At 45.4% G+C, this 144179-nt stretch overlaps 5 protein-coding genes and 1 pseudogene across 6 annotated transcripts; 5 read left to right on the forward strand and 1 right to left on the reverse strand.

Moving 5' to 3' along the window:
• The first annotated feature begins 8743 nt into the window (after positions 1-8743).
• LOC135980985 (olfactory receptor 52E4-like) lies at positions 8744-9742 on the forward strand. The gene has a single exon (XM_065581917.1). It carries the CDS (start codon positions 8744-8746, stop codon positions 9740-9742), a length of 999 nt encoding a protein of 332 aa, XP_065437989.1.
• A 1481-nt stretch (positions 9743-11223) lies between these two features.
• On the forward strand, positions 11224-115220 carry LOC101944712 (olfactory receptor 52E4-like). Of its 2 annotated transcripts, none has more exons than XM_065581915.1 (2): positions 11224-11509; positions 50064-55152. In XM_065581915.1, exon 2 carries the CDS (start codon positions 50106-50108, stop codon positions 51102-51104), a length of 999 nt encoding a protein of 332 aa, XP_065437987.1. In that variant the 5' UTR covers positions 11224-11509; positions 50064-50105; the 3' UTR covers positions 51105-55152. The 2 variants fall into 2 exon arrangements, with proteins under 2 accessions (XP_065437987.1, XP_065437988.1); XM_065581916.1 differs by lacking the exon at positions 50064-55152 and adding an exon at positions 107174-115220 and having other exon boundaries at positions 11415-11509.
• Positions 19014-19958, reverse strand: LOC103306971 (olfactory receptor 52E4-like). Its single transcript, XM_008176693.2, has one exon. The coding sequence runs from the start codon at positions 19956-19958 to the stop codon at positions 19014-19016; it is 945 nt and encodes a 314-aa protein (XP_008174915.2).
• Positions 52525-58059, forward strand: LOC135980986 (olfactory receptor 52E4-like). The gene is made up of 2 exons (XM_065581918.1): positions 52525-52650; positions 55198-58059. The coding sequence occupies exon 2, from the start codon at positions 55314-55316 to the stop codon at positions 56253-56255; it is 942 nt and encodes a 313-aa protein (XP_065437990.1). The 5' UTR covers positions 52525-52650; positions 55198-55313; the 3' UTR covers positions 56256-58059.
• LOC135980983 (olfactory receptor 52E4-like) lies at positions 63159-83805 on the forward strand (annotated as a pseudogene).
• A 24942-nt stretch (positions 115221-140162) lies between the features above and the next one.
• On the forward strand, positions 140163-141169 carry LOC101945535 (olfactory receptor 52E4-like). The gene has a single exon (XM_005312872.3). The coding sequence runs from the start codon at positions 140222-140224 to the stop codon at positions 141167-141169; it is 948 nt and encodes a 315-aa protein (XP_005312929.2). The 5' UTR covers positions 140163-140221.
• Positions 141170-144179: the final 3010 nt, after the last annotated feature.

The raw sequence follows: 144179 nt of genomic DNA on the forward strand, positions 1-144179 counted from the left end.
CGCTAGCTCGCTTCAGCGGCCGGATCCGTAAGGGTCTCCTGCAGGAAAATCACAGAGTACCCCCCCTCCCGAAGGTAGGAGAGCACCTGGCTCCTGCGGAGACCCATCCTACAGCCCCGGGTGTTTAATGTTGCGAAGATGATCGGTGCCATGAGGAGGGCTGGGGGGGATCCTCGCTAGCAGAGACACCCACGGCCTCCGTCGGGCCGCGCAACAATCCGTGACCTACCCCATAAGCAATTAAGGAGTCACGGAAGAGGCGGACCCATTGGTAGGCCGCAGCGGCCTGCCTTCCGGTCCTCTTACCCTCCCCCATAAGGGCCCTCGCGGCCCGGAGGATCTGATGGAAATCCCCCCATCGCTGGAGTGCAAGCTGTACCTTGTTGCGAGAGCCACGGACATCCTCAAGGAACTCCCATTGCACCTCTCTCAGCATATGGGGGGGTGGGGTTATTGATCTATGGCTATCCCCCAGCGGGGCCCCTGTCACAGCCCCATGGCCCACTGAGACGGGCAAGCAGGGGGCAGACCCTCGACGTGGCGTCCGATGGGCTGGCGCCACGTGGCCCGCCTCAGACCCTGGCTCAATGGGGGGCGGCGGAGGGAAAATAGCAGCCCCTGGTGGGTCGGGACAGGGAAAAACAAAGGCCGCTCTTTGGGGGTCATCCTCTGGGATATGGAAGGAGACAACCCTAGGGGCGGCAATAGCATCATGGGAAGTGGAGGGGACAGGGACGGGGTCGGTGACAGGGGCAGGGTCAGAGTCAGGAATAGGGACAGGGGAAGGGGCGATAGCGGGATCGGGGGCCTCAGCAGCCAGGCCACTGGGTGGGGGGGTGGCACCCCACAAAGGGGCTCAGGGATTTGTAGGGAGGGAGGTGGGCCCTCAGCGATGCCGGACTCGTGCTCCAAGGCAGATGGTAAGGCCACGGCATCCGTAGGTGGAGAATCAACGATGGGGCCCCCACCCGGAAAGGAGGTCGGCTGTCCCTCAGCCATGAGGGAGTCCCCTGGCGACTCGGGTCCCGGTTGCGTGGCACTGGCCGTCGCCTCAAGAGGTTTGGCGGCCGCTAGCGGGGTGCCATCTGCAGCTGGGATGGTGGAAGAGTCCAGGGGCTCCTTGGAGGCGGGAGCGGAAGCAGTGGGTAGGGGGACGGAAGATGGGGAAAGGGGGACCGAGGTAAGGTCACTCAGATCGAGGCCCGCTGGCAGAGGGTCGTCCTCCCCCTGGGTAACCGGGGTCAGACACAGGGCCTCGATCTCCTCATAAATGGAAGGGAGATCACCTTCCACCACCCCAGGGCTCTCCCCTCCTGCACCCGAAGCGATGCTCGCCTTGGTGCGTGCAGGGGCTTCAGATTGTAAGGGGGCGAGAGGGGCTCCATCAGGAGTTTCCATAGGAAGGGACACCGGAGGAGGGGTAGTGATTTCCTCCGATGCTGCCACGTCTTCCCTAGCCGGCAATGGTGGACAAAACCCACCCGGGGGCAAAGCGGAAGGCTCAGCATCGGTTCCCCCCTTCCTGTCTTCCGGGGGGCTACTGCATCAGATGGAAGGAGCGGAGCTCGAGCCTTCCGCTTGCCCCGCTTCCCCTGTACTAAGGACCAGCGCTCCATGGCATCATCTGGGGGCTGGCTAACAGGAATTGGGTCAGGGAGCAAGAGCGAAGGCTTAGGGACTCGGGGAGGCAATGGTGGGGCATCATGTAGGAGGGAGGATTCTCTCTGGGGCATGCCCTCTTCTATACCCGGCGATATCCCTACCTCACCCTCCTCCACAGGCCCCGCCAGATCGCAGGCGGCAGAGACGGGGCCCTCACGCTCATCTAGGCGCACTGGGGGAGATACCCCTTGGGCCCGAGCGGGAGCATTGGTGGGCCGGAAAGGAGGAGGGGCGGCTTCGGGCGCCGGGCAGCTAGGGGCGCCGGCGATGACGGGGCCGGCGCCCTGCCGGGGCTCGGGGATCCCGGATGTCCCTCCGTGCCGGGCCAAAGGGCAGTCCCTCCGGACGTGTCCCATCGTGGGGTTTCCCCCCAAACCTCCCAATTGACCTGGACTGTAGGTTCTTCCAGAGGGGAAGGTCTCTGGGCTGTTCCCCAACCCACATGGTGAATCTCTCAGGCAAGAAAATCCGCCAATAAGCGCAGGACCCACCAAGATAGAGGAGGAACTTTGTCACATTGGGTTATGGAAAACAGGTGTTGTCAAAAAAAACAATTTAATCCTTTAAAGAAAGTACACATTCAGTTCATCAAGGGAACTGCGCAGATGCAGTAAAACTGATTTCTCTGAGGCATTTGATTTAGTAGGGGAAAACATTTGAATAATAAAATGAACACTCTACAATATTCAGGGCAGATGTAACGTTTGATCTGGAACATTTGGTGAGCAGGGCCCATGCAAACAAAATGTTTTAAGAAAGTCAAATGTAAAATTATCCTTTTGGAACAGGGAATGCAGGCCCAACCCACAGACTAGGGCACTGTAATATGGAACACAGGGACCCTGAAATGGATTAAGTGATCACTGTGGACAACCAAGTCATTGTGTGCTCCCATTGCGATGCTGTGGCCAAAAGGGCTGATGTGATCCTTGGATGCATAGACAGGTTAGTGGTGAGTTGGAGCAGGAGAAGGAGTTTACCTGTGCACATGAGATTTACTGATCTCTGATCCCATAACAACTGCAGAAAATTCTCATGACTCCCCTCAGTCATGTTTTTCCAGCTCTGTCTGTCTCCTATCTATCTATCCATCTGTGCAATTATCCTTTATTTTCTTTCTAATAAATTATAATTTATAAATATACACAAATACACAAAACAGCCAATTCTTCTCTGACTCAGCACAGAGCCCAGGAGTTCTCATCTCCCTTTGGGAAGGTTCCTTAATTACTGTTTACTCCTAAAGCTGGATAATTAGCACAGAAGCAGAGAAAAGCTTCTCTGTAGCCTGTTTACATTCAGATGCTCCCTTCTCCTCTAGGGGCTAAGTGAACCCCAATGGGATTACACAGAGCTATATTAAAAACGGTGCACACCCATGGGTCGGCTCTTGGTGTGGGATGCTGCTGTAGATGCTGGGGTGAAAGAGGTGTGGGACACGGCTACCTGAGGGGGATTCCCAGGGAAGATGCTTCCATCTCAGAATTCACAGGTACCCATCTCTTGCTGAGGAGCTCACCTGCTCTACAAACCCTGATCAACAAACCCTGTGCAACGTGGGTGTGATGGGATAGAGAGTAAGTCTGTGGTCCTTTCCTCTCTGCACAACCATGAAACATACCTTGCCATAGGTAATGAGTTTGCTAAAGAAAGTCACTCTTTTTTTGTGCACCCCTGCTCTTCCTGCCTGATTGACTACCACCCCGAGGTGGCTGCATTTCAGTGGCAGAGGGGATCCTTCAGGATGAAAGGTGTAAGTAAACGTAGAATGAATTTTTATGCCTGAAACTTTCAAAAAACAATTCTGCTCGAAGCAGACACCCAGCATGGGAAATTTCAGTCCAAACGCCTGAAATTTGGCAAATTCATAAGCAACTGAAAATGAGGTGTCAGACAGCCTTAACTACAGGGGATGCCACCAGCACCACCTACAATGGCCAATCTATTTGTGAAGCCCATTCTTCTATGCTCTTCGTGCCAATAATATTTGTAGCAAGGAGTTCTACAGGACAAATATGGATAATGTTTGCAATTTTCTTTTCTCAATGTTATATGTTCAGACTTTCAGTTTAACTAAATGTTCCCTTGTTCATGTTATGAGACACATTAAATAGAAATGCCTGATCTACTTTCTTTATCAATAGATCCATAGGGTTTAAGGTCAGAAGGGACCATCTGATCATCCAGTCTGACCACTTGCAAAACACAGGACCATTACATTTCACTCAGTTACCTCTGTATTGAGCTGAAAGCCTTGTGTGTGACTAAGGCCGGGTCTACACTAGGATTTTACATCATAGAATGGCAGAGCCATAGAGTTATAAGGGAATGCAAAGGTCAGCTAGTCTATCCCCCTGACAAGATGCAGGATTTGTTTTGTCTTAATCCTCTAAGATTGATGGCTATTCACACGTCTTTGGAAAACCTCCACGGAAGGAGGTTCCATGACTTCCCTGGGAGTCTGTTCCATTGGCCCCCTGTAGTTAAAGTTAGGAAGATTTTCCTGAAATTTAATTTAAATCTGTTAGGCTGAAATTTGAACCCATTGCCTCTTGTCCTTCCCCTCTGTGGTAAGACAGAATAACTTTTCCACCTTTTTATGGCAGCCTTACAAGTATTTGAAGATGACTATCATGTCCCCCATTAATCTCCTTTTTTCCAAATAAACATACTGGTGCCTTCAGCTTCCTCATATGGCTTGCATTCCATCCCTTGCATAACATTTGTCACTTGCCTATGGATACTTTCCAGTTTCTTTACATTATTTCTATATATTGGTGAGCAAAATTGGACACATTACTCCAACTGAGACCTAACCCACGCCGAATAGAGGAATGCGATAATGTAGCATGACTTGCATGTTATACTTCTGCTAATATAACCTAACATTGCATTTCCCTGTTTTGAAAAAGCAAAAAAATCCACACCCCAGACAGATGTAGCTATATCATAGAATCACAGAACTGGAAGGGACCTCAAGAGGTCAGCAAGTCTAGTCCCCTGAACTCATGGCAGGGCTAAGTATTATCTAGACCATCCCTGACAGGTGTATGTCTAACCTGCTCTTAAAAATCTCCAATGATGCAGATTCCACAACCTCCCTAGGCAATTTTTTCCAGTGCCTAACCACCCAGACAGTTAGGAAGTGTTTCCTAATGTCCAACCTAAACTATCCTTGCTGTAATTTAAGTCCATTGCTTCTTGACCTATCATCAGAGATTAAGGAGAATAATTTTTCTCCCTCCTTGTAACAACATTTTAGGTATTTGAAAACTCTTATGTCCCCCCTCAGTCTTCTCTTTTTCAGACTAAACAAACCTAGTTCTTTCAGGCTTCCCTCATAGGTCATATTTTCAAGACACCTAGTCATCCTTTTCTCCAGTTATTCCAGATCATTTTGAATTTTTATCCTATTTTCCAAAGGACTTGCAACCCCTCCCAACTTGGTATCATCTGCAAACTTAAGTGTACTCTCTATGCCATGATCTAAATCATTCATGAAGACATTGAAAAGAACCGGACCCAGAACAAATCCCTGAGGACCCCCACATGTTATGCTCTTCCAGCTTCACAGTGAACCATTGATAACTACACTCTGGGATCAGTTTTTGAACCAGTTTAGCACCCACCTTATAGTAGCTCCATCTAGATTATATTTACCTAGTTTCTTAATGAGAAAGTCATGCGAGACTGTATCAAAAGCCTCACTAAAGACTAGATATACCACCTCTAATGCTTCCCTCCTATCCACAAGGCTTGTTACCCTGTCAAAGAAAGCTATCAGGTTGGTTCGACAGGATTTGTTCTTGACAAATCCATGCTGACTATCACTTATCAATTTATTATCTTCTAGATGTTTGCAAATTAATTCCTTAGGTATTTGCTCCATTATCTTAACTGGTACAGAAGTTAAACTGACTTATCTATAATTGCTCGGGTTGCCCTTATTTCCCTTTTTATAGATAGGCACGATATGTGCTCTTTTCCAGTCTTCCAGAAGCTCCCCTGACTTCCATGACTTTTCAAAATAGCTAATGGCTCAGATATCTCCTCAGTCAGTTCCTTCAGAGTATTCTAGGATGCATTTTGTCAGGCCCTTGGGACTTGAAGACATCTAACTTGTCCGAGGAACTTTTAACTTGTTCTTTCCCTATTTTAGCATTTGAACCTACCCCATTTTCTCTGGCATTCTCTATGTTAGGTGTTCAAACACCACCAACCTTCTTGGTGAAAACCAAAAGAAAGAAGTCATGAAACACCTCTGCCATTTCCACATTTTCTGTTATTGTTTTCCCCCCTTCATTTAATAATGGACCTACCCTGTCCCTGGTCTTCCGCTTTCTTCTAATGTATTTGTAGAATGTTTTCTTGTTACCCTTTGTGTCTCTATCTAGTTTGATCTCATTTTGTGCCCAATTTATTTGTTTATATTCCACCGTTGTAATTTGATCTTTTTTCCACTTCTTGTAGGATACTTTTTTTTTTTAGATCATTGAAGATCTCCTGGTTAAGCCAGTGTGGTTTCTTGCCATACATCCTATCTTTCCTACGCAGGGGGATAGCTTGCTCTTCTCCCCTTAATAATGTCTCTTTGAAAAACAGGCAGCTGTCTTCTATTGTTTTTCCCCTTAGACTTGCTTCCCATGAGATCTTACCTACCAACTCTCTGAGTTTGCTAAAATATGCCTCTTGAAATCCATAGTCTTTATTTTTCTGTTTTCCCTCCAACCATTCCTTAGAATCATGAACTCTATCATTTCATGATTACTTTCCCTCAAGCTGCCTTCCACTTTCAAATTCTCAACCAATTCCTCCTTATATGTAAAAATCAAGTCTAGAACAGAATCTCTTCTAGTAGCTTTTTAAGTGTAAACAACCCTTCAAGCAGATTTTCAAGAAAACATCCAGTCTGGATCTCCTAACATAGGGAATTGGAGAATCCAACACTTCCCTACTCATTGTGTCCCAATGGTTAATCACCCTACATGGTAAATATTTAGCCCTAATTTCTAGCTGGAATTTGCCTGGCTTCAGCTTCCAGCCCTTCGGTCTCGATCAGCCTTTCTCTGGTTGATTACAGAGCCCATTATCATCAAATGTGGACCCCAGAACTGGATGAAATCCTATCCAGGGTCCTTGCATTCCATAATACAGTGCTGTAGTCTCTCGGTCGGGACTGCATTCCCTGTTCCGAGAGGATCATTTTGCATTTGACTGTTTTAAAATATATTATTTGCATGGGCCCCACTTTCCAAATGCTCCATATCAATCAGTATACCTGCTCTGGTCTCATCATTGCAAACACTCTGCCAATCTGTGGGTCATCCACAAATTTTAACTGCAGTGATTTTCTATGTCCTTCCATATCATTAATGAAAATACTGAATAGCATCAGGCCTAGAACTGATCCGTGCAGAACTCCACTACAAACAGCCCCATTTACTCACGAAGGCCTATTGACTAAAGCTTTCTGAGATCCATCAGTTAGCCAGTTTTCAGTCCATTCTAAATGTTCTCTACTGAGATTGTACGATGTTAAGTTTTTTAACTCAATATTTCCCCTACTAAATCAAACGCCTCTGAGAAATCAAGGTTTGTTATATCTGTATGGTTCCCTTGATCGAACAATGTGCACTCTCATAGAAGGATGAAATGAGGTTTATTTCACAAGTTCTGTTTTGCTTAAACCTTGTTGGTGACTGGCATTAATTACATTTCTAGACTTTTTTTTAACTAATCCCATACCAGTTTTTCCATTTTCTTAATATTGTCAATTCTTTTATATAAAAAAACCCTTTCCCTTTATTTTTTAATACTCTACATTTAACACAGAAATTGACATAAAACTTTTCTCTTGTTGTTAATATATTTAATAACCTCCTTTTTGTGATCCATAGCCCTGCCAAACATGGAGTTTTCCCTGTTGTCTTAACATCCCTTATCAATTTTCATAACTTCCAATTTCTGTTCTTTGGCATCTATTTTCCCTTTTTCCTCTTTGATACATAGTGCTTCCCCCTCCCTTCAACTGCTGCCTTCACTTTGCCACTGAACTGGGTTTTTACCCAAGTTGTTCACTTTGTTGACTGTGGATTCATGATTTTTTTGCTATCTAATAAACTGTTATAAAAAATACCAATTTTCATTCATATTTTTCTGTCTAAATTTTTGCTCTCAATCAGTTTTGCTGAGAATTTTCCTCAATGTTGGGGAATTAGTCCTCTTGGAGCACTAAGTGTCTATCGATAATACTGGTTGGGAACTGTCCATTTGAATGTAAATCAGTTTCATTTTTTTATTTTCCTCTCCTATATCATATGCTCCCTTCTTTGTCTCTTGTGCAAACTAATTAAAGAGTCCCAGACTTTTCTATCTGTCTGCATATGGCAGCCTCCCGCATTCTCAAAGCCTATATTGAAAACCCCCTTTATATATGTTATATCCTTAATAGAGACTGTTTGACCAAAAGTGAACACATATCACGAACATGTTATTCTCCATCCCCTATCTTAGGGATCTGAACATTGCTTTTGTTTTGTCCATTGCTGCGAATGAGCAGGTGTTCCTCTTGAGCTGCTATCAATGGCTCCCAGGTCTTTCCCTGAGGTATGTTCTAGTTGAGAGTTTTCTCCCAGCATATGTCTTGGCAAAAGTTTGTTTTTTTCCATTCTCAAATTTCAAGCAACTGGATGAATGGGGAACACCCTACAGTATGGACTCCCTATCCTGGCTCACATTGAATTAAGGAACAATGATGGATAACCAGTGTCCACACTGCTGTTTCCTGCTGGTGCCTCTTAAGGTTCCTACACCACAAAGTGTAGGAATTATTAACACAGGGAGCACCACAAAAGAAGGAATTGGATTTAGTAGGGTCATTGTTCATAGTTATTTTCTCTGAATAATGAAAATGTCATTTTTCAGCGTGCAAAGAGAGATTGATCTGCTTCTGCCATGAGAACAGCCTCCATTAGTGCATGCAGTGTCTCATATTAACGTTGTCTCTCCATTCAGGCATTTCAACTGCGACCATCGCCCGAGACCCTGGAAACACTGAGAAAGTCAGGGGAACATACGGTACATGCAGGAGACACCGTTATGCCTCAGAGTAGGACACCTTCTCCACTACACCATGTCCAATTTCAACACAACTGACTTCACCAACCCCTCCACCTTCATCCTACTTGGCATTCCTGGCCTGCAGGCAGCGCATATCTGGATCTCCATCCCCTTCTGTGCTATGTACACCATAGCCGTGTTGGGGAACGTCACTATCCTGTTCATCGTGAAGAGGGAGCCAAGCCTCCACAAGCCCATGTTCTATTTCCTCTGCATGCTGGCCGTCACTGACCTGGTCATGTCCACATCCACTGTACCCAAAATGCTTAGCATCTTTTGGTTCAATTCCAGAGAGATCAGTTTCAGGGCCTGTCTCACCCAGATGTACTTTGTTCACTCCTTCACAGCGATGGAATCTGGAATCCTCGTGGCCATGGCTTTTGATCGCTACATGGCCATCTGCAATCCTCTGAGATATTCCACGACCTTGAAAAACTCTGTTGTGGCCGAGATAGGCCTGGCCGTGGTGCTGCGCAGTGGCATAGTCACATTACCCTATCCCTTCCTGGCAAGGCGGTGGCCATATTGCAGAACCAACACCATCACCCACTCCTATTGTGGGCATATAGCTGTGGTGAACCTGGCCTGTGCTGACATCCGCATCAGTAGTTACTATGGCCTGTTTGATCTTTTCTCTGTGACTGGAATGGATGTGTTTTTTATTGCCGTGTCCTATACTCTGATCCTCCGGGCCATCTTCCGCCTCCCCACAAAGGATGCCCGGCTCAAAACTTTTGGGACCTGCATCTCTCATCTTTGTGCCATCTCAGCTTTGTACGTTCCAGATTTCTGCACCTCTCTCACATACCGATTTGGCCACAATGTGCCACTGCACTTCCTCGTTCTCTTTGACAGTTTGTACCTAGTGGTGTCCCCCGTGCTACACCCCATCATTTATGGGGTGAGGACCAAACAGATCCGGGACAGGCTGCTGCAGCTCTTTACTCATAAAAAGACATAAATGTTTTCTCCTTGTGCTCTGGCTCTCAGATTGAGCTCTGTGCAGAGCTGGCTGGTCCACGGTGCTCAGGCCTCTTCCCTGAATCACATACTGGACAGACAGACACACATTAAACCCTTTCCTGTCCTTACTGTGCTGTGTCAATGTGATGAACTGGGGAGTCAGTCTATGTACACTACACTGGGTTGCCACCTTTCTAATTGCTGATAGCTGGATCCCTGAAATTGCAATCTTGCCCCATCTCTTCTGTCAACCCTCGACCCTGCTGTGTGTCTTCTCCCCAATGCCCTGCCCCTGTCACTTGCTCCTCTCGTCCCCTCCCCTTGTCAGCTGCAACCCAGTCATCTCTAAAACCAATATATGCCCACATGTTGTGGCAATTCACTTAAGGGGCACTGATTAGTTTTAACATTTTAATGTTTATTCTTACTTCATTACTAACTCTGTGGAGAGAGAGACTCCGTCAGGACTCTTGGGATCTATCTCAGCTCTGGGGGTGGGGTGGGGTATAGTGTGTTACAGCAGGAAGCAGATACATCTGGGGTCTAAATAATCAGATCAGAATGACCATACTGGGTAAAACCAATGGTCCATGTAGCCCAGTAGCCTGTCTTCTGACAGTGCCCAGTGCCAGGGGCTTCAGAGGGAATGAACAGAACATGGCAGTCCTCATCTGATTCATGTGGATCAGCTCAGCAGAAGGGGGCAGAAGGCCCGAGCCCAGGCTGCCTCAGCTTCAGCTGGCAGGAGTTCAAGCCTCCAGCCCCAGTACGAGCTGCCGGGGGAGGGGAAGAGCCCAGGCTGCCCCGGCTGGACCTGCAGAAGAAGCCGTCAGCTCAGGCTGCCTGAGCCATAACCACAGTCACAGAGCAGAGGCAGGAGCTGCGGTGGGAGCAGAGAAGATGGGCAGAGAAGCCCAGAGGAATGAAAACCCCCAACCTGGACGGAGCCACAGAAGGAGGAAGCCCAGAGCTCAGTGCCTGGTTCTGTGGCAGGAGTTGCAGGGGGTGGCGAGGGGAAGGAACAGAAACTTTGAGCTCAGCTCCTGGGCAGGGGCGGCTCCAGGCACCAGTGCAGCAAGCATGTGCCTGGGGCAGCAAGCCGTGGGGCGCGGCTTGTCGGGCGCTGAGAGGGCATGTCTGCAGGAGGGGTCTGCCAGTCCTGCGGCTTTGGTGGGAATTCGGCGGCGGGTCCGACAGATGATCTGCAGAAACGCCGCCGAATCCGCGTAACCTCCTGACTGCCGTGCTTGGGGCAGCAAAAAACATAGAGCCGCCCCGGACAATTGAGCATGTACGATCCTCATTTCTGTGCTGCTGCTAAAGGTGGGTCTGATCTCCCCACCAAGAGCGGCCATGCAGGGGAAGTACAACTCCTGTCGCTCCCCACAACCAACAGAATAGCAGCTAGGCACCTAAGGCTCCCAGCAGCACAGGAGATCAGATTTCCTGGGGGACAGCTGATTTCATGTCATAACTATAAAGGGAAGGGTAACCGCTCTCCTGTGTACAGTATTATAAAATCCCTCCTGGCCAGAGACTCCAAAATCCTTTTACCTGTAAAGGGTTAAGAAGCTCAGGTAACCTGGCTGACACCTGACCCAAAGGACCAATAAGGGGACAAGATACTTTCAAATCTTGGGGGGAGGGGGAGGCTTTTGTTTGTGCTCTTTGTTTGGGAAGTTGTTCGCTCTGGGGACTGAGTGGGACCAGACATCAATCCAGGTTCTCGAAATCTTTCTGAACAAGTCTCTCATATTTCAAACTTGTAAGTAAACAGCCAGGGAAGGCGTGTTAGTTTATCTTTGTTTTCTCAACTTCTAAATGTACCTTTTACTAGAGTGTTTATCTTTGTTTGCTGTACTTTGAACCTAAGGCTAGAGGGGGGTCCTCTGAGCTCTTTAAGTTTGATTACCCTGTAAAGTTATTTTCCATCCTGATTTTACAGAGAGGATTTTTACCTTTTTCTTTAATTAAAAGCCTTCTTTTTAAGAATCTGATTGATTTTTCCTTGTTTTAGATCCAAGGGGGTTGGATCTTGATCCACCAGGGAATTGGTGAAGGTCTCTCAAGGCTACCCAGGGAAGGGAATTAGCTTTGGGATGGTGGCAGCGGACCAGATTTAAGCTGGTACTTAAGCTTAGAAGGTTTCATGCAGGCCCCCACATTTGTACCCTAAAGTTCAAAGTGGGGAAGCAGCCTTGACAGTCCATGACACTTTTTTCTTGGCCATGAGATTGGTAGGGCCCTACGCATTTCTGTCCCCTCCATCTTCCATACTACTGCCACCCTTGGGGTTGTCTCATTTTCCCTGTGCTTGGACAAACCTCAGGGCGTGTTTTTTTGTCTACCTTCACTGACCCTTTAGGGGCTGCTCTCGTCTCTCCACCTTCTTTTCCCTTTCTAGAGATAGAGACAGGTTGCGTGGTGTGACCGGGAGAATCGCTGCACCGGTGGTCTTCTCCTTGTTTGCCCATCTCCGTGGGTCACAGGGGTCTTAACAGGGACCCAGCCAGAGGATCGTTATAGGTCCACGAGCCCCTCCCCCACTGTGCTGCGGGATGAGCATCACCATTTTTTGATGGACACCTGTGTTTTCAAGTGCAAGGTGAAGTTCCCTCTCCCGCGTTGGGGAGACTTCCATATCCTCCTGTGGGCCACGAGGGCTGTTTTTCGTTCAAGTTCTGTCAGAAGGGTCCATGTCTTGCACACAAACAGAAAAATGGAGATGACCAGTGCATGCAGCTGTTTCAATTTGGACTCCAGGGAGATGTTCTTGTTCCTCCAAATTGGCTTTAGCTTTGCCACTGCTGCTTTTGTTTGTGCAGTTCTTGCCAGAATTTCTGCCTTTAATCATTCATCAGTGATGATTGCTCCCAAACACTTGAACTGTTTCACTGTCTCTTGCTCTTGTCCACTGATAGTGATATATGAGCTGATCCTGTCACATTTGTTTGTCATCAGCTTGGTTTTCTCTGCACTGATTCCGTGCCATATTTTGCAGAGGTTTCACCCAATCATTTCACAAGGTTGGCAAGTTCATCTTTGCTACTGTTGGAATGGTGCCAATTTGGTGTGGCTATACTGGATGAATGATGTGAGTATAACCTGCCATGACTTAAACATGGCTGGATGGCTGCAGACTATCCTGGGAGCAGGTCCCCTTTAAGCAGAAGTGAATCTGATGAAGAACTAGCAAAACCTGCATGTACAATCAATATTGAACCTACTGTCGGTAAATATGGGTGCATGCAAAAGTAAATATCACATGTATAAAGTTCCGGCATGGAGCACAGACTAACTAGTTATAATGACCTTGCAGCAGAATGTCACATGGAGAGCCAGAGTGAATAATTGATGAGTGAGTAAATGTGGTGTGATCTTGACATGGTCCCACACCATCTTGCCACTTCTAAAATACTCATTAGGAAAAAATTAGTAACCACATGGCCACTGGGCATGCTTTTAAGACATGTGACTCATTTGAGGGAAACGAATATAAGAATTAAGCAAATTACATTACTGGTTGGTTGGGATTCCTGAATTTTGACATTTGAAGAAGTTTGCAATGCTGCTAAACATGACTCCATGGGCTTGGGTAGGACTGTGAACCAAAGGAGTCTCAGCAGAGCCAAGGTCTTGCCATAAGGGAATCCAAGAGAGACCAGAGGGCTGAGAAGAACAGATGAAGAGAAAATAAGCCACATATAAAATTGGTAACCACCTTCTCTGTTTGCCAAGCAGCACTGCGTGGGGCCAGCACAGGAAGTACTTGTGAATCTCTGTGAAAAAGAGGCTCATTTAGAGAAATGTATAGCTCTTAATGCATAGCTTTGTCTAACTTAGGAGTTATGTGCTTGATATAACCCATTACCAGTTGCGTAATTCCTTCTCAGTAAAATGCTGTGTATTGCAGATAATTCTTGGGGACTTTTTGACTGGTAGGACAGTAATCTTCTCCACTGGGAGCCATTAAAGATCCATTTCAGGGGCAGTAGCACCCCCTAGAGTTAATATTTCACAGCAGAGGATGGTTTACTGACATGTCTACGTGAATAGGTCTTTAAACTGAATCCGTACTGTTTCTGGAAAAAGCGACAAAGAGTCTTGTGGCACCTTATAGACTAACAGACGTATTGGAGCATAAGCTTTCATGGGTGAATACTCACTTTGTCAGATGCAGCAGACTAACACAGCTACCCCTCTGATACTGTTTCTGGACTGGTTGCCCAGTAAGAGCTTGGTATCCTGGATCACTGGTGCTGACCAACTAATTTAAATATTGTTCTGAATCAGTTCTGACATATTATTTATAGCTTGGGGTTTGCAAATGCAGACAGTGAGGGGTCACCATACCAGGGCTGAAGGGGATGCCCCAAACCCCTGCTAATGGTTGAGGGGTGTTTCCTTAGACAGTCATGTGAAGATCTTGGCTCTGATCCCTGCCTGCCAAACACTGTACCTGTCCTCTTCAGGGAAGGGTGTTGAATGCAATGTTATTAAAATAATAGACGTGTGACACTCTGTAGAGGTCTGGACTCACCCCTACAGCACTTCCTGCTGGTCATCTAGGGAATTAGCTTACCAGCCTCTGGATCACCCTCTGCAGGCCAGTGATCTGCCTTTCCCTCTGCACTGGCCCCCGTGTCCCTCCCCTTGCTCTGGGTGCTGCCCCCTGGCAATACCCTACAGATCTGGGTCTCCCCTCCCTGGGGAACCCACCCACTATCCCCACCTTGCCTCAGCACTAGGCCACTGCCAGTCACCAACTAGCCCCCGCTCCCTGGGGCAGATTGCAGTATAGGCCACTCATCACTGGCAAGGGGGGTTTGGACCTGCTGCCTTGGCCTAGCCCTGGGCTGCCCTCTGCAACCCCCAGTACCCCTTAGCCTTCTCCTAGCCCACAGCCTGGGGCTTTCCAGGCTAGAGCTCCCCAGCCTTTCCCCAGCCCTGCTCCACCCAGGTACTCTGTGTCTAGCTTCCGGTAACCAGGCCCTTCTCTCTCTGAAGGGAGAGAAAAACTGCTGAGCTCCTGGCTCCCAGCCTTCTTATACAGGGCAGCTGGGGCCTGATTAGGGCATGGCCCAGCTGTGGCTACTTCCCCAATCAGCCCAGTAGCTTTTCCCTTTGCCCCAGCCCCCTGCCAGAGCTGTTTTAAACCCCTCTGCAGGAGTGGGGTAACCACCCTGTTACACACTCCCACTCCTAAAAAGGAATAAATGACAAATGTTGCTGTTTGGATTATGTATCAGGCTGTGAATACGTTTGCAGAGGAGTATGAGATCTGGAAACATGAGAAGGAAATTTTGCAACAGGAGCTGGAGAAAATGAGATTGAAAAATGAGGGGAGGGGAAGAGAAGAGACGACATTAAGGAGGGTGGGATAGCTCAGTGGTTTGAGCATTGGCTTGCTAAACCCAGGCTTGTGAGCTCAATCCTTGAGGGGCCCACTTAGGGATCTAGGGCAAAATTGGTACTTGGTCCTGCTAGTGAAGGCAGGGGGCTGGACTTGATGACCTTTCAAGGTCCCTTCCAGTTCTAGGAAATAGGATATCCCCATTAATAAAAAAAAAAAATTGCAAACTGTTCTGATGCAGAATATAACCGATGCCAAGCATATGGTTGCTTTAACTCAAAGTTGTCAGGAATTGGAAGGTGATATGAATGCACAAATGTAGGAAAAAACAAAAGGATAAATTGAAGGCAAAACAACATAAAGGGGCTGTGTCAGTTTTAACTGAACAGACTACAGACACCTGTAATAGAAAATCATAAGAAATGCTGTGAAATGATTAATAAACTGTTCTCAAGTTGGGATAAAAGGACTTCCCCCACCCAACTCCCCAGGAGCAAGGGGAGAGAGAGGTATGTCCTCCATGTCACTAGACAGTCTTGGATCCTCCCCCATCAGTCCCACACTAATAGCCATTCCCAGACAGGTCCCACCCCCCATCACATACATGCTAAGATCTATTCCCCGATCCCCCGCCCCTATCAGCCCCACGCTAATGTAACCCTTCTGCCCATCTAAGTTGGCAGCAACAAGGGCCGGGTTCTGTATCTAGGGGTTCCGTTTCAATAACGCAATGCAAAACCGGCTCGAGCCCCCACCCAGTGACCTGGGACAATTACATACCACCCCCCTGGGTTCCTCTAAGAGGCAATACTTCCCCTCTCGCAAGCACGGAGTCTGAGTGTAGCAGAAAATGTTTAATAACATGAGGTAAACGACATCAGCATTAAATTGTAAAAACACCACAAACAGGATTCATAACACAAACCATGAGCAAAAAACCCACCCCAGCAAATTGGGCTGTGTCCTTTCCCTTTGGTTCTTGAATCCAGCAACCCAAAAATCACCCAGAGTCCCCAAAGTCCAACACCCCCAAAGTCTCTTGGGTCCAGCAACCACCCAAAGTCTCTGTCCCTGGTCAGTGCAGCCTCAGAGTAAAAGGAGGGGCACACACAGGGTGTTAATGGGCACCTTACATGATCCCAGGCCGGCTGGCTATCTCTCCATGGGGTTCTGCCACAGCCTTCACCACGAGCCAGTCCACTTCCTGCCATTCCACAAACTGCTTGCTCCACTCCCTGACCTGTGAGTCACTCCAGCCATCCCCGCAAACAGTGCTAGTGCACCATTGGCCCAAAGTGAATTCAGCTCAGCAGCCTGTAACTAGACTCCTAATGGAATCAAAGTTAGCTCTGACATTCAACCATGGAGAGAGAAGGTAGTGCAATTGGTGCTTCAAACCCTCAGAGGGGGCCCATCCCATCCCATCCCATCAGGTACAAATACCTATCCCCATCCTCTCTGAATTCACTGGGAGTTGTAACCCATGCCCCTTGTCAAGCAAGTGCTACTTAGGTAATGGTAAAGGACTCACTCAGTCCTTCTGTCATACAACATTTCCACTGGCCTTGATTCACAGAATCAGGGTGACAAAACTTTATTCTTCCTGCCCCAATAACAGAGAAAACTGGGGATCCCACACCAGCCAAAGTAACCACTTTCAGTTGCTGTTGTTTCATGCCAGGTGAGTGGGTGTGCCTATGCAAACTCACCCACAACTATTTCACATTTGGGAACAATATATACCTTCAAGTCAGCGGCACTGCTATGGGTACCCGCATGGCCCCATAATATGCCAACATTTTTATGGCTGGCTTAGAACAACGCTTCCTCAGCTCTCGTTCCCTAACGCCCTTACTCTACTTACACTACATTGATGACATCTTCATCATCTGGACCCATGGAAAAGAAGCCCTTGAGGAATTTCACCATGATTTCAATAATTTCCATCCCACCATCAACCTCAGCCTAGATCAATCCACACAAGCGGTCCATTTCCTGGACACTACAGTGCTAATAAGCGATAGTCACATAAATACCACCCTATACCGGAAACCTACTGACCGCTACACTTACGTACATGCCTCCAGCTTCCATCCAGGACACACCACATGATCCATTGTCTACAGCCAAGCTCTAAGATATAACCGCATTTGCTCCAATCCCTCAGATAGAGACAAGCACCTACAAGATCTCTATCAAGCATTCTTAAAACTACAATACCCACCTGCTGAAGTGAAAAAACAGATTGACAGAGCCAGACGAGTACCAAGAAGTCACCTCCTACAAGACAGGCCCAACAAAGAAAATAACAGAACACCACTAGCTGTCACCTTCAGCCCCCAACTAAAACCTCTCCAGCGCATCATCAGAGATCTACAACCTATCCTGAAAGATGATCCTTTACTCTCACAGATCTTAGGAGACAGACCTGTCCTCGCTTACAGACAACCCCCCAACCTAAAGCAAATACTCACCAGCAACCACACATCACTGAACAAAACCACTGACCCAGAAACCTATCCTTGTAACAAAGCCCGATGCCAACTCTGTGCACATATCTATTCAAGTGACATCATCATAGACCTAATCACATCAGCCATACCATCAGGGGCTCGTTCACCTGCACATCTACCAATGTGATATATGCCATCATGTGCCAGCAATGCCCCTCTGCCATGTACATTGGCCAAACCGGACAGTTTATCCGCAAAAGAATTAATGGACACAAATCTGACATCAGGAATCATAATACTCAAAAACCAGTGGGAGACACTTTAACCTGTCTGGTCATTCAATGACAGACCTGCGGGTGGCTATATTACAACAGAAAAACTTCAAAAACAGACTCCAACGAGAGACTGCTGAGCTGCAATTGATATGCAAACTAGACACAATCAACTCAGGATTGAATAAGGACTGGGAATGGCTGAGCAATTACAAACATTGAATCTATCTCCCCTTGTAAGTATTCTCACAATTCTTATCGAACTGTCTGTACTGGGCTAACTTGATTATCACTTCAAAAGTTTTTATCTCTTACTTAATTGGCCTCTCAGAGTTGGTAAGACAACTCCCACCTGTTTATGCTCTCTGTATGTGTGTATATATATCTCCTCAATATTTATTCCACTCTATATGCATCTGAAGAAGTGGGCTGTAGTCCACGAAAGCTTATGCTCTAATAAATTTGTTAGTCTCTGAGGTGCCACAAGTACTTCTGTTCTTTTTATGCAAACAAGCTCAGCACCTGGAGTTCTTTTCCACACTCACCATAATTCACCACCAGATGTCAGGGTAGAGCTCATCCCGACTCTGCTTACACTAATATCAATTCTAAACCCTCCAGCCCATCACTTCCACCCCAGGATGCTAGGGTCCCACACCACTAACCACCCCTCCCCCCGATTTTTTAGCTGGAATGTCCAGTCGAAAAGGGGATCTGTCAGTGTCCAGTTACAGCAAAGTGGGGGGAGACACTGTGTCATTAACCCACATCAGCCCCTGCTCAACTGGGCCTGCCTTCTACCAGCAGGAAGGTTCCTCCTCAGGCTTCAGAAACTCCCGTTCCAGCCCCGGAACATGTAGGATGCAGCTGGGGTAAGGAGGGGTGTGGAGATGATCCAGCGAGTAATAGGGATAGTGAGGAGAGGATTGAGTGACAGGGACAGGGCCATGGGGGAACAGGTGGGGCAAAGTGCGGAGCCTCAGGTGTCCAGTTACCAGCAATAAGAAATGTGGCAACCCTGTGAGTTGTACATAGATGGATTCCCCAGATTGTCAGGTTGATACAGCACTATGAGGTAAAGAAAGAATTTAATGTCTCCGGTCAGTGATTCAGGGAAGAGAGCACAGCACTATGTCACCAGCCAGATCTCCACGGAGCTTGGTCTGAGAGCCAGACCACCAGAAGAAAACTTTATTCAATATGAGTAATATGCCAGAGCAGCTTGTCTCGGATCTGTTTGGTCCTCACCCCATAGATGATGGGGTTTAGCATGGAGGGCAGTAGAATGTACATGTTGGCAATGAGAATGTGAAAATGCGGGGGCACATTGTGGCCAAACCGGTGTGTGAGGAAGGAGAAGAGAGCTGGGATATAAAACGCTAAAATGACACAGAAGTGGGAGCTGCAGGTCCCAAAAGTCTTGAGCCGGGCGTCCTTTGTGGGGAGGCTGAAGATGGCCCTTAGAATCAGTGTATAGGACACAGCGATAAAAAACACATCCACACCAATCCCCAAGAATGCCACAATCAGGCCGTAGTAACTACTGATGCGTATGTCTGTGCAGGCCAGCTTCACCACGGCTATGTGCTCGCAGTACGTGTGGGAGATGATGTTGGTTCTGCAGTATGGCCACCGCCTCGCCAGAAAGGGATACGGGAGTGCAAGAATGCTGCCACGCAGCACCACAGCCAGACCAATCTTGGCCACCATGTGGTTTGTCAGGATAGTAGAATATTTCAGGGGATCACAGATGGCCACATAGCGATCCAAAGCCATGGCCACGACAATTCCAGACTCCATCGCTATGAAGCAGTGAACGATGTAGAGCTGGGTGAGGCACAAACTAAAATCTATCTCCCTGGATTTGAACCAGAAGATGCTCAGCATTTTAGGCATGGTGGTTGTAGAAAGAACCAGGTCAGTGATGGCCAGCATGCAGAGGAAGTAGTACATGGGCTCATGCAGCCTCGGCTCTGTCTTGACGATGAACAGGATGGTGAAGTTCCCCAAGACGGCTATGGTGTACATGACACAAAAGGGGATGGAGATCCAGACATGGGCTGCCTCCAGGCCTGGGATGCCCAGCAGGATGAAGCTGGAGGGGTTGGTGAAGTCAGTTGTGTTGGAATCTGACATGGAGTAGGAAAGATGGTGTCTAACTTTGAGGTAGAACGGTGTCGCCTGCATGTACTGTAAATTGCCTTGACTTCCTGTATGTGCAAAGAGTCTAGAGTGATGGTCACAGTACAAATGCCTGGATGGAGAGACAATGCCATTATGAGACACTACATGCACAACTGGAAGCTGTTCTCATAGGTGAATCAAATTGGTCACTCTTCCCACACTCTAAAATGACATTTTCTTTATTTGGATATATGAATTCTGAATAATTGACTCTAATAATGCCATTCCATACTTGATTGTGCTCCATGGGTAAATAATTCTTACATCCCATGGTGTGGGAAACCTTAATAGGCACCAGGAGGAAATGTGTGTGTGGATACTGGTTTTCCGTCATTGTTCCTTAATTCAATGAAAGCCAAGCTAGTGAATCCAGGCTGTAGGGAGTTCCCCATTCACCTGCTTGCTCAAAATCTCAAAGTGGAAAAAATCTGACCTTTTGCTTAGACGTGTGCCAGGTAGAAACATCCCAACTAGAACACATCTCAGGGAAAATATTGATAGCAGCTCAATGGAAACACCTCCTCAGTCTCAATAGTGGCCAAACAAAGACAAAGATTGGATGCCTAAGGAATGGGATACAGAATAACATGCTGTGGACATGTGCTCAGTTTTGGTCACCCAGTCCCTATAAAAGATATAAGAGATAGAAAGGGGGTTTCAAAGACAGGCTATGAGAATGGGGGAGGCTGCCAGATGTGGACAGAATGAAAAGAGTGGGACTGTTGAGTTTAGATAAAAGACAAAGAATGGGGCATATGATAGAGGAGAGCAAAATGAAGAATGAACTGATGACATTCAAATTGACAAACAAAGAACAGTTCCCAACCAGTAATAACTATAAGTATTTAGTGCTTCAAAAAAGCTAATTCTCAAAGCTGAGGCAAAGTAACAGCAAAACTGATTGGAAGGAAATATTTAGACAGTAAAATGGGGATGAATATTAAAGGTTCTTTAAGAAAAGATTATTAGATACAGAAAAAATCACAATTCCGCCATCAAGAAAGCAGAGAACGTAGGAGAAAAACCCAGTTCAGTGAAAAGTGAAGGCAGCCATTAGCGGGAAAACAGAAATGTACAACAAATGGGAACACGGAAAAATATAAAATCAGCAATACAATTTAGAAGTTATGAAAATTGAAAAAGGACATTAAAGACATCAGGGAAAAATCCATGCTTGGCAGGGATAAGGATAACAAAAAGGTGGTTATTAAGAATATTAAGACCAAAAGAATTCCTAGAAAAGGTTTGTGCCCATTCCTGGATTGAGAAAAGAATCTTGTTAATATTACAGAAAAAGTGGATGCCTTCAAGAAATACTTTTGTTCTGCATTTGGAAAGAAGCAGTATATCATATGAGCTGATGAAAACCTTTCCAGTCCATTAGCTGTCAAGCAGGGGGTTAAACAATATTTGCAGTAGAACCTTAGAGTTACAAACACAAGAGTTAGAAACTGATTGATCAACCATACATCTGATTCAGAATTGGATGTACGCAATCAGGCAGTTACTAAGTGACAGAGCAGTCACACATCTCATCTGGACACAGAGGTACACAGTCAGGCAGCAGCAGAATAAAACAAAGCAAATTCCTAACAGTTCTGTGTTAAAATAAACTATTTTAAAAAAGGAAAAGTTAAATTCACATGGTTAGGAAACAGTGGAGAAGCCGGTATGTGATTCATTACAAAAAAGTCTAGGAATATAATTAATGTCAATCAACAACATGGGTTATGGTAAACAGGTCTTGTCAAACAAACCCGATTTCATTCTTTAATGGGAATATTTGTTTAGTTGATCAAGGCTATCTGAGGCATTTCATTTCATGGGGAAAATATTCAGATAAAAATGAACACTCTACAATATCAGTAAAGCATACTTTAAATGGACTAAAAACTAACTAACTGGCTGATCTCAGAAAGAAGGTGTCAACAGGCTATTGCCAGCGAATAGAGGTGTTCCAATTGGTGGTCTGCAGGGATTAGTTCTAGGGCTGAAGCTAATCAATATTTTCATCAACGATCTAAAAGCAAATAGAAAATTACTACAAGGCATTGGTGAAAAAACATTGTGCAAAGTGGTCTGTGTAATCTAGCAGAGAAAGGCAGAGCAAGGTCTAATGGCTGGAATCTGAATGCAGAGAAATTCCAGTTGGAAGTGAGGGCCAAATGTTTAGCACTAAGAATGATTAACAATTGGAACAAACTGCAAAGGGAAGTGGTAAATTCTCCAACTACCCATGTCTCCAGAACCACTTAAACAGCTACAGCAGCCTTGCCATAACACTTCAGTGTAGACAGCACTTACACCGATGACAGGGGTTCTCCCATCAGTGTAGGTAATCTACCTCCCCTGAAGGTGGTAGCGAGGTTGATGCTGTCTACTCCAGGGTTAGGAGGACATAGCTACATTTCTCAGGGGTGTGGATGTATCTGCTGTTGCAAAAAAAGGCAAATGCAATGTTTGTTGTATTAGCAGAGGCAAAGAGAGCAAGTCATGGGAGTGTGATAGTGCTGGTTAGGCCTCAGAAGGAATACTGTGTCCAATTTTGTTCACTGCTATATAGAAAGGTGTAGAGAAACTGGAGAGGATCAAGAGGAGAGTGACAAAGATGACCAAAAGGATGGAATGCAAGTCATACCAGCAAAGGCCAAAGGAACTGGTCATGTTTAGTTTGGAAAAAAGGAGATTAAGAGAGGACATGACAAGTGGCAATGGGTTCAAACTACAGCAGAGCAAATTTAGATTAACTCTCAGGTCAAAATTCCTAACTTTAAGCACAGTAGGTCAATGGAAGAGGTGCCTTGGAAAATAATGAAAGCTCTTTCATCTGTTTAGGATGCTCTAGACACAAAAATCCTGCATCTTGGCAGGGAATTAGACTAGCTGACCCTTGAGATCCGTTCTCATCCTGTGGTGCTATGATTCTGTGATGTAAAATCCCAGTTTAGACCAGGCCTTAGTCAAACACAAGTCAAGGGGTTTAATACAAGGGTAAGATGGTGAAATTAAAAGGCCTGTGTTATAAAGAAGGTCAGACTGGATGATCTAATTGTCCCTTTTGACTTTAAACCCTATGAATCTGTTAATAAAGAATGTAGATCAGGCATTTATATTTACTCTTTCTCATAACACATTAATAAGGGAACATAAGAACATAAAAATGGCCACACTGGGTCAGAGCAAAAGTCCATCTAGCCCTGTATCCTGCCTTCTGACAGTGGCCAGTGCCAGGTGCCCCAGAAGGAATGAACAGAACAAGCAATCATCAAGTGATCCATCCCCTGTGGCCCATTCCCAGCCTCTGTCAAACAGAGGCTAGGGACACCATCCTTGCCCATCAAGGCTAATAGCCATTGATGGATCTATCCTCCATGAATTTATCTAGTTTTTTTTTCAACCCTGTTATGGTCTTGGCCTTCAAAACATCCTCTGGCAAGGAGTTTCACAGGTTGACTGTGTGTTGTGTGAAGAAATAATTTATTTTATTTGTTTTAAACCTGCTGCTTATTAATTTCATTTGGTGACCCCTAGTTCTTGTGTTATGAGAAGGAGTAAACACCACTTCCTTATCTACTTTCTCTACACCAGTCATTATTTTATGGACCTCAATCATATCCCCCCTTAGCCGTCTATTTTCTAAGCTGAAAGGTCCCAGTTTTACTAATCTCTCCTCATACAGAAGCCGTTCCATATCCCTCATCATTTTCATTGTCTTTTTCCAATTCCAATATATTTTTTTGAGATGGGGCGAACACATCTGCAAACAGTATTCAAGATGTGGGCGTACCATGGATTTATATAGAGCAAGATGATATTTTCAGTCCTATTATCTACCCCTTTCTTAATTTATTCCCAGCACTCCGTTTGCTTTTTTGACTGCTGCTGCACATTGAGTGGATGTTTTCAGAGAACTATCCACAATGACTCCAAGCTCTCTTTCTTGAGTGGTAACAGCTAATTTAGACCCTATCATTTTATATGTAGAGTTGGGATTATGTTTTCCACTGTGTGTTATAAGCATTTATCAACATTAAATTTAATCTGCCATTTTATTCCCAGTCACCCAATTTTGAGAGATTGTTTAGTAGCTCTTTGCAGTCTGCCTCGGTCTTAACTATCTTTAGTAATTTTGTATCATCTGAAAATTTGCCACCTCACTGTTTACCCCTTTTTCCAGAAAATTTATAAATATGTTGAATAGGACTGGTCCCAGAAGAGATCCCTCGGGGACACCACCATTTGCCTTTTTCCATTCCTCAAAGAATTCTACCAGATTGGTGAGGCATGATTTCCCTTTACTAAAACCACGTCGATTCTTCCTCAACAAATTATGTTCATCTATGTGTCTGATAATATTGTTCTTTATTATAGTTTCAACCAGTTTGCCCACCACTGACATCAGGCTTACAGGCCTGTAATTGCCAGGATCTCCTCTGGAGCCCTTTTCAAAAATTGGCATCAAATTACCTATCCTACAGTCATCTGGTACAGAAGCTGATTTAAATGATGGGTTACAGACTACAGTTAATACTTCTGCAAGTTCACATTTTAGTTCTTACAGAACATCTGGTCCTAGTGACTTATTGCTGTTTAATTTATCAATTTCTTCTAAAACCTCCTCTAATGATATCTCAATCTGGGACAGTTCCTCAGATCTGTCACCCAAAAAGGAATATCTCAGGTTTGGGAATCTCCCTCACATCCTCAGCTGTGAAGACTGATGCAAAGAATTCATTTAGTTTCTCTGCAATGGCCTTTTCATCCCTGAGTGCTCCTTTAGCACCGCAATTGTCCAGTGGCCCCACTGGTTGTTTAGCAGGCTTTCTGCTTCCAATGTACTAAAAAAAAATTTGCTAATACTTTTTGAGTATTTGGCTAACTGATCCTCAAATTCTTTTTTGGCTTTCTTAATTGTATTTTTACACTTCATCTGCCAGTGTTTATGCTCCTTTCTATTTTCCTAAATAGGATTTAACTTTCACTTCTTCTTTTACTTTGTTGTTTAGCCACGGTGGTTCTTTTTTTTTTTTTTTTGTTCTCTTACAATGCTTTTTAATTTGGGGTATACATTCACGTAGATTCTCTATTATTGTGTCTTTAAAAAGTTTCCATGACACTTGCAGAGTTTTCTCTTTTGGCACTGTACCCTTTAATTTCTGTTTCACTAACCTCCTCATTTTTGTGTAGTTCCCCTTTCTGAAATTAAATGCTACAGTGTTGGGCTGCTGTGGTGTTTTTCCTGCCACTATCACCAAGAGGTCTAGCTATATTCACCTCTTGGACCAGATCCTGTGCTCCATTTAGGACTAAATCAGGAATTCCCTCTCCTCTGTTGGGTTCCAGGACCAGCTTCTCCAAGAATCAATCATTTAAGGTGTCAACTGCATCCCATTCTGAGGTGACATGTACCCAGTCAATATGGGGATAAATGAAATCCCCTATTATAATTGAGATTTTTATTTCAATAACCTCTAATATCCCTGAGCATTTCACATTCACTATCACCATCCAGGTCATGTGGTCGGTAATATATCCCTACCGCTATATTGTTATTATTAGAGCATGGAATTTCCATCCATAGAGATTCTATGGTACTGTTTGATACATTTATGATTTTTATTTCATTTGATTCTAGGATTTCTTTCACATATAATGTCACTTCCCCACCAGCACGCCCTGTTCTATCCTTCCAATATATTTTGTTCCCTGGTATTACTGTATCCCATTGATTAGCTTCATTCCACCAAGTTTCTTTAATGCCAATTATATCAATATCCTCATTTAATATGAAGCCCTCTGGTTCACCCATTTTATTATTTAGACTTCTAGAATTGGAGTATAAGGGAACTTTCAATTACATTGACAGTCTGAACATATAACATTGATCAAAGAAAACAGTTTACATAATATATATTTGGCCTGTGCAACTCCTTGCCACAGACATTATTGGAACAAAGAACTTAGGTGAATAGGACTCACAAATGGATTGCCATTGTAGGTGGTGCTGGTGGAACCAACTTTACTTAAGGTTCTCTGACACCTTCAATTAAGAGACCTCATTTTCAGTTGCTCATAAGTTTGCCAAACATTAAGCATTTGGACTGAAATTTCCCAAGCTGGGTGTCTGCTTCAGGCTGAATTATGTTTTTTTAAGTTTCAGAGATAACATTTCAGCTGACTTCTCGAATGAAGCTAGCAGAGAAGATGTCTTGCCCATGTTGAAAAATTCTTATCATTGTTCCAGTGAGGAGCCCTGGCAACTCCGTCCTTTCCAGCAGATAAAAGTGAGCTAACAGCTCCCCTCCCCCATTAACAGCCAGAGCCCTGAGATGCAAGGGGAGGTGGTGACAGTGTCTGTATATTAACACACAGCTGGATCCTGAGGTGTTTACTCAGTTCTTACTCCAAGGGCAGTTTTGCCTCAGTAAACTACGGGTCACGGCCTCAGAATTTGACCTTATGTTATACATCCACTAACACCTGTCATCCTGAAGGATCCCCTCTGCCACTGAAATGCAGCCATGTTGGACCAGAGGCTTTCAACCAGATGGGGAGCCGCAGCAAAAGGTGATATTTTGGCCTGTGATACTGGAGAAAATTCATCACACATACCAAGGTCTTTGAGATGTTTAATGGGTGTGCAGAGCAGAAAGGACCACAGACTTACACTCTATCCCACCATACACACATTACATTAGGTTTGTGGAGCTGGAGATCTCCTCAGAAAGAGATGGGTACCTTTGAATCCTGAGATGGAAGTGTCTTCCCTGGGAATCCCTCTCAGGTAGCCGTGTCCCACGCCTTTCTCACCCCAGAATCTGCAGCAGCATCAGACAAGAAGAGAAGTCACAGGCATCTGCACTGTTTATAATATGTCTCTGTGCAATCCCAGGGGGGATTCGCTCAGCCTCTAGGGGAGAAGCGGCATCTGAATGTAAACAGGCCAGAGACTGGAGATACTCTAGCGAATCTCTCTCTTTCCATGTCTGCACTTCTGTGTAAACAGCAAATAAGGGACCTTCCCAAAGGGAGATGAGAACTCTTGGGCTCTGTGCTGAGTTAGAGAGAAATTGGCTGTTCTGTGTATTTGTGTATATTTAAAAAATTATATTATTGGCTGTTCTGTTTATTTCTGTACATTTTACAATTATAGTTGATTAGTAAGAAAACCAGGGATAATGTCTATGTCTCCATATGGTCTGATATCCTGTAAATTTCCAGGTTGGATGGGTAGATAGTAGATAGACAGTTATGGAAAAGATGACTGAAGGGAGACATTAACACTTTCTGACGGCTAAGGGATCAGAGATCAGTAATTTTCATTAGTAACTGTCATTATACTTTCATTTAAGGATCTTCTAAACTCTTAGCAAACGAAAGTCACCATGAACAGTTCCTCAATATACAGATAGGTAAATAGAGGCAAAGGGACATGTGACTTGCCAAGGTCACAGAGAGGATGACAAACAGAACTGAAGAGTTCTGGCTTCCCTGCCATAACCACAGTCTCTCTGTCAGTAACTGATCGCATGACAAGTGGGAAATGGTCTAGAAGGACTTATTCATTGGTGGGTGTGACAGACTTCCCCGGGGTGCAACCACTGAGCCCTCTTGCATGCCAATCTGTGACCCCTTCACATTGTGAGGCTGTGGGAAGCCACAATCCTCCCCAGGTCTTGCAAAAATCCAGACAGAGACACACCCAGCTACAGTTACATGAAAACTTTCACTAGCCACTCGTTAACCAATAATAGAGAGATTCCAGCCAGTTCCTCCCAGTTTCCCAGGATAGTTCCCCAGAGCTGTACCATCTTGCCCTGGTCAAAGCCTGACCTATGTGACTTTGTTAATTAGTCCACCTCTCCCTCAATGTGAAGAGGACAATGCACCAGCCCCTGTTCCTGAGCAGACTTCCCTTACAGATTTTGAACAAACATTGCTAACAACATACTGTTTTAGGTGAAAAGATATAAAACAGATTTATTATACAGAATGATAGCTTTTAAGTGATTATAAGTAATAGCGTAGTGATGAAAGATCAAAGTTGGTTACCTAATAAATAAATGAAACTGCATTTTAAGTTCTATACACTAGACAGGGTTTGCATCAAGCCGTGTCTCACCCTCATGGTACAAACAGTCCACCAATCTTCCATACACAGGCTAGAAATCCCTTCTGGCTCGGGCCACATCCCCAGTTCAGTTCTTGTTCCTAAGGTGTTTAAAGGTGTTGACTTGTGGAGGGAGTGAGACCAAGTGATGATGTCCCTTCCTCCTGTCATAGCTTTTGCCATGTGGAGGGAACTTCATTTTTCCAAGCAAAAGCCTTCAGCAGAGTTAGCAGAAAAGTACAGACACAAGTTGAACTGGTCACATGGCCTTGCATTCTTTGATAATTCATATCAAGGCACATTACTCATATCCTGGCTAGGATGTTCCAAGGAAAGTTCATCAGATGTCGATTAGCTTCTTCTAAGGCCAATCATGTTTCTTAATGGGCCATTACCTTGAATGGTTCATCCACTATGTGCTGGCTAGACTGGATGTAAACTACGGTCTGAGTGTTACTTGGGAGCAAACACATTTGAAATACTGGGACAGAGTCAATGTTCATAACTTTAGGTACAAAAATGATACATGTATGCAAATAGGGTAACCATATTCAGCAAATCATAACATTTCCATTGATACCTTACATGATATACTTTGTATAAAACACATCATAATCATATCACCATGTTAAATATGGCAGTGCCATGGTATTGCTTTGTAATACCCCACAAGTTCTGTGTACATTGTAACGCTTTGTAGATCAGCCTAGTGATCTCAGAAGTCCATGAGTGTCATTTCTCTGGGTTGCTAGGAAATCTCTCATTGTGTCTGTGCCACATTATTAACCATTGTGCTTTTCCAACTGGTGATAACTCAGTACAGATATTTATCAATGCCATGAGCTGATGTGCCTCAGTTTCCCCTTCCACAGAGCAGACCAGGTTAATTATCATTTCCCTGCTGTGACAAGCTTTGAGCTTTTTACAGCTGTGAGCAGAGAAGCAGTATCCCGAAAGGGCTTCTGGTTTACTACTCCTAACATGTCTAAAAGCTTTTCACAAAAATCGTAGAGTCAGAATTATAGGACTGGAAGGGACCTCGAGAGATCATCTAGTCCAGTCCCCTGCACTCATGGCAGGAATAAGGATTATCTAGACCATCCCTGACAGATGTTTGTCTAACCTGCTCTTAAAAATCTCCAATTATGGAGTTCCACAACCCTCTAGGCAATTTATTCCGGGGCTTAACCACCCTGACAGTTAAGAAGTTTTTCCTAATGTCCAACCTAGACCTCCCTTGCTGCAATTTAAGCCCATTGCTTCTTGTACTATCCTCAGAGGTTAAGAAGAACAATTCTTCTCCCTTCTCCTTGTGACAGCCTCTTATGTATTGAAAACTGTTATCATGTCCCCTCTCAGTCTTCTTTTTCCAAACTAAACAAACCCATTTTTTTCAATCTTCCCTCATAGGTTATATTTTCTAGACCTTTAATCATTTTTATTACTCTTCTCTAGACTTTCTCCAGTTTGTCAACATCTTTCTTGAATTGTAGCACCCAGAACTGGACATGATACTCCAGTTGAGGCCTAATCAGCCCAAAGCAGAGCAGAAGAATTACATCTCATGTCTTGCTTACAACACTCATTCTAATACATCCCAGAATGATGTTCACTTTTTTTGTAACAGCGTTACACTGTTGACTCATATTTAGCTTATGGTTCACTATGACCCCTAGATCCCTTTCTGCGGTACTTCTTCCTAGGCAGTCATTTCCCATTTTGTGTGTGTGAAGCTGATTGTTCCTTCCTATGTGGAGCACTTTGTATTTGTCTTTATTAAACTTCATCCTATTTACTTCAAACCATTTCTCCACTTTGTTCTGATCATTTTCAATTTTACTCCTGTCATCCAAAGCACTTGCAACCCCTCCCAGCTTGGTATCCTCCTCAAACTTTTTAAATGTGCTCTCTATGAACATAAGAAAATAAGAATGTCCATACTGAGTCAGACTGAAGGTCCATCAAGCCCAGTATCCTGTTCTATGACAGTGGCCAATGGCAGGTGCCCCAAAGGGAAGGAACAGACAGGTTATCATCAAGTGATCCATGCCCTGTCACCCAGTCCCAGCTTCTGGCAAACAGAGGCTAGAGACACCATTCCTGCCCATCCTGGCTAATAGCGATTGATGGACCTATCCTCCCTGAATCTAACTAGCTCCCTTTTGAACCCCATTATAGTATTGGCCTTCACAACACCCTCTGGCAAGGAGTTCCAGAGTTTGACAGTGCATTGCATGAAAAAATACTTTCTTGTGTTTCTTTTAAACCTGCTACCTATTAATTTTCTTTGGTGGCCCCTTGTTTTTGTATTATGAGAAGGAGTAAATAACACTTCCTTGTTTACTTTCTCTATACCACTCATGATTTTATAGACCTCTATCATACCTCCCCCCAAACACCTTTTTTCCAAGCTGAAAAGTCCCAATCTTATTAATCTCTCCTAATTTCGAAGCCATTGTATACCCCTGATCATTTTTGTTGCCCTTTTATGAACCTTATCCAATTCCAATATATCTTACTATCTATCTCTTTCTTGATGAGTCCCAACATTCTGTTCACCTTTTTGGCTGCCGCTGCACATTCATCTATGTGTCTGACAATTTTGTTCTTTACGATAGTTTCAAACAATTTGTCCGGTACTGAAGTGAGGCTTACGGGCCTGTAATTTCCAGGGTCACCTCTGGAACCCTTTTAAAAAATTGGCATCACATTAGCTATCCTCCAGTCATCTGGTACAGAAGCTGATTTAAATGATAATTTACAGATGACAGTTAGTAGTCCTGCAATTTCACATTTGAGTTCCTTCCAAGCTCTTGGGTGAATACCATCAGGTCCTGCAGACTTATTACTGTTTAGTTTATCAATTTGTTCCAAATCCTCCTCTAATGACACCTCAATTTGGGACAGTTCCTCAGATCTGTCACCCAAAAAGAATGACTCAGGTTTGGGAATCTCACATCCTCAACTGTAAAGACCGATGCAAAGAATTCATTTAGTTTCTCCGCAATGGCCTTATTGTCTTTGAGTACTCCTTTAATATCTCGATTGTCCAGTGGCCCCACTGGTTGTTTAGCAGGCTTTCTGCTTCTGATGTATTTTTAAAATAATTGCTATTACTTTTGGAGTCTTTGGCTAGTTGTTCTTCAAATTCTTTTTTGGTCTTTCTAATTATATTTTTACACTTCATTTGCTGGAGTTTATGCTCTTTTCTAGTTTCCTCATTAGGATTTATCTTCCACTTTTAAAGGATGCCTTTTTGCCTCTCACTGCTTCTTTAACTTTGTTGTTTAACCAGTGTGGCTCTTTTTTGGTTATTTTATTATGTTTTTTTTAAGTTGGGGTATACATTTAAGTTGAGCTTCTATTATGGTGTCTTTAAAAAGATTCCACGCAGCTTGCAGGGGTTTTACTTCTGGTACTGTACCTTTTAATTTCTGTTTCACGAACCTCCTCATTTTTGTGTGAAAGTTCCCCTTTCTGAAATTAAATGCTACAGTGTTGGGCTGCTGTGGAGTTTTCCCTGCCACAAGGGTCCTGGTAGTGGCAGGTGTGTGTGCCACTATACCATGGTGCATGGTCAGTAACCAGCCAAAAGGTATTCCCTAAAAGGAAGTATTGTAGAGAGTCTATGGCCCATTCAATGGACTAAAGCCTCTTTCTCTATAGTCTAGTTGGATTTGCTGTGAGTTCTGCCTACCAAAATGTGTGGAGGACCTTAGAGAGTTGTTGAAGGTGATCTTCCCAGCTGGTTCCATTTTGAACGTTTCCAGGAAGGCTCATTAGATGTGGATTGGCATCTCCCAAGGTCCGCTGTCGGTAAAGTGTCTCTTGATGAGCCACTTAAGTTCTCAATAAGGTAGGCAAATGCTTTACTGGTGCTACTCAGAATCGAGCATATTGAAATACAAGTACACAGACAATAATCATAACTTCAAATACCAAAATAGTACATGAATACAAACATAACCAGCGTAATCATAACCAGCAACTTACAAACTTTTCATAGACGTCTCACTTGACCCCCTTGTACAAGATTTGTTGCAACTATATGACAGTGGTTGCAATAATGATCTATATGGTCATAAATCAATTAGATAATGTCACAGGGGTCTTGTCCCACCATGTAAGACCTCGGGCAGCAGTTGGCTTCTTATTTGGGTCAGTGCTCTTAGTCAGGACTCCCAACAGGCATTGTAATCCTCCCAGTGGAATTCCTCCATCTTTTGGAGTCAGGGTTCCTTAGTCTCAGCTGCCAAGTAATCTTTCGTCAGTCCTACTGCTTCTGTAAGTGTTGTGAGGCGGTGTCTACGCAACCACTCCTTCCTCCTCGCTGGGAGGATTCACGTGAACTGTTACAGAATTACCATTTCTGCCACCTGAGCATTAGACCACTTGTTGGGCTCTAGTTATTGCCAAGCGTAGTCCTGGAGACATTGAGCCACCACTCACTGACTAGCCCCTGCAGGGTACCATTCCCAATGAAATCTCTGGTGGTACATCTCGCGGCTCATACAGGTCTGGTCTAATATGGCCACCTTCACCTTTTCATAGTCCAGGGCATCCTGCTGATCAGGGTGGTGGTAGGCCACCTGTGCTGGCCCCATTAAGTAAGGGGCTAGAAGGGTGGCCCAGTATCCCGCTGGCCATTGTGAAGCAGTGGCCACCCATTCAAATGTCAGAAGAAAGGCATCGGGAACATCTCCAGGCCCCATATTCACGAATCTTTGTGGGAGGACAAGCGGTAAAGATCCCGGGTTGAGGTCCAGTAGAGAAATAACCAAAGGCCCTCCTAGCTGGAGGAATGCTGCCATTTATTAGATGAGCACTGGTTGCTGAATAGCCAGCTCCCACATCATCTCCTGTTGATGGCTAGTCACCTGTTGCAACAGCTGTGTGTATTGCTGTTGTTGCTGTGCAGCTTGTTGCTACTGGCTTTCTAGGAGCCATTTCAAGACTATCCAAATCCATGGTGGTATCCGCTAATTTCATGTCATTAGCATGCTAAGGCGATCGAGGGGGGAACCAGACCCTCCTCCAATCTATTGGCTTTAGGCTTCTCCTCAGGCCTGGGCCACTGCCCACATTCTCCATCACGTGTGACACGGTTGGGGAAAACCCCGTCCAGTGCAGGGTAAGAGCGTTCCATCTCTCTTAGGATATAGGGGTTGTGGCATACGTAACCCATGTCTGAGTCTTCTCCCAAGCCCAAGTCAATATCCTCACCCTTATTAGCAGGGTAATAAGGCCTAATGGCCAAAGTCATTGTACTTGCCCTTAATACCTGGGTAGTGTGGCCCAATGGCCAGAGGCAATAGATTTGCAACAGTCAACAGGCACTAAGGCCCCATGGCTACAGTCTGTAAATTCACCCCTGTAAGCAGAGCTGTAGGGCCCAGTGGCTACCATCGGTAATTTGGACCCAGTCAGCAGGGGGATAAGGCCTAGTGGCCATAGTCAGTAAATTCTCCCCTGTCAGCACAGCTATAAGGCCTAGTGACCAAAGTCCATAGGTTTGCCCCTATTAGCGGGGCAGTATGGCTTAGTGGCCAAAGTCAGTAAATTTGCCCCCATTAGCAGGGTGGTAAGGCTTTGCGGCAAAGCGACTTCAGTCAGGAAGGGGGCCACCATGTGAAAAAACAGGGTTGGCAGCCCCGGTAGGGGCGTCTCAGCCCTCCTTCTGCATTGGACCCCAGCCCAGGGCCCAGGTAGTGGCTGTAGTGTATGCCAGTAAGTCAGTGAGGGAGTTCTGACTGAATCACTGATTCAAAAGTTCGGTTCTCTTATCAGGCCACTATCTAATTCCCCTGGGCTGCTTCCTGCTGTAGTTCCTACTGTAGTTCCTGCTGCTGTGGTCTGGGCATCTTGGTTGTCTCCATGCTCTCCAGTTTGCGCTTTTCCTGGCAACTCCAGATTCTGTGAGGCCTCTGTGGGTGCCTTGTCATCTGCCTGGGTTAATGTGTCTGTGGTTCCCCGGGTCTCAGGCTTTGGTTGAGCCTGGGCGGGAGCCAGTAGCATATGTCCTTCCACCCTGGTGGTCAGCCCCAAAATGAGCTGAGCTGCTCCCTTTTATCCTAGTGCATTTGGAGCATGCCAAGTAGAGAGGAGGGGGCATGGCTTCTGTTGGGAGGGTGCTGAATTATTATGAATTACTAAAGTTGTTACAAATGAATGTGGTTAGACAGATATTGGTATAGCTTGACATGTCTGAATTTGCTAGAGGATTCTGGGAGCAGGTTCTCTTAGCATCAGGCAATTGATGTGGAAATTCACTGGCTGGCTGTATTCTGCATGTATGTCCTAATACTGACCTTTGTCAGTAAATATGCCAGCTTGCAAAGCAAAGAAAATGTAGTAACACACAGTCAGTGAGCTTCGGAAAGATGACCCCTTCGAAGAACATCACTGTAGGAGCTTGAGTGAATGATTGGTGAGAAGGTAAACGTGGATCAATCTCTGTTATGGGTTCAGTCACAGAGACCCCCTTGAGACTGTAACTTGATGTGTTGGGTTCCACTGAGAATAACCCCTCTGCCAGAATGGGCATCCTCACCTCTGTCTTGATGAGCCAGACCCTCCAGGTCTCCTCCAGCACAGACCCAGAGTTAGGGCAACAGCCCTCTGCAGAAGACAGGTACTGAGATTCAATCAGCCCTGGGGCTTCTCAGTTAAAAGGGACTTGCCACAGCACCCAGTGTGCAGACTTTCTGGGAGCCTGAACACCAGATAAATTCGTCTTACATTATATAAACTTTTGTTCAGTGTGAGTTCATATTATTTGCCCTCCTTCTTGAAGTAAAGAGAGGTATGCACAGGTAACAATTTCTTACACTGGGTTTATTAATAAACAAAAGTGATTTTATTAAGTATAAATAGTAGGATTTAAGTGATTGTAAAAGATTGCATACAGAACAAAGTAAGTCACTAAGCAAAATAAAACAAACACACAAGGCTAAGCTTAATTTACTAAGAAACTGGTTACATGTAATATCTCATCTTCAAAGATGTTCCAATAAACTTCTTTTACAGATTAGACTCATTCCTAGTCTGGGCCCAATCCTTCCCCCTCGTTCAGTCTTTGTTAGTTCCAGGAGATGTCTTAGTTGGTAAGCAGGGGTTTCCTCATCACTGGCACTCTCCTTTGTCCTGCTCAACACCCTTATATAGATTTGGCCAAAGGCAGGAGTCCTTTGTCTCAGTTTGACACCCCCCTCCCATCTCCTCATGGAAAAGTACATGTTTTAAGATTGCTCCAGTACCAGGTGACCTGGTCACATGTCTCTGGAAGATCCCCATCTCCATACTGCATGGGCTGGCCCACACATCCACAGGACAGTTACATGAAAACAAAGCCATTCACAGCTTCTGGTTTCTTGCTTAAGAGTCATCAAGTTTCTGAAGTATCCTTAATGACCCTTGCTTTTCATAATTACATAAGTTATACAAGTTTATACCTTATGTTTCTAACTTCAGACATATATCATACAAGGGGTAATTAGCATAAAGCATATTTCAGTTATTTCATGTTCACATTCATAAATATATTTTCATAAAACATATGGAATGTCCCATAACAAATACCTCCTCTCCAACCCCCTTCCAAAATATTAATTAGGAGAAAATTAGTAATGAAACACCCATAGGGCATGTTTCTGGGACATGTGACTCCTTTGAGAGAAAAAGTTATAAACATTAAGCAAAGTAAGTTAGTGTTGTGGGGGATTCCTTAATTATTATCTGAAGAGGTCTGGAATGCCATAAGACAGAATAGGAAAGATTCTGCTGCATGGGATCCTTGTAGGACTTTAAACTAGAGGGTCTCTATGCAGTCAAGGCCTTGCCTCGGGGGATCTTTGATAGACCTGATGACTGAGAAGAGAAGAGGTCATCATTTCAAATCATTTTTCCAATCAGGATACTGTGTAAGGCTAACATAGTTACTGAGGGTATATGCTTGGGGAATTGAGGCTCACTAAGAAGACATGCATTATATAACCTTAAACTGCTTGTGTAATTCTTTCTCAAATAAGCTGCTGAACATCAGACAAATTGAACCCAAATACTCATTTGTACTGGTAAATATTCTGCCCATATTAATAGCTTCCTCAGCCCAAAATGTAGGGTTAACCCTTCCCCATCCAGTGCGGGGCGACTGCGCCCTGTCACACCATAACACACAAAATATGTGACCCACTGAAAATGTCCCTGTTGCTTTCCTTCTTCAGCAAGTATCAACTGTGCTTTCTGTTTGTTAGACATCAGCCTCATACACATTACTGGATCAATGGACCTTTTGTCACAGTATCTGGGGAGCCATTCCTCCCATAAGTCATCATCATCATCTTCATGGCAAATCCCAAAAAAACGTAGCTTCCTTGCAAACCGAGCGCTGCCTGGCTCAATCTCTGGGAAGGTGATTAAGGGGGTTTGGTTGTATATTTGTTCAGTGGCAGCCTTCTCATGCCACCGAAACTTTTGTTGCCCATGTTATTGCTGGCCATGTAGTGGAATTCCTTGGTATGCCCTGTGATGGGTTGGATCACAGAAACCCCATGGAAGCTGCCACCTGATTTGTCAAGACTACCTCTGCTCCTGTTTTCCCTGCCAGCTCAGGACTCCAGCACCCTGTCTTGCTGAGCCAGTCACTCCTGTCTGCTCCAACAAAGACCCAGGGTCTGAATTACTTGCCCAAAGCTGCAGGTTTACCTGAAAACAGCTCACAGACATCTTCTTGTCTTTAGCACTCAGATGCCCAACTCCCAATGGGGTCTAAACCCAAATAAATCTGTTTTACCCTGTATAAAGCTTATGCAGGGTAAACTCATAAATTTTTCGCCCTCTATAACACTGATAGAGAGATATGCACAGTTGTTTGCTCCTCCAGGTATTAATACATACTCTGAGTTAATTAATAAGTAAAAAGTTATTTTATTAAATACAGAAAGTAGAATTTAAGTGGTTCCAAGTAGTAACAGACAGAACAAGGTAAGTCACCAAGCAAAATAAAATAAAATGTGCAAATCTATGTCTAATCAAACTGAATACAGATAAGCTCACCCTCAGAGATGCTTCAGTAAGTTTTTTTCCTCAGACTGGACACCTTCCAGGCCTGGGCACAATTCTTTCCCTGGTACAGCTCTTGTTTCAGCTCAGGTGATAGCTGGGGGATTCTTCATAATGACTCCTCTCTTTTTGTTCTGTTCCACCCGTTTATCTATCTTTTGCATAAGGCGGGAACTCTTTGTCTCTCTGGGTTTCCACCCCCCTCACTGGAAAAGCACCAGGTTAAAGATGGATTCCAGTTCATGTGACATGATCACATGTCACTGTAAGACCCCAAGCCTTCATTCCTCCCAGCCTGACTCACAGGAAGGCTTGCTTGCAAACATAGCCCCAGTCAATTGTCCTGGTTGATGGGAGCCATTAATATTCCAAACCACCATTAATGGCCCACAATTACAATAGGCCCCCAGAGTTATAGTTCATATTTCTAATTTCAGATAGAAGAATGATACATTTATACAAATAGGATGATCACACTAGTAGATTATAAGCTTTGTAATGATACCTTACAAAAGACCTTTTGCATGAAGCATATTCCAGTTACATTATATTCACTCATTACCATATTTTTATAAAACCATATAGACTGCACAACGTCACATGCCCAATTTAGAATTTGCTGATCTTTCACTCTAATAATGTGTCCCCAGTATGAAAGTTGACAAAACCTACGCAGCCCTGATGGGGGCGGTTGCTGGCTTCAGCTTCCAATAACCTCAATCCTGATCTTGTGCTGCCCCTTCATACGGAGCAGCTACTAGAGACCATGAGTATTGAAAATAACAGCCTGGAGTTCCTCAGCCTTCCTCATCCCAACCCCATTCGCTCCTATCCACTTGAGCTGGGAAACCCATTGTTCTATAGATTTACTGCTTTTTAGCAAGCCTGCTGTCACCACATCCCCACAAAGGCTGCAGAATGGACAGTGAAACAGCTGCTGCTCTAGGAGTGACCACATCTTTTGAGCAACCTCCAGCCCAGTCTATGAAGCTGCCACCTGCCCAGCAACCTCTCCAGACAGGTTAATACAGAGCTGGTGGCAGTTTGCACTCAGCAGGCTGCTTGATGTTAACAGGCAGGGAATTAGTTTTACCTGGATTAATACAAAGACTAATGCACACTGCGTTGTGCTCAGGCAGATCAGCTCTCCGATGCAGCGATTCCCAGTGCTACACCTGCAATTCCACTGAAGTTTAGGGAATAACAGGGCCTTCAGCATTTGTAACCGGCACCTAAAGTGGGATGCACATTAGAAGTGGCAGAGAGAGGGGGAGGTGTGTGTGGGGGAGGAGATACAAAGGAAAGGGGGAGATGGACGATAATGCAGAGAGAGAGAGAGAGAGAGCATTGAGATGAAATCCACTAGAACAGGGATTTCCTGCCTCTTGCATTCTGGGGAGCATTTTCCAATGGAGAGAAAAAAACCCTCCCTGGCCCCACGCCGGCACTGTCTGATTCAGGTAGCATTTCTTTCAGGGTACCCGGCTGGATCAATTCAGGAACTGGAGCACTCAGGAAAACACCAAGGGCAGAGGACAGTGGGCCACATTTGCGTCAAGAGAACGTTTAGTGGATAGCTCCCCGAAGGCTTGGGATCAACCAGCCCCACTCCCCTTCCAGTCACAGTCCCCTCGAATCTGTGTACCAGATCCATGTTCGCTCTCACAGCACCACTCAAACTCCCAAGGATTGATACCTGCCAGGCATCTGTGCTTGGTAGACCCATGTGTGCTTTTAAGCTTTCCTGAATCAGAGCCAAGTTCAGGCCTTGCTTCTGGCTCTGGATTTCTAGGCCCACTCTCAGGATACAGATTCCATTCAAGAGCCTCCCTCTGAGTTCAGAGACCTGCATGCCAAGGCCCTGAGACTAGTTTCTGGCCCAGCCCCCCAGACTCTCCAATTGCTTCAGCACACCCTTCCCAGAGCTGCCCCTTGGGTGCCCCTTCTCCCAGGGGCCACCTCCTGCAGCTCCTGGTTTCTCCTCCAGTTGGAGTCTGTCTCTGTCCTGCAGCCATAGCCCTGAAACCAACAAGTCTCCTTTGCCACGCTGGTGCCCCAACTTCTTCTGACTTGTCCAGTCTGTGTTTTTAAAGGCCTGGACAAACACCCCCTCTCTCAGTACCCCTTTCTAAAGAGGTTCCATTCCTTCCACACCCACCTCTCTGCAGAGATGCTGGAGAAAACTGATTTTATCTTGAATGCAATTAATCCTTTCTTCTGTCTGGGTGAGAGCTCATTAGGTGCTTAGAGTCATTAATGAGCAACCTATTTATAGACAGATGCCTATACCTTGGCCTCCTGCCTTTTAGCACAAGATGTGTGAGTGAAGAGTACAGGAAAAGTCTAAAGACAAAAGGCTATTGATGGTTCATACTATCAAAGGTGAGTTGATAGATGTCACACAGCTTCAGAATGGGTTATGCAACTAGCAGGCTAACTGATTCAAATTCAACCTTAAAAGATATATTAGAAACATATATAAATGGTAATTAGGGCTATTCCTTATAAGTGGGGAGGGATAGCTCAGTGGTTTGAGCATTGGCCTTCTAAACCCAGGGTTGTGAGTTCAATCTTTGAGGGGGCCATTTAGGGATCTGGAGCAAAAATCCATCTGGGGATTGGTCCTGCTCTGAGCAGGGGGTTGGACTAGATGACCTCCTGAGGTCCCTTCCAACCTTGATAGTCTATGATGTAAGAGGTTAAAATGACCCAGAGCCTCAGGTCCCAAAAGTATTGAGCCCGGCATCCTTTGTGGGGAGGCTGAAGAGGGCCCTCAGGATCTGGGTATAGGACACATTGCCAGACTTGTGAGAAAGAATGCCTCAAAGAGGCCATAGCGACTACTGATGCGGATGTCGGCGCAGACCAGCTTCAGCACAGCCATGTGCTTGCAGTACGAGTGGGGGAAGATGTTGGTTCTGCAATATGGCCATCACCTCACCAGGAAGGAATAAGGTTGCATGAGCATGCCACTGTGCAGTACCATGGCGAGGCCAATCTTCACCACTAAAGGGTTTGTCAAGGTGGTGCAATGTCTCAGGAGATCACGGATGGCCATACAGAAAATAGAAGTCATGGCCATGAAGATCCCAGACTCCATCCCTGAGAAGCAGTGAATAAAGTACAGATGGGTGAGGCAGGCACTGAAATCGATCTCCCTGGAATTGAACCAGAAGATGCTCAGCATTTTGGGCAGGGTGGATATGCATAGTGTAGCCCATAGGACTAGCTTGCTTGCCTATATATCTTTTCTTATAGTTTAATTGTTTGTTTTATTGTAATAGGTTTATAGGTTTATATTAAAATAGTTTGGCCATAACAAAAGTGATCTACAGGCCATATCCTCTATGTTGAGCTAAGGCAAAGTTAGCATATCTATGTCTGGGACATTTCACCCAGATAGAAAGGTCAACATACATATGTTCGGGACCTTTCACCTAAATAGGTGGTGATGAGCTAAAGCCTAAGGTCTATGTATGGCTGTGACCTTTAACATAGATAGATAAAGGATGGGTGTATAGGGGGCTTCCCAAGTCCATACCCTTTTCAACCTAACAGGTACACCACAAAGAAAGAACCCCAAACCATGGGTGGATGAAACTAATGAATTCAGAGATTTCCTAATGTCATTAAGATGTATTTATATGTCATCAATACTGTCATAAACAGATAGTTAAGGGTTAATGCCTCTTTTACTTGTAAAGGGTTAAGAAGTTCACCTAGCCTAGCTGACACTTGACCAGATGAACCAATGGGAGGACAAAATGGTTCAAAGGGAAGGAGGGAATTTCCCTTTGTCTGGGTCAGTTTCACTTTTGACCGGAGGCAAAAGCTCCAGAATTCAGCCTCTTATTAAGTAGTGAGTATTAGTGAAGGAAATAAATAGATTTATGTTTATTTCTTTGTAACCTGTCTTGTGCAATCAGAGGAATCATCAAATTGGGTATTTGGGTATTTTTTGTGTAACTAAGTTTTTGCCCAGGGGAACATCCTTTGTGTTTGGAATCTGTTGTCTGTGAGAGTAGCTGGTATGCTAATCTCTCCCAGAGGGTTTTCTTTTACTTTTCTTTTCTTTAATTAAAAACCTTTTTTATACCTGATTGATTTTTCCTTGTTTTTAGATCCAAGGTGGTTGGATCTGGATCCACCAGGAGTTGGTGGGAGAAAGGAGGGGGGATGGTTAATTTCTCCTTGCTTTAAGATCCAAGGGGTTTGGATCTGTGTTCACCAGGGAATTGGTGAAGAGTCTCTCAAGGCTACCCAGGGAAGGGAATTAGTGCTTGGGAGTGGTGGCAGCCAGACCAGATCTAAGCTGTTAATTGAGCTTAGAGCTTCTCATGCAGGTCCCCACATCTGTACCCTAAAGTTCAGAGTGGGGAAGGAACCTTGACAAATACGTACAGACATAGCGGCCTATGGAATAAGGGTACCCTAGCATTTGTGGGTGAGGAAATGAAGTTTGGGCATAGAAGGAGGACTCAGGCACCCGTTCCCTATAAGAGAGGTAACTCAGCTTGCTAAAGGGAGAGCCTGTACTTGTTCTTCTTAAAACTTTCTAACTTACAAGGTGACTAGGCTAAGCTTGGTTTCCCTAAGCTTTTATTCTTAGTTTTGTTTATTAGGTTTTAATTTTAAGTTTAAGTTTGTTAAGTAAAACTCTAAGTTAGCTTCGATAGCTCTTAGCCCTAGCTTCTTCTAAGCTCTGCACCTCTCACTCAAGAAGTGAGGAACCAGAGCTCTCTGGGTATTTCAGAGGTGAGGCAGGTCCTGTGTCTCTTACCACCACGTTATCAAGGAAGGGAGTGACTATATTAAGCTAGGATTTGTAGCATATAACACCATATGTGTTTTTTAAATAGCAGTAATACAACTGTAACTTTGTAACTCTAATTATTTTACCATTTAATTATTACTTCATTTATCTTAATAAAAGTCTTTAAGGATATATCTGTCTCAGTGTGAACTTCCTGTCATACCTCAGTGGTCCATTGTAAATTCTGTGTAGCCTGATTTGGATTGAGACCAGAACCTTATTATCTTCTGGTTATATTAATTAGTGAGCCTAAAACCCATACTATCCAAATTAATATAATTAACCTCCTAAATGAGGACAGAACAGAACCAAGTCAGTGCCGGCCAGCTTGCAGAGGAACTAGTGCATTGGCCCATGGAGGCTCAGCTCCCTCTTCATGATGAACAGGATGGTGAAGTTCCCCAAGATGTCTATGGTGTACAAGGTGCAGAAGGGGATGGAGATCCAGACATGGGCTGCCTCCAGGCCAGGAATGCCTAGCAGGATGAAGTGGGAGGGGCTGGTGAAGTTGGTTTTGTTGGAATCTGACATGAAGTAGGGGAAAAGGTGTCCAATTCTGAAGTAAATGGCGTGTCTTACATATACAGGACTTTCCCCTGATTTCCTCTATGTGCCCAGAGTCTAGGGTGATGGTCGCAATACAAATGCCTGGATGGAGAGAGAATGTTAAAATGAGACACTACATGCACTACTGCAAGCTGTTCTCATGGGTGAAACAGATTGATTGTTTTTCACACACTGAAAAATGAGATTTACATGATTCAGAGAAGTAAATTATGAACAACTGACCCTACCAATGCCAATTCCATATTGAATGGTGCTCCATTGGTCAATAATTCCTACATCTCATGGTGTGGGAAACCTTCATGGGTACCAGCAGGAAATATGTGTATGGGTACAGTTTATCCCTCATTATTCCTTAATGCAATGAAACCCAGGCAAGAGTGTCCATGCTGTGTGGATTTCCCCATTTACCCGGTGGCTCAAAATGTAAGAATGGCTGAAAATGAAACCTTTGCCAAGTCATGTGCTGGAGGAAACATCCCAACTAGGGCACACATCAGGGAAAAGCCATCATTGATAGCAGCTCCACAGAAACACCTGCTCATTTGGTGGAGTCTCCTTCCTTGGAGGTTTTTAAGGCCCGGCTTGACAAAGCCCTGGCTGGGATGATTTAGCTGGGAATTGGTCCTGCTTTGAGCAGGGGGTTGGACTAGATGACCTCTTGAGGTCCCTTCCAACTCTAATATTCTATGATTATATGATTCTATGATTTACAGCACTAGCCAAACATGGACAATGTTTGGATGCCTAAGGAATAGGCTGGAGAATAACCTGCTCTGGATATGTGCTTAGTTTTGGTCACCCAATCTCTATAAATCATTTAGCAGATAAAGAGAGGATTTCTAAAACAGGCTATGAGAATGGGGGAGGCTGCCACATGCGGACAGACTGAAAAGTATCTAGTTTAGAGAAAAGACAAAGAAGGGGGCATATGACAGAGGTGAGAAAAATAAACAATGGAACTGATTACATTCAAATGGACAAACAGAGAACAGTTCTCAACCAGTAATATCTATGGACACTTAATGCTTCAGCTGAGGAAAATTTTCAGCAAAACTGATGAGAGGAAATTTAGAAAGAAAAATGTGAATGAAAACTGGGAGTTATTTAAGAGGAGTTTATTAGATAGCTAAAAAGTCACAATTCCACAGTCAAGGAGGTGGACAACTTTGACTAAAAACCCAGTTCAGTGCCGAAGGGAAGGTAGCAATTGGTGGGTGGAAAGTGATATATTACACATGAGAGGAAAGGGAAAATGGCCAGTAAGTAATACAAATTGGAATTTATTAAAATTGATAAGAGACTTTAAAGACATCAGGGAAAAATCCATGTTTAGCATGCGTAAGGATAAGAAAAAGGAGGTTATTAAGTACATTAAGATAAAAAGAAATCCTTGAAAAGTTTCAGGCCAAATATTAGACAAAGAAAGGAAACTTGTTAATGTTGCAGAAAAGGTAAATATGTTCAAGAATTTTTTTTCTGCATTCGGAAAGAAGAAGTATTAGATACTCATATCACATGAGATAATGAAATAAATGCAAACAAAATGTTTTAATAGGGTCAAATGCAAAGTTATCCTTTCAGAACAGGGAATGCAGGCTCGACCCAGAGACTAGGGCATTGAATTCTGGAATGCAGAGATGAAACATATTAAGTGATCACTGTGGACAACCAAGTCATTGTGTGCTCCCACTGCGATGCTGTGGCCAAAAGGGCTGATGTGATCCTTGGATGCATGGACAGGGGAGTGGTGATTTGGATCAGGGGAAGGAGTTTACCTGTGCACGTGAGATTTACTGATGTCTGATCCCATAGCAACAGCAGAAGGTGATAATTTCTCCCCTCCATCATCTTTTCCAGCTCTGTCTGCCTCCTATCTATCTATCCATCTAGGCAATTATCCCTTATTTTCTTTCTAATCAACTATAATTTATAAATATACACAAATACACAAAACAGCCAATTCTTCTCTGACTCACCACAGAGCCCAGGAGTTTTCATCTCCCTTTGGGACTGTCCCTTAATTACTGTTTACTCCTAAAGCTGTAAAAATTGCACAGAAGCAGAGACATGCTTGTCTGCAGCCTGTTTACATTCAGATGGTCTCTTCTCCTCTTGAGTCTGAGTGAACCCCACTGGGAATACACGGAGCTATATTATAAATGGAGCACACCCCTGTGTAGGCTCTCGGTGTGGCATGTTGCTGCAGATGCTGGGGTGAGAGAGGTGTGGGACACACGGCTAACCAAGGGGGATTCCCAGGGAAGACACTTCCATCTCAGAATTTACAGGTACCCATCTCTTGCTGAGTAGCTCACCTGATCGATAAACCCTGTGCAATGTGGTTGTGATGGGATAGAAAGTAAGTCTGTGGTATTTTCCGCTCTGCACAAGCGTGAGACATCCCAGGAACCTTGTCATAGGTGATGAGTTTTCTAAAGAATCACTGGCCAAAATGTCTTTTCTGTGCACCCCTGCTCATCCTGCCCGATGGACTACCACCTCAAGGCGGCTGCAATTCAGTGGCAGAGGGGATCCTCCAGGATGAAAGGTGTTAGTAGATGTACAATAGAAGGCCAAATTCTGAATCTGTGGCCCATACTTTGCTCAGGCCTCAGTGAGGCAAAACTCGCCTTGGAGTAAGAACGGAGTACAGACGTCAGGAGCCAGCTGTGTGCTAAAGCATAGACGCTGTCACCCCCTCCTCTTGTATTTCAGGACTCTGTCTGTTAAAGGGGCAGGAAGACAGGGCTGTTAATTGACTTTTATCTGCTGGAAAGCATGGATGTGTTAGGGCTCCTTACTAGAACGAAAATAATAATTTTTCAACATGGGTAACACATACTTTCTCCTAGCTTCATTCAAGCAGTCAGCTGAACTGTTATGCTTGAAAATTTAAAAAAAAACAATTCTGCTCAAAGCAGACACCCAGCATGGAAAATTTTAGTCCAAACGCCTGAAATTTGACAAATTCATAAGCAACTGAAAATGAGATCTTTTATTGAAGTGTCAGACAGCCTTACCTACAGGTGATGCCACCAGCACCACTACAATGGCCAATCCATTTGTGAATCCCATTCACCTAAGCTGTTTGCTCCAATAATGTCGGAAAGTAGTTCTACAGGCCAAAGTAGGATTATATTAGCAAGTACTTTTTCTCAATGTTTTATGTTCAGATTTTCAATTCACCTAAATATCCCCTTGTTCATATTATGAGACACATTAAATATAAATGCCTAATCTACTTTCTTTATCAATAGATCCATAGGGTTTAAGGTGAGAAGGGACCATTTGATCATCCAGTCTGACCTCCTGTAAAACACAGGCCAATTAAATTTCACTCAATTACCTCTGTATTGATCTAAAAGACTTTTGTGTGACTAAGCCCTGGTCTACACTTCAATTTTAAATCACAGAGTGATAGAGCCATAGAGTTGGAAGGAACCACAAAGGACAGCTTGTCTATCCCCTGACAAGATGCAGGATTTGTTTTGTCCTAGTCATCTAAGACTGATGGCTATTCACACGTCTTTGGAAAACCTCCACAGAAGGCACTTCCCTGGAAGTCTGTTCCATTGGCTTCCTCTACTTAAACTTAGGAAGATTTTCCTGAAATTTAATTTAAATCTGCTATGCTGGAGTTTGAAACCATTGCCTCTTTTCCTGCCCCTCTGTGGTCAGACAGAATAACTTTCCTCCACCTTTTTATGGCAGCCTTTCAAGTATTTGAAGATTACTATCATGTCCCCTCTCAGGGTTCCCTCCCCACTCTGAACTCTGGGGTACAGATGTGGGGACCCACATAAAAGACCCCCTAAAGTTATAACTACCAGCTTAGGTTAAAAACTTCCCCAAGGCACAAATCCTTTCTTTCTCCTTGGCCGGTATTGCTTCCACCACAAAGTGATTTGGACAAAAATTCAGGAAAAGGACCACTTGGAGTCCCTATTTCCCTAAAATATCACCTCAAATCCCTTCACCCCCTATCCTGGGGAGGCTTGAGAATAATATACCAACCAATTGCCTTTAATATAAGTACAAACCAGACTCTTTATCTTTATTACACTAAAATCAATGAGGTTCTTAAAAGAAGAACTTTATTATAAAGAAAAAAAGTAAAAGAAGCACCTCTGTAAAATCAGGATGGAAGGTAGCTTTACAGGGTGATAAAAAGATTTAAAACAGAGAAGAATCCCTTCTAGGCTTAGCTTCAAAGTTACAAAAAAACTGGAATAAAACTCCCTCTTAGCACAGGGAAAATTCACAAGCTAAAACAAAAGATAATCTAACACATTTCCTTGTCTTTACTTACAATTTCTGTAATTTTAGATGTATCATTTCAGGTATCTTTTCAGGATATGGTTTTACCTGCTTGGACTCTCTCTCTGTCCAGAGAGGGAACAATCAAAGAGAACACAAACAAAACCTCTCCTCCCTCTCCCCACCCCTTGCAGATTTGAAAGGATCTTCTTTCCTTATTGGTCCTTTTGGTCAGATGCCAACCAAGTTATTTGAACTTCTTAACCCCTTACCGGTAATGGGAATCTGTACCTTTGGCCAGGAGGGATTTTATGTTACTGCATACATAAAGGTTGTTACCCTTCCCTTTATATTTATGACATCCCCCATTAATCTCCACTTTTCCAAATAAACATACTGGTTCCTTCAGCTTGCTCATAAGGCTTGAATTCCATCCCTTGCATAACCTTTGTTACTTGCCTATGGATCCTTTCCAGGTTCTCTACATCCTGTTTATACATTGGTGAGCAAAATTGGACACATTAGTCCAATTGAGACCTAACAAGCACTGAGTAGAGGAATACTATCACGTACCGTGACTTGCATGTTATACTTCTGCTAATATAACCTAACATTGCATTTGCCTTTTTTGAAACCCCAGAGAGATGTAGCTATATCATCCTAACCCTGATGTAGACAGCATGAGGTGAATTCTTCCATCCACCACCTCTCAGGAAGGTGGATTAACTATGCTGAGGGAACAACCCCTGCCATTGGTGAAAGTAGTGTCTACACTGAATCCCTATCGCAGGGCTGCTGTAGCATTTTAAGTGTAAACAACCCTTAAAGCAAATATTCCAGAAAAAAACATCCAGTCTGGATCTGCCAACATGGGGAATTGGAGAATACAAAACTTCCCTTCTCAGTGTGTCCCAGTGGTTAATCACCCTCAGAGCTAAATATTTGGCCCTAATTTCTAGCTGGAATTTGCCTGGCTTCAGCTTCCAGCCCTTCGGTCTTGCTCAGCCTTTCTCTGGTAGATTAGAGAGCCCATTATCACCCATGATTTTCTCCCTGTGAAAGTTTCCACTTGATCATCTTTTTTGATAAATTAAAGAGAAATACACCTTCAAGTTTAACAGTCTGGCTTTTTCTCCATCCTCCAATCATTTTCATGGCTCTTTTCTGCCCCCCCTCAATGTCCTTTTCCACATGTGGACCCCAGAACTGGATGCAGTTTGTTTCACCAATCCCATATGCCAAGGTGAAATCTTCCCCTGCTCCAACTCAGCACTCCACCGTTTATGCATCTGTGGACCACATCATCCCTTTATGCTACAGCGTCGCACTGGGACCTCACAATGAGCTGGTTGTCCACAATGTCCCCTAAATCCTTTTCAGGGTCCTTGCATTCCATAATACAGTACTGTAGTCTATGGATCGGGCCTGCATTACCTGTTCCAAGAGGATCATTTTGCATTTGACTTTATTAAAACATTTTGTTTGCATGAGCACCACATTCCAAATGCTCCATATCAATCAGTATGCCTGCCCTGGCCTCCTCAATGTATCCACTCTGCCAATCTTTGGGTCATCTGCAAATTTTAGTTGCAGTGATTTTCTATTTCCTTCCAGATCATTAATGAAAATATTGAATAGCATCAGGCCTAGAACTGATCCCTGCAGAACCCCACTATATACCCCCATTCGCTGACGAAGACCTATTAACAACAGCTTTCTGAGATCCATCAGTTAGCCAGTTTTCAGTCCATTTTACATGTTCCCTACTGATATTGTAAAGTGTTCATGTTTTTAACTCAATATTTTCCCCTTACTAAATCAAATGTCTCTAAGAAATCAAGGTTCTTTGCATCTGCGTGGTTCCCTTGATCACCAAATATGTACAATTGATCAACCAATGTGTACTATCATAAAAAGATGAAATCAGGTTTATTTTACCAGATCTGTTTTGCATAAACCTTGTTCTTGATTGGCATTAGTTACACATCTAGACTTTTTTAAGTCTAGTTTTTCAGTTGTTTCGTAACCTTGTCAAATCTTTTATAAGAACACTTTCTCTTTATTTTTTAATACTTTATATTTAACAGAGGAATTGCCATAACATTTTTCTGTGATTTCTCTTTTTGCTAATATACTTGATAACCTCCCTTTTGTGATCCATAGCCCTACGAAACATGGACTTTTCTCTGGTGTCTTAACGTCCCTTATCAATTTTCATAACTTTCGATTTCTATTCTTTCCCTTTTCCCCCTTTGTACATATTACTCCCCCCCCCAATTGCTGCCTTCACTTTGCCACTGAACTGGGTTTTTACGCAAAATTGTTCACTTTGTTGCCTGTGGTATCATGACTTTTTCCGCAAAAGAGCTACCAATTTCCATTCATATTTTCTGTAGAATTTTTTCCTCCCAATCCATTTGGCTGACAATTTTCCTCAGCTTTGGGGAATTAGTCCTCTGGGAGCATTAAGTGTCTATAGATAGTACCCATTGGGAACTGTTCTGTTTGTCCATTTGCATGTAAATCAGTATCATTCTTTATTTTCCTCTCCTATATCGTATGTTCCCTTCTTTGTCTCTTCACTAAACTAAAGAGTCCTGGACTTTTCTATCTGTCTGCATATGGCAGTCCCCCCCATTCCCATAGCCTGTCCTGGAAATCCCCTTTATATATGCTATATCCTTTTTAGAGATTGAATGACCAAAACAGAACACATATCCGGAACATGTTATTCTCCATCCCATATCTTAGAGATCTGAATATTGCTTTTGTTTTGTCCACTGCTGTGAATGAGCAGATATTTCTTTGAGCTACTTATCAATGGCACCAGGTCTTTTCCGTGAACTATGTTCTAGTTGGGGTGTTTCTACTGGCATATGTCTTCCAAAGTTTGGCCTTTTTCACTCTCAGGTATCGTGCAACTTGATGAATGGGGAACACCTTACTTTATGGACTCACTAGCCTGGCTTTCATTGCATTAAGGAACAATGATGGATAACCAGTATCCACACTTGTGTTTCCTGCTGGTGCCTATTAAGGTTCCCCCACAATAAATTGTAGGAATTATTAATGCAGGGAGCCCCATAAAATATGGAATTTTCTTTAGTAGGGTAATTGTTCATAGTTGTTTTCTCGGAATAATTAAAATGTCATTTTTCAGTGTGTGAAGAGCCATCAATCTGGTTCACTCATGAGAACAGCCTCCAGTAGTGCATGTAATGTCTCATATTAACATTGCTTCTCCTTTCAGGCATCCTGGGCACACACAGAAACTCAGAAGAACATACGGTACATGCAGGAGACACCGTTCTGCCTCAGAGTTGGACACCTTCTCCCCTACTCTATGTCATATTCCAACACAACCGACTTCACCAACCCCTCCATCTTCATCCTACTTGGAATTCCTGGCTTGGAGACAGCCCATGTCTGGATCTCCATACCCTTCGGCACAATGTACACCATAGCTGTCTTGGGGAACTTCACCATCCTGTTTATTGTAAAGATGGATCAAAGCCTCCATGGACCCATGTACTATTTCCTCTGCATGCTGGCCATCACCGACCTGGTCATGTCCACATCCACCCTACCCAAAATGCTGAACATCTTCTGGTTCAATTCCAGAGAGATCAGTTTCAGTGCCTGCCTCACCCAGATGTACTTCCTTCACTGCTTCTCAGCGATGGAATCTGGAATCCTCGTAGCCATGGCTTTTGATCGCTACGTAGCGATCTGCGATCCCCTGAGACATTCCACAATCCTGACAAACCCTGTTGTGGTGAAGATAGGCCTGGCTGTGGTGCTGCGCAGTGGCATACTCGCATTACCCTATCCCTTCCTGGCGAGCCGGTGGCCATATTGCAGAACCAACATCATCCCCCACTCCTACTGTGAGCACATAGCTGTGGTGAATCTGGCCTGTGCTGACATCCGTATCAGTAGTTACTACGGCTTGTTTGATCTTTTCTCTGTGATTGGAATGGACGTGTTTTTCATCGCTGTGTCCTATACTCAGATCCTCAGGGCCATCATCCGCCTCCCCACGAAAGATGCCCAGCTCAAAACTTTTGGAACCTGCATCTCTCACCTTTGTGCCATCTCAGCTTTGTACATCCCAGATTTCTTCTCCTCTCTCACGCACCGGTTTGGCCATAATGTGCCACTCCATTTCCTCGTTCTCATTGCCAATGTGTACCTTCTGGTGCCACCCTTGCTACACCCCATCATCTACGGGATGAGGACCAAAGAAATCCGGGGAAGGCTGCTACGGCTCTTTACCCACAAAGACACCTAAATATTTTCACCTTGTGCTCTGGCTCTCAGACCGAAGTCCGTGCAGAGAAGGCTGGTGCATAGTGCTGGGCCCTCTTCCTGAATCACTTACTGGACAGTCAGAGAGACATTATACCCTTTCCTGTCCTTACTGTGTTGTGTCAGCATGATAAACTGTGGAATCAGTCTATGTACCATACACTGGGTTGACACTTTTCTAATTGCTAGTCTCTGGACTCCTGAAACTGCGATCTTTCCCCACTTGTTCTGTCAGGGCTCCACCCCTGCTGTGTGTCTTCTCCCCAAGGCCCTGCCCTGTCACTTTCTCCTGTCTTCCCCTCCCCTTGTCAGTTGCTGGATCATTTCCACTCCCCATATATATATGAGCCCAAAAATGGTGTTCCACTGTGGCCAGCATGTCCATGAATGCCACAAGCAACCTCATGTTGTCTCTATACTACATGTGTCAACATCTTCTTTGGACTCCTCATCCTCACTTTGCCATTTAAGGAGTAGCTGGACTGCCATTCGTGATCTGTTAGTGAGACCCATCAGCATATTCATCAACAGTTCAGGATCTGGTCCCAAAGACTAAAAAGGTGGACAGAGCATGCAGTACAAAAACAGTTGCAAGATGGCGCCAAATGTGGAAGGAAGGGAAAGGACTGCTGGGGAGTGAACCGATGCATGATCGGGCATTGGGACAGGACCCAGGTTGCCCCATGACCCCCTGCCCACTTCCCACAAACCTCTGAGGCTGAAGGGGAAGGAGGTGCTCTGTGGGATACCTGCCCAGAGTGCACCACTCCAAATGCCACTGCAAGTGCTGCACTTGCCGCAAATGTGGCCATGCCATTGCGCTGGCAGCTGACAGTGTGAACACACAGCAGCCCTGTCCCTGCAGCGCTCTCTGATGGGGATTAACTCCCAGATCGTTACATCTCCAAGTGTGGACATAGCCTAAGTCTGTTCCGTTTTGAAAACCCTTCAATGAAGTGTGCTCCACAGTATGATGGTAGAGAGATGTATTGCTCTCTGATCTCACAGCGACAGCCCTGTATGGCCTTAGAAAGTGCTCATGTCTCCCCTCAGTCATCTTTCTCCAGATCTGTCTGCTCCTATCTATCCATCCATCCTGGGCATTTACAGGGTACCAGAGCCTATGGAGAGCCAGACATTATCCCTTATTTTCTTTCTAATCAACTGTATTTTATAAATATACACAAATACACAAAACAGCCAGTTCCTCTCTGACTCAGCACAGAGCCCAGGAGTTCTCATCTCCCTTTGGGAAGGTTCCTTAATTACTGTTTACTCCTAAAGCCGGATAATTAGCCCAGAGGCAGGGGCATGCTTGTCTATAGCCTGTTTACATTCAGATGCTCTCTTCTCCTGTAGAGGCTGAGCGAACTCCACTGGGATTTCACAGAGCTATAGTATAAACTGTACACACCCCTGTGTCGCTCTCAGCATGGGATGCTGCTGCAGATGCTGGGGTGAGAGAGGAGTGGGACACGACTACCTGAGGGGGATTCCCAGGGAGGACAATTCCATCTCAGCATTCACAGGTAACCATCACTTGCTGACGAACTCACCTGCTCGACAAATCCAGTGTAACGTGGGGGTGGAGGGGTAGATAGTACGTCTGTGGTCCTTTCTGCTCTGCACAACCATGACACATCCCAGGGCTCTTGGCATAATTGATGAGTTTGCCAAAGAATCACTGGTCAAAACGTCACTCTTTTGTGTGCACCTTGCTCATCCCACCTGATGGACTACTGCCCAAAGGTGACTACATTTCAGTGGCACAGTGAATCCTTCAGGATGAAAGATGTTAGTAGATGTGCAATACAAGGGGAAATTCTGAGACCACGGCCTGGCTCAGGCCCCAGTGAGGCAAAATTTGCCTTGGATCAACAACTGAGTAGAGACATCAGGAGCCATCTGTGTGCTTATACACAGACACTATCACCCTCTCCTCTTGCATTTCAGAAGTATGTCTGTTAATGGGGCAGGGGGACAGGGGGACAGGAGGTGTTACCTGACTTTTATCTGCTAAAATGATTAGAAGGTGTTAGGACTCTTCACAAGAACAAATTTTCAACATGGGTAACACATACTTTTTCCTAAGTTAATTTGAGAAGTCAGCTGAACTGATATGCCTGAAACTTTCAAAAAACAATTCAGCTCGGTCCTTTTTTGTTTTTACGTCATTGAAGATCTCCTGGTTAAGTCATTGTCATCTCTTGCCATACTTGCTATCTTTCCTACGCGGTGGGATAGTTTGCTCTTGTGCCCTTAATAATGTCTCTGAAAATCTGCCAGCTGTCTTCTTTTATTTTTCCCCTTAGACGTGCTTCCCATGAGATCTTACCTACCAACTTCCTGCATTTGCTAAAATCTGCCTTCTTGAAATCCATTGTCTTTGTTTTGTTGTTTTCCCTCATATCATTCCTTAGAATCATGAACTCTATCATTTCATGATCACCTTCCCCCAAATTGCCTTCCACTTTCAAATTCTCAACCAGTTCCTCCTCCTTTGTCAAAAACAAGTCTAGAACAGCCTCTCTCCTAGTAGCTTACTCCAGCTTCTGGAACAAAAAATTGTCTCCAATACATTCCAAGAACTTGTTGGATAATCTGTGCCCTGGTGTAGACAGCATGAGATGAATTCTCCCATTGACCGAGCTACCACCTCTCAGGGATTACCTATGCTGAGGGGAGAACCCCTTCTATCTGTGTAAGTAGTGTCTACAGTAAAGTGCTATGGCAGTAACGCTGTAGCATTTTAAGTGTAAACAACCCATCAAGCAGATCTTCCAGAAAAAATCTGGATCTGCAAACATGGGGAATTGGAGAATCCAACACTTCCCTTCCCAGTGTGTCCCAGTGACTAATCACCCTCAGTGCTAAATATTTGGCCCTAATTTCTAGCTGGAATTTACCTGGCTTCAGCTTTCAGCCCTTTGGTCTTGCCTTTCTCTGGTAGATTACAGAGCACATTACTACCCCACAAGTACTCCTGTTCTTTTAACCTCCCTTATCAACTTTCATAACTTCCAATTTCTATTTTTAGCTATCTATTTTCCATTTTTCCTATTTTTTGCACATTGCTTCCCCACCCCAATTTCTGCCTTCACTCTGCCACTGAAGTGGGTTTTTACACAATGTTGTTCACCTTGTTAACTCTGGAATCATGCATTTTCTACTGTCTAATAAACTGTTATCAAAGAATTACCAATTTTCATTCATATTTTTCTGTGTAATTTTTTTCCTCCCAATCAGTTTTGCTGACAATTTTCCTCAGTGTTGGGGAATTAGTCCTCTTGGAGCACTAAGTGTCTATAAATAGGACTGGTTGGGAACTGTCCATTTGAATGTAAATCAGTTTCATTTTTTATTTTCCTCTCCTATATCATATGCACCCTTCTTTGTCTCTTGTGTAAACTAAAGATTTGCAGACTTTTCTATATGTTTGCACATGGTAGCCTCCCCCATTCTCAGAGCCTGTCTTGGAAATCCCTTTTATATGTGCTATATCCTTAATAGAGACTGGGTAACCAAAACTGAACACATATCCCTGAACCTGTTATTCTCCATACCATATCTTAGTAATCTGAACATTGCTTTTGTTTTGCCCACTGTTGTGAATGAGCAGGTGTTTCTCTTCAGCTGCTATCAATGCCGCCCAGGTCTTTTCCATGAGGTATGTTCTAGTTGGGATGTTTCTCCCAGCACATGTCTTCCCAAAAGTTTGTTTTTTTCCAATCTCAGATTTCAAGCAACTGGATGAATGGGAAAACTTCCTACAGAATTGACTCCCTATCCTGGCTTTCATTGCATTAAGAAATAATGATGGATAACCAGTATCCACACATGTGTCTCCTGCTGGGGCCTCTGAAGGTTCCCCCACCACATTATATAGGAATTATTAACACAGGGAGCACCACAAAATATGGAATTGGATTTAGTAGGGTCGTTGTCCACAGTTATTGTCTCTGATTTATGAAAATGTAATTTTTCAGTGTGTGAAGAGTGATCAATCTGCTTCTCCCATGAGAACAGTCTCCATTAATGCACGTAGTATCTCATATTAACGTTGTCTCTTCATTCAGGCATTTCCACTGTGACCATCACCCGAGACCCTGGGAACACAGAAAGTCAGAGGAACATACTGTACATGCAGGAGAAACCCTTATGACTCGGAGTTGTACACCTTCTCCCCTACTCGATGTCAAATTCCAACAGAACCGACTTCATCAACCCCTCCACCTTCATCCTACTTGGCATTCCTGGCCTAGAGGTAGCCCATATCTGGATGTCCATTCCCTTCTGTGTTATGTACACCATAGCTTTGTTGGGGAACTTCACTATCCTGTTCATCGTGAAGAGGGAGCCAAGCCTCCACGGGCCGATGTTCTATTTCCTCTGCATGCTGGCCGTCACCGACCTGGTCATGTCCACATCCACTGTACCCAAAATGCTGAGCATCTTCTGGTTCAATTCCAGGGAGATCAGTTTCAGTGCCTGCCTCACCCAGATGTACTTCATTCACTCCTTCTCAGGGATGGAGTCTGGAGTACTTGTAGCCATGGCTTTTGATCGCTACGTGGCCATCTGTAATCCTCTGAGATATTCCACAATCCTGACAAACTCTGTTGTGGCCAAGATAGGCCTGGCTGTGGTGCTGCGCAGTGGCATACTCACATTACCCTATCCCTTCCTGGCGAGCCGATGGCCATATTGCAGAACCAACATCATTCCCCACTGCTATTGTCGACATATAGCTGTGGTGAAGCTGGCCTGCGCTGACATCCACATCAGCAGTTACTATGGCCTGTTTAATCTTTTCCTTGAGATTGGAATGGATGTGTTTTTTATTGCCGTGTCCTATATTCTAATCCTCCGGACCATCTTCCGCCTCCCCACAAAGAATGCCCGTCTGAAAACTTTTGGGACCTGCATCTCTCATCTTTGTGCAATCTCAGCTTTGTACATCCCAGATTTCTTCTCATCTCTCACACAGTGGGTTGGCCTCTATGTGCATTTGCGCGTTCTCATTGCCACTCTGTACATGTTGGTGCCCCCCGTGCTCCACCCCATCATTTATGGGGTGAGGACCAAACAGATCCGGGACAGGCTGCTCCAGCTCTTTACTCATAAAGAGACATAAATGTTTTCTCCTTGTGCTCTTGCTCTCAGATTGAGCTCTGTGCAGAGCTGGCTGGTGCATGGTGCTGGGGCCTCTTCCCTGAGTCACTTACTGGACAGACAGAGAGACATTGAACACTTTTCTGTCCTTACTGTGCTGTGTCAATGTGATGAACTGGGGAATCAGTCTATGTGCCCAACACTGGGTTGCCACCTTTCTAATTGCTGGTAGCTGGATCCCTGAAATTGCAATCTTGCCCCATCTCTTCTCTCAACCCTCCACCCTGCTGTGTGTCATCTCCCCAAGGCCCTGCCCCATCACTTGCTCCTGTCTTCCCCTCCCCTTGTCAGCTGTGACACAGTCATCTCTACAACCAATATGTTCTCACATTTTATAGCAGGTCACTTAAGGTGCACTGGTTTGTGTTAACATTTTAATGTTTATTCTTACTTTGTTACTAACTGTGGAGAGAGAGACCCCGTCAGGACTCCTGGGATCTATCTCAGCTCTGGGAGGGGGTGGGGTTTAGTGTGTTACAGCAGGAGCCAGATACATCTGAGGTCTAAATAAGAAGATCAAAATGGCCATACTGGGTAAAACCAATGGTCCATGTAGCCCAGTAGCCTGTCTTCTAACAGCGCCCATTGCCAGGTGCTTCAGAGGGAATGAACAGAACATGGCAATCCTCATCTGATTTACGTGAAGCGGCTTGGCAGAAGGGGCAGAAGCCCCAAGCCCAGGCTGCCTCTGCTTCAGCTGGCAGGAGTTTAATCCTCCAGCCCCAGAAAGAGTCGCTGGGGGAGGGGAATAGCCCAGATCCCCCTGGCTGGAGCAGCAGAAAAAGCCCTCAGATCAGGCTGCCCTAAGCCTTCGCCGCGAATTCAGGATCTGTGAGGGTAGTGGGGAGTGAAGCCCTACTTATTTTCATACCGCTGCTGCCCAGGGGTTTTCTCATTTTTCCTGTCCTTGGGCGAACCTCAGGGGGCGGTTATTTTGTCTCCCTTTCCTGATGCTTTAGGGGCTGCTCTCTTTCCTACATCTCCCTTACCCTTTCTGGAGGTGGAGATGGGTTGTACAGCACTATCAGTACAGACACAGCACCAGAGGACTTCTCCCTCTTTGCCCATCTCCGTAGGACACAGGGTCATAACAGGGGCCAAGCCAGAGGATCATCAAAAGTCCACTACCCCGTCTCCCACTGTGCTGCGGGATGAGCTTCACCGTTTTTTGGTGGACACCTGTCATTTCAAGGGTAAAGTGAAGCTCTCTCTCCAACATTGGAGAGACATCCACCTTGTTCTCTTAGCTATGAGGGCTGTTTGGAGGAGTGGAGGGGAACCGGGAGGGAGGACATACTGGTTTACCTGTGGGCCCGCAACTTCTGTCACAAGTCTTTGAGTTTCGTCAGCAATTGTTGCAAGGCCAGCTGGGGATCCTCCTGCCTGTGAGGCTCCTCCTCAGCCCTCTGAATGAAGCCAACCATTGAACACCAGAGGCTCTAGGGTGGGTCCCCACATTTGCCAGGTTCTCTCCTTCCTTTGTGATGTAGGATGCTTTGTTGTTTGCTTGCGGGAAACCCACATGGATACAGCCGACGAGATTAGTTGGCGGCTGGAGTCGGGGGATTGGGTATATTTTATACACCTCAGTGCTCATTCGGCTGGTATGGACACCCTGTTCTCCCCTGACCTACAACCTGAGATGCTGGGAGTTGAAGATGTCATACCAAGTCGTCTGTTGCACCTCCAGGCCTGTTTAGAGGGACTGAGGTTGAATCTGTTCAAAGTCTACCTTCCAAATGCAGACTCGGAGGGGGTGTGTTTCTATCAACAGGTGTCTGCTGTCTTCGGCACCTTGGATCCTCACTAGTGCCTGGTCCTGGGTGAGGATTTTAATCGCATCTTTGAGGACCAGAATCACACAGGGATTGAGAGCAGCCAGGCCGCTGCAGGCATCCTCTGAGAGATCATCAATCATCACTCCCTGGTGGACGACTTGCATGACCAACACCCGGATGAGAATTCTTCCTTTACCTATATCCAAGTGGAGGTCGATTGGTTGCACCACTCGTGGTTTGACGGCATGTATGTATTTTGTTTCCATCTTGCCTCGAACTATTCCTCCAGTATTCATCTGGCCCAGTTCTCGGCCCACCATTTAGTGGCCACGATGGCCTCTTTCATCTCGGAGCTCACCTGGGGCTCTTCACACACTTCAGATCCCCCTGTGCATACTCCAGCAGGTGTGGCCACCTTATTGCCTACTGCTCGGGTTTTCCTTGAACGTGTCCTACAAGAGGGTGCTCCCCATCAACGCCTCACCCCAGGACCTCTGGAATTCTTGATTGGGCTCCTGTCCCATGAGTCCCCGCGATCCCCTCCCTTTCATGACACAAGTGGGCTGCACACCCTGAATTTGGTTCATTTCTGAATTCCACCAAAGGAACAACTTTATATGCTCATGCGCCACATACTTCACTTCCCAAGATATCCTGATACCAAGTGGTGGAACCTAGTACCACCTTTGGATGGTGAGGAACCCCAGTGGGCCAGAAAGTACTCCACCCCGGTCCCATTGCCCACCAGGGCTATCGGTTGGGTGGCTCCTTCATGGACCATGAGCACAGGCATGTACGTGGCCCAGTTCCCCCCCATTCCAGATGCCTGCCCATTTTGCATCATAAGGCAGACCCTGGTGCATGCCTATTTAGAATGCGCAGGGTTGCAGACCCTATTCCAACTCCTCCACAACTTCAACAGGAGGTTCTGGCTGCACTTTTCCCCACACCTTTTCATATATGCTCCCTGCTTTAGCTCAACATACAGAATGTGGCCTTCAGGTCCCTTGTGTTACAGATGAAATATACCCTAAAATAAATCTGTGAACTTGTTAATAAAACAAATAATCAAACCCATAAGAAAATAAGAAACATATAAGAAAAGATATATAGGGAAGCAACTAGGCTAGACTATAGGCTACTGTTACCCAGGGTTGTTGTTTATGATGATGCTTTTCAATAATCATCATCATATTTGACTTGGCTGTATGGGTGGAAACCCAAGGCTATTTTGCTTTAAGGTAGGGGTCTCAAAGAGTTATTTCTTGCGGCCCGCCATAGGCACTGACTCCACCAACAACCAAGCTCCCCTCCTTCTACCCTCCCACCTGTCCCACAAGTGCGCCACTTCCCCACTCCTCCACCTACCTGCCAGCGCTTCCCGCTGCCAAACAGCGGTTTCTACAATACCTGCATCAGCAATTTTAACACTCTTAGCAGAGAGGGTGCAGGGTCAAGCTGCCCTGTCTGTGGCACCCGAACCCTCTCCCCTCCTGTCTGGTTGTACTGAAGCCGCTGCATGACCAGTTTACGACCTGGTAGCTTAGCTATTCTGTTAGCAAAAAGCAAGAATGGTTCAGTATGGCCTGTTAACTTGACTACTGTCAGCAACACACAATAGTGGTTTAGACACTTTACTGGTTTGCCAAAATCTCCCCGAACACTACCACAGCTGCAGGCTGTGAGTTGGTAATGGCCAGGGACTTAGAAGTGACAGGAAGAGGGAGGCACATATGTGTGTTGGGTGAGTTACAAAGGAAAGATAGAGCTGGACCTAAATGCACCAGGAGAGAGAGAGAGAGAGAGAGAGAGATGGGACAAAACCCACTAGAACAGGGACTCCCTGTCACTGCCGTGCTGGGGAGTACTCTCCAAGGGAGACACAAACTCTCTCCTTGACCCCCAACAGGCACTGTGTGTTCCACAAACATTTCCTTCAGGGAAGCCCGGCAGGATCAGTTCTGGAACGAGAGCGCTTGGGGAAACACAGATGGCAGAGGAGACACATTTGGGTGAAGAAAATATCTTGTGGCGCCTCCCTGACCAGGCCCAACCCCCTTCCACATCTTTGTAGCAGCTCCAGGTTTGCTGTCACAGACCCGCTCAAGCTTGTGCAGCTGGACACTCACCAGCCGAGCATGTTTGGGGCCCACAAACAAGACCCATGTGATTTTGAGTCACAGCACTGTTCAGGGCCTGCCCCTGGCTCTGGGTTTCCAGGCCCACTCTCGCAGTGCAGCTTCCGTTCTAGTGCCTGTTTCTGGGAGCTGAAACCTGCATGCCAAGCACCAAGGAACTGAACCTCGGCTCCCCCAGACACTCCAATTGCTTCAGCAGACCATTGCCAGAGCTCCCCCTTGGGCGCACTCTGTTTCCAGTTTCTCTTTTTCAGGTCACATGATCGCTAAACCAAACAGCTCCAGGCCTTGCAAAAGGGGTTGTGTGACACACAAAAGAGTTAAGCAACTTGCAGGCTATTGACCCAGATTCACCTTTTACAGACAGGTTAGAAAAATATGTAAATGGTAATTAGGACCATTCCATCTTAGATAGGCTAGAGCTTTGAAATGTAGACTTGTATTATTAAAGAACTGGAAGATGTTTACCATCAACTTGTTAGAGGTTTACAGTGTAACCAAAGGTTTCCTGTCTAGAGCTGTATACAGTTAATTCAGAGATGAAAAGGAAATATTATTAGATGGAACTTGGGTGCAATAATATTATTATTAAAGAACTGATAGAAGTTAATGACTTTAGTGGTCTACGTTTACCGACAGCTTGTTAGAGGTTAGCAGTGTAACCAAACGATTCCTGTGTAGAGCTATATTCGTTTAATTCATACGTGAAAAGGAAATATTATTAGAAGGGACATGGGTAAGTTATTTTCATTTGCTGTACGTCTCCTTAAAGTTTCTAGTGAACTCTCTATAAACAGCTTAATGGATAATAACCTTACGTTAATCCAACTCTGAAGCCAGCCATCTCTACTATGAAACTGATTTAAAAACTCTAACATGTCTCTGTGTATAATTATCTTTTAACGTATACTCTCTCTTTTTTAATAAATCTTAGTTTAGTTAATAAGAATTGGCTCTAAGTGAGTTTTTGGGTAATATCTGAAGTATTCATTCACCTGGGAGGTGATGTGTAGAATCCTTTGGTATTGGTAGAACTTTATTATCTGATGATAAAGATTTTCAATAATCATCATCATACTTGACTTGGCTGTATGGGTGGAAACCCAAGGCTATTTTGATTTAAGGTAGGGGTCTCAAACAGGCAGCCCACGGGCTGCATACAGCCCAAAGAGTTATTTCCTGTGGCCCGCCATAGGCACCGACTTCACCGGCAGCCAAGCTCCCCTCCCCCTGCTCCCCTGCCTGTCCCACAAGCACCCCAATTCCCCACTTCTCCGCCTACCTGCCAGCGCTTCCAGCTGCCAAACAGCTGTTCAGCGGCACTTAGGACTTCCCAGGAAGGAGGGGGTAGGCGCGCTCAGTGAACAAGGTGGAGAAGAAGCGGGGATTTGGGGAAGAGGTTGGAATAAGGGCAGGGAGGGGGCAGAGTTGGGGTAAGGACTTTGGGGAAAGGGTTGGAATGGGGGCGGGGGAGGGGTGGGAAGAGGCGGGTAAGAGGCAGGGCCTCATGGAAGGGGTGGTGTGGGGGTGGGAGCCGGAGCAGAGTTGTGGGGGTTGTATCTTTATATGAAAAGGTATCAGTAATGCAGCCCTTGGGCCAATGTACTAGTCCTCATGTGGCCCTCGTGGTGACCCCTGTTTTTTGTGTTATGAGAAGAAATATATACCACTTCCTTATTTACGTTCTCCACACCATTCATGATTTTATAGAGCTCTATCATATCCCCCCCCTTAGTCATCTCTTTCCCAAGTTGAAATGACCAATTCTTATTAATCTCTGCTCATGTGGAAGCTGTTTCATACCCGCAATCATTCTTGTTGCCCTTTTCCATAACCTTTTTTTCAATTCCAACATATCTTTTTGAGATGGGATGACCAGATCTGCAGGCAGCAGTTTAGGTGTGGGTATACCATAGATTTATATAGAGGAAATATGATATTTTTGGTCTTATTATCTTTCCCTTTCTGACTGATTCCCTGCTGCACATTGAATGAATGTTTTCAGAGAACTATCCATAATGACATCCAGCTCTCTTTCTTGAGTGATAACAGCTAATTTAGAACCGATCATATTATACGTACAATTGGCATTATGTTTTTCAGTAGCCATTACTTTGTCCACATGTCTCTGGAGCATACTTTCTCCCTCCTGCAATTCATGGCTTCTCCTGCATCTGGAATCTATCTTTCTGCTGCAGCCATAGCCCTGCCACCCAAGAGTCCCCTTTGCCACCCTTGTGCCTCTCTCCTGCCCCATCTTCTCCTGACTCATCCATTCTCTCTGTTATTTAAGGGCTGAATAACACTTCATCTCTTTGATCCCTCTTCTTGGGAACTTCCATTACTTCCACGCCCAACCCTCAGCAGAGAAGATTGAAGAAACAGGTTTAATCTATAATGCAGTTACTCCCTTCTTCTGTCTGGCTGAGAACTTGTTAGGGGAGATAGTCTTTAAAGATGAACCTATTTATAGATAGATGCCTCTGCCCCAAACTCCTGCCTCTGAGCATAAGGCGTATGAGCAAAGACTAAAGGAGAAAACAAAAGGCCTAAGGATACAGACAGGTCATACACTCACAAGTGCTGAAATAGGGTTAAAATATCTCATCAATGTGCAATGGCAAACAAAAAATCTAAGAGACTGTTTGGAATCACTAAGAAAGGATAGTTAATAAAACAGAAAATATCATATTGCCTCTCTATATATAAACCCCTGGTACATCCACGTATTGATTACTGTGTGCAGATCTGGTCGCCCCATCTCAAAAAAGATAGATTGGAATTGGAAAAGGCACATAGAAAGGCAATAGACATGATTAGGGGCAGAGCCGGATCTAGGCACCAGCGTTTCCAAGTATGTGCTTGGGGTGGCACTTTTCAAGGGGCAGCATTTTGGCCCTTTGGGGGCCGCACTTTTCAAGGGACGGCACTCCGCCTTTTTTTTTTTTTTTTTTTTTTACATGGGGCAGCAAAAAACCTGGAGCTGATTAGGGGTATGGAACACCTTCAAAATGAGGGGAGATTAAAAATCTGGGACTTTTCAGCTTTGAAAAATGATGACAAAGATGGGATATGAGGTCTGTAAAATCATGCATGGTGTGGAAAAAATCAATAAGGAAATGTTATTTACTCCTTCACATAACAGGAGAAGTGGGGGTCACCCAATGAACTTAATAGGCAGCAATTTTGAAACAAAGAAAAGTATTTCTTCGCAGTAAACCCGTGCAACTCTGGGCCAGAGGATGTTGTGAAGGCCAAGACTGGATATGAGTCAGCAGTGTGCCCTTGTTGCCAAGAAGGCCAATGACATATTGGGCTGTATAAGTAGGACAATTGCCAGCAGATCGAGGGCAGTGATTATTCCCCTCTATTCGGCACTGCTGAGGCCTCATCTGGAGTATTGTGTCCAGTTTTGGTCTCCGCACTACAGCAGGGATATGGACAAATTGAAGAAAGTCCAGTGGAGGGCAACGGAAATGATTAGGGGGCTGCGGGACATGACTTATGAGTTGAGGCTGAGGGAACTGGGTTTATTTAATCTGCAGAAGAGAATAGTGAGGGGGGATTTGATAGCAGTCTCCATCCAGCCTTCCCAGCTAACACAGGGACTTAACTTTCTGCATCTCTCAGCTGTTGTCCTCATAGCTTCAAATCTGATCCCTTGCCCTGCCCCTAGTGCCTGATTCAGGGCAAAGGACTCCCAGCCCATCCCCATTGCAGGGACCCTGCCTGATACAGTCCCCAAATTGGGAGGAAAAAAAGGGAACTGAAAGCCAAACAAATAAGCCAAACAGGCCTCCCCCTTCCCTCAGGACTTTGTAGCTGAGCTTTAGGGCCCATAAACTGTATGTTGCACAGCTTTGGTCACCTGCCTCACTACCATGTTCCCAACCATTGGTTGCTTGTATATGTCTTCCTGGCTTCCCTCTTCACTCCTGATTGTCCTGTCACCACATCCTTACTGCACTGACTGCAGGCTTCTTCTCCAAACCTGGAGCAGAGGGAGCCCCACTGGGGTGGGGGGGGAGGTGGAGATGATCCAGAGAGTGACAGGGGGATGAGAGGAGGGAGCAACAGCAATGGGGTCTTTGGGAAGAGTCAGGAGAGAAGGCAGGGCCTCTGGTGTCCAGTTGCAGCAATTAGAAAGATAGTAACCCTCTGAATTAAGGAGTTGTACACAGACTGATTCCCCAGTTTGTCATGCTGACACAGCACAGTAAGGCCACAAAAGGGTTTTATGTCACTTTGACTGTCCAGTCAGTGATTCAGGGAAGAGGGTCCAGCACCACGTCACAGCCATCTCTTCAAGGAGCTGGGTCTGACGGCCAGAGCACAAGGAGAAAACTTTAGGTCACTTTGTGAGTAAACAGCCGAAGCAGCCTGTCCTGGATCTGTTTGGACCTTACCCAGTTGTCATAACTATAAAGGGAAGGGTAACAGCCCTCCTGTGTACAATACTATAAAATCCCTCCTGGCCAGAGACTCCAAAATCATTTTACCTGTAAAGGGTTAAGAAGCTCAGGTAACCTGGCTGACACCTGACCCAAAGGACCAATAAGGGGACAAGATACTTTCAAATCTTGGTGGGGGGAAGGCTTTTGTTTGTGCTCTTTGTTTTTGGGTTGTTCGCTCTTGGGACTGAGAGGGACCAGACATCAATCCAGGCTCTTCAAATCTTTCTGAACAAGTCTCTCCTATTTCAAACTTGTAAGTAAACAGCCAGGCAAGGTGTGTTAGTTTTTATCTTTGTTTTCTCAACTTGTAAATGTACCTTTTTGCTAGAGTGTTTATCTTTCTTTGCTGTAACTTTGAACCTAAGGCTAGAGGGAATACCTCTGGGCTCTTTAAGTTTGATTACCCTGTATAGTTAGTTTCCATCCTGATTTTACAGAGATGATTTTTACCTTTTTCTTTAATTAAAAGCCTTCTTTTTAAGAACCTGATTGATTTTTCCTTGTTTTTAGATCCAAGGGGGTTGGATCTTGATCCACCAGGAGTTGGTGGGAGGTGGGGGGGGGCATTAATTTCTCCTTGTTTTAAGATCCAAGGGGTTTGGATCTGTATTCACCAGGGAATTGGTGAAGAGTCTCTCAAGGCTACCCAGGGAAGGGAATTAGCATTTTGGGAGTGGTGGCAGCAGACCAGATCTAAGCTGGTAGTTAAGCTTAGAAGTTTTCATGCAGGCCCCCACATTTGTATCCTAAAGTTCAAAGTGGGGAAGCAGCCTTGACAGGCTGCTAACAGGGAGTTTCGCAAGGGAGTTCTCCAGGTGAAAGAGGAGCAAATACAGCACCCTTGGGGTAAGTGGCTGTCTGTAGTGTGTGTTTGTGTTTGGGGGTTACTCGCTATGTGCTTAGCTTGTGTTTGTCTGTCTGTTTCTTTGGTTGTTTGAAGGACCGTGTGCTTTGGCTGGCAGTTGGAAGCTGTGAATTTCAAAGGAAGAATTGAAAGCTAGAAGCCTCTGTTAATTGGCTGAGCCTTAGTCTGTGGGCGGGGCTATCAAGAAGTCCAGGGCTTTATAAAGCAGTGCGCAAGCAACCAGGGAGAGCAGGGGCTGCTAACAGGGGGGTTTACAAGGGAGTTTGGAAGGGGATTGGGAAGGGGGCAAGGTTCACCTGCTGTCATTTAAAACCTGTAAACTAAACTACATTCAAAACTTTTTGATTTAAACAAAACCCTTTCATTAACTAGGTAGCTGTAGGAGACAATGCAGGCAGTACCCAGCAGCAGAGTGGGGGCTATCCAGTGTATTGCGCTGAGTGCGGCAGGTATGATTACCTGCCCTGTTGGTGGGTGGCGTATGTGTGCAAGCGCTGCAAGGACCTCCTGGCTTTCAGAGACCACGCATGGGCTTTGGAGGCCAGGGTGGCAGAACTGGAGGAGCTAAGAGAGGCAGAGAGGTATGTTGATGAGGCTTTCCGGGACACTGTAAAATTGTCCCACCTCCGGTCAGACAGCCCCTGCGCTGTTGAGGAGGATGAAAGGCCCAGGGAAGCAGAGCAGTCAACGGGAGCCGAGGGAAACCTTCCCATAGTTGGGACCCTCCTTCCAGATGGTGTTAGGGTATCCTTTCGCACTGAGGTTACCTCTCCGGGTGAGGGAACTCCAGTCACTAGGAAAAGCCAGGTGTTAGTAATGGGAGATTCGATCATTGGAAACATTGATAGCTAGGTTTGTGATGACTGGGAGAACCGTATGGTGACTTGCCTGCCTGGTGCGAAGGTTGCGGATCTCTCGAGGTATCTAGACAGACTTATGTGTAGTGCTGGGGAGGAGCCGGTGGTTGTGGTACATGTAGATACCAATGACATAGGGAAGGGTAGGAGAGACGTCCTGGAGGCCAAATTTAGGCTGCTAGGGAAGAGACTGAAATCCAGGACCTCTATGGTGGCATTCAAAGAAATGTTCCCAGTTCCACGCACAGGGCCAGGTAGGCAGGCAGAGCTTCAGAGTCTCAATGCGGGGATGAGACGATGGGGTAGAGAGGAGGGGTTTAGATTCATTAGGAACTGGGGAAACTTTTGGGATGGGGGGAGCCTATACAGGAAGGATGGGCTCCACCTAAACCAAAGTGGAACCAGACTGCTGGCACTAAACATTAAAAAGGTTGTAGAGCAGTTTTTAAACTAGGAGATGGGGGAAAGCCGACTGCTGCAGAGGAGCATGTGGATCGGACAGAGACTTCTCTTAGGGGAGAGTCTAATGATAGAGAATCTCCAGGTTATAGTCAGGAGCAGAGGATGGAGGAGGATAATGTAAGCGCCAGATCAGATGATAAACATTCACATAAAAAAGAATCTGACACATCAGAAATGGGCAGACAAATAAACACTGACAAGTTTCTAAAGTGCTTGTACACAAATGCTAGAAGTCTAAACAATAAGATGGGTGAACTAGATGGGGGGAGCCTATACAGGAGAGATGGGCTCCACCTAAACCAAAGTGGCACCAGACTGCTGGCACTGAACATGAAAAAGGTTGCAGAGCAGTTTTTAAACTAGGAGATGGGGGAAAGCCAACTTCTTTATTTGTTTTAAACCTGCTGCCTATTAATTTCATTTGGTGACCCCTAGATCTTGTGTTACAAGAAGGAGTAAATAGCACTTCCTTTTCTTCATTTTCTACATCAGTCATGATTTTATAGACCTCAATCATATCTCCCCTTAGTCATCTCTTTCCCAAGTTGAAATGTCCCAGTCTCATTAATCTCTCCTCATATGGAGAACAGTACAACAAAAATTTCAGGCACAAGATTGAGTCAAGGATCACATGAACTGGCCACATGCCCTTACATGCTTCAATGAATCATAGTAGGGTCTATTACCCTATTCTAGCTAGAATGTCCACAGGAAAGTTCATCAAGTGGGAATGAGCTTCTTCCATAACCCATTATGTTCATTGATGGCTCATCAACTTGAATATTCCATTCACAAATTGCTGGCTAGATTAGATGTAAACTACCTTGTCAGAGTTATCACAAGAGCAAACAGAATAACAGCTCTAAGAATGGGTGGTTACTTAGAATGCTGTGTGGGACTGAAATTTACAGCTCTGCCCTGGCTGTTAGAAGTATGTCCTGGGCTTTAAGAGTAGAGCACATATTCAGGGGAACTAGATTGGGGCTAAAGAGAATGGGCCATTGAGTGATGGCTGCACCAGACACACAGCTGGGAGTGCATGCCTCTCCATTAGTTTTTGTAACTCTACTTTAGTTCTCATCATGCCTCCCTTCTTAGAGTGCAGACTGTGCCTCCTTCTTATGAATTCCCAAGCCATGGTACCAGGGGGGAGACAGGAGGAGATGGCAGAGCTAATAGGGTTGTTGTGAAGGAACAAAGGAGCCATTAGAGAGAGGCAACAACTGGAAACCTCCAAGGAGTTGAAACTCTCAGGTACTGCACTGGTCTCCGGGAAGGGATCCAGACAGAGTTTTGAGATAGATCTACTCAAGAGCTAGGCTTGGTGAGAAAGAAGGCCAGCAGATGGTAACCCGCATGAAAGACCCTCTAAGCTTATTTTTACCAGCTTAGGTTAAACACTTTCCCAAGGCACAAATTCCACCTTGAACAGTATGCTGCCACCACCAAGTGATTTAGGTAAAGAATCAGGGAAAGGACTACTTGGAGTCCTATTCCCCAAAAATATTCCCCCAAGCCCTACACCCCCTTCCCTGGGGAAGGCTTGAGAATAATATTCTCACAAATTGGTACACGTGACCACAGACCCAAATCCTTGGATGTTAAGAACAATGAAAAATCAATCAGGTTCTTAAAAAAAGAATTTTAATTAAAGAAAAGTAAAAGAATCACCTCTGTAAAATCAGGATGGTAAGTACTTTACAGAATAACAAAAGACTCAAAAACACAGAGGATTTCCCCTCTAGGCAAAACTTTAAATTTACAAAAACAGGGATAAACCTCCCTCTTAGCACAGGAAAAATTCACAAGCTAAAACAAAAGATAATCTAATGGATTTCTTTCTATTACTTACTATTTCTGCAATAGAAGATGCTTAGTTCAGATATAGCTTAGGGAGATGTATTTGCCCTGCCCTGTTTCCTTGTTGACTCCCGGAGACACAGACAAAAAACCTTCCCCCCCAGATTTGAAAGTATCTTCTCCCCTTATTGGTCCTTTTGGTCAGGTGCCACCCAGGTTATCTGAGCTTCTTAACCCTTTAGAGGTAAAAGAGGAATTAACCCTTTACAGGGTAAAGAGGGATTTTATGGTACCCTTTGCTGTATGTTTATGACAAACACTTTTGTCAATAAAACTTTTTTTGGTCATAGGTTTAGAAAGAACAATAAAAGTGCCAGTGTGCTGAGTGCTGCGTGAGCAGGAAATGCTTGGTTGGGTGGTTTGGTGATGTCTGCAGGAGAGCTCTCTCCTATAGGCCTAAAACGGCCATATGGGAGAGCTTACCGCAGTGTATCTTCAGCGGTACAGCTGTGCCACTGTAAAGTCTCTGGTGTAGACATAGCCTCAGTCAGTCAAAAGGAGCAGATTATTACACACTTCTGCAGAAATGTGAACAACCTTGAGTACAGCAAAAGAGCAAAATATTCAATGTGTAAAAATTTCACCTTAGAAGAAAAAAGTAAAATGAGTCCTTTCAAGAATTCCTAACAGATGTGAGGAGGTCAGCGGTCCGCTCTTTTGTGGAACTTTCCTGGCTTATGCACCACACAGGTGGAATTGGCTAGTAAAAGGATATGCATCCTTGCTCCCACTCCATTTATGCAGAGGCCTGCTTCTCCTCGAGGAATCTAATTCTTTTTGAACCCTGTTATAGTATTGGCCTTCAAAACATCCTTTGGCAAGGAGTTCCACAGGATGACTGTTTGTTGTGTGAAGAAATACTTCCTTTTACTTGTTTTAAAACTGCTGATAACAAGAAAAAAGCTCTGAACATGCAAAGCTCCTTATTTGTATTTCTATTCTCTTTAGGTTCAATAAAGAAAAGAAACAACTGTACATAATAGAGAGATTTACAAGCATTGTATTATATAAAAACAATAAGAATTAATAAAAGAACATTTCACATATTTAACATCCCATGTCCATGTTAGGATATAGATATTCAAGCCTGTCTGTAAAAGCCTATACTTTAAGCATTTAGGTATATCTTTATCATTTAGCTAGTTATAGAGGTATAAAAGAAAGAATCTGTGTAAGGGCCTTCTCTCACTGTGACAGTCTGAGGCCCTGTTCTTAGGCCAATGTCTTTGGCTAAGAGGCAGCCATAAACTGGGAAGCATGTGGTCACATATTCACATTCCAAACTAGCCATATTGAAATAAGGCAATCTGGGGTTGTTAGGAAGGGGATCCGATCTATCACCTCCAGAGAAAGGGAAGAGCCTAGAAGATGTAAAAGGAAACATAGGTTGATAGTTTTCTGTCTGGTAAGAACTCACTTATCAATAGACACAGCTGGGAAACCCTTATGTCTGTATAGATGTAGTTGTGAAATCCTCACTTCTGCATTGTTTTGTCATTAGAGTTCCCACTTTGCTATTGTTTATTTGCATGGTCTCTGTCTAGTTCTGTGATTGTTTCTGTCTGTTGTATAACTAATTTTGCTGTGTCTAAACTAATTAAGGTGGTGGGATATAATTGGTTAGCTAATCATGTTACAATATGTTAAGATTAGCAAAAAAAACAGGAGTACTTGTGGCACCTTAGAGACTAACAAATTTATTAGAGCATAAGCTTTCGTGGACTACAGCCCACTTCTTCGGATGCATATAGAATGGAACATATATTGAGGAGATATATATACACACATACAGAGAGCATGAATAGGTGGGAGTTGTCTTACCAACTCTGAGAGGCCAATTAAGTAAGAGAAAAAAAACTTTTGAAGTGATAATCAAGCTAGCCCAGTACAGACAGGTTGATAAGAAGTGTGAGAATACTTACAAGGGGAGATAGATTCAATGTTTGTAATGGCTCAGCCATTCCCAGTCCTTATTCAATCCTTTGTTGATTGTGTCTAGTTTGCATATCAATTCCAGCTCAGCAGTCTCTCCTTGGAGTCTGTTTTTGAAGTTTTTTTTGTAATATAGCCACCCGCAGGTCTGTCACTGAATGACCAGACAGGTTAAAGTGTTCTCCCACTGGTTTTTGAGTATTATGATTCCTGATGTCAGATTTGTGTCCATTAATTCTTTTGAGTAGAGACTGTCCGGTTTGGCCAATGTACATGGCAGAGGGGCATTGCTGGCACATGATGGCATATATCACATTGGTAGATGTGCAGGTGAACGAGCCCCTGATGGTATGGCTGATGTGATTAGGTCCTATGATGATGTCACTTGAATAGATATGTGGACAGAGTTGGCATCGGGGTTTGTTACAAGGATAGGTTCCTGGGTCAGTGGTTTTGTTCAGTGATGTGTGGTTGCTGGTGAGTATTTGCTTTAGGTTGGGGGGTTGTCTGTAAGCGAGGACAGGTCTGTCTCCCAAGATCTGTGAGAGTAAAGGATCATCTTTCAGGATAGGTTGTAGATCTCTGATGATGCGCTGGAGAGGTTTTAGTTGGGGGCTGAAGGTGACAGCTAGTGGTGTTCTGTTATTTTCTTTGTTGGGCCTGTCTTGTAGGAGGTGACTTCTGGGTACTCGTCTGGCTCTGTCAATCTGTTTTTTCACTTCAGCAGGTGGGTATTGTAGTTTTAAGAATGCTTGATAGAGATCTTGTAGGTGCTTGTCTCTATCTTAGGGATTGGAGCAAATGCGGTTATATCTTAGAGCTTGGCTGTAGACAATGGATCGTGTGGTGTGTCCTGGATGGAAGCTGGAGGCATGTAGGTAAGTGTAGCGGTCAGTAGGTTTCCGGTATAGGGTGGTATTTATGTGACCATCGCTTATTAGCACTGTAGTGTCCAGGAAATGGACCGCTTGTATGGATTGATCTAGGCTGAGGTTGATGGTGATATGGAAATTATTGAAATCATGGTGAAATTCCTCAAGGGCTTCTTTTCCATGGGTCCAGATGATGAAGATGTCATCAATGTAGCGTAAGTAGAGTAAGGGCGTTAGGGGACGAGAGCTAAGGAAGCGTTCTTCTAAGTCAGCCATAAAAATGTTGGCATATTGTGGGGCCATGCGGGTACCCATAGCAGTGCCGCTGACTTGAAGGTATATATTGTTCCCAAATGTGAAATAGTTTTGGGTGAGGACAAAATCACAAAGTTCAGCCACCAGGTTAGCTGTGACATTATCAGGGATACTGTTCCTGATAGCTTGTAGTCCATCTTTGTGTGGAATATTGGTGTAGAGGGCTTCTACGTCCATAGTGGCCAGGATGGTGTTTTCTGGAAGATCACCGATGGATTGTAGTTTCCTCAGGAAGTCAGTGGTGTCTCGAAGATAGCTGGGAGTGCTGGTAGTGTAGGGTCTGAGGAGAAAGTCTACATAACCAGACAAGCCTGATGTTAGGGTGCCAATGCCTGAGATGATGGGGCGTCCAGGATATCCAGGTTTATGGATCTCCTTTTGTCCCTCCAGACCCATGAATATGATACAGTTCTGCGGTGACCTAGAATCCTACTTTCAACGTCTCCGACTCAAAGAATATTTCCAACATACCTCTGAACAGCATACTAACCCACAGAATCCCCCCTACCAGCACTACAAAAAAAAGGATTCTGCGTGGACTCCTCTGGACGGTCGAAACAACAGACTGGATTTCTACATAGATTGCTTCCATCAACGTGCAAAGGCTGAAATTGTGAAAAAGCAACATCACTTGTCACATAACCTCAGCAATGCTATACACAACGCCATCTACAGCCTCAGAAACAACCCTGACATCATAATCAAAAAGGCTGACAAAGGAGGTGCTGTCGTCATCATGAATAAATTGGAATATGACCAAGAAGCTGCTAGACAGCTCTCTAACACCACATTCTACAGGCCATTACCCTCTGATCCCACTGAGGATTACCTAAAGAAACTACACCATCTGCTAAAAAAACTCCCTGACAAAGCACAGGAACAAATCTGTACAGACACATGCCTAGAACCCCGACCAGGGGTATTCTATTTGCTACCCAAGATCCATAAACCTGGATATCCTGGACGCCCCATCATCTCAGGCATTGGCACCCTAACATCAGGCTTGGAATGGTGTCCCTGGCCTCTGTCTGTCAGAGGGTGGAGATGAATGGCAGGTAAGAGATCACTTGATCATTGCCTGTTAGGTTCACTCCCTCTAGGGCACCTGACATTGGCCACTGTCGGTAGACAGGATACTGGGCTAGATGGACCTTTGGTCTGACCCGGTACAGCCTTTCTTATGTTCTTATGTTCTTATGTTCATCGGACTCCTCATACTCACTTTGCCATTTAAGGAGTATCTGGACTGCCATTCATGAGGCGTTAGTGAGATCTATCAGCATATTCATCAACAGTTCAGGATCTGGTCCCGAAGACTGAAAAGGTGGACAGAGCGTACAGTTCAAAAACTGTTGAAAGATGGCACCAAATGAAGATGGAAGGAAAAGGACTGCTGGGATGAGAACTGATGCATGATGAGGCATTGGGACAGGACACAGGTTGCCCATGACCCTCTGCCCCCTTCCACCTAACCTTGGTGGCTGAAGGGGAAGAGATGCTCTGTGGGAGAACTGCCCAGAGTGCACCACTCCAAATGCCACTGCAAGGGTTGCAAGTGCCGAAAGTGTGGCCATGCCATTGCGCTGGCAGCTGACAGTGTGAACACACAGCAGCCCTGTCCCTGCAGCGCTCTCTGAGGGGGGTTAACTCCCAGATCGTTACATCTGCAAGTGTGGACATAGCCTAAGTCTGTTCCGTTTTGAAAACCCTTCAATGAAGGGTGCTCCACAGTATGATGATAGAGAGATGTATTGATCACTGATACCATAGCGACAGCCCCACATTGCCTTAGAAAGTGCTCATGTCTCCCCTCAGTCATCTTCCTCCAGATCTGTCTGCTCCTATCTATCCATCCATCCTAGGCATTTACAGGGTACCAGAGCTTATGGACATCTAGGCATTATCCCTTATTTTCTTCTAATCAACTATGTTTTATAAATATACACAAATACACTAAACAGCCAATTCCTCTCTGACTCAGCACAGAGCCCAGGAGTTCTCCTCTCCCTTAGGGAAGGTTCCTTAATTACTGTTTACTCCTAAAGCTGGATAATTAGCACAGAAGTGGAGACATGCTTGTCTATAGCTTCTTTACATTCAGATGTTCTCTTCTCCTCTACAGGCTGAGCGAATCACCCTGGGAATACACAGAGCTATATTATAATCTGTGCACATACTCTGTCGGCTCTCAGTGTGGGATGCTGCTGCAGATGCTGGGGTGAGAGAGGTGTGGGACACGGCTACCTGAGGGGGATTCCCAGGGAGGACACTTCTGTCTCAGAATTCACAGGTACCCATCTCTTGCTGAGGAGCTCACCTGGTCGACAAACCCTGTGGAGTAAGTCTGTGGTCCTTTCCCCTCTGCACAGCCATGACACATCCCAGGGCCCTGGCCATAATTGCTGAGTTGCCAAAGAATCACTGGTCAAAATGTCACTCTTTTGTGTGTACCCCTGCACCAGAGGTGGTGCATTTCAGTGGCACAGTGAATCCTTTAGGACTAAAGATGTTAGTAGATGTGTAATAGAAGGGCAAATTCTGAGAGCACGGCCTATACTTCGCTCAGACCCCAGTGAGTCAAATCTCCCTTTGAAGCAACAACTGAGTAGAGACATCAGAAGCCAGCTGTGTGCTTATACACAGACACTGTCACCCTCTCCTCATGCATTTCAGGGCTCTGTCTGTTAATGGGGCAGGAGTACAGGGGCTGTTATCTGACTTTTATCTGCTGGAAAGTTTAGAGGTGCTAGGGCTCCTCACTAGAACAATTTTTCAACGTGAGTAACACATACTTTCTCCTAGCTTCATTTGAGAAGTCAGCTGAAATGTTATGCCTGAAACTTCCAAACAACAATTCAGCTCGGTCCTTTTTTGTTTTCAGATCATTGAAGATCTCCTGGTTAAGTCATTGTCATCTCTAGCCATACATTCTATCTTTCCTACACAGTGGGATAGTTTGCTCTTGTGCCCTTAATAATGTCTCCGAAAAACTGCCAGCTGTCTTCTATTGTTTTTCCCCTTAGACTTGCTTCCCATGAAATCTTACCTACCAACTCCTTGTGTTTGCTAAAATCTGCCTTCTTGAAATCTATTTTCTTTATATTGCTGTTTTCCCTCCTACCATTCCTTAGAATCATGAACTCTATCATTTCATGATCACCTTCCCCCAAACTGCCTTCCACTTTCAAATTCTCAACCAGTTCCTCCTCCTTTGTCAAAAACAAGTCTAGAACAGCCTCTCTCCTAGTAGCTTACTCCAGCTTCTGGAACAAAAAATTGTCTCCAATACATTCCAAGAACTTGTTGGATAATCTGTGCCCTGATGTACACAGCATTAGATGAATTCTTCCATCAACCTAACTACCACCTCTCGGGGATTAGCTGTGCTGAGGTGAGAACCCTTCCATCTGTGTAAGTAGTGTCTATAGTGAAGTGTTACGGCAGCACCACTGTAGCATTTTAAGTGTAAACAACTTCCAGAAAAAATCATCCAGTCTGGATCTGCCAACATGGAGAATTGGAGAATCCAACACTTCCCTTCTAAGTGTGTCCCAATGGTTAATCACCCTCAGTGCTAAATATTTGGCCCTAATTTCTAGCTGGAATTTACCTGGCTTCAGCTTCCAGCCCTTCAGTCTTGCCTTTCTCTGGTAGATTACAGAGCCCATTACTACCCCTGATTTTCTCCCCATGAAAGTCTCTGCTTGATCATCTTTTTGATAAGTTAAAGGGATATACATCTTCAAGTCTAATGGTCTGCCTTTGTCTCTTTCCTCCAATCATTTTTGTGGCTCTTTTCTGCCCCCTCTCCAAGTGGCTCTTTTGTGCCCTTTTATGCCCCCACTTTCAACATCTTTTTTTCAAATGTGGACCCCAGAACTGTATGCAGTTTGTTTCACCAATTCCATGTGCAGAGGTAAAATGCTTCCCCTGCTCCAACTCACCACTCCCCTGTTTATTCAGCCGAGGACCACATCATCCCTTTATGCTACATCATCACACTGGCAGTTCACGATGAGTTGGTTATCCATAAGGACCCCTAAATCCTTTTCAGTGTCATTGCATTTCATAATACAGTGCTGTAGTCTGTGGGTCGGGCCTGCATTCCCTGTTCTGAGAGGATAGTTTTGCATTTGACTGTATTAAAACAGTTTTTTTGCATGGGCCCCTCTTACCAATACACAATATCAATTAGTATGCCTGCCCTGTGCTCCTCATTGTATCCACTCTGCCAATCTGCAAATTTATCTGCAGTGATTTTCTATTTCCTTCCAGGTCATTGATGAAAATATTGAATAGCATCAGGCCTAGAATGGATCCTGCAGAACCCCACTATATACCCCCATTTCCTGACGAAGACCTATTAACAATAGCTTTCTGAAATCCATCAGTTTGCCAATTTTCAGTCCATTTTACATGTTCCCTACCGATATTGAAGAGTGTTCATGTTTTTAACTCAATATTTTCCCCTACTAAATCAAATGCCTCTGAGAAATCAAGGTGAGCTGCATCTGCATGCTTCTCTTGATCAACCAATGTGTACTCTCAGAAAAGGATGAAATCAGGTTTATTTGATAAGACCTGTTTGCATAAACCCTGTTGGTGACTGGCATTACTTACATTTCTAGACTTTTTCTTGAACTAATCCCTTTAAAGCTTACCCGTTGTTTCTTAACCTTGTCAATTCTTTTATAAAAAAAAACTTTCCGTTTATCTTTTAATACTTTACATTTAACACAGGAATTGACATACAACTTTTCTAGGATTTCTCTTGCTGTTAACATACTTAATAACATCCTTTTTTTGATCCATAGCCCTGCCAAACATAGAGTTTTCCCTGATGTCTTAACATCCCTTATCAATTTTCATAACTTCAGATTTCTATCTTTTAGCTATTTTCCATTTTTTCCTATTTTTTGCATATTGTTTCCCCAACCCAATTTCAGCCTTCACTTTATCACTGAACTGCGTTTCCCCCCAGAGTTGTTTACTTCGTTGGCAGTGGAATTATGATTCTTCTGCTATCTAATAAACTATTATCAAAGACCTACCAATTTTCATTCATATTTTTCTGTCTAAATTTTTCCTTCCAGTTAGTTTTGCTGACAATTTTCCTCAGTGTTGGGGAATTAGTCCTCTTGGAGCACTAAGTGTCTATAGATAGTACTGGTTGGGAACTGGCCATTTGAATGTAAATCAGTTTCATTTTTATTTTCCTCTCCTAAATCATATGCTCTCTTCTTTGTCTCTTGTGTAAACTAAAGAGTCTCAGACTTTTCTACATGTTTGCATATGGCATCCCCCCTCCCCACCCGACACTTCTCAAACCTGTCATGGAAATCCCTTTTATATGTGCTATATCCTTAATAGTTACTCGGTAACCAAGACTGAACACATATTCCTGAACCTGTTATTCTCCATCCCATATCTTAGTGATCTGAACATTGCTTTTGTTTTGTCCACTGCTGCGAATGAGCAGGTGTTCATCTTCAGTTGCTATTAATCGTGCACAGATCATTTCCATGAGGTATGCTCTAGTTGGGATGTTTCTCCCAGCACATGTCTTCCCAAAAGTTTGTTTTTTTCCACTCTCAGATTTCAAGCAACTGGATGAATGGGAAAACTTCCTACAGAATTGATTCCCTATCCTGGCTTTCATTGAATTAAGGAATAATGATGAATAAACAGTATCCACATTTCTGTCTCCTGCTGGGGCCTCTGAAGGTTCCCCCACAACAATATGTAGGAATTATTAACACGGGGAGCACCACAAAATACGGAATTGGATTTAGTAGGGTCGTTGTCCACAGTTATTGTCTCTGAATTATCAAAATGTAATTTTGTAGTGTGTAAGAGTGATCAGAATCCTTCTCCCATGAGAACAGTCTCCACTAATGCATATAGTATCTCATATTATTGTTGTCTCTCCATTCAGGCATTTCTACTGCGACCATCACCCGAGACCCTGGGAAGACACAGAAAGTCAGGGAACATACTGTACATGCAGGAGAAACCCTTGTGCCTCAGAGTTGTACACCTTCTCCCCTACTTGATGTCAGATTCCAACAGAACTGACTTCACCAACCCCTCCACCTTCATTCTACTTGGCATTCCTGGCCTAGAGGCAGCCCATATCTGGATCTCCATTCCCTTCTGCGCTATGTACACCATAGCTGTGTTGGGGAACTTCACTATCCTGTTCATCGTGAAGACGGAGCCGAGCCTCCATGGGCCGATGTTCTATTTCCTCTGCATGCTGGCCATCACTGACCTGGTCATGTCCACATCCACTGTACCCAAAATGCTGAGCATCTTCTGGTTCAATTCCAGGGAGATCAGTTTCAGTGCCTGTCTCACCCAGATGTACTTCATTTACTCCTTCTCAGAGATGGAGTCTGGAATCCTTGTGGCCATGGCTTTTGATCGCTACGTAGCCATCTGCAATCCCCTGAGATATTCCACAATCCTGACAAACTCTGTTGTGGCCAAGATAGGCCTGGCTGTGGTGCTGCGCAATGGCATACTCGCATTACCCTATCCCTTCCTGGCGAGCCGGTGGCCATATTGCAGAACCAACATCATCCCCCACTGCTATTGTCGGCATATAGCTGTGGTGAACCTGGCCTGTGCTGACATCCGCATCAGTAGTTAATATGGTCTTTTTGATCTTTTCTCTGTGATCGGAATGGATGTGTTTTTTATTGCCGTGTCCTATACTCTGATCCTCAGGGCCATCTTCCGCCTCCCCACAAAGGATGCCCGGATCAAGACTTTTGGAACCTGCATCTCTCATCTTTGTGCCATCTCAGCTTTGTACATCCCAGATTTCTTCTCATCTCTCACGCAGCGGTTTGGCCTCAATGTGCCACTGCATTTACGCGTTCTCATTGCCACTGTGTACCTGCTTGTCCCCCCCATGCTGCATCCCATCATTTATGGGGTGAGGACCAAACAGATCCGGGGAAGGCTGCTCCAGCTCTTTACTCATAAAGAGACCTAATGTTTTTCTCCTTGTGCTCTGGCTCTCAGATTGAGCTCTGTGCAGAGCTGGCTGGTCCATGGTGCTGGGGCCTCTTCCCTGAATCACTTACTGGACAGACAGAGAGACATTAAACCCTTTCCTCTCCTTACTGTGCTGTGTCAATGTGATGATCTGGGGAATCAGTCTATGTAGAGTACACTGGGTTGCCACCTTTCTAATTGCTGGTAGCTGGATCCCTGAAATTGCAATCTTGCCCCATCTCTTCTGTCAACCCTCGATCCTGCTTTGTGTCTTCTCCCCAATGCCCAGCCCCTGTCACTTGCTCCTGTCTTCTCCTCCCCTTGTCAGCTGTGACCCAGTCATCTCTAAAACCAATATGTCCTCACATCTTATGACAGGTCACTTAAGGGGCATTGGTTTGTGTTAACATTTTAATATATAGTCTTACTTTGTTACTAACTCTGTGGAGATAGAGACCCTATCAGGACTCCTGGGATTTATCTCAGCTCTCGGAGAGGAATGGGGTATAGTGTATTACAACAGGTGGCAGATACATCTGGGTTCTAAATAGGAAGATGAAATAGCCATACTGCCTAAAACCAATGGCCCATGTAGCCCAGTAGCCTGTCTTCTGACAGTGCCCAGTGCCAGGTGTTTCAGAGGCAATGAACAGAACATAGCAATCCTCACATGATTCATAGATTCTAGGACTGAAAGGGACCTCGAGAGGTCATCGAGTCCAGTCCCCTGCCCTCATGGCAGGACCAAATACTGTCTCGACCATCCCTGATAGACATTTATCTAACCTACTCTTAAATATCTCCAGAGATGGAGATTCCACAACCTCCCTAGGCAATTTATTCCAGTGTTTAACCACCCTGACAGTTAGGAACTTTTTCCTAATGTCCAACCTAAACCTCCTTGCTGCAGTTTAAGCCCATTGCTTCTTGTTTTATCCTTAGAGGCTAAGGTGAACAAGTTTTCTCCCTCCTCCTTATGACACCCTTTTAGATACCTGAAAACTATCATCATGTCCCCTCTCAGTCTTCTCTTTTCCAAACTAAACAAATCCAATTCTTTCAGCCTTCCTTCATAGGTCATGTTTTCAAGACCTTTAATCATTCTTGTTGCTCTTCTCTGGACCCTCTCAAGTTTCACCACATCTTTCTTGAAATGTGGTGCCCAGAATTGGACACAATACTCCAGCTGAGGCCTAACCAGAGCAGAGTAGAGCGGAAGAATGACTTCTCGTGTCTTGCTCACAACACACCTGTTAATACATCCCAGAATCATGTTTGCTTTTTTTGCAACAGCATCACACTGTTAACTCATATTTATCTTGTGGTCAGCTATAATCCCTAAATCCCTTTCTGCCGTACTCCTTCCTAGACAGTCTTTTCCCATTCTGTGTGTGTGAAACTGATTTTTCCTTCCTAAGTGGAGCACTTTGCATTTGTCTTTGTTAAACTTCATCCTGTTTACCTCAGCCCATTTCTCCAATTTGTCCAGATCATTTTGAATTATGACCCTGTCCTCCAAAGCAGTTGCAATTCCTCCCAGTTTGGTATCATCCGCAAACGTAATAAGTGTACTTTCTATGCCAATATCTAGGACATTCATGAAGATTCATGTGGAGCAGCTTGGCAGAAGGGAGCAGAAGCCCCGAGCCCAGGCTGCCTCCGCTTCAGCTGATAGGACTTCAATCCTTCAGCCCCAGAAAGAGTCGCTGGGGTGGGGAAGAGTCCATATCACCCCGGATGGAGTAGCAGAAAAAGCCCTCAGCTCAGGCTGCCCTAAGCCTTAGCCGAGGGCACAGAGTGGAGGCAGGATCTGTTTGGGGGGAGGAGTGAAGCCCTACTCATTTTTGTCCTCTCTATATTCTATACCACTGATTCCCAGGGGTTGTCTCATTTCCCCTCTCCTTGAGCGAACCTCAGCGGGCTTTTTTTCTGTCTCCCCTTCCTGACGTTTTAGGGGCTGCTCTCTTCCCTACACCTTCCTTAATCTTTCTGGAGGTAGAGACGGGTTGCGCAGCACCATCGGTACAGATGCAGCACCAGTGGTCCTCTCCCTCTTTGCCCATCTAGTTGGGCACAGGGTCATAGCAGCGGCCCAGCCAGAGGATCATCATGGGTTCACTACCCAATCCCCCTCCCCAGCGCTCATTCTGCTGAGGTGGCCACACTTTTCTCCCCCGACTGATAGCCTGAGATGCTGAGTGAAGAGGTCATACCAAGTCGCCTGTTGCACCTCCAGGCCTGTTTGGAGGGGCTGACATTTAATCTGTTCAAAGTCTACCTACCGAATGCAGACTCAGAGTGGGTGTGTTTCTAACAACAGGCCTCTGCAGTCCTTGGCACCTTGGGTCCTCACTAATGCCTGGACCTGGGTGGGGATTTTAATACCATCTTTGAGGACCAGAATCGCTCAGGGATCGAGAGCAGTCAACCGCTGCAGGCATCCTCAGAGAGATTGTTAATCATCACTCCCTAGTTGATGTCTTGTGCAACCAACACCTGGATGACAATTCCTCCTTTACCTATATCCAAGTGGAGGTCGATCAGTTGCACCACTCCTGGTTGGACCTCATGTATCTATTTTGTTTCCGTCTTGCCTCAACTTATTCCTCCAGCATTCGGCCGGCCCAGTTCTCGGTGCACCATTTAGTGGCCAAGATGGCCTCTTTCATCTTGGAGCTCTCCTGGGGCTCTTCACACTTCAGATCCTCCTGCGCATACTCCAGCAGGTTTGGCCACCCTATTGCCTAGTGCTCGGGTTTTCCTTGAAAGTGTTCTACAAGAGGGTGCTCCCCATCAGCGCCTCACCCCAGGACCTCTGGAATTCTCGATTGGTCTCCTGTCCCATGAGTCCCCACGATTCCCTCCCTTTCATGTCCCAAATGGGCTGCAAACCCTGCAGCCAGTTCATTTCTGAATTCTTCAAAGGGAACAACTTTACATTATCATTCTTTACACGCTTCACTACCTCATAAACCCTGATACCAAGTCGCACGACCTATTACCACCTTTGGAGGGTGAGGAGCCCCGGTGGTCCAGAAAGTACTCCACCCCGGACCCATTGCCCACCAGGGCTATCGGTTGGTGGCTCCTTCATGGAGTCATAAGCATGGCATGTACGTGGCCCAGTTCACCCCATTCCAGATGCCTGCCCATTTTGCAGCATGAGGCAGACCATGGTACATGCCAATCTACAATGCACAAGGTTGCAGACCCTATTCCTACTCCTCCACAACTTCAACAGGCGGTTCTGACTGCACTTTTCCCCACACCTTTTCATATATGCTACCTGTTTTAGCTCAATATACAGAATGTGGCCTCCAGGTCCCTTGTGTTACAGGGGAAATATACTCTAATATAAATCTGTAAACTTATTAATAAAACAAATAGCCAAACCCAGTAGGAAATAAGAAACGTATAAGAAAAGATATATAGGCAAGCAAGTAGGCTAGACTATAGGCTGCCACAGCTGCAGGCTGCTAGTTGGTAATGGCCAGGGACTTAGAAGTGACAGGAAGAGGGAGGCACATATGTATGTGGGTGAGATACAAAGGAAAGATAGAGCTGGACCTGAATGCACCAGGAGAGAAAGAGAGAGAGAGAGATGGGACAAAACTCACTAGAACAGGGACTCCCTGTCTCTGCCGTTCTGGGGAGCACTTTCCAAGGAAGACACAAACTGTCTCCCTGATCACAAACAGGCACTGTCTGTTCCAGAAACATTTCCTTCAGAGAAAACCAGATCAATCAGTTCTGGAACGAGAGCACTTGGGGAAACACAGACCGCAGAGGAGACACATTTGGGTGAAGAAAATATCTTGTGGCACTTTCCTGGCCAGGCCCACTCCCCTTCCACATCTTTGTAGCAGCTCCAGGTTTGCTGCCACAGACCTGCTCAAGCTCATGCAGCAGGACACTCACCAGCCAAGTGTGTTTGTAGCCCACAAACAAGACCCATGAACTTTTGAGTCACAGCACTGTTCAGGTCCTGTCTCTGGCTCTGGGTTTCTAGGCCTACTCTCACAGTGCAAATTCTGTTCTGGTGCCTGTTTCTGGGAGTGGAAACATCCACACCAAGCACAAAGGGCCTGTGGCTAGCTTTGGCTCATCTGCCCCAGAAACTCCAATTGCTTCAGGAGACCACTGCCAGAGCTCTCCCTTGGGCACCATCTGTTTCCATTTTCTCCTTTTCGGGTCACACGATCGCTAAACCAAACAGCTCCAGGCCTTGCAAAAGGGGTTGTGTGACACACAAAAGAGTTAAGCAACTTGCAGTCTATTGACCCAGATTCACCTTTTAGAGACAAGAGTAGAAAAATATGTAAATGGTAATTTGGACCATTCCATTTTAGATAGGCTACAGCTTTGAAATGTAGACTTGTATTATTAAAGAACTGATAGAAGTTAGTGACTTTAATAGTATACGTTTAGCGATAGCTTGTTAGAGGTTAACAGTGTAACCAAATGATTCCTGTCAGTTAATTCATACGTGAAAAGGAAATATTATTAGAAGGAACTTGGGTGCATTGATATCCTTTTCTGTACGTCTCTTTTAAGTTTCCGGTGAACTCTTTATAAACTGCTTAATGGATAATAGCCTTATGTTAATCAACTCTGAAGCCAGCCATCTGTACTATGAAACTGACTGTATTGGTAGAACTTCATTATATGATGATCAACATTCTTGACTTGGCTGTATGGGTGGAAGCCCAAGGCTATTTTGATTTAAGGTAGGGGTCTCAAACACGCGGCCCACAGGCTGCATGCAGCCCAAAGAGTTATTTCCTGCAGCCCACCATAGGCACCGACTTCACCGGCAGCCAAGCTCCCCTCCCCCTGCTACCCCGCCTGTCCCACAAGCACCCCAATTCCCCACTTCTCCGCCTACCAGCGCTTCCTGCTGCCAAACAGCTTTTTGGCAGCGCTTAGGATTTCCCAGGAAGGAGGGGGAGGCACGCTCAGGGAACAACGTGGAGAAGAGGTGGGGAATTGGGGAAGGGGTTGGAATAGGGGCAGGGAGGGGGAAGAGTTGGGGTTAGGACTTTGGAGAAAGGGTTGGAATGGGGCGGGGGAGGGGTGGGGAGAGGCTGGTCAGAGGCAGGGCCTCATGGAAGGAGTGGTGTGGGGTCGGGGCCGGAGGCAGAGCGGGGCGTGGGTTGTATCTTTGTATAAAAAGTGTCAATGATGCACCCCTTGGGCCAATGTACTAGTCCTCATGTGGCCCTAGTGGTGATTTGATTTTGAGATCCCTGCTTTAAGGGAAGAGTGTAAAGCATTGTGAAAGCTGTTTTGTTGGTGACTTGGTAAATCCAAGTATTAGAATAATGACCCGTTTGGGGGATTGTAAGCCCCTTTCTTTGCAGTTTGCCCTAATGGAGCAATCTCAGAGTGGGCCCCCCTGGAGCACCATTCACAGGTTTCTAAAGCAATTCTTCTACTTTAGACAGCAGAAGAGATACCCAGATCCAGGTCAACACAACACAACATCTGCACACCATTTCCTTCCTCAGTGAACTTAAGAACAGCCATGCTGGGTTAGACCAAAGGTCCATCTAGCCCAGTATCCTGTCTTCCAACAGTGGCCAATGTCAGATGCTTTAGAGGGAACGAACAGAACAGATAATTATCAAGTGATCCATCCTCCATCACCCTTTCCCAGCTTCCAGCAAAGAGAGGCTAGGGACATCATCCCTGCCCATCCTGGCTAATAGTCACTGATGGACCTATCCTCCATGAATTCATCTAGTTATTTTAAAACCTGTAATAGTCTTGGCCTTCGCACCATCCTCTGGAAAATAGCTTCACAGGTTGACTGTGTGTTGTGTTAAGAAATACTTCCTTTCATTTGTTTAAACCTCTGCCAATTAATTTCATTGGGTGACTCCTATTTTTTGTGTTATGAGAAGAAATAAATAACACTTCCTTATTTACATTCTCCACACCATTCATGATTTTATAAACCTTGCTCATATCCCCCCCTTAGTCATCTCTTTCCAAAGTTGAAATGACCTATTCTTATTAATCTCTGCTCATGTGGAAGCTGTTTCATACCCGCAATCATTCTTGTTGCCCTTTTCCATAACCTTTTTTTCAATTCCAAGATATCTTTTTGAGATGGGATGACAAGATCTGCAGGCAGCAGTTTAGGTGTGGGCGTACCATGGATTTATATAGAGGAAATATGATATTTTTGGTCTTATTATCTTTCCCTTTCTAACTGATTTCCTGCTGCACATTGAATGGATGTTTTCAGAGAACTATCCATAATGACACCCAGCTCTCTTTCTTGAGTGCTAACAGCTAATTTAGAACTAATCATTTTATACGTACAATTGGTATTATGTTTTCCAATAACCATTACTTTGTCCACATGTCTCTGGAGCATACTTTCTCCCTCCTGCAATTCATGGCTTCTCCTGCATCTGGAATCTGTCTTTCTGCTGCAGCCATAGCCCAGCAACCCAAGAGTCCCCTTTGCCACCCTTGTGCCTCTCTCTTGCCCCATCTTCTCCTGACTCATCCAGTCTCTCTGGTTTTGAAGGGCTGAATAACACTTCCTCTCTTTGATCCCTTTTCTGGGGAGTTTCCATTACTACCTTGCCCAACCCTCAGCAGAGAAACTGGAAGAAACTGGTTTTGTCTAGAATGCAATTACTCCCTTCTGTCCAGCTGATAACTTGTTAGGGCTGATAGTCTTTAAAGACGAACCTATTTATAGATAGATGTCTCCGCCCCAAACTCCTGCCTCTGAGCACAAGGCGTATGAGCAAAGACTACAGGAGAAAACAAAAGGCCTAAGCATACAGACAGGTCACACATTCACAAGTGCATAAATAGGGTTAAAATATCTTGTCAATGTGCAGTGGCAAACAAAAAAGCTAACAGAATGTTTGGAATCACTAAGAAAGGATAGATAATAAATCAGAAAATATCATATTGCCTCTATATAAACACCAGGTATATCCATGTATTGATTACAGTGTGCAGATCTGGTCACCCCATCTCAAAAAAAGATAGGTTGGAAAGGGAAAAGGCACATAGAAAGGAAACAGAAATAATTAGGGGTATGGAACACCTTCTATATTAGGAGAGATAAAAAATCTGGGACTTTTCAGCTTTGAAAAATGATGACGAAGATGAGATATGAGGTCTGTAAAATCATGCATGGTATGGAAAAAAAATCTATAAGGAAATGTTATTTACTCCTTCACCTAACAAAAGAAGTGGGGGTCAGCCAATGAACTTAATAAGCAGGATTTTGAAACAAAAAAAGTGTTTCTTCACAGTAAACCTGTTGCAACTCTGGGCCAGAGGATGTTGTGAAGGCCAAGACTGGATATGAGACAGCAGTGTGCCCTGGTTGACAAGCAGGCCAATGGCATATAGGGCTGTATAAGCAGAAGCATTGTCAGCATTGCCTCTATTCAGCACTGCTGAGGCTACACCTGGAGTATTGCGTCCGGTTTTGGTCCCCCCACACTACAGAAGGGATGTGGACAAATTGGAGAAAGTCCAGTGGAGGGCAACGGAAATGATTAGGGGGCTAGGTCACATGACTTTCCAGAAGAGGCTGAGGGAACTGGGCTTATTTAATCTGCAGAAGAGAAGAGGGAGGGGGGATTTGATAGCAGCCTTCAACTACCTGAAGGGGGATTCCAAAGAGGACGGAGCTCGGCTGTTCTCAGTGGTGGCAGATGACAGAACAAGAAGCAATGGTCTCAAGTTGCAGGGGGGAGGTCTAGGTTGTATATTAGGAAACACTATTTCACTAGGAGGGTGGTAAAGCACTGGAATGGGTTCCCTAGGGAGTTGATGGAATCTCCATCTTTAAAGGTTTTTAAGACCTTTCTTGACAAAGCCCTGGCTGGGATGATTTAGTTGTTGTTGGACCTACTTTCAGAAGGGGGTTGGACTAGATGACCTCCTGAGGTCTCTTCCAACCCTAATATTCTACTATTCTAATATTTGGGTAAATCAATTTATTTCTGTGTGGCACAGTCCATCTATAGCATGGGGATAATGCTGCCTACCAGACTAGCTAAAGAACTGCTAGATGGAGTGATCAAAAGCAACATGAGGAGCATATGTTAGACTCAGTTTCTCTGTTCAACTTCAGCCCCTGGGCAATGGGTGCCCTGTAGATCCATATAAGGTGCCATGTACGTGTGCAAATAGTTGACTAATGGAAGGTGTGGTGTTTATTTCCCTCCCTGTGATCTACCAAAGCCATCCCAACCTCTGCACAGCATCCAGGGTTCCCAGCTAACACAGTGGTAAACTTTCTGCCTCTCTCAGCTGTTGTCCTCATAGCTTCAAATCTGATACCTTGCCCTGCCCCCAGTGCCTGATTCAGGGCAAAGGACTCCCAGCCCATCCCCATTGCAGGGACCCTGCCTGATACAGGCCCCGAGCTGGGAGGAAAAAAAGGGAACTGAAAGCCAAACAAATAAGACAAACAGGCCTCCCCCTTCCCTCAGGACTTTGTAGCTGAGCTTTAGGGCTCATAAACTGTATGATGCACAGCTTTGGCCGCCTGCCTCACAACCCTGTTCCCAACCCTTGGTTGCTTTTATATGTCTTCCTGGCTTCCCTCTCCACTCCTGATTGTCCTGTCACCACATCCTTACTGCACTGACTGCAGGCTTCTTCTCCAAACCTGGAGCAGAGGGAGCCCCACTGGGGTGGTGGGGGAGAGAGGTGGAGATGATCCAGAGAGTGACGGGGTGATGAGAGGAGGGAGCAACAGCATTGGGGTTTTTGGGAAGAGTCAGGAGAGAAGGCAGGGCCTCTAGTGTCCAGTTTCCAGCAATTAGAAAGATAGCAACCTTCTGAGTTAATGAGTTGTACACAGACTGATTCCCAAGTTTGTCACGCTGACACAGCACAGTAAGGCCACAAAGGGGTTTAATGTCACTTTGACTGTCCAGTTAGTGATTCAGGGAAGAGGGCCCAGCACCATGTCACCAGCCATCTCTGCATAGAGCTGGGTCTGACAGCCAGAACACAAGAAGAAAACTTTAGGTCACTTTGTGAGTAAACAGCTGAAGCAGCCTGTTCTAGATCTGTTTGGTCCTCACCCCGTAGATAATGGGGTGTAGCATATGGGGCACCAGAAGGTACATGCTGGCAATGAGAACCTGAAAATGCAGAGATACATTCTGAACACATTGGTATGTGAGAAAGGAGAAGAGACGTGGGATGTAAAAGGCTAAGATGAAACAGTGATGGGAGTTGCAGATCCCAAAACTTCTGATCCAGGCATTCTTTGTGGGAAGACTGAATATGATCCTTAGGATCTGAGTATACAACACAGCGATTAAATATACATCCAGACTGCTCACAAAAAATTCCACAAAGAGGCTGTAGTAACTTCTGATGCAGATGTCAGCACAGGCCATCTTCATCATGGCCATGTGCTCACAGTGTGTGTGGGGATTGTGTTGATTCTGCAATATGGTCAACAACTCAACAGCAAGGGATAGGCAGAACGAGCATACCACCATGCAGCACCATAGCCAGGCCAATATTGGCCACCATGGAGTTTGTCAGGATGGTGGAATGTCTCAGGGGATTGCAGATGGCCACTTAGCAATCAAAAGCCATGGCCACAATAATTCTTCCTAGTGAAATAATGACTTATGAAAAGATGCTGAGGGAATGGGCCTTAATTAGTCTGCAGAAGAGAAGAGTGAGGGGGGATTTGATAGCAGCCTTCAACTACCTGAAGGGGGGTTCCAAAGAGGATGGAGCTCGGCTGTTCTCAGTGGTGTCAGATGACAGAACAAGGAGCAAAGAACCTCAGCCATCATCAGCCCCCTCATATCGCTCCAGCTTATCGCCTCTGAGTACAACATGTCTGAGCAAAGAGTACCGGAATAGTGGAAAGACGTAAGGATCCAGTCAGATTATTCATGCAATCAATAGTAAGCTAACAAGTGTGACACAGGGTTAGACAGGGTTATGCAAATAGCAGGGTTATTTACCCGAATTCACCTTTAAAAACTTATTAGAGAAGTACATAAGTGGTAATTAGGGCTATTCTTTATAACTATCTGACATAGCCATGCTAAATGGACTAGAGTTTTGAAATGGAAACCTGTACTGATAGAGAATTAGAAGTACAATTTATTGTATTTGTTTACTTTTATCTTGTTAGATCTTAACTGTGTAAAGAGATGGATCCTGTCTGTTGCTATATCTTTTGATTCAACAATCAAAATGAAATATTAACATTTTGGGTGTAATAATCTCATTGTCTCTACTTATTTTTGAAGCTTGTAGTAAACTGCCTATGAGCCATGGTAATTCTACTTCAAAGCAACTATTCTTCACTATCATTAAATTAATGGAGATATCCCATCTTGTAGAACTGGAAGGGACCTTGAAAGGTCATCAAGTCCAGCCCCCTAGCCTTCACTAGCAGGACTACTGATTTTGCCCCAGATCCCCAAGTGGGCCCCTCAAGGATTGAACTCACAACCCTGGGTTTAGAAGGCCAGTGCTCAAACCACTGAGCTATCCCTCCCCCCATAGATCATAGCCTGCCAGTGGTCTTTAAAAGAATGCTTGGGCCCTGATCCTGTCATCTCAAATGTGCTTAAGCTTCATCAGGGGAAGCTTGCACCTCAATATTGAATAAAGCTCACCATCTCTACCAGTAACCTGACTTAAGAACTCTTTTCATGTCCTTATTGTGACAGACCCAAATCAGTCTGTTCCTGTTGGGATACAGGAAGTGGCCGGGCATAGGCCCGCCCACTGAGAAAGGACCTCCCCCAGCCTAAGGGGAGGATCCACAAGGTCCAGGAATTCCATTAAGTCCAGGGGGTAACTAAAGATATAACAGCAATGGGTGTGAGATCACAGATGTTAATGAAAGTAACCTATTGGGGACACCAAACAGAGAACCCCAGACAGCACCCATTGCTCCTTGAAGGTGTCAAGGGAGCCTGTGGATGCTGTCCAGAGGAATTCTGCCTGGATGTGTGAGCAGATGGAGGATTGGAAATATGCCCCAGAGTCACAGGAATCCCCCCTCAGCCAAACTCCTTTCTCTGGTTTTATAGATGGCCATTTTTTCCAGTCCTAGGAGGAGGTTGATGAGGCGGTCCCGTGACTTTGTGGGGCCATGGCTAGGGAGTGCATAGATTAAAAAATGAGGAGAAAAGTGCAGCCAAAAATGCAAGAGGTTATCTAAGAGTAGCCGGAATAGGGCTGCAACCTGGCGCTCTCCAGATACACGTGTGCCACGGTCTCCCTAACGCCGCAAAAGGGGCAGGTTTCCAGAACAGGGGTGAACCTTGTGAAGAACATACCCGTGCTCATGGCTCTGTGAAGGAGCCACCAACTGACATCCCATTTGGGCTTCGGGACCAGGGTGAAGTATAGGCTTACACACTAGCGTTCCCCATCTTCCAGAGGTGGTTAGAGGTCCTGCCACTTCATATTGTATTGGGGTGGGACACAAGGATGAGGATGTGAAGGGTGTGGAGCACAAACAGGTACAGATGTTTCCTTGGCACACTCCAGAAATGAACCGGCTGCAAGTCATGCAGGCAGATTACAGTGAATTGGTGGGATGGCTGGGTGAGCCCATGGTACAAGGGCCCAATGGAAAGATCCAGAGAGCCTGGAGTGTAAGGTGGGCAGGGAGAGCCCTCCCACAGTACATGGTTGAGGTAAACCCAAGCAGTGGGCGATAGAGCAGACCTCACCGCCATGGATCTGGTTGCTGAAATCAGTTTCCAGGTCTGGAGGAGGTCCTGATAGAAGACCAGCAGCCAGGTGGAGTCTTGTGGAAGACCTCTCAAGTGGAGATAAAGGAGCTTCCAGTCATATTGGAGCCCTTGGAAGTGACGCAGGAAGGCGTGTGCCAGTATGCTCCACGCCACACTACCTGCACCATAAATGAGCCTGTGCAGGGCTTGGAGGCAGAAGATGTGGACCTGAGTGCACAGGCACTTCAAGCTGTATCCTCCATCCTCCAGGGAGAGGGGGAGGACCACTCCAGAGACCCAGTGCAGTCCCGGACAAAAGGACTCCAGAACCAGCTTCCAGAGGTTGGCCAGGAGATCCAGGGCTGGGACCAGGGTGTTGAACTGGTTCCAGAGCATGGACAGGACTAACTGATTAAGCACCAGTGCCCTACCTCAGAGGGAGAGACACTGGAGTAGTTCTGTCCATCTCCACAGCCACTCCAACACCCTGCCCTGTAAACTGTGCCAGTTCTCTGGCAGAGATGGATGTGTGGCAGAAAAGTCAACTCTGAGATAGAGCAGCGGACCCACTCTCCACTGGATGGCCTTAAGGTCGGGTGGAAGGGAGCTCGCCTGCCACCCATTCCCGACCATGCTAGAGCTCTTGACCCAGTTGACCCGGGCAGAGGAGGCCACTGAGTAGATTGTCTCCACCTGCACCAGGTTGCCTGGGCCCTGGACTACCAGGAGCACCTCATCAGTGTATGCTGACAGGACCAGTCGCAGCTCTGGCTCTTGGATCACCATCAACCTGCTCCGGGCCCAATGTTGGGGCATAAACATTGAAGAGATTGACCACCAGTCCCTCCATACAGACCTGGAGGTGCAGCCAGCGGCCCGGCACAGCATCGGTGACCCCCAGCACCTTAGGCTATAGATCGGGGGAGAACAGGGTGGCCACCTGAGCTGAACTTGTGGTAAGGTGGCTAAAATAGACCCTGTTCCCCCACTCCAGCTGCCAGCTCACTTTGGCAGCTGGATCCATATGGGTCTCCTGCAGGAAGACCACAGAGTACCCACCTCCTGGAGGAAGGAGAGCACCTGGCAGCTGCAGAGACCCACCCTACAGCCCCAGGTGTTTAGTGTAGCAAAAGTGATGGGTACCATAGGGTGGGCTGGGGGGGATCCACACTGGCAGGGATCCTAGTGGCCCCCATTGGGCCATGCAGCAATCTGCGACCAACTCCATAAATAAGCAGGGAGTCATGGAAACCCCAGGACCACTGGTAGACCAAAGTTGCCAGCTTCCCAGTCCCTTTACCCTCCTCCAAAATCACCCTCACAGCCCCGAGGATTTGATAGAAGTCCCCCCAGAGCGGAAGAGCAAGCTGCACCCACAGGCATCCTGGAGGAACTCTCAGAGATCTTCTTGCAGCCTCTCAGGTGTGGGGTCACTGGCTCCTGGCTGTGATCCGGTGGTGTCCTCATCACAGCCCCTCAGGTGGTGGTGGTGTCCACAGAAGCAGCAACGGCTGGGGATGGGGCAGGGTCCCTTACTCTTCTCCACTGGGGAGGAGACAAGCAGGCCCACCCAAAGAGCAGCAGCAGAAGCAGCAGCAACTGGGGAGTCCACCAGCCAGCAACAAGGTAGCAGAGTCTGGGAGTCTGGCCCAGAAAAGGGAGCTGAAGCAACAGCAGCAAGAGACCAAGGCCCTGCAGCAGCACCAGCAGGAGAGCGGTCAACAGTTGAGATAGTGGCCACTGGAGGAACAGGTTTCTGTTCCCTGAGTGACCAAAGCAGGGGCTGTCTTAGAGCAATCAGGAACCTGCTAGAACCAATTAAGGCAGGTGGGCTAATTAAGACACCTAGAGCCAATTAAGAAAGTACTAGAATCAATTAAGGTAGGCAGGGTAATCAGAACACCTGGCTTTAAAAGGACCTCCCTTCAGTTAGTGGGGGGGGGGGGTTTCTAAGGATCTGGGAGAGAGAGAACCTGCTGCTGGAGGACTGAGAAGTACGGATGCTTTCAGGCAACAGGATGAAGGTTCTGCGGTAAGATAAAAAAGGGTGCTGGGGGGAGGCCATGGGGAAGTAGCCCAGGGAGTTGTAGCTGTCACCAGCTGGTACAGGAGACACTGCAGACAGCTGCTATCCACAGGGCCCTGTGCTGGAACCCGGAGTAAAGGGCGGACCTGGTTTCCCCACATTCCCCACAATTCCCTATTTAACACAGGAGGAGTTGACCTGGACTGTGAGTCACATTGGAGGGGAATGTCTAAGTTGGAGAGGGATCTGCCCTTTCCTTACCCACTAGGCAGGATAACCAAGACAGTGGAGATTGTTCTCCTTGCTTTCCACCATGCTGGTCAGTGATGAGGTTAGCTGAGTGAATGACAGGTTTGACCCTCTAGAAAAAGGGGCTAAACTGAGGGCTGCCATGAACCTCTGAGGTGAGCAAATCTGCCAGAAAGCGGAGGTCCCACCAAGTCAGAGGTGGAACTTTGTCACAGTATGTATAGTGATCTTTTATCCAACACACTCTCTCTTTAAATAAATCTTAGTTTAATTAATAAGAACTGGCTGTAAATGTGCATTTGAGTAAAATCTGAAATATTTATTGACCTGGGAGGTAATATGTGTGATCCTTTGCAATTGGTAGAACTTTTTATATGATGAACAAGTTTTTCAGTAATCTTCATCTTATTTTACATAGCTGTCCAGAAGGAAGCCCGAGGCTGGGTTTCTTTAAGGGATCTAGCAGTGTCCAGTTACTGCAGGGCAGAGGGAGACATTGGGTCATTAACCGTGGCTGTCGCCTACACAGGGGCAGGCTCCTTGTCAGGCTGCAGCAGCTCCCATCCCAGCCTGGAGCAGAGGCAGCCCAGCTGGTGTGGAGCTGGGAGGTGGAGATTGTGTCGGGATGTACACTGGGTGAAGCCTGGAAGCTGTAGGAACCACTGTGTCCTTTAAATAGTTAGCTCTGTTGGCCTCGCACCCTATTGAGTTATCTCAGTGCTTTACCTAAGCCACTCAGGGACCAGCAATGGAGACCCCAGTCAATTTCCAACCACCACAGCGTTGCACCCCTACTGGAGTGTAATCCCTGAATTATACCATCTTACCCTGCACAGGGATCTGGAAGGATGCAAGCTCATTAAACAATCGGCTCTCCCCTCGATTTGGGGAAGATATGCAACTATCTTTGTTCACAGAGCTAAGTTAACCAAACACTTCACTCAAAAAGACACTGGTTAAGATAAAGCATAAAACAGGTTTATTAACTACACAAAGAAAGGTTTTAATTGACTATAAGTGATAAAAAAACTGATCAAAGCGGTTTACTTAGGAAATTAAACAAAGTCACAATTTAAGACTTATACAAACTAGATAGGATTTGGATCAGCAACCTCTCACCCTTACTGATGATCCAAGCAGGCTTATAGATTCGTGAGGTACATGCTGCATCTGATTTGCAGCCTCAGTTTCCTTCCCTTGTTTCAAGTCCTTTCTCTTCTAGAGATTCTTTCAGGTATTGAGTTCTTCGAAAGTGAAGACAAGTGATGATGTCACTCACCCTCTTTTATACCTTCTTCCAATTTGCTGGAAAGTCTATGCATGTGTTGTGAGGGGCCCACCCCCATTGGCCAAAGATTCTCCACTGTCTCCATGATCACTCCGAGGAGGCTTCCTTATATTGAATTTCTGTGTTACTGGGAACTCTCACCACTGACTGACTCCCACCACTGACTGCATCCATTGTCACGGGCATAAAAGTCTTAGTATCCTCATGGAGTCTGCCAGATGCTATTACTGTGCTTTGTTGACAGTAAACTTTGCCTAGTGCCTTCGTCCCATAATGGATCTTGTGGTCATTGGGCGATTCGCTCAAGTTCTGCCATGCTAGCTGTCTGCGCAGGGCTGGAGTGGAACAGAGAGGGAACATACATGCAGAAAAACATCTGTCAACATCTCACCAAATCCAGGAGTCCTGACTTCCCTGCCATAACCACAGTCACTGTCTGTCACACCAAGGGGGAAATGGTTTCCTGCTCTGGAAGAAGCTTTTCCTTGGATGGGATTCAGAGGAAAGACTGGAAGAGGGATTCTGGGCCTTCACCATCCTCTCAACCTGAATCGGAGGTTTTCAGAACTAGCTGGATATTGTGAGATCCCCGCTCCTGGGAAATGTGAACCCTGGGACTCAACCTCCACTCCCTCTCAGAAAGCTGCCAACAGGTCACAGTCACTGTGGTTGATTTTGAGGGAACAGACCGGGATCGGTTAGAAGAGCTGAAAGGCAGTGGGGTGCTCCGTGCCACCGCCCAAGCTTTCTGAAGGCTGTAATCTGCTTCCTGCTTGGCCTGGAACTGTTCCCTTGATGATGGAGACATCAGTTCCTCCTTGGACTGTGGACTGGGGCTTGGTCCCTCTGGAAGCGATGCAGGTGCTGGGGCTGTTACTGTTGACTGTGAACCGCTGTCCACTGCTGCACTATGTGGTATCTCAGGCTCTGGCTGAACCTCTTTTGTAGGGTTATCTGCTGCTTCTGCCAGTTCAGGCTCGCTGGTGCCCTCTGGCGTTGGAGTTGTAGATGGGTTTGCAAGAGCTAGAGTCAGTTGTGGCAATGGTTCTGGTGCTGGTTGCGTTGCCAGTTCCGGTTCTGGGACTGGCTTTGGCTGGGTCTCTGGTAACACAGATGGGGCCCTGTGGGACGGCTCAGGAACAGGGATGGGGGTGAAAGCTTGCTTAGCCTGGCTGCGGGTGACTATTCCCACCCTCTTGGCTAGCTTCACAAGGGTGGCCAAGTCTTCCCCCAGCAGCATGGGGATGGGATAATTGTCATAGACTGCAAAAGTCCACATTCCTGACCAGCCCTTGTACTGGACATGCCACTTGGCTCTAGGCAAGGTTACAGACTGTGACATGAAGGGTTGAATTTTCACTGGAGCCTCTGGGTTGATGAGTTTGGGGTCCACTAGGGATTGGTGGATAGTTGACACTTGTGCTCCAGTGTCTCTCCACGCGATAACCTTGTTTCCGCCCACTCTCAAGGTTTCCCTTTGCTCCGAGGGTATGAGAGAGGCATCTGGGCCTGGGGATCGTTGGTGTGATTGTGGTGTAATGAACTGTAATCGGTTGGGGTTCTTGGGGCAGTGGGCCTTTATATGTCCCAGTTCATTCCATTTAAAACATCGCCCTGCTAAGGTATCACTGGGGCGATGTTGGTTAGTGGAGACTGGTGTGGTGGGGTGAGAAGGTGTCTGGGGTTTCCCTTGGGATGTAGGTGGGACCTTGGGTTGTCCCCAGTGGTAACGTTTTGTTTCGGGTTGCCCCTTCTGATATTCGCTCCAACTGCTACATTTTTTTTTCTTTTCTGCCACCTCCACCAATTTGGCTCCAATCTCCCCCACCTCGGTTACAGTTTTGGGCTTCCCATCTAGGATGTACCTTTCTATTTCCTCAGGCACACCCTCTAAAAACTGCTCCATTTGCATTAGGAAGGGCAACTCTTCCGTAGATTTAACATTTGCTCCTGATATCCGGGCATCCCAATTTTTCCCAATGTGGTAGGCATTTTGGATAAATGACACATCGGGTTTCCACCTTAGGGCTCTGATACGCCGACGGGCATGCTCAGGTGTTAGCCTCATTCTGATTCTGGCCTTGTTTTTAAAAAGTTCATAACTGTTCATGTGTTCCTTAGGCATTTCAGCCGCCACCTCTGCTAAGGGTCCACTGAGCTGCGGCCTCAGCTCTACCATGTACTGGTCTGTAGTGATGCTGTACCCAAGGCAGGCCCTTTCAAAATTTTCTAAGAAGGCCTCAGGGTACGTACCAAGAGAGCGCAGATTGCTGGCAAGAAACTGTGGAGCGACTCCTAAACATTAGGGAGCACCAAGCAGAATCGATTCACGTGCTCCTAACACTGTATACGGAGCAGCTTCTCGGCCGACCCACCCACAGTTCTTGTCCCAGAAGTCTTTCCCTTGTGCCCCTATGTCACCTGCAACACAGTTTGGACACCATACTGTTTCATATCACCTCCAGCAGCCTCCAACACCTACACCTTCACCATCCAGCCCTTCAGACTCTAACCATCACCCACTTCACTCAAACCCCATGCACAGTAGTTCAGCTCAGATGAAGTGCAGCGCCCATTGCATGGCACTGCAGACAGCAAAGCTGCATATGACACCTGTATATACACAAATCTGTAATGATCCGGACCCCCCCACACCACCTCCTTCCATTCTTCTCATACACTGCATAGATGTGTCATCCCATGTGTGTATCTCCACATTTTTGTAATATTAATAAATGCATTTTTTTGTTGGAAAGCATTTTTATTGATTTAAATAAAAGCAAGCATAGCCCAGAAAAGCAAGAGGCACTGCTAGTCAGTGTATCATATGGAGTAATCACAGATGCCTAATAGCACTGGGACCACTGCACTCCCGCGCATGGCACCAAACATTGCTTACTTTCAGCAACAAATTGCTACCTCAAGGCATCTCTGATCCTCATGGCCCTGCAATGGCCCCCTCTAATAGCGCTGGTCTCTGGCTGTTGAAATTCAGTCTCCAGACACTGAGTCTTAGCGGTCCATGCCTGAGTGAAGCTTTCACCCTTCCCTTCACAAATATTATGCAGAGTACAGCATGCAGCTATAAACATAGGGATGTTGTCATCGGTCAGATCCAGAATCCCATACAGACTTCACCAGCGGGCCTTTAAAACTGCCAAAAGCACACTCAACAGTCATTCTGCACCGGCTCAACCCGTTGTTGAGCTGCTCCTTGCTACTGTCAAGGCTCCCCATGTATGGCTTCATGAGCCACGGTATCAAGGGGTAGGTGGGGTTTCCCGGGATCACAGTGGGCATTTCGTCTTCCTCTATGGTGATCTTGTCACGGAAAAAAGCTCGGCTTTCAGCTTCCTGAACAAGCCTGTGTTCCGAAATATTCGTGTGTCATGCACCATTCTGGACCGGCCGGTGTTAATGTCCTTGAAACACCCATGGTGATCTATAAGCACCTGGAGAACCATTCAGAAATATCCCTTCCTATTAATATACTCAGAGGCTAGGTGGTCTGGTGTCAGAATTGGAATATGCATGCCATCTATCACCTCTCCACAGTTAGGGAACCCATCTGTGCAAAGCCATCCACAATGTCACACACATTGCCCAAAGTCACGTTTTTTTTCTGAGCAGGATGTGATTAATGGCCCTGAAAACTCCAATGGTCGACTTGCCCACTCCGAATTTGTTAGCGACCAATTGGTAGCTGTCTGGAGTAGCCAGCTTTCACAGTGCAATCACCATGTACTTCTCCATCATCAGGGCAGCTCTCATTCTCATGTCCTTCTGCCACAGGGTGGGGGCGAGCTCATCACACAGTCCCATTCAAATGCATTTTCTCATACAAAAGTTCTGCAGCCACTGCTCATCATCCCAGACTCTCATGATGACATGAACCCACCACCAAGTACATGTTTCCTGAGCCCTACAACAGCTCTCAACTGTGGCTAGCATGCACGTGTATGCCACAATCAATCTCGTGTTGTCTCTATTAAGCATGTCAACATCTTTGTTGGACTCCTCATCCTGACATCCATTTGAGGAGCAGCTGGACTGCCATTCGTGACGTGTTAGTGAGACCCATCAGCATGTTCATCAACAGTTTGGGATCTGTTCCTGCAGACCGAAAAGGTGAAGAGTACAGTACAGTACAGTGCAGTACAAAAACTGTTGAAAGATGGCATCAAATGCAGATGAACGGGAAAAATCTGCTGGGTAGTGAACCGATGTATGACAGGGCATTGGGACCGGACCCAGGTTGTCCCACGACACCCTGCCCCCTTCCCACAAACCTCGGTGGCTGAAGGGGAAGGAGATGCTCTGTGCGATACCTGCCCAGAGTGCACCTCTCTGAATGCCGTTGCAAGTGCTTCAAGTGCCGCAAGAGTGGCCATGCCATTGCGCTGGCAGCTCACAGTGTGAACACACAGCAGCCCTGTCCCTGCAGCGCTCTCTGAGGGGGGTTAACTCCCGGATCGTTACATCTGCAAGTGTGGACATAGTCTAAGTCTGTTCCCCTGAGGGGACCCCAGTGACTGTGATGCGTTGGCAGGTTTCTGAGTGGCAATGGAAGGGGAGTCCCAGAGTTCACACCTCACAGGAGTGGGGAGCTCACAAAGTCCAGCTAGTTCTGAAAACCTCAGATTCACTTTGACAGATGGCAATGGCTAAAGGCTGCCTCTCCCAGCCTTTCCTCTGCACCCCACCCATGTACAGTCCCTGAAAGAGCGGGAGTCCATTTCCCTCTTGGTGTGATGGAGAGACCATGGTCACAGCTGGGAAATAAGGACTCCTGGGTTGTGTCTGTCATCCTGTCTCTCAATCTGTGTGTGACCTTGGCCAGCCCATATTGCCCCATGCCTCGGTTTACCTATGTGTATACTGGGGATATTTTCATAATGACTTTACTTTGCTAGCCGTTTTGAACATCCTTCACTAAAGGGTACTGCACAGTATGATGATAGCGAGAAGATTTAGTGCTCATGTCTCCTCTTAGTCATCTTTCTCCAGTTCTCTGTCTCCTATCTACCTATTAATCCTGTGCATTTACAGGGTACCTGTGGAAATCTAGGCATTAATCCTTTTTTTTCTTTCTAATCAACTATAATTTATAAATATACACAAATACACAGAGCAGCCAATTCCTCTCTGACTTAGCAGAGAGCCCAGGAGTTCTCATCTCCCTTTGGGAAGGTCCCTTAATTACTGTTTACTTCTAAAGCTGGATAATTAGCACAGAAGTGGAGACATGCTTGTCTATAGCCAGTTTACATTCAGATGCTCTGTTCTCCTATAGAGGCTGAGCAAACCCCACTGGGATTGCACAGAGCTATATTATAAACTGTGCACATGTCTGTGTTGGCTCTTGGCATGGGATGTTGTTGAAGATGCTGGGTTGAGAGAGGTGTCGGTCACGGATACCTGAGGGGGATTCCCAGGGAAGACGCTTCCATCTCAGAATTCACAGGTACCCATCTCTTGCTGAGAAGCTCACCTGATTGAAAAACCCTGTGGAGTAAGTCTGTGGTCCTTTCCCCTCTGCAAAACAATGACACATCCCAGGGCCTTGCCATAAGTGATGAGTTTGCTAAAGAACCACTGGCCAAAATGTCACTGATTTCTGTGCATCACTGCTCATCCCGCCTGCTGGCCTCCAGCCCCAAGGTGGTGCATTTCAGTGGCACAGTGAATCCTTCAGGATGAAAGGTGTTAGTAGATGTGCAATACAAGCCCAAATTCTGAGACCACGGCCCGTACTTTGCTCAGGCCCCAGTGAGGTAAAACTCCGCTTGGAGCAAGAACCTAGTACAGACGTTAGGAGCCAGCTGTGTGCTAATGCAGACACTTTGCGACCAGGGGCTGCTAACAGGGAGTTTCACAAGGGAGTTCTCCATGTGAAGAAGGAGCAAATACAGGACCCTTGGGGTAAGTGACTGTCTGTAGTGTGTGTTTGTTTGTGTTTGGGGGTTACTTGCTGTGTGCTGAGCTTGTGTTTGTCAGTCTGTTTGTTTGGCTGGTTGGTTGAAGGACCGTGCGATGTGGCTGGCAGTTGGAAGCTGTGAGCTTCAAAGCAAGGTCTGAAAGCTAGAAGCCTCTGTAATTGGCTGAGATTTAATCAGTGGGTGGGGCATACACACAGGCCAGGGCTTTATAAAGCAGTGCACAAACGACAAGGGGCTGCTAACCGGAGTTTCGCAAGGGAGTTTGGAAGCGGAGTGGGAAGGGAGCGAGGGTCCCTTGCAGGTTCTATCTGTTTTCCCTTTATTCCCCTTAAAACCTATAAACCAAACTACATTCAAAACTTCTTTCTTTAAACAACCCTTTAATTAACTAGGAGAGAATGCAGGCAGAAGCCCAGCTGCAGAGTGGGGGCTATCCAGTTTATTGCACTGAGTGCAGCATGTATGATTACCTGCCCTGTGGGGGGTTGGTGTATGTGTGCATTCGGTGCAAGGAGCTCCTGGCCCTCAAAGATCACGTACAGACTTTGGAGGCCAGGGTAGCGGAACTGGAGGAGCTAAGAGAGGCAGAGAGGTATGCTGATGAGGGTTTCCGGGACACTGTAAAATTGTCCCGCCTCCGGTCAGACAGTCCCTGCGCTGTTAAGGAGGATGAAAGGCCCAGGGAAGCAGAGCAGTCAACTGGAGCAGAGGGAAACCTTCCCATAGTTGGGACTCTCCTTCCAGATGGTGCTGGGGTTGCCTCTTGCACTGAGGTTACCTCTCCGGCGGAGGGAACTCCAGTTGCTAGGAAAAGGCAGGTGTTCGTAATGGGAGATTCGATCATTAGAAACGTAGATAGCTGGGTTTGTGATGACCGGGAGAACCATATGATACTTGCCTGCCTGGTGCGAAGGTTGAGGCTCTCTCGAAGCATCTAGACAGACTTATGTGTAGTGCTGGGGAGGAGCCGGTGGTTGTGGTACATGTAGATACCAATGACATAGGGAAGGGTAGGAGAGAAGTCCTGGAGGCCAAATTTAGGCTGCTAGGGAAGAGACTGAAATCCAGGACCTCTATGGGGGCATTCTCAGAAATGCTCCCAGTTCCACGCGCAGGGCCAGGTAGGCAGGCAGAGCTTCAGAGTCTCAATGCGTGGATGAGACACTGGTGTAGAGAGGAGGGGTTTAGATTCATTAGGAACTGGGGAAACTTTTGGGATGGGGGGAGCCTGTACAGGAGAGATGGGCTCCTCCTAAACCAAAGTGGAACCAGACTGCTGGCACTGAACATTAAAAAGGTTGTAGAGCAGTTTTTAAACTAGGAGATGGGGGAAAGCCGACTGCTGCAGAGGAGCATGTGGATAGGACAGAGACTTCTCTTAGGGAAGAGTCTAATGATAGAGAATCTCCAGGTTATAGTCAGGAGCAGAGGATGAAGGAGGATAATGTAAGGGTCAGATCAGATGATAAACATTCACATAAAAAAGAATCTGACACATCAGAAAAGGGCAGACAAATAAACAGTGACAAGTTTTTAAAGTGTTTGTACACAAATGCTAGAAGTCTAAATAATAAGATGGGTGAACTAGAGTGCCTTGTGGTAAAGGAGGATATTGATACAATAGGCATCACAGAAACCTGGTGGACTGAGAGCAATCAATGAGACACAATAATTCTGGCGTACAAAATATATCGGAAGGAGAGAACAGGTCATGCACGTCGGGGGGGGGGGAGTGGCACTATATGTGAAAGAAAATGTAGAATCAAATGAAGTAAAAATCTTAAGTGAATCCACATGCTCCATAGAATTTCTATGGATAGAAATTTCATGCTCTAATAAGAATATAACATTAGGGATCTATTATCGACCAGGTCACTTCAGGACGAAATGCAGAGATAAAATTTCTTGATACATTAAATGACTGCTTCATGGAGCAGCTGGCACAGGAACCCACAAGGGGAGAGGCAACTCTAGATTTAGTCCTCAGTGGAGCACAGGAGCTGCTCCAAGAGGTAACTATAACAGGACCGCTTGGAAATAGTGACCATAATACAATAGCATTCAACATCCCTGTGGTGGGAAGAACATCTCAATAGCCCAGCACTGTGGCATTTAATTTCAAAAGGGGGAACTATGCAAAAATGAGGGGGTTAGTTAAACAACTTAAAAGGTACAGTGACTAAAGTGAAATCCCTGGAAGCTGCATGGACGCTTTTTAAAGACACCATAATAGACGCCCAACTTCAATGTATACCCCAAATTAAGAAAGACAGTAAAAGAACTAAAAAAGAGCCACCGTGGCTTAACAACCATGTAAAAGAAGTAGTGACACATAAAAAAAACTTCCTTAAAAAGTGGAAGTCAAATCCTAGTGAGGCAAATAGAAAGGAGCATACACACTGCCAGATTAAGTGCAGAAATGTAATAAGAGAAGCCAAAGAGGAGTCTGAAGTACAGCTAGCCCAAAACTCCAAAGGTAATAACAAAATGTTTTTTAAGTACATCAGAAGCAGGAAGCCTGCTAAACAACCAGTGGGGCCCCTTGATAATCGAGATACATTAGGAGCGCTTAAAGACGATAAAGTAATTGCGGCGAAACTAAATGGATGCTTTGCTTCAGTCTTCATGGCTGAGGATGTTAGGGAGACTCCCAAACCTGAGCCGGCTTTTGTAGATGACAAATCTGAGGAACTGTCATGGATTGAAGTGTCACAAGAGGAGGTTTTGGAATTAATCGATAAACGTAACATTAACAAGTCACCGGGACCAGATGGCATTCACCCAAGAGTTCTGAAAGAACTCAAAAGTGAAGTTGCAGAACTATTAACTAAACTTTGTAACCTGTCCTTTAAATTGGCTTCTGTACCCAATGACTGCAAGTTAGCTAATGTAATGCCAATATTTAAAAAGGGTCTATAGGTGATCCCGGCAATTACAGACTGGTAAATCTAACATCAGTACTGGGGAAATTAGTCGAAACAATAGTTAAGAAAAAAATTGTTAGACACATAGAAAAACATAAACTGTTGAGCAATAGTCAACATGGTTTCTGTAAAGGGAAATCGTGTCTTACTACTCTTTTAGAGTTCCTTGAAGGGGTCAATAAATATGTGGACAAGGGGGATCCAGTGGGCATAGTGTACTTAGATTTCCAGAAAGCCTTTGACAAGGTCCCTCACCAATGGCTCTTACGTAAATTAAGCTGTCATGAAATATAAGGGAAGGTCTTTTCATGGATTGAGAACTGGTTAAAAGACAGGGAACAAAGGGTAGGAATTAATGGTAAATTCTCAGAATGGAGAGGGGTAACTAGTGGTGTTCCCCAAGGGTCAGTCCTAGGACCAATCTTGTTCAACTTATTCATAAATGATCTGGAGAAAGGGGTAAAGAGTGCGGTGGCAAAGTTTGCAGATGATACTAAACTGCTCAAGATAGTTAAGGCCAAAGCAGATTGTGAAGAACTTCAAAAAGATCTCACAAAACTAAGTGATTGGGCAACAAAATGGCAAATGAAGTTTAATGTGGATAAATGTAAAGTAATGCACATTGGAAAAAATAACCCCAACTATACAAACAATATGATGGGGGCTAATTTAGCTACAACAAGTCAGGAAAAAGATCTTGGAATCATCGTGGATAGTTCTCTGAAGATGTCCACGCAGTGTGCAGAGGTGGTCAAAAAAGTAAACAGGATGTTAGGAATCATTAAAAAGGGGATAGAGAATAAGACTGAGAATATATTATTGCCCTTTTATAACTCGATGGTAAACCCACATCTCAAATACTGCATACAGATGTGGTCTCCTCATCTCAAAAAAGATATACTGGCACTAGAAAAGGTTCAGAAAAGGGCAACTAAAATGATTAGGGGTTTGGAACGGGTCCCATATGAGGAGAGATTAAAGAGGCTAGGACTCGTCAGCTTGGAAAAGGGGAGACTAAGGGGGGATATGATAGAGGTATATAAAATCATGAGTGATGTGGAGAAAGTGGATAAGGAAAAAATATTTACTTCTTCCCATAATACAAGAAGTAGGGGTCACCAAATGAAATTAATAGGCAGCAGGTTTAAAACAAATACAAGGAAGTTCTTCTTCACACAGCGCAGTCAACTTGTGGAACTCCTTACCTGAGGAGGTTGTGAAGGCTAGGACTATAACAGCATTTAAAAGAGAACTGGATACATTCATGTTGGTTAAATCCATTAATGGCTATTAGCCAGGATGGGTAAGGAATGGTGTCCCTAGCCTCTGTTTTCAGAGGGTGGAGATGGATGGCAGGAGTGAGATCACTTGATCATTACCTGTTATGTTCACTCCCTCTGGGGCATCTGGCATTGGCCACTGTCGATAGACAGGATACTGGGCAACATGGACCTTTGGTCTCACTGGTACGTCCATTCTTATGTTCTTATATTCTTATGACACTGTCCCCCACTCCTATTGCATTTCAGGAATCTGTCCGTTAATGGGGCAGGGGAACAGGGGCTATTACCTGACTTTTATCTCCTGGAAAGCTTGGAGGTGCTAGGGCTCCTCAGTAGAAAAATAATGAGAATTGTCCAACATGGGTAATGCATACTTTCTCCTAGCTTCATTAGAGAAGTTAGCTGAATTGTTATGCCTCAAAATTTGAAAAAAACAATTCTGCTTGAAGCAGACACCCAGCATGGGAAATTTCAGTCCAAACACCTAAAATATGGCAAAGTTATAAGCAACGAAAATGAGGTCTTCTAATCGAAGGTGTCAGACAGCCTGAACTACAGGGGATACCATAGGCACCACCTACAGTGGCTAATCCTTTTTGATTCTGATTCTTCTATAAAAAGTCAGACAACCCCCCAACCTAAAGCAAATACTCACCAGCAACCACACATCACTGAACAAAACCACTAACCCAGGAACCTATCCTTGTAACAAATCCCGATGCCAACTCTGTCCACATATCTATTCAAGTGACATCATCATGGGACCGAATCACATCAGCCATACCATCAGGGGCTCGTTCACCTGCACATCTACCAATGTGATATATGCCATCATGTGCCAGCAATGCCCCTCTGCCATGTACATTGGCCAAACCGGACAGTCTCTACGCAAAAGAATTAATGGACACAAATCTGACATCAGGAATCAAAATTCTCAAAAACCAGTGGGAGAACACTTTAACCTGTCTGGTCATTCAGTGACAGACCTGCGGGTGGCTATATTACAACAGAAAAACTTCAAAAACAGACTCCAACGAGAGACTGCAGAGCTAGAATTGATATGCAAACTAGACACAATCAACTCCGGTTTGAATAAGGACTGGGAATGGTTGAGCCATTACCAACATTGAATCTATCTTCCCTTGTAAGTATTCTCACACTTCTTATCAAACTGTCTGTACTGGGCTAGCTTGATTATCACTTCAAAAGTTTTTTTTCTCTTAATTAATTGGCCTCTCAGAGTTGGTAAGACAACTCCCACCTGTTTATGCTCTCTGTATGTGTGTATATATATCTCCTCAATATATGTTCCATTCTATATGCATCCGAAGAAGTGGGCTGTAGTCCACGAAAGCTTATGCTCTAATAAATTTGTTAGTCTCTAAGGTGCCACAAGTACTCCTGTTCTTCTTTTTGCGGATACAGACTAACACGGCTGCTACTCTGAAACCTGATTCTTCAATGTTCTTCACTCCAATAATGTTGGTAGCAAGGAGTTCTACAGGACAAATATGAATGATGATAGTAATTACCTTTTTCTCAATGTTTATGTACTGTGTGGTTCCCTTGATTAACAAATGTGTAGCCTTGATCAACCAATGTGCACTCTCATAAAAGGATGAAATCAGGTTTATTTGACAAGACTTGTTTTGCATAAACCCTGTTGCTGACTGGCATTAAGTACATTTCTAGACTTTTTTTGAACTAATCCCATACCAGCTTTTCCATTGTTTCTTAACCTTGTCAATTCTTTAATAAATAAAACCTTTCCCTTTATTTTTAATAATTTAACACAGGAATTGACATAAACCTTTCTAGGATTTCCCTTGTTGTCAATATACTTAATAACCTCCTTTTTCTGATCCATAGCCCTGCCATACATGGAGTTTTCCCTGATGTCTTAACATCCCTTATCAATTTTCATAACTTCAAATGTTTATTCTTGGCTATCTATTTTGCCTTTTTCCTCTTTGTTACTTATTGCTCCCCTTCCCCCAATTGCTGCCCTCACTTTACCTCTGAATTGGGTGTTTACCCAAAGTTGTTCACTTTGTTGACTGTGGAATCATGATTTTTTGCTATCTAATAAAGTGTTGTCAAAAAAATACCAATTTTCATTCATATTTTTCTGTCTAAATTTTTCCTCTCAATCAGTTTTGCTGACAAATTTCCTCAGCTATGGGAAATTAGTATGTGATATGCATAGGTACTAAGTGTCTATACATATTAAAGGTTGGGAACTGCCATTTGAATTTAAATCAGTTTCGTTTTTAATTTTCCTCTCCTATATCATATGCTCTCTTCTTTGTCTCTTGAGTAAACTAAAGAGTCCCGGAACTCTATATGTTTGCATATAGCAGCCTCCCCCATTCTCAGAGCCTGTCTTGGAAATCCATTTTATATGTGGTATATCCTTAATAGATGACAAAAACTGAACACATATCCCAAACATGTTATTCTCCATCCCACATCTTAGGGATCTGAGCATTCCTTTTGTTTTGTCCAGTGCTGCAAATGAGCAGGTGTTTCTCTTGAGCTGCTATCAATGGTGCCCAGGTCTTTCCCCTGAGGTACGTTCTAGTTGGGATGTTTCTCCCAGCACATGTCTTCCCAAAAGTGATTTTTTTTTCGATTCTCAGACTTCGAGTAACTGGATGAATGGGGACTTCCCTACAGTACAGACTCCCTATCCTGGCTCTCATTAACCAGTGAAGGAAGTAGCTGCTGGTGCCTCTTAAGATTCCCTCACCACAAAGTGTAGGAAATATTATTCCAGGAAGCACCACAAAATATGGAATTGGATTTAGTAGGGTCATTGTTCATAATTATTTTCTCTGAATAATGAAAATGTCATTTTTCAGTGTGAGAACAGCCTCCACTAGTGCATGTTTTGTCTCATATTAATGTTGTTTTTCCATTCAGGCATTTCTACTGCAACCATCACCCGAAACCCTGGAAAGGGGTCAGGGGAACATACAGCATATGAAGAAGACATCCTTATGCCTCAGAGTTGGACAACTTCTCCCCTAATCCATGCCAGATTCCAACACAACAGACTTCACAAACCCCTCCACCTTCATCCTGCTGGGCATTCCTGGCCTAGAGGAAGCCCATATCTGGATCTCCATTCCCTTCTGCACCATGTACACCATAGCTGTGTTGGGGAACTTCACTATCCTGTTCATCGTGAAGAAGGAGCCGAGCCTCCACGGGCCAATGTTCTATTTCCTCTGCATGCTGGCCGTCACCGACCTGGTCATGTCCACATCCACCGTACCCAAAATGCTGAGCATCTTCTGGTTCAATTCCAGGGAGATCAGTTTCAGTGCCTGCCTCACCCAGATGTACTTTGTTCACTCTTTCTCAACGATGGAGTCTGGAATCCTCGTGGCTATGGCTTTTGATCGCTATGTGGCCATCTGCAATCCTCTGAGATATTCCACAACCTTGACAAAGCCTGTTGTGGCCAAGATAGGCCTGGCTGTGGTGCTGCGCAGTGGCATACTCACATTACCCTATCCCTTCCTGGCGAGGCGGTGGCCGTATTGTAGAACCAACATCATCCCCCACTCCTATTGTGGGCATATAGCTGTGGTGAACCTGGCCTGCGCTGACATCCGCATCAGTAGTTACTATGGCCTGTTTAATCTTTTCTTTGAGATCGGAATGGATGTGTTTTTTATTGCCGTGTCCTATATTCTGATCCTCAGGGCCATCTTCCGCCTCCCCACAAAAGATGCCCGGCTCAAAACTTTTGGGACCTGCATCTCTCATCTTTGTGCCATCTCAGCTTTGTACATCCCAGATTTATTCTCCTCTCTCACACAGCGGTTTGGCCACAATGTGCCACTGCGTTTGCGCGTTCTCATTGCCAGTATGTACCTGCTGATGCCCCCCATGCTACACCCCATCATTTATGGGGTGAGGATCAAACAGATCCGGGGCAGGCTGATCCAGCTCTTTACTCATAAAGAGACCTAAATGTTTTCTCCTTGTTCTCTTGCTGTCAGATTGAGCTCTGTGTAGAGCTGGCTGGTGCATGGCAGTGGGGCCTCTTCCCTGAATCACTTACTGAACAGACAGAGAGACATTAAACCCTTCCCTGTCCTTACTCTGCTGTGTCAATGTGTTGAACTGGGGAGTCAATCTGTGTACACTACACTGGGTTGCCACCTTTCTAATTGCTGATAGCTGGATCCCTGAAATTACAATCTTGCCCCATCTCTTCCGTCAAGTCTCGACCCTGCAGTGTGTCTTCTCCCCATGCCCTGCCCTTGTCACTTGATCCTGTCTTCCCCTCCCCTTGTCAACTGTGTTCCAGTCATGTCTAAAACAAATATGTTCTCACATCTTATGGCAAGTCACTTAATGGGCACTGCTTTATATTAACATTTTAATGTTTATTCTTACTTTGTTACTAACACTGTGGAAAGAGAGAACCCATCAGGACTCCTGGGACCTGTCTCAGCTCTGGGAGGGGAGTGGGGATATAGTGGGTTACAGCAGGAGGCAGATACATCTGGGGTCTAAATAAAAAGATCAGAATGGCCATACTGGTTAAAACCAATGGTCCATGTAGACCAGTATCCTGTCTTCTAACAGTGCCCATTGCCAGGTGCTTCAGAGGCAAGGAACAGAGGATGGGAATCCTATTCTGATTCATGTGAACCAGCTTGGCAGAATGGGGCAGAAGCCTTGAGCCCAGGCTGCCTCAGCTTCACCTGGCAGAAGTTCAAGTCTCCAGGCCTGAAGGAATCTCCGAGGGAGGGGAAGAGCCCAGGCCACCCCGGCTGGAGCAGCAGCAGAAGCCCTCAGTTCAGGTAGCCCCGACCCCTAGCCACAGACACAGAATGGAGGCAGGAGGGGAGGGATGAGAGAAGCCCTACTCATTTTGACCTTGTGCGTGAAGACAGAGGCAAAAAAATCATTGAGTACATTTCCACATTCTCGGTCACTAGATTGCCTCCCTCATTCAATAAGGGGCCCACACTTTCCTTGATTTTCTTCTTGTTGCTAACATACCTGTAGAAACCCTTCTTGTTACTCTTAACATCTCTTGCTAACTGCAACTCCAATTGTGGTTTGGTCCTTCCTGATTTCACTCCTGCATGCCTGAGCAATATTTTTATACTCCTCCCTGGTCATTTGTCCAATCTTCCACTTCTTGTAAGCTTCTTTTTTGCGTTTAAGATCAGCAAGGATTTCACTGTTTAGCCAAGCTGGTCGCCTGCCATATTTACTATTCTTTCTACACATCGGGATGGTTTGTTCCTGCAACCGCAATAAGGATTCTTTAAAATACAGCCAGCTCTCCTGGACCCCTTTGCCCTTCATGTTATTCTCCCAGGGGATCCTGCCCATCTGTTCCCTGAGGGAGTCAAAGTCCGCATCATGGGTCCACTCCCCCGTCTCCCACTGTGCTATGGGATGAGCTTCACCATGTTCTGGTGGACACCTGTCATTTCAAGGGTAAGGTGATGGTCCCTCTCCAGCATTGGGGAGACTTCCATCTTGTCCTTTTAGCCATGAGAGCTGTTTTGGGGGAGTGTAGGGTAACCGGGAGGTAGGAGATCCTGGTCTATCTGTGGGCCTGCAACTTCTGTGACAAGGCTTTCAGGTTCATCAGTGTTAGGATATAGATATTCAGACCTGTCTACAAAGGCCTATACTTTAAGCATGTAGGTGTATTCTTATCACGTAGCTAGTTATAGAGGTATAAAAGAAAGAATCAAAATCACGGTCTGCCGGTGTAAGGGCTTTTTCTCCCTGTGACAGTCTGAGGCCCGGTTCTCAGGCTAAGGCCTTCGGCTAAGTGTCAGAGGCAGCCATAAACAGGGAAGTGTATGGTCGCATTCCAAACTAGTCACATTGAAATAAGGTGCTAAGGGTTCAGGCCCTGCCTCTGGCTCTGGGTTTCTAGGCCCACTCTCGGGGTGCAGCTTCCATTCTAGTGCCTCCCTTTGGGAGCAGAAACCTGCACACCAATCACCAAGGCCCTGAGGCTAGCTTTGGCTCGGCTCCTCCATACTCCCCAATTGCTTCAGCCCACTCTTCCCAGAGCTCCCCCTTGAGCGCATGCTGTTTCCAGTTTCTCCTCTTTGGGTCACATGATCGCTAAACCAAACAGCTCCAGGCCTTGCAAAAGGGGTTGAGTGACACAGGACAGAGTTAAAAAACTTGCTGGCTATTGACCCAGATTCACCTTTTAGAGACAGGTTGGAAAAGTATGTAAATGGTAATTAGAACCATTCCATTCTTGATAGGCCAGAGCTTTTGTATTATTAAAGAACTGGAAGATGTTACTGATTCTAGTAGTCAATATTTACCGACAGCTTGTTACAGTTTAACAGTGTGACCAAAGGATTTCTGTTTAGAGCTGTATTGAGTTAATTCATACATGAAAAGGAAATATTATTAGATGGAACTTGGGTGCAATAATATCATTTTCTATACGTCTCTTTAAAGTTTCTGGCGAACTCTCTATAAACTGCTCAATGGATAATAACCTTATGTTAATCCAGGTAGTTAATTACCAGTGTTGTTTAGGAAATAGAAGGTTACTTCAAAACCCTATTGTTCACCCAAGGACTGTTGTGCTGCCCAGGAACTGTAAGCATCATCAGAGGAAGCTTGAGTCACAAATTCTGGTCTGCAGTTACACCCTGGACCAACCTGATAGTGAATATTTCAACATTGGTCTATAATCTCTTAACTAGTTCTGAGAGAATTCTGTGGAACTCTGAAGCCAGCCATCTCTACTATGAAAGTGACTTAAAAACTCTAATCATGTCTCTATGTTTAATTCTCTTTTAAACAATACTCTCTCTTTTTAAATAAATCTTAGTTTAGTTAATAAGAATGGGCTCTAAGTGAGTATTTGGGTAATATCTGAAATATTCATTCATGTGGGAAGTAGTGTGCAGAATCCTTTGGGATTGGTAGAGCTTTATTATATGATGAATAAGATTTTCAATAATCATCATCATACCTGACTTGACTGTCTGGGTGGATGCCCAAGGCTGGGTTGCTCTAAGGTAGGGGTCTCAAACATGATTTATTTCCTGCAGCCTGCCATGGGTGCCGACTCCACCGGCAGCCATGCTCCCCTCAGCCCCCACCCCGTCCGCAATGACCAACTCCCCACACTCCCTCCTCCTATTCCAACCCGTTCCCGAAATCTCCACCCCAGCGCTGCCTCTTCTCCACCTCCCCCCCCGAGTGCACTGCGTCCCCGCTCCTCCACCAACCTCCCAGTGCTTCCCGCTGCCAAACAGCTTTTTGTTGGCTCTTTGGACTCTCCAGGATGGAGGGAGAGGAGCAGGGAGGCAGCGCTCTGAGGGAAAAAAGCAGTGAAGAGGCGGAACTGGGGCGGGGATTTGGGGGAAGGGGTTGCAATAGGGGCAGGGATCAGGTGGAGTGGGAGTGAGCACTTTGGGGAAGGGGTTGGAATGGGGGCAGAGAAGGTGTGGGAAGAGGCGGGGAATGGGCGGGGCCTCATGGAAGGGGTGGAGTGGGGGCGGGGCCAGTGGCAGAGTGGTTTCTTTTGTATCTTTGTATGAAAAGGTATCAGTGATGTGGCCCGCCGGCCAATGTACTAGTTCTCATGTGGCCCTTGTGGTGATTTGAGTTTGAGATCCCTGCATTAAGGGAACTGTGTAAAGCATTGTGAAAACTGTTTTTTGCAGCCTTTGTAAATCCAAGTATTAGAATAAACACCCGTTTTGGGGGTTGTAAGCCCCTTTCTTTGCAGTTTGCCCTAATTGAGAAATCTCAGAGTGAGCCCCTCTGGAACACCATTCACAGGTTGCTAAAACAATTCCTCTACTTTAGACAACAGAACAGATATCCAGATCCAGGTAAACACAACATCTGCACACCATTTCCTTCCTCAGTGAACTTAAGGACAGCCATGTTGGGTTAGACCAAAGGTCCATCTAGCCCAGTATCCTGTCTTCCAACAGTGGCCAATTTCAGATGCTTCAGAGGGAATGAACAGAACAGATAATTATCAAGTGATCCATTCCCCATCACCCTTTCCCAGCTTCCAGCAAAGAGAGGCTAGGGACATCATCCCTGCATATCCTGGCTAATAGTCATTGATGGACCAATCCTCCATGAATTCTTCTAGCTCTTTTTGAAATATGTAATAGTCTTGGCCTTCACAACATCCTCTGGCAAATAGCTTCACAGGTTGACTGTGTGTTCTGTGAAGAAATATTTCATTTCGTTTGTTGAAACCGCTGCCAATTAATTTCATTGGGTGACCCTTATTTTTTGTCTTGTGAGAAGTAAATAACACTTCCTTATTTATGTTCTCCACACCATTCATGATTTTATAGACCTTTCTCATATCCCCCCCTTAGTCATCTCTTCCCCAAGTTGAAAAGACACATTCTTATAAATCTCTACTCATGTGGAAGCTGTTCCGTACCCGTAATCATTCTTGTTGCCCTTTTCCATAACTTTTTTTCAATTCCAACATATCTTTTTGAGACGGGATGACCAGATCTGCAGGCAGCAGTTTAGGTGTCGGTGTACCATGGATTTATACAGAAGAAATATGATATTTTCAGTCGTATTATGTTTCCCTTTCTAACTGATTCCCTGCTGCACATTGAATGGATGTTTTCAGAGAACTATACATAATGACACCAAGATCTCTTGCTTGAGTGGTAACAGCTAATTTAGACCCCATCATTTTATATGTACAATTGGCATCATGTTTTCCAATAGCCATTACTTTGTCAATACGTCTCTGGAGCATACTTTGTCCCTCCTGCAACTCATGGCTTCTCCTGCAGCTGGAGTCTTTCTCTCTGTTGCAGCCATACCCTGCAACCCAAGAGTCCCCTTTGCCACCCTTGTACCTCTCTCCTGCCCCAGGACCTCAGCTGCTTGCAATATTCAAGATGTGGGTGTAGCATAGATTTATACAGAAACAATATGATGTTTTCTGTCCTAATTGATATATCATCTTTCTTTGTGTAATATTGAATATTGTCCATGGACTTTTATCAAACTCAAGTGTTGTGTTCCTGCGTAACACTTCTCTGGTAGATAGGGCAAAATAGCTATGTGTTGATGGACCAGGAAAGACACTCACTTTTCACAATTGGTCATAGAAGAAATATACCCTTGTAGGGACCATTGAATTGTGGATGGATGTAAATGTGTGGTTACGCCAGTGGATGTGTAGAGAGGGATTTGAATTCTTCGACCATTACATGTTGATCCAGGAAGAGGGATTGTTATGTAGAGATTGAGGTAGAGAAGTAATGAAGAGAGGGAAGAGCAACTTTTCAGGCAAGCTTGCTAACCTAGTGAAGACGGCTTTAAACTAGATTCACCAGGGGATGGTGACCTAAGTCCAGAGGTAAGTGGGGAAGTGGGATACCGGGATGAAACAAAAGGAGGAGGTTACAAGACAGGAAGCCTCCTGATTCGTAATGAGAAAGTAGGGCAATCGGCTAATTATCTTAGGTGCATGTACACAAATGCAAGAAGCCTGGGAAACAAGCAGGAAATATTGGAAGTCCTGGCACAATCAAGGAACTATCATGTGATTGGAAAAACAGAAACTTGGTGGGGCAGTTCACATGACTGAAGCACTGTCATGAATGGGTATAAACTGTTCAGGAAGGAGAGGTCCGGAAGGAAAGGTGGAGGAGTTGCATTGTATGTAAGACAGTGGTATGATTTCTCAGAGCTCCAGTATGAAACTGAAGAAAAACCTGTTGAGAGTCTTTGGGTTAAGTTTACAGGTGAGACCAACAAGGGTGATGTCGTGGTGGGCGTGTGCTATAGACCACCGGATCAGAAGGATGAGGTAGACAAGGCTTTCTTTGGATAACTAACTGAAGTTTCAAGATCACATGCCCTAGTTCTAATGGGGGACTTCAATGCATAGACAATCCAGGAAGTTTTTTGAAGAGTGTTGGGGACAACTTCATGGTACAAGTGTTGGAGGAAACAACTAGGGGCTGTGCTCCTCTTGATCTGCTGCTTACAAACAGGGAATAATAGGTAGGGGAAGTAGAAGTGTGTGTCAACCTAGGAAGCAGTGAGCATGAGATGGCTGAGTGCAGGATCCCGACAAAAGGAAGGAAGGATAGTAGCAAACTACAGACCATGGACTTCAGAAAAGGAGACGTAGACTCCCTGATGGGCAGGATCCCCTAGGAGGCTAATATGAGGGGGAAAGGAGTCCAGGAGAGCTGGCTGTATTTTAAAGAAGCCTTATTGAGAGCACAGGAACAAACCATCCCAATATGCAGGAAGAATAGCAAATATGGCAGGCGACCAGCTTGGCTTAACAGTGAAATCTTCGATGAGCCTAAACTCAAAAAGGAAGCTTACAAGAAGTGGAAATTTGTACAGATGACTAGGGAGGAGTATAAAAATATTGCTATGGCATGCAGGGGTGTAATCAGGAAGGCCAAGGCACAGTTGGACTTGCAGGTAGCAACGAATGTGAAGGGTAACAAGAAGGGTTTCTACAGGTGTGTTAGCAACAAGAAGAAGTTCAGGGAAAGTGTGGGACCCTTACTGCATGGGGGAGGCAACATAGAGACATGAGATATGGAAAAAGCTGAAGTACTCAATGCTTTTTTTGCCTCGATCTCATGTATCCAAGGGTGCTGAGGAAGTCGGCTTATGGGATTGCAGAGCCATTGGCCATTATCTTTGACAAATCACAGCAACTGGGGGAGGTCCTGGATGATAAGAAAAAGGGAAATATAGTGCCCGTCTTTAAAAAATGGAAGAAAGAGAACCCAGGGAATTATAGACCGGTCAGCCTCACTTCAGTCTCCAGCAAAATCATGGAGCAGGTTCTTAAGGAATCCATTTTGAAGTACTCAGAGAAGAAGAAGGTGGTCAGGATCAGTCAACACGGATTCACCAAGGGCAAGTCATGCTTGACCAACCTGATTGCCTTCTATGATGAGATAACTGGCTCTGTGTATATTGATCAAGCAGTGGATGTGATATATCTTACCTTTAGCACATTATTCTTACCAGCATGTTAAAGAAGTATGGATTGAATGAATGGATTATAAGGTTGATAGAAAGCTGGCTAGATTGTTGGGCTCAACGGCTAGTGATCAATGGCTCCATGTCTAGTTGGCAGCCAGTATCAAGCAGAGTGCACCAGGTGTCGGTTCTGGGGACTGTTTTGTTCAATATCTTTATTAATGATGTGGATGATGGGATAAATTGCACCCTCAGAAAGTTTGCAGATGACACTAAGATGTGGGGAGAGGCAGATACACTGGAGGGTAGGGATAGGGTCCAGAGTGACCTTGACAAATTTGAGGATTGGACCAAAGGAAATTTGATGAGGTTCAACAAGGACAAGTGCAGAGTCCTCCACTTAGGAAGAAATAATCCTAATGCACCGCTACAGGTTGGGGACCAACTGGCAAAGCAGCAGTTCTGCAGAAAAGGACTTGGGAATTATAGTGAATGAGAAGCTGAATATAGTCAGCAGTGTGCCCTCGTTGCCAAGATGGCCAACAGCATATTGGGCTGTATTAATAGGAACATTGCCAGCAGATCAAGGGAAGTGTTTTTTTTCCCCTGTATTCGGCACTGGTGAGGCCACATCTGAAATATTGTGCCCAGTTTTCATCCCCCCACTACAAAAGGGATGTGAACAAATTGGAGAGAGTCCAGAAATGATTAGGGGGCTGAGGCACATGACATATGAGGAGAGGCTGAGGGAACTGGGGTTATTTAATCTGCAGAAGAGAAGAGTGAGGGGGGAAAGAGGATGGAGCTCGGCTGTTCTCAGTGGTGGAAGATGACAGAATAAGGAGCAATGGTCTCAAGTTGCAATGAGGGAGGTCTAGGTTGGATATTATAAAACACTATTTCACTAAGAGGGTGGTGAAGCACTGGAATGGGTTCCCTAAGGAGGTGGTGGAATCTCCATCCTTAGAGGTTCTTAAGTCCTAGCTTGACAAAGCCTTTCCAGGGATAATTTAGTTGGTGTTGCTCCTTCTTTGAGCTAATGGCATTTTGGGCTGTATAAGTAAGGCCCAAACTTCTGGTGGGCGTTGAGCCACGGGAGCTTGACCAGGGGTGTGACAGCAAACCTGGAGGAGCCACATTGAAGCTAGAGTACTGTGAGTGGAAGGGGAGTGGGGCTGGGTTATTTCAAACCTGATTGAAGAGGTTCACAAGCTGTTCTCTTCACCATGATGTGGTTCAGCTCCCCCAAATACACCACTTGGTTCAGCACACCCTTGCCAGAGCTCCCACTTGGACGCACTCTGTTTCCAGTTGCTCTCTTTCTGGGTACAGGATCATTAAAGCAAACAGACCCAGGTCCTGCAAAGGGGGTTTCTAAAACATTTCCTTTACTTTAGACAGCACAAGAGATACTGAATACACACAGTGTAATACCTGCATACCATTCCCTGCCTCAGTGAACATAAGTTTATAAGAATGGCCATACTGGGCCAGACCATTGGTCCATCTAGCTCAGTATCCTGTCTTCTGACAGTGACCAATGCCAAGTGCTCCAGAGGGAATCCATAACCTGTCAACCATTCCTAGCTTTTGGCAAACAGAGGCTGGGGACACAATCCTTCCCCATTCTGATTAACGACTTTTCTGATTTGGGTGAGGCCTCATCTGGAGTTTTGGGCCCCACAGTACAAGAAGGATGTGGAAAAATTGGAAAAAGTCCAGTGGAAGGCAACAGAAATGATTAGGGGGCTGGAGCACATGACTTAGGAGGAGACGCTGAGGGAACTGGGATTGTTTAGTCTGCAGAAGAGAAGAATGAGGAGGGCTTTGATAGCTGCTCGAAGGATGTGATTATTCCCCACCCCAGTCCATCCATAGCAGTGCTGCCTACCAGACAAAGAACTGCTAGATGGAGTGATCAAAAGAAACATGAGGAGCATGTTCACTGTTCAGCTTCAGCCCCTGGGCAATGGGTGCCCTGTAGTTCCATATAAGGTGCCATGTAAGTGTGTAAATAGTTGGCTAATGGAAGGTGTGCTGTTTATTTCCCTCCCTGTGAGCTACCAAAGTCGCCTCGGCCTCTGCCCAGTATCCAGCCTTTCCAGCTAACACAGAGACTTAATCTTCTGCCTTTCTCAGCTGTTGTCCTCCTAGCTTCAAACCTGATCGTTTGCCCTGCCCCCAAGGCCTGGTTCAGGGCAAAGGTCTCCCAGCCCATCCCCATTGCAAGGATACTGCCTGATACAGGCCCCGACCTGGGAGGAAAAAAGGGAACTGAAAGCTAAAGAAATAAACCAAACAGGCCTCCCCCTTCCCTCAGGACTTTGAAGCTGAGCTTTACGGACTATAAACTATAATGCTTCTGCCACCTGCCTCACAAACCTGCTCCCAACCCTCGGTTGCTTTTATACATCTTCCCGGCTTCCCTCTCCGCTCCTGATTGTCCTGTCACCACATCCTTGCTGCACTGACTGCAGGTTCCTTCTCCAAACCTGGAGCAGAGGGAGCCTCACTGGGGTGGTGGGGGAGAGAGATGGAGATGATCCAGAGAGTGATGGGGTGATGAGAGGAGGGAAAAACAGCAATGGGGTCTTTGGGAAGAGTAAGGAGAGAAGGCAGGGCCTCCGGGGTCCAGTTTCCAGCAATTAGAAAGATAGTAACCCTCTGAGTTGAGGAGCTGTACACAGACTGATTCCCCAGTTTGTCATGCTGACACAGCACAGTAAGGGCACAAAAGGGTTTAATGTCACTTTGACTGTCCAGTCTGTGATTCAGGGAGGAGGGCCCAGCACCATGTCATCAGCCATCTCTGCATGAAGCTGGGTCTGACAGACAGAGCACAAGGAGAAAACATTAGGTCCCTTTGTTAGTAAACAGCTCAAGCAGCCTGTCCTGGATCTGTTTGGTCCTTACCCCATGGATGATGGGGTGGAGCATATGGGGCACCAGGAGGTCCAGGTTAGCAATGAGAATGTGGAAATGCAGGGGCACATTCTGAACACATTGGTACATGAGAAAGGAGAAGAGATGTGGGATCTAAAAGGCTAAAATGACACAGTGATGGGAGCCGCGGGTCCCAAAAGTTTTGATCCAGGCATCCTTTGTGAGGAGACTGAATATGACCCTTAGGATCTGAGTATACGACACAGCGATAAAGTATACATCCAGACTGCTCACAGAAAATGCCACAAAGGGGCTGTAGTAACCACTGATGTGGATGTCAGTGCAGGCCAGCTTCACCAGGGCCATGAGCTCGCAATGTGTGTGGGGGGATGATGTTGGTTCTGCAATATGGCCAACAACTCACCAGTAAGGGAGAGGCAGAATGAGTATACCACCACGCTGCACCATAGCCAGGCCGATCTTGGCCACCACGGAGTTTTTCAGGGTGGTGGAATGTGTCAGGGGATTGCAGATGGCCACATAGCAATGAAAAGCCATGGCCACAAAGATTCCTTCTAGTGAAATAATGACTTATGCAGAGATGCTGAGGGAACTGGGCTTATTTAGTCTTCAGACGGGAAGAGTGAGGAGGGATTGGATAGCAGCCTTCAACTACCTGAAGGGGGGTTTCAAAGAGGATGGAGCTCGGCTGTTCTCAGTGGTGGCAGACGACAGAACAAGGAGCAAAGGTCTCAAGTTTCAGTGGGGGAGGTCTAGGTTGGATAATAGGAAACACTATTTCACTAGCAGGTTGGTGAAGCACTGGAATGGGTTATCTGGGGAGGTGGTGAATTCTCCATCCTTATATGTTTTTGACAAAGTCCTGGCTGCAATGATTTGTTGGTGTTGGTCCTGTTTTGAGCAGGTGTTTGGAATAGAGGACCTCCTGAGGTCTCTTCCAATCTTTATCGTCTATGAGTCCATGATTATTGGAGCAAAGAGCTTAGCTGAATGGGATTCACAAATGTATTGGGTATTGTAGGTGGTGGTGGTGGTACTAGGGTGACCAGACAGCAAGTGTGAAAAATCGGGACAGGTGGTGTGTGTGTGGGGGGGGGTAATAGAAACCTATATAAGAAAAAGACCCAAAAATCGGGACTGTCCCTATAAAATCGGGACATCTGGTCACCCTAGGTGGTACCACCGTTAGTTAAGGCTGTCTGACACATTAAATTAGAAGACCTTATTTTTGGTTGCATATAAGTTTGCCAAACTTTAATGGCTTGGACTGAAATTTGCCACGCTGCATGTCTACTTCCAGCTGCACTTTTTTTTTTAAAGTTTCAGGCATAACAGTTCATCCAACTTCTCAAATAAAGCTGGGAGAGAAGATGTGTTACTCATGTTCTGATTCCCAGTACTTCCATGCTTTCCAGCAGGTATAAGTTAGGTAACACACACCCCACTACCACCCTCTCTCCACCCCCATTAACAGACACAGCCCTGAGATGCAAGAAGAGAAGATGACAGCCTCTGTGCATTAACAGAAAGCTGGCACCTGAGATCTTTACTCAGTTCTTACTCCAAGGGCAGTTTTGCCTCAGTGGGGCTTGAGTAAAAGTATGGGCCATAACCTCAGAATATGGTCTTGTATTATACATCTTCTAACACCTTTAAACCTGAAGGTTCCCCTGTACTACTGAAATGCAGCCACCCCGGGGCTGAAGGCCATCAGCTGGGTTGGGCGGGGGTGTACAAAAAGGAATGACATTTTGGTCAGTGATACTGGAGCAAAATCATTCCTTTTGGCAATGTCCCTGGGATGTTTAATGGCTGTTCAGAGCAGAAAGGACCCCAGACTTACACTCTGTCCTATGATGTCTATGTTGTACAATATTTCTGCGGGAGGATCCCATGCTGACAGCCAACACAGGGGTGTGCACTGTTTTTAATATAGCCCTGTGCAAGCCCAGTGGGGTTTGCTCAGCCTCTGGTGGAGAAGCAGCATCTGAGACAAGCCTGTCTGTGTTTCTGTGCTATTTATCCTGCGTTAGGAGTAAACAGTAATTACGGGACCTTCCCAAAGGGAGATGAGAGCTCTTGGGCTCTGTGCTGAGTCAGAGAGGAATTGGCTGCTCTGTGCATTTGTGTATATTTAAGAATTATAGTTGATTATTAAGAAAGCTAGGAATTATACCTAGCTCTCCATAGGGTCTGAAACCCTGTAAATGCCCAGCATGGATAGTATAGTGTAGTATAATATAGTATATAGTAGATAGTATAGTATAGGATAGTGTAGATAGTAGACAGACAGATCTGGAGAAAAAAATGAGGGGAGGCATGAACCCTTTCTGCAGACACACAGGACAATCACTATGGTATCCAAGATGAGAAATACTCACCGGTAATCATCTTTATACTGTGCAGCACTTTCACTGAAGGATCTTGAAAACACTTAACAAAGGAAAGTCAATATAATGCATCCCTATTATACAGTTAGGTAAACTGAGGAAAATGAAAATGTGACTTGGCGGAGGTCACAGAAAGAATGACAGAAAGAACCCAGGAGTCCTGCCTTCCCTGCTATCACCACTAACTTTCCATCCATAACTGAGCAAATGAGAAGAAGGAAATAGACTCACGGGCTAGAAGGACCTGTTCATTGGGTGGGTGTGATTGACTTCCCTGAGGTGGAACCTGGAACTGGGTTACTTCTAAGCCCTCTGACATGCCAATCTGGTCCCGCCTCACATGTGAGACTGTGACAAGCTGTAATCCTCTACAGGTCTTGCACTTACACAGCCATACACAGATAGGGACACACCGAATTGCAGTTACATGAATGCTTTCACTAGTCACTCATGAGCCAACAATAAAGAGTCTGAAGCCAGTTCCACCAAGCTCCCAGCTGTGGATCCCAGAGCTGTAGTCTGGCCCTGGTCAGAATGACTGGTGCAAGTTTATTGCCCAGTCCCCTTCTCCCTCAATGTGGAGAGGACTATGTATGAGCCGCTGTTCCTGAGCAAATTTCCCTTTTGAATTTCAAACAACACACTGTTGTAGGTAAAAAAAAAAAAACCCCTATAAAACAATTTTATTAATTATGGAAAGATGGATTTTAAGTGATTATAAGAAACAGAGAACAGATCAACGTTTACTACATAAGAAATAAACGAAACTGCAATCTAAGTTTGATACATTAGACAGGATTTGAATCAAGGAGTGTCTCACTATGATGGTACAAACAGTTCACCAGTCTTTCATACACAGGCTAGAAATCCCTTCAATCTGGGACCACAGCCCCAGTTCAGTTTTCCCGGTGTTGAGTTGTGGGGCAGTGAGGCCAAGTAATGATGTCGACAGGCCCGGCTGCAGGCATCAGCCTGGCAAGCAGGTGCTTGGGGTGGCCGCTCCGGAGAGGGGCGGCACGTCCAGCTATTCGGCGGCAATTCGGCGGACGATCCCTCACTCACGCTCGGAGCGAAGGACTTTCCGCTGAATTGTCATCGCAGATCGCGATCACGGCTTTTTTTTGGCTGCTTGGGGTGGCCAAAACCCTGGAGCCGGCCCTGGATGTCGATTTTTGCTATTATAACTTCTGCCATGTGGCGGGAACTTCATTGTCCAAAATAAAGTCCCCAGCACAGTTAGTGGATAAGTTCAGGCACATGATGGATCCCAGTTTCCCATGAGCTGGTCACATGCCCTTGCATGCTTCAATGAGTCATATGCTGAGTAGAACATTCACAGGAAAGTGTATCAGGTGGGGACAAGCTTCTTCAAATGCTTATTGTGTTTCTTAATGGGACACTACCTTGAATGTTTCATCCACAATGTGCTGGCTAGAGTGGATGTAAAGTACCTTGTGGGAGTTACCAGTGGAGCAAACACATTTGAAATACAGACCCAGAGTCAATAAACATAACTTCAGATGCAAAAATGGGGGTGCCAGGGTGTTGCTTTGGAGTACAACATCTCACAACAATATATCTATAATAGGAGAGCTCTGTGATACCTAATTTTCTATTTTTCCATCAGACATAAATCCATGTCCTGAAAAGGACTACATTCTAGTCTGTACCACAGAAGAAAAGCAAGCGAAAGTATAGAGAAAAGGAGAATTAAAGAGTGTTATCCTGGATACCCATCACAGGTTCAATAAGTGACATTTTTAAAATGTCCCGCTCATTTTCCTTGTTCAACAAGAGTCCCCTGATCTTTCTGTTTGTTAGACGTTAGCCTCACACACATTACTGGATCAACAGATCTTTTGAAACAGAATCTTGGGAGCCATTCTTCCAGTCAGTCATCATCTTCATTGTCATGGCAAATCTCAAAATAAAATATAGCCTCCTTGCAAACTGAGCACTGACTGAATCTATATCAGGGAAGGTGCTTAAGGGGGTCTGGTTGTATATTCGTGCAGTGATCACTGGCATGTAGTGGCATTCCATGTAGTGGTCTGTGACGGGGCAGCCACAGCCTGCACTAGCCCCAGCAGTGTCAGACCCGTAGCTCTGACAGAGGAAGTCCCGCCCCATTCATACTGGGCAAGCTCCAAGTGCTCTGGAAGTATAAAAGAAGGGAATTCAGCTCAGTCTGGGCTGGCAGCTGCAGGGCAAGGACCTACCTGGGAAGTTCCTGCGGAGGACCAGCCACCACTGTTGAACTTGCTGGGATCTGAGTCTTCCCCTGGCCAACATGAAGCCCTACATCGGGAGGAGCCCGAGGAGGCAACGGACCTGGAGACCCACAGAGAACCTGGAGATTTGTGGGAGACTCCAACTTTCAAGATGGTAGGAAGCTACTTGGGGGGGATGACGGACTGGTACCTTGCCTCCTGGTAAGCCTCAGCGTGTTTCAATAGGATCTCCCCGCTGAGCCAGTGTCAAGGCCCTACAGCCCTGTTATCAGGGGTGATTCTATGGACTCTGGCCATTAGGCTGTGCTGCCCTGTAACAACGGGTGTGAACCCTCACATAGTCTATCACTCAAGTAATATGTCCTCAGAAAGAAAGCTGTCAAAACTGACACACCTGATTGGGGCGGGCTGGGCTCAACTTTGAATATCCTCCTGATCTTATGCTGCTCCTTGTTATGGAGTAGCTGCTGGAGACCAGGAACACTGAAAATGTCAGTCTTTAGTTCCAAAGCCTTCCTCAGGTACCACATTTTGCATCTCTCCACTAGAGATGGGGTGCCCATTTTTCTATAAGTCTGCAGCTTTGTAGAAAGCCTGCTGCCATGATATCCCCCTAAAGGCTGTGGAAAGGAACAGGACAGCAGCTTTTGAGCTGCCTCCAGCCCTGTCTGCTAAGCTGCCACCTGCCCAGCAATCCCTCCGGACAGGTTAATACTGAGCTGGTGGTAAATTACAGATACAGGCTGCTTGATGATAAATGCCAGAGACTTCATTTCACTTGCATTAATACTCAGACTAATGTGCACTGCTTTCTGTCAAGACAGATCAGCTCTCAGATGAAGTGATTCCCAGTGCTACAACTGCAATTACCACAGGAGTCAATGGCTTAACAGCTCCTTGAGCTTTTGTTACACAAGAATGGCCATACTGGGTCAGACCAGAGGTCCATGTAGCCTAGTATCCTGTCTACCGAAAGTGGCCAGTGCCTGGTGCCTAGAGGGAAAGAATATTTCAGGTAACTATCAAGTGATCCATTCCCTGTCACTCATTCCCAGTTTCTGGCAAACAGAGCCTAAGGAAACCACCTCTGCCCATCCTGGCTAAGAGCCACTGACGGACCTATTTATCTAGTTCTTTTTTGAACCCTTTTATAGTCCTAGCCTTCACAATTTCCTCTGGCAAAGAGTTCCACAGGTGGACTGTCCATTGTGTGAAGAAATACTTCCTTTTATTTGTTTTAAACCTGCTGCCAGTTAATTTCATTTGGTGACCCCTCGTTCTTGTGATATAAGAAGGTGTAAATAGCACTTCCTTTTCTACTTTCTCTACACCAATCATGATTTTATAGAACTCAATCATATCTCCCCTTAGTTGGCTCTATTCCAAGCTGAAAATTCCCAGTCTTATTAATCTCTCCTCATACAGAGAACAGCAGAGCTAGTGGATAAGTTCAGGCAGAAGGTAGAGTCAAGGGTCACATGAGCTGGTCACATGCCCTTGCATGCGTCAATGAATCATAGTAGGGGCCATTACCCTATTCTGGCTAGAACATCCAGAGGAAAGTCCAAGTCTCTCAGGGACAGTATAGACAGTATTTGGTCCTGCCATGAGGGCGGGGGACTGGACTCGATGACCTCTTGACATCCCTTCCAGTCCTAGAATCTATGAATCTGTAAGTGGGGAAGAGCTTCTTCTATTATCCATTGTGTTCATTGATGGTCCATCAACTTGAATAGTCCATTCACAATTTGCTGGACTCATTAGATGTCATCTACATTGTGAGAGTTATCACAGGAACAAACACATTTGAAATATAGGTACACATGCAATATTCATAGCTTTAGATACAAATATTATACATGCATACAAATAGGACAATCATATGAAGCAAATCATAACTTTTCCTTTGTTATCTCCTATTACTTACTCTGTACAAGATGTGTTGAATGTATGTAACTGTATATAGGTGTTCCAAGGTATTGGTCACAATATCTAGAGAAATAAAGCTCTGTGAGATCTAATTTTGTATAAGATATTGTAATGGTTTGGGGCCGCGGTTTGGCCCTCAGCAGGGCTGTGGAGTAGCCCACCGCCTCGCTACAGTCCGAAAAGAGCCCCGAGCCCCAATCAGGCTGGGGCAGTAATCAGTCAACCAGCTGCCCAGGCCCTTAAGCTGGGGCTGGGTCAGTAGCACATAGACAATCAGAGGCCCAGGCCCTTAAGCAGGGGCTGGGTCGGGGTTTGTAGCAGCCCAGGCCCTAGGTCAGGGCGGGGCAGCAGGCAAATAGTCAGGTACCCAGCCTCTCTGTGCCAGGGGAAACAGGGGGAGTCTGCCACCCAAGGAGTGGGTGGCAGGGGGGACGCAGGACCTCCCACTCCACTGCGTCCCAGCCTGGGGCCCTAGCAGTGATGGAAACTCACTGCTGTCAGTGGGGATCCTGGCCGCAACACACATCGGCTCTGGCAGTGCAGCAGCCAGACTGGGGTCAGCTGCCCCCGGGCTACTTCCACACGCCCCCTCGTATGGTACCTGGGCCGTCTTAGTGTCATCGGTGCTCTCTACCAGCATGGGCTCTTCGGGGTAGGTAGCGAAGGGCAGGCTCGGCTCCTCCTCGGGGTACCTGGCACGGGGCAGGCTCGGCTCCTCCTCGGGGTATCTGGAACGGGGCAGGCTTGGCCAGTCCTCCTCGGGGTACCTGGCGAGAGGTAGGCTCGAGCGGCCCGGTGAGTCAGCAGGCCGCTCGTGGCCTGCGGCTATTTCCCCAGCGGGAGCTCGGTCAGGGACGTCTGCTCTCTTCACCGGCCTGGCCTCCCCTGAGCTCTGCAGGCGGGCTTTTGTACTTCCGTGTCGGGGCCGTGACCTCGGAGGGGCGGGCGCCCGACCCGGTGGCTCCGTCCAGGTTGGTAGTAGGGGAGGTTCGGCCCTCAGCAGGGCTGTGGGGCAGCCCACCGCCTCGCTACAGACATAAATCCATATCCCAAAAAGACTGCATAATCTCCTGTACCACAGGAGAAAACCAAGTTGAGGGAGAGAAAAGGAAAATGCGAGAATGTTTTCCATGCTGCGCATCACATATGTAAATCATGACCCCCTGAAAATGTCCCTCTCACTGTCCAGGTTCCTTCCCCACTCTTTAGAGTACAGATATGGGGACCTACATGTGAACCTCTAAACTGAATTACCAGCTTAGATCTGGTTTTGCTGCCACCACTCCCAAGTCCTAACTCCCTTCCCTGGATAGCCTTGAGAGACTTCTCCACCAATTTTCTGGTGAACACTGATCCAAACCCTTGGATCTTAAAAGAAGGAGAAATTAACCATTACCCCTCCTTTCCCCCCACCAATTCCTGATGAGTCCAGATCCAACCTCTTGGATCTTAAGGAAAAATCAATCCGATTCTTAAAAAGAAGGCTTTTAATTAAAGAAAGAAAGGTAAAAATCATTTCTGTAAAATCAGGATGGAAAATACCTTTACAGGGTAATGAGATTCAAAGAGCCCAGAGGAACCCCCTCTAGCCTTAAGTTCAAAGTTACAGCAAAGAGAGGTAAACCCTCTAGCAAAAGGAACATTTACAAGTTGAAAAAAACAAAGATAAACCTAACATGCCTTGCCTGACTGTTACTTACAAGTTTGAAATATGAGAGACTTGTTCAGAAGATTTGGAGAGCATGGATTGATGTCTTGTCCCTCTTAGTCCCAAGAGCGAACAACCCCCAAAACAAAGAGTACAAACAAAAGCCTTCCCCCCACCAAGATTTGAAAGTATCTTGTTCCCTTATTGGTCCTTTGGGTCAGCTGTCAGCCAGGTTACCTGAGCTACTTAACCCTTTACAGGTAAATGGATTTTGGTGTCTCTGGCCAGGAGGGATTATAGTATTGTACACAGGAGGGCTGTTACACTTCCCTTTATAGTTATGACAGTCATCATCATTATCTCCATGGCAAACCCCAAAGGAACGTAACCTCCCTGCAAGCCGAGTCTCTGGGAAGGTGCTGAAGGTAGTCGTTTTATGTTGACCCCTGGCAGTCTTGCCGTTGCACCAAAGATTTTGGTGTCCATGTGATCACTGGCTGTATAGTGGCATTCAATGGTATGTTCACTTCAGAATTTGCTGGTCTTTCACTCTTGTAATGTGTCCCTATGAAGAAAGCTGCAAAAACTGACACAGCTAATGGGGGTGGTTGCTGGGCTCTGTTTTGAATATCCTTGCTCCTTATTTTGTGCTACCCCATGATACGGAGCAGGTGTGGGAGACCACAAGCATAGAAAATGCCATCCCAGAGGTCCTCAGTCTCCATCAGCCTCCTCATATAGCTCCAGCCTCCTGCCTTGGAGTAAACCCATGTGAGCAAAGAGTACCGGAATAGCACAAAGACATAAGGATCCAGTCAGGTGGTTCATGCAATCCGTCGTGAGCTAATAGGTGTGACACAGGGTTAGAAAGGGTTATAGAACTAGCAGGGTTATTTGCCCAAATTCAACCTTTAAAACATATTAGAGAAATACATAAATGGTAATTAGGGCTATTCCTTATAAATATCTGACATAGTCACGCTAAATGGACTAGAGTTTTGAAAAGGAAACCTGTATTGTTAGAGAATTGGAAGTACTACTAATGGTATGTGTTTACTGTTATCTTGCTAGATTTTAACCATGTAAACAGATGGATCCTGTCTGTTGCTATAGCTTTTGAATCAAAGATCAAAATGAAATATTAACCTTTAAATGGAACTTTGGTGTAATAATCTCATTGTCTATACTTCTCTTTGAAGCTTGTAGTAAACTGCCTATGAACCATTCAATGCTGATGAATTGAACTAGTTCCCTGCGTATACATGGGAAACAGGTAATTCTACTTCAAAGCAACTATTCTTCACTATCATAGCCTGCCAGTGGACTTTAAAAGAATGCTTGGACCCTGATCCTGTCATCTCAAATCTTCTTAAGCTTTATCAGGGGAAGCTTGAACCTCAAGATTGCATAAATCTCACCATCTCTTCATTAAACTGACTTAAGAACTCTTTCCAGGTCCTTATTGTGACAGACCCAGACAAGCTGGGTGCAGGAGTCTGGTACTGGTGAGATCCAGGAAGTGGGCAGGAATCCAGGTAGTGGGTTGGGATCCAGGAAGTAAGCGTAAGCCCGCCCACTGCTAAAGGACCTTCCCCAGCCTAAGTGGAAGATCCACAAGGTCAGGTATCTCAATTAAGTCCGTGGGACAACTAAAGATATAACAGGGACAGGTGTGAAGTCCCAGGTCTTAACGAAGGGAACCTGTTGTGGACACTGAACAGAGAACCCCGGACAGCACGCAGTGCTCCTCAAAGGTGTCAAGGGAGCCAGTGGATGCAGTCCAGAGGAATTCTGCCTGGATGGGTGAGCAGATGGACGTCTGGAAATAGGACACACAGTCACAGAAACCCCCTCAGCCAACCTCTTTTCTCTAATATTATACATGGCCATTTTGGCCAGTGCTAGGAGGAGGTTGATGAGATGGTCCTGTGACTTTGCGGGGTCATGGATAGGGAGTGCATAGATAGGAAGGTGAGGAGAAAAGTGCAGCCAAAAATGCAACAGGGTATCTAAGAGGAGCCGGAATAGGGGCTGCAACCTGGCTCCTTCCAGATACACATGCGCCAGGGTCTCCCTCATGCTGCAAAAGGGGCACATGTCAAGAACAGGGGTGAACCATGCCAAGAACGTGCCCATGCTCATGGCTCCCTGAAGGAGGCACCAACTGACATCCCAAGTAGGCTTCAGGACCAGCATGGAATACAGGCTTATGCACCGGGGTTCCTCATCCTCCAGAGGTGGTAAGAGGTCCCACCACCTCATATTGGGGCAGGACACGAGTGTGAGGCTGTGAAGGGTGTGGAGCACGAACGTGTATAGATGTTTCCTTGGCGCGGTCCAGAAATGAACTGGCTGCAAGTCGTGCAGCCAGATTACAGTGGGTGGGATAGCCGGGTGGGTCAATGGGGCAAGGGCCCGATGAAAAGGTCCAGAGGCCCTCGGGTGTAGGGTGGTCAGGGAGAGCCCTCCCACAGTACATTGTGGAGGTAAACGCAAGCAGTGAGCGATAGACCGGCCCTCACCTCCAGAAGTATATGTCGGGGAGTACAAAGGCTGGAGAACCCCATGCGCTGAGCGACCATCATGGGATCCAGCCAGTCTCCCCGGTCATAGTCTGGGAGGTCTCCGACTCTGGTGACTTCTGCCAGGACCAAACTCTGTCGCATTGAGGGACATTCCACCACCTGCACACAGAGCTGTGGGTTGTGTAGCAGGGGCTACATGAGGAGATCTGCCCTCTTGGTGGCCGCCACAGACCTGGTTGACAAAATCAATTTCCAGGTCCAGAGGAGGTCCTGGTAGAAGACCGGCAACCTGGAGAGGTCTTGTGGAAGATCTCTCAGGTGGAAAGAAAGGAGCTGCTTGTTATATCAGAGCTCGGAAGCAGCGCAGGAAGGCGTGTACCACTATTCTCCTACCCAGACTACCTGCACCATAAAGGAGCCTCTGCAAGGCCTTGAGGCGGAAGATGTGGAACTAAGTGTGCAGGCAGTTCAGGCCCTGTTCTCCATCCTCCTGGGGGAGGTGGAAGACCCCTGCAGAGACCCAGTGCAGTCCTGGCCAAAAGAACTCCAGAACTAGCTTCCGGAGGTTGGCCAGGAGATCTAGGGTTGGGACCAGGAAGTTGAGCCGATGCCAGAGCATGGACAGGACTAACTGATTAAGCACCAGTGCTCTCCCTCGGAGGGAGAAGCATTGGAATAGTTCTGTCCACCTCCGCAGCCACTCCAACATCCTGTCCTGTAAACTGTGCCAGTTCTCCGGCAGAGTTGGATGTGTGGCAGAAAGATAAATGCCAAAATAGAGCAGCAGACCCGCACTCCACTGGATGGCTGAAGCGTGGGTCAAAGAGAGCTTGCCTGCCACGTGTTCCCGACAACCAGGCCAGAGATCTTGATCCAGTTCACCCTGGCAGAGGAAACCACCGAGAAAATTGCTTCCATCTGCACCAGGTCGCGCAGGCCCTGTATCACAAGGAGCACCGCATCGGTGTATGCTACCAGGACCAGCCACAACTCCGGCTCTTGGAGTACTATCAACCTGCTCCGGGCCTGATGTCAGGGCATAAATGTTGACGAGACTGACCACCACTCCGTCCATACAGACCTGGACGTGACCCCTAGCACCTCGGGTTGTAGATCGGGGGGAGAACTGGGTAGCCACCCCAGCTGATCTTGTGGTGAAGTGATCAAATTAGACCCTGTCCCCCAACTTCAGCTTCCATCTCGCTTCAGCAGCTGGATTGTATGGTTCTCCTGCAGGAAGATCACAGAGTACCCATCCTCCCGGAGGAAGGAGAGCACCTGACACCTGCAGAGACCCACCATAGAGCCCCAAGTGTTTGTTGTTGTGACAGGTTGGATCACAGAAACCCCTTGGGAACTGCCAACTGATGTGCCAAGACTACCTCTGCCCCTGCTTTCCCTTCCAGCCTGGGACCTCAGCACCGTGTCTTGCTGAGCCAGACAGGCCCATCTGCTCCAACACAGATCCAGGGTCTAAATTACTTGCCCCAAAACTGCAGACTTAACTGACAGCAACTTACAGAAGTATTCTTCTCTTTAACACTCAGATGCCCAACTCCCAAAGGGGTCTAAACCCAAATAAATACATTTTACCCTATATAATGCTTAAACACGGTAAACTCATAAATTGTTCACCCTCCATAACACTGATAGAGAGATATGCACAGCTATTTGCCTCCCCCCCCCCGGGTATTCATACATACCCTGAGTTAATTAATAAGTAAAAAGTGAATTACCGAGCAATTACCAAGTAAAATAAAATAAAACGTGCTAATCTAAACCTAGTACAGTAATACAACTGAATACAGGTAAAATCTCACCCTTAGAGATGTTTCAATCAATTTCTTTTCTCAGACTGGACACCTTCCTAGTCTGGGCACAATCCTTTCCCCTGGTACAGTTAGGAGATTCCTCATGATGGCTTCCCCTTTTGTTCTGTTCCACTCACTTATATAACTTTGCATAAGGTGGGAATCCTTTGTCCTTCTGGGCTCCCACCCCTCCTCACTGGAAAAGCACCAGTTTAAAGATGGATTCCAGTTCAGGTGACATGATCACATGTCACTGTAAGACCCCAAGCCTTCATTTCTCCCAGCCTGACTCACAGGAAGGCTTGCCTACAAACAGAGCCATCCATAATCAATTGTCCTGGTTGATGAGAGCCATCAAGATTCCAAACCACTATTAATTGCCCAAACTTTGTATACAATAGGCCCCCAGAGTTATATTTCATATTTCTACTTTCAAATACAATGTGATACATTTATAGAAAGAGGATGAACACACTCAGTAGATTATAAGCTTTGTAATGATATCTTAAAAGAGACATTTTGCATGAAGCATATCCCAGTTACATTATATTCACTCATTAGCATATTTTTATAAAATCATATAGACTGCAATGTCACAGGTGTAGCAAAGGTAATGGGTGCCATAGGGTGGGCGGGGGTGGGGGATCCTCGCTGGCAGGGATGCTCGCGTCCCCCATTGGGCCTCGCAGCAATCTGTGATCGACCCTGTAAGTAAGCAGGGAGTCTCGGAAGCCACAGGCCTGCTGGGAGGCCCCTTTACCCTCCCCCAAAATGACCCTCACGGCCCAGATGATTTGATAGAAGTACCCCAGAGCTGAAGAGCAAGTTGCACCCATAGGCGTCCTGGAGAAACAAGTGATGCAAGTGTGGCCATGCCAATGCGCTGGCAGCTCACAGCATGAACACACAGCAGCCCTGTCCCTGCAGCACTCTCTGAGGGGGGTTAACTCCCGGATTGTTACATCTGCAAGTGTGGACATAGCCTAAGTCTGTTCCCCTGAAGCGACCCCAGTGACTGTGATGCGTTGGCAGGTTTCTGAGTGGCAGTGGAAGGGAAGTCCCAGAGTTCACACCTCAGAGGAGCGGGAGCTCATAAAGTCCAGCTAGATTTGAATAACTCAGATTCACTTTGAAAGGATGACAATGGCTAAAGGCTGCCTCTTCCAGCCTTTCCTCTGCATCCCACTCAACAATCAATCCCTGAAAGAGCGGGAGACCATTTCCCTCTTGGTGTGATGGAGAGACTGTGATTATGGCAGGGAAATCAGGACTCCTGGTTGTGTCTGTCATCGTATCTCTCATTCTGTGTGTGACCTTGGCCAGCCCATATCTCCCCGTGCCTCGGTTTACCTATCTGGGATATTTTCATAATGACTTTCCTTTGCTTGCTGTTTTGAAGATCCTTCAATGAAGGCTGCTGCACAGTATGATGATAGTGAGGATGTGAATTAATCTCTGATACCATATTGAGAGCCCCATATTTCTGCAGAAAGTGCTCATGTCTCCCCTCAGTAATTTTTCTCTAGATCTGACCATTTCCCATCCAACCATCCATCCTGGGCATTTACAGGGAACAGAGCCTATGGACATCTAGGCATAATCCCTTATTTTCTTTCTATTCAACTATATTTTATAAATATATACAAATACACAGAGCAGCCAATTCCTCTCTGACTCAGCACAGAGCCCAAGAGTTCTCATTTCCCTTTGGGAATGTCCCTTAATTACTGTTTATTCCTAAAACTGGATAATTAGCCCAGAGGCAGAGACATGCTTGTCTACAGCCTGTTTGCATTCAGATGTTCTCTTCTCCTCTACAGGCTGAGCGAACCCCACTGGGACTACCCAGAGCTATATTATAAACTTTGCACTCTCCTGTGTCGGCTCTCGGTATGGGATATTGCTGCAGATGCTGGGTTGAGAGAGGTGTGGATCAAGGATACCTGAGGGGGATTCCCAGGAAAGACACTTCCATCTCAGAATTCACAGGTACCCATCTCTTGCTGAGGAGCTCACCTGATCAACAAATCCAGTGTAACGTGGGTGTGGAGGGATAGAGAGTAAGTCTGTGGTTCTTTCCGCTCTGCACAACAATGACATATCCCAGAATCCTTGGCCAAAATGTCTCTGATTTATGTGAATCCCTGCTTATCCCACCTGAGAGCCTCCAGCCCCAAGGTGGTGCATTTCAGTGGCACAGTGAACCTTTCAGGATGAAAGACGTTATTAGATGTGCAATACAAGGCCACATTCTGAGACCACAGAACATACTTTGCTCAGGCCCCAGTGAGGCAAATCTCCATTTGGAGGAAGAACTGAGTACAGACGTCAGGAGCCAACTGTGATAATGCACAGGCACTATCACCCCATCCTATTGCATTTCAGGACTCTGTCTGTTAAAGGGATAGGGGGACAGGGGCTGTTATCTGTCTTTTATCGGATGGAAAGCTTGGAGGTACTACTGTTCCTTACTAGAAAAATAATGAGAATTTTTCAACATGGGTAACACATATTTTCTCCAAACTTCATTCGAGAAGCTGGCAGAACTGTTATGTCTGAAACTTTCAGAAAACAATTCTGCTCAAAGCAGACACCCAGCATGGGAAATTTCAGTCCAAACATCTAAAATTTGACAAACTTATAAGCAGCTGAAAATGAGGTCTTCTAATGAAGGTATCAAACAGCCTTAATTAAGGTAATCTCACCGGCACCACCTACAATGGCCAATCCATTTGTGAATCCCATTCTTCTGTGCTTTTTGCTCCAATAATGTTGGTACCGAGGAGTTCTACAGGCCAAATATGAATTATGTTAGCAATTACCTTTTCTCAATGTTACATGTCCAGACTTTCAATTTACTAAATGTTCCCTTGTTCATGTTATGAGACACATTAAATAGAAATGCCTGATCTACTTTCTTTATCAATAGATCCATAGGGTTTAAGTTCAGAAGGGAAAATTTGATCATCCGGTCTGACCTCATGTAAAACACAGGCCCATTAAATTTCACACTGTTACTTCTGTATTGAGCCAAAAGATTTGTGTGTGACTAAAGCCTGTTCTACACTAGGATTTTACATCATAGAATGGTAGAGCCATAGAGTTATAAGGAAACGCAAAGGACAGCTAGTCAATCCCCCTCACAAGATGCAGGATTTGCTTTGTCTTAGTCATCTAAGACTGATGGCTATTCACACGTCTTTGGAAAACCTCCACAGGAGGAGCTTCCATGACTTCCCTGGGCGTCTGTTCTATTAGCCTCCTGAAATTTAATTTAAATCTGCTATGCTTGAATTTGAATCCATTGCCTCTTGTCCTGCCCCTCTGTGGTAAAACAGAATAACTTTCCTCCACCTTTTTATGGCAGCCTTTAAAGTATTTGAAGACCACTTTCATGTCCCCCATTAATCTCCATGTTTTCCAAATAAACATACTGGTGCCTTCAGCTTCCTCATATGGCTTGCATTCCATCCCCTGCATAACATTTGTCACTTGCCTATGGATCCTTTCCAGTTTCTTTATATTATATTATATATTGGTGAGCAAAATTGGACACATTACTCCAACTGAGACCTAACCCACGCCAAATAGAGGAATCCTATCACATACCATGAGTTGCATGTTATACTTATGCTAATATAACCTAACATAGCATTTGCCTATTTTTACACACCAAAAAATCCACACCCCAGAGAGATGTAGCTATATCATAGAACAGGGGTAGGCAACCTATGGCACAAGTGCTGAAGGTGGCACGTGAGCTGATTTTCAGTGGCACTCACACTGCCCGGGTCCTGGTCATCGGTCCAGGGGGCTCTGCATTTTAATTTAATTTTAAATGAAGCTTCTTAAACATTTTAAAAACCTTATTTACTTTACATACAACAATAGTTTAGTTATATATTATAGACTTATAGAAAGAGACTTTCTAAAAACGTTAAAATGTATGACTGGCACACAAAACCTTAAATTAGAGTGAATAAATGAGGACTCGGCACACCACTTCTGAAAGATTGCCGACCCCGTCATAGAATCATAGAATCATAGAACTGGCAGGACCAGCACCATCTATAACAGGGGTAGGCAACCTAGCTGATTTTCAGTGACACTGACACTGCCCAGGTCCTGGCCACCAGTCCGGGGGGCTCTGCATTTTAATTTAATTTTAAATGAAGCTTCTTAAATATTTTAAATACCTTATTTACTTTACATACAACAATAGTTCAATTATATATTATAGACTTATGGAAAGGGACCTTCTAAAAAGGTTCAAATGTACTACTGGCACACAAACCCTTAAATTAGAATGAATAAATGAAGTCTCAGCATACCACTTCTGAAAAGTTGCCGACCCCTAATCTATAACATCCCTGATAGGTGTTTGTCTAACCTGGTTTCAAAAATCTCCCAAGATAGAGATTCCACCACCTCCCAAGGCAATTTATTCCAGTGCCTAACCATCCTGACAGTTAGGAAGTTTTTCCTAAAGTCCAACCTAAACCACCCTGGCTGCAATTAGATTTTATTGCTTCTTGACCTATCATTAGAGGTTAAAGAGAATATTTTTTCTGCCTCCTTGTAACAACCTTTTAAGTATTTAAAAACTGTTATCATGTGCCCCCTCAGTCTTCTCTTTTTCAGAGTAAACAAACAGAGTTCTTTCAGTCGTCCCTCATAGGTCATGTTTTCAAAACCCCTAATCATCCTTTTCTCCAGTTTTTCCAGATCATTTTGAATTTTTATCGTATTCTCCAAAGGACATGCAACCCATCCCAAATTGGTATCATCTGAAACTTAGTAAGTATACTCTCTACGCTATGATCTCAATTGTTCATGAAGACATTGAAAGGAACCGGACCCAGAACTGATCTCTGTGGAACACCACTCATTATGCCCTTCCAGCATCACTGTGAACCATTCATAACTACTCTCTGGGAGCGGTTTTCCAAACACTTATGCACCCACCTTATAGTAGCTCCATCTAGGCTGTATTTCCCTAGATTCTTAATGAGAAAATCATGCGACACTGTATCAAAAGCCTTACTAATGTCAAAATATACCACATCTACTGCTTCCGCCCTTCCACAAGGCTTGTTATCCTGTCAAAGAAAGCTATCAGGATGATTTGACATGATTTGTTCTTGCCAAATCCATGCTGACCATCAGTTATCACCTTATTATCTTTTAGTCGTTTGCAAATTGATTCCTTAATTTTTTGCTCCATTATCTTACCTGGTACAGAAGTTAAGCTGATTGGTCTGTAATTGCTGGGTTGCCCTTATTTCCCTTTTTATAGATAGGCACTATATGTGCTCTTTCCAGTCTTCCGGAATCTCCCGTCTTCCATGACGTTTCAATGATAATAGCTAATAGCTCAGATATTTACTCAGTCAGTTCCTTCAGAGTATTCTAGGATGCATTTCATCAGGCCCTGGTGACTTGAAGACATCTAACTTGTCCAAGTAACTTTTAACTTGTTCTTTCCCTATTTTAGCATCTGAACTTACCCCATTTTCACTGGCATTCTCTATGTTAGCTGTCCAAATATGAACAATCTTCTTGGTGAAAACCGAAACATATTAATTAAGCACTTCCGTCATTTCCACATTTGTTGTCATTGTTTTTCCCTCTTCATTTAGTAATGGGCCTACCCTGTCCTTGGTCTTCTCCTTGCTTCAAATGTATTTGTAGAATGGTTTCCTGTTACTCTTTGTCTCTAGCTAGTTTGATCTCGTTTTGTGCCTTCGCCTTTCTAATTTTGCCCCTACATACATGTGTTATTTGTTTATATTCCTCCTTTGTAATTTGACCTAGTTTCTACTTTTTGTAGGATCCTTTTGCCATCTGTCTTCTCCCTTAGCCTTGCTTCCCATGAAATCTTGCCTACCAACTCCTTGAGTTTGCTAAGGTCTGCCTTCTTGAAATCCTTTGTCTTTATTTTTCTGTTTTCCCTCCTACCATTCCTTAGAATCATGTACTCTATCATTTCATGATCACTTCCCTCAAACTGCCTTCCACTTTAAATTCTCAACCAGTTCCTCCTTGTTTGTCAAAAAGTCTAGAAAAGCCTCTCTCCTAGTAGCTTTCTCCTGCTTTGGAACAAAAAAATTGTCTCCAATACATTCCATGAACTTGTTGGATAATCTGTGCCCTGGTGTAGACAGCATGAGATGAATTCTTCCAGCAACCTAGCTACCACCTCTCGGGGATTACCTGTGCTGAGAGGAGAACCCGTCCATCTGTGTAAGCAGTGTCTATAGTGAAGCGCTATTGCAGCATGGCTGTAGCATTTTAAGTGTAAACAGCCCTTTAAGCAGATGTTCCAGAAAAAAAGTCCAGTCTGCATCTGCCAACATCCAGTCTAGATTCAGGTCTTGCTCAGCCTTTCTCTGGTAGATTACAGAGCCCATTATTACCCATGGTTTTCTCCCCATGAAAGTCTCCATTCAATCATATCTTTGATAAGTTAAAGAGATATACACCTTCATGTCTAACAGTCTGCCTTTTTCTCTATCCTCCAATCATTTTTCTGGCTCTTTTCTGCACCGTCTCCAAGTTTTCAACAACTTTTTTCAAAGGTGGACCCAAGAACTAGATGCAGTTTGTTTCACCAATCCCATGTGCAGAGGTAAAATCCTTCTCCTGCTCCAACTCACCATTCCCCTGTGTATGCGTCCAAGCACCACGTCAATCCTTTATGCTACAGCGTCACACTGGGAGCTCACGATGAGTTGGTTGTCCACAATGTCCCCTAAATCCTTTTCAGGGTCCTTGTTTTGTATAATACAGAGCTGTCGTCTGTGGGTAGGGCCTGCATTTCCTTTTTCAAGAGGATAATTTTGCATTTGACAGTATTAAAACATTTGGTTCTGATGGGCCCCTCTTACCAAATTCTCCATATCAATTGGTATGCCTGCCTTGGGCTCCTCATTGAATCCACTCTGCCAATCTTTTGGTCATCCACAAATTTTATCTGCAGTGATTTTCTATTTCTTTCCATGTCATTGATTAAAATATTGAATAGCATCAGGCCTAGAACTGATCCCTACAGAACCCCACTACAAACAGTCCCATTTACTGACGAAGGCCTAATGACTACAGCTTTCTGAGATCCATCAGTTAGCCAGTTTCCAGTCCATTTTACATATTCTCTACTGATATTGTAGGGTGTTAATTTTTTTAACTCAATATTTTCCCCTACTAAATCAAATGCTTCTGATAAATCAAGGTTTGTTGCGTCTGTGTAGTTCCCTTTAATCAACCAAATGTGTACCCTTGATCAACCAATGTGTAGTCTCATAAAAGGATGAAATCAGGTTTATTTAACAAGACCTGTTTTCTATAAACCCTGTTGGTGACTGGCATTTCTTCCATTTCTATACTTTTTTTAAACTAATCCCATACCAGGTTTCCCATTGTTTCTTAACCTTGTCAATTCTTGTGTATATATATATATATATATATATAAAAACCTTTCCTTTTATTTTTTAATTCTTTACATTTACACAGGGATTGGCATACAATTTTTTCTAGGCTTTATCTTGTTATTAATATACTTAATAGCCTCCTTTTTTGATTCATAGCCCTGCCAATCATGGAGTTTTCCCTGATGTCTTAACGTCCCTTATCAATTTACTTAACTTCCAATTTCTATTCTTGGCTATCTATTTTCCTTTTTTCCTCTTTGTTATTATTGCTTCCCCTACCCCCCCTTCACTTTACTACTGAACTGAGTTTTTACCCAAAGTTGTTTACTTTGTTGACAGTGGAATTATTATTTTTTCCGCTATCCAATAAACTGTTATCAAAGAATTACCGATTTTCATTCATATTTTTCTGTCTAAATTTTTCCTCCCAATCAGTTCTGCTGACAATTTTCCTCAGCTTTGGGGAAATAGTCCTCTTGGAGCACTTAGTGTCTATCGATAGTACTGGTTGGGAACTGTCCATCTGAATCTAAATCAGTTTCATTATTTATTTTCCTCTCCTATATCATATGCTCTCTTCTTTGTCTCTGGTGTAAATTAAAGAGTCCCAGACTTTTCTATATGTTTGCATATGGCAGCCTCCCCCATTCTCAGAGCCTGTCTTGGAAATCCCTTTTATATATATGTTATAGCCTTAATAGAGACTAGGTGGCCAGAACTGAATACATATCCCAGACATGTTAGTCTCCATTCCCTACCTTAGAGATTGCTTTTGTTTTGTCCACTGCTGCAAATGAGCAGGTGTTTCTCTTGAACTGCTATCAATGGCGCCCAGGTCTTTTCCCTGAGGTATGTTCTAGTTGGGATGTTTCTCCCAGCATATGTCCTCCCAAAAGTTTGTTTTTTTCCACTCTCAGATTTCGAGCAACTGGGTGAATGGGGAACTCCCTACAGTATGGACTCCCTATCCTGGTTCTCATTGCATTAAGGGACAAGGATGGATAAGCAGTATCCACACTTGTGTTTCCTGCTGGTGCTTCTTAAGGTTCCCGCACTACAAAGTGTAGGAATTATTAATTCAGGGAGCACCACAAAAATTGAATTGGATTTAGTAGAGTCATTGTTCACTGTTATTTTCTTTGAATAATCAAAATGTAATTTTTCAGTGTTCGAAGAATGATCATACTCCTCCTCCCATGAGAACAATCTCCACTAGTGCATGTAGTGTCTCATATTAATGTTGTCATAACTATAAAGGGAAGGGTAACAACCCTCCTGTACACAATATTATAAAATCCTTCCTGGCCAGAGGCACCAAAATCCTTTTACCTGTAAGGGGTTAAGAAGCTCAGGTAACTTGGCTGGCACCTGACCAAAAGGACCAATAAGGGAACAAGATACTTTCAAATCTTGGGGGGGGAGGCTTTTGTTTGTGCTCTTTGTTTTGGGTGTGTTCGCTCTTGGGACTAAGAGAGACCAGACATCAATCCAGGCTCTCCAAATCTTTCTGAACAAGTCTCTCATATTTCAAACTTGTAAAGAAGAGCCAGGCTAGGCATATTAGTTTATCTTTGTTTTCTCAACTTGTGAATGTTTCCTTTGCTAGAGGGAGGTTTATCCCTGTTTTGTACATTTGAACTAAGGCTAGAGGGGGTTACTCTGTGCTCTTTGAATCTGATTACCCTGTGAAGTTATTTTCCATCCTGATTTTACAGAGATGATTTTTACCTTTTCTTTTTAATAAAATCCTTCTTTTAAGAAACTGATTTTTCCATTGTTCAAAGACCCAGGGGTTTGAGTCTTTGATCACTTTGTAACCAATTGGTTAGGATATTTCTCAAGCCTACCCAGGAAAAGGGATTTAAGGGTTTGGGGGATATTTGGGGGGAAGAGGAACTCCAAGTGGTCCTTTCCTTGTTCTTGTTAAATCACTTGGTGGTGGCAGCATACCAGGTTTTAACCTAAGATGGTAGAAATAAGCTTAGGGGGCTTTCATGCGGGTCCCCACATCTGTACCCTAGAGTTCAGAGTGGGGAAGGAACCCTGAAAAATGTTGTCTCTCCATTCAGGCATTTCTACTACGACCATCACCCGAGACCCTGGGAACACAGAAAGTCACCTTCTCCCCTACTCCATGTCGGATTCCAACACAACTGAATTCACTAACCCCTCCACCTTCATCCTACTTGGCATTCCTGGCCTAGAGGCAGCCCATATCTGGATCTCCATTCCTTTTTGTGCTATGTACACCATAGCCGTGTTGGGGAACTTCACTATCCTGTTCATCATGAAGAGGGAGCCGAAACTCCAAGAGCCCATGTTCTATTTCCTTTGCATGCTGGCCGTCACTGACTTGGTCATCTCCACATCCACCGTACCCAAAATGCTGAGCATCTTCTGGTTCAATTCCAGGGAGATCAGTTTCAGTGCCTGCCTCACCCAGATGTACTTCATTCACTGCTTCTCAGCGATGGAATCCGGAATCCTCTTGGCCATGGCTTTTGATCGCTATGTGGCCATCTGCCATCCCCTGAGACATTCCATGACCTTGACAAACTCTGTTGTAACCAAGATAGGCCTGGCCGTGGTGATGCGCAGTGGCATACTCACATTACCCTATCCCTTCGTGGCGAGGCGGTGGCCATATTGCAGAAGCAACATCATCCCTCACTCCTATTGTAGGCATTTAGCTGTGGTGAATCTGGCCTGTGCTGACATCCGCATTAGTAGTTACTATGGCCTGTTTAATCTTTTCTCTGGGATCGGAATGGATGTGTTTTTTATTGCCGTGTCCTACATTCAGATCCTCCAGGCCATCTTCCGCCTTCCCACAAAGGATGTCCAGCTCAAAACTTTTGGGACCTGCATCTCTCATCTTTGTGCCATCTTAGCTTTGTACATTCCAATGTTCTTCTCCTCTATCACGCAGCGGTTTGGTGAGAATGTGTCACTGCATTTACGCGTTCTCATTGCCAGTGTGTACCTGCTGGTGCCCCCCGTGCTACACCCCATCATTTACGGGGTGAGGACCAAACAGATCCGGGGCAGGCTGCTCCAGCTCTTTACACATAAAGAGACCTAAATGTTTTCTCCTTGTGCTCTGGCTCTCAGATTGATCTCTGTGCAGAGCTTGTTGGTCCATGATGCTGGGGCCTCTTCCCTGAATCACTTACTTGACAAAGAGACATTAAACCCTTTCCTGTCCTTACTGTGCTGTGTCAATGTGATGAACTGGGGAATCAGTCTATGTACACTACACTGGGTTGACACCTTTCTAATTGCTGATAGCTGGATCCCTGAAATTGCAACGTTGCCTCATCTCTTCTGACAAGCCTCGACCCTGCTGTGTGTCTTCTTCCGAAGGCACTGCCCCTGTCACTTTCTCCTTTCTTCCTCTCCGCTTGTCAGCCGTGACCCAGTTATCTCTAAAACCGATATGTTCTCACATCTTATGGCAAGTCACTTAAGGGACACTGGTTAGTGTTAAAATTTGAATGTTTATTGTTACCTGGTTACCAGCTCTGCGGAGAGAGAGACCACGTCAGGACTCCTGGGATCTATCTCAGCTTTGGGAGGGGGGTGGGGTATAGTGTGTTACAGCAGGAGGCAGATACATCTGGGGTCTAAATAAGAAGATGGAACGGCCATACTGGCTAAAACCAATGGTCCATGTAGTCCAGTAGCCTGTCTTCTGACAGTGCCCAGTGCAAGGTGCTTCAGAGGGAATGAACAGAACATGACAATCATCATGTGATTCATGTGGAGCAGAGGGTGGGGACAGGGAAAAGAAGCCCTACTCTTTTTTCCCCCCCATCTTCCATATCGCTGCCACCTAGGGGTTGCCTCATTTCCCCGTCCTGGGATGAAACTGAGGGGGTGGTTTATTTGTCTCCCCTCCCTGAGGCTTTACGGGCTGCTCTCTTCCCTCCACCTCCCTTTCCCTTTCTGGAGATAGAGACGGATTGCGTGGTGCCACTGGTACAGTCGCTGCACCAGTGGTCTTCTCCCTCTTTGCCCATCTCCAAGGGCCACAGGGTATTAACAGGGGACCACGCTGAGGATCATCATGGGTCCACAACCCCGTCCCCCACTGTGCTGTGGGATGAGTTTCACCATTTTCTGGGTGACCCCTGTGATTTCAAGGATAAGGTGAAGCTCCCTCTCCAGTGTTGGGGAGACTTCCATCTTGCCCTCTTGGCCATGAGGGCTGTTTTGGAGGAGTGGAGGGGAAATGGGAGGTAGGACATCCTGGTCTACTAGAGGGCCTGAAACTTCTGTGACAAGCCTTTCAGGTTCGTCAGCGATTGTTTTAGGGCCGGCTGGGGATCCTCCTGCCCGCAAGGATCCTCCTCAGCCCTCAGAATGAAGCCAACCATCTTTTCAACATTGAACTCCAGAGGCTCTGGGGTGGGTCTCTATAGTCACCAGGTGCTCTCCTTCCTTTGTGACATAATGTACTCTGTGGTTCAGGTGCAGGAAACCAACATGGATCCAGTCACCGAGACTAGTTGGTGGCTGGGTGGGATGGGTTATATTTTAAACACCTCAGCACTCATTCAGCTGGGGTGGCCACCCTGTTCTCCCCAGACCTACAGCCTGAGATGCTGGGAGTTTCCGATGTCGTCCCAGGTTGCCTGCTGCACTTCCAGGCCTGTGTGGAGGTGCTGACATTGAATCTGTTCTGTCTACCCCTTGAATGCAGACCCAGAGTGCGTGTGTTTCTATCAACAGGTGTCTGCCTTCCTCAGTACCTTGGATCCTCACTAGTGCCTGCTCCTGTGTGCGGATTTTAATACCATCTTTGAAGAACAGAATCACTCAGGGATCAAGAGCAGCCAGACCACTGCAGGTATACTCAGATACATCATCAATCATCACTCACTGGTGGACGTCTGGTGCAACCAACACCCAGATGACAATTCCACCTTTACCTATGTCTCCTGGCTGAACCACATGGTTATATTTCGTTTCCATCTTGCCCGGGCCCACTTCTCCAGCATTTGCCCGTCCCAGTTGTTGGCCCACCATTTAGTGGGTCAAGATGACCTCTTTCATCTTGGAGCTCACCTGGAGCGCTTCACCCTTCAGACCCCCCTGCACAAATTTGATGAGGTGGGGGCCACCTTATTGCCTACTACTCAGATTTTCCTTGAATGGGTCCTACAAGAGGGTAATCCCCAACCATCCCTCACTACAGTACCTCTGGACTTCTTGATTGGGCTCCTATCCCTTGAGTCCTCCCAACCCCCTCCCATTCATAACTAGTGTGGGCTGCAAAGCCTGCAGCCGTTTCATTTCTGAATTCCACCAAGGGAACAACTTTACATGCTCATGCTCCACTTCCTCAGATGCCCTGATACCAAGTGGTGGGACCTGGTACCATCTTTGGATGGTGAGGAACGCCTGTGGGCCAGAAAGTACTACACCCTGGTCCCACTGCTCACCGGAGATATCAATTGGTGTCTCCTTCATGGAGTCATGAGCACGGGCATCTATGTAGCATAGTTCACCCCCATTCAAGATGCCTGCCCATTTTGCATCATGAGGCAGACCCTGGTGCATGCCTATTTAGAATGCGCAGGGTTGCAGACCCTATTCCAACTTCTCCACAACTTAATCCGGAGGTTCTGGCTGCACTTTTCCCCACACTTTTTCATATATGCTCCCTGCTTTAGTTCAACATACAGGATGTGGCCTGCAGGTCCCTTGTGTTACAGGTGAAATATACTTTAATATACATCTTTAAATTTATTAATAAAACAAATAATCAAACCCAAAAGAAAATAAGAAAGTTATAAGGAAAAATACATAGTCAAGCAAGCAGGCTAGACTATAGGCTACCACAGCTGCAGGGTGATAGTTGGCAGTGGCCATGGACTTAGAAGTGAGAGAGAGAGGGAGGCATGTCTGTGGAGGGGTGAGTTACAAAGGAGAGAGAGAGCTGGACCTAAATGCACCAGGAGAGACAGAGAGAGAGATGGAACAAAACCCATTTCCTTCCAGGAAGCCCGGCTTGATCAGTTCTGAAACGAGAGCACTTGGGGAAAAACAGGTTTCAGAGTAGCAGCCGTGTTAGTCTGTATCCGCAAAAA

Source organism: Chrysemys picta, chromosome 1 (assembly GCF_011386835.1).
Source record: "Chrysemys picta bellii isolate R12L10 chromosome 1, ASM1138683v2, whole genome shotgun sequence".
NCBI lineage: Eukaryota > Metazoa > Chordata > Testudines > Emydidae > Chrysemys > Chrysemys picta.

Bases quoted from the DNA above. Each gene is read 5' to 3' on its own strand.
- LOC101945535 (XM_005312872.3), top strand. From the start codon at position 140,222: ATGTCGGATTCCAACACAACTGAATTCACTAACCCCTCCACCTTCATC.
- LOC101944712 (XM_065581915.1), top strand. From the start codon at position 50,106: ATGCAGGAGACACCGTTCTGCCTCAGAGTTGGACACCTTCTCCCCTAC.
- LOC103306971 (XM_008176693.2), bottom strand. From the start codon at position 19,958: ATGTCAGATTCCAACACAACTGACTTCACCAACCCCTCCAGCTTCATC.
- LOC135980985 (XM_065581917.1), top strand. From the start codon at position 8,744: ATGCAGGAGACACCGTTATGCCTCAGAGTAGGACACCTTCTCCACTAC.
- LOC135980986 (XM_065581918.1), top strand. From the start codon at position 55,314: ATGTCAAATTCCAACAGAACCGACTTCATCAACCCCTCCACCTTCATC.